General features: G+C 35.3%; 5 protein-coding genes and 2 non-coding genes across 7 annotated transcripts; 1 reads left to right on the top strand and 6 right to left on the bottom strand.

Moving 5' to 3' along the window:
• Window positions 1-920: 920 nt before the first annotated feature.
• On the bottom strand, window positions 921-11049 carry LOC139870108 (F-box/kelch-repeat protein At3g06240-like). The gene is made up of 2 exons (XM_071857960.1): window positions 10964-11049; window positions 921-2040 (listed from the first exon to the last, which is right to left on the bottom strand). The coding sequence occupies exons 1-2, from the start codon at window positions 11047-11049 to the stop codon at window positions 921-923; spliced, it is 1206 nt and encodes a 401-aa protein (XP_071714061.1).
• A 6711-nt stretch (window positions 11050-17760) lies between these two features.
• Window positions 17761-18931, bottom strand: LOC139870109 (putative F-box protein At1g53370). The gene is made up of 2 exons (XM_071857961.1): window positions 18559-18931; window positions 17761-18458 (listed from the first exon to the last, which is right to left on the bottom strand). The coding sequence occupies exons 1-2, from the start codon at window positions 18929-18931 to the stop codon at window positions 17761-17763; spliced, it is 1071 nt and encodes a 356-aa protein (XP_071714062.1).
• Window positions 18932-23263: 4332 nt separating this feature from the next.
• On the top strand, window positions 23264-38136 carry LOC139870110 (uncharacterized). Its single transcript, XM_071857962.1, has 5 exons — window positions 23264-23528; window positions 23620-23750; window positions 23808-24288; window positions 24378-24416; window positions 38015-38136. Exons 1-5 carry the CDS (start codon window positions 23264-23266, stop codon window positions 38134-38136), a joined length of 1038 nt encoding a protein of 345 aa, XP_071714063.1.
• Window positions 38137-53050: 14914 nt separating this feature from the next.
• LOC139873786 (small nucleolar RNA snoR103) lies at window positions 53051-53157 on the bottom strand. Its single transcript, XR_011767507.1, has one exon. It is a non-coding gene; the product is annotated as a small nucleolar RNA snoR103 (small nucleolar RNA).
• Window positions 53158-57348: 4191 nt separating this feature from the next.
• Window positions 57349-66749, bottom strand: LOC139870111 (F-box/kelch-repeat protein At3g06240-like). Its single transcript, XM_071857963.1, has 2 exons — window positions 66634-66749; window positions 57349-58468 (listed from the first exon to the last, which is right to left on the bottom strand). Exons 1-2 carry the CDS (start codon window positions 66747-66749, stop codon window positions 57349-57351), a joined length of 1236 nt encoding a protein of 411 aa, XP_071714064.1.
• Window positions 66750-105276: 38527 nt separating this feature from the next.
• On the bottom strand, window positions 105277-105391 carry LOC139873787 (small nucleolar RNA snoR103). Its single transcript, XR_011767508.1, has one exon. It is a non-coding gene; the product is annotated as a small nucleolar RNA snoR103 (small nucleolar RNA).
• A 5979-nt stretch (window positions 105392-111370) lies between these two features.
• Window positions 111371-112603, bottom strand: LOC139870112 (putative F-box protein At3g10430). Its single transcript, XM_071857964.1, has one exon. It carries the CDS (start codon window positions 112601-112603, stop codon window positions 111371-111373), a length of 1233 nt encoding a protein of 410 aa, XP_071714065.1.
• Between the last annotated feature and the right edge of the window lie 31576 nt (window positions 112604-144179).

Below are 144179 nucleotides of genomic sequence, written 5' to 3' on the forward strand. Positions count from 1 at the left end.
ATAAAACATGAAAATCTAATTTAGCGAAAAACTCATTCTTTTTACTTCCACCACAAACATCTCACTTTCTGAATCAATTTCTTAGTCATACCAAAATCTAATATGGACACATGCGAGCTCAGTGTAAAGTTCTCACCTAGGAAAGCGCACACCCAACACGTGCCACATTTAATTGTGTCCAAAATTGATAAAAATGGATTATTTTACCAAATTTTCCAACAATAACATCAACCGCATATGACCACATGAAGTTAAAAATTGAATACTATATAGGTATACAAACCAAATAAAGAGGGCTAAATTATTTAGAACACATCGTCTACTCTTATTAAAGACAACCAAATGACAAAAATGAGCCTCAAACGTGGTGCTCGTATATTACTCATCATCAGTCCACACATTGTGATTTTTTACAGCCCGTGACACTTTCAGCTGCTAACACAAGGACTATATTATTCAGATTCATGAAAATTTGATGACCAATTTATGAGGTTTCGTTTGTGGTCCGTATAATAATATAACATGTGTTTATACATATCAAACCACTAATAATAAGTTTTTTATTCTCTAATACAAACACTCTACGAAAAGAAAAGGTGCCTCTTCGCTGCACAATAAATGTGTCTTATACGCTGATTGTAGGAAACTAAGAGTAAAAATTGCATAAATGATAAATCTGGCCATTGACATCTGAATACAGAGTACTTATAACTAAACATAATAAAGCTCACAAAAAATGTGATATTATAATCCAAAAACTTAGGAACATCTAATATGTAGTGTATATACCTTTCACTAAATCCAACTAAATTGCCTATAATTGTAGTTCAATCCACATACCTTGCTTACTTGCTCCAAAAGTTAGTCATGTCTTCTTAGCTCTGCACTTTAGAATGTTACTAATAACTTTATTCTCCACCTCAGTGATCATGCAAAACTAGTGTTTCGATGTATGATTGAGCCAAGTATAAACACCCAGCACTAGTAATCCCAATATCACTGATTTCTCCCGACTTGGGTTCATAAACAACTATATCTCCTATATAATTTTTATCAGTAGTGGTCATTCCAGTATCAATAATAGGTTCACCAGTTTTCCTAAAGCCATGTACCTCATTTATCTGTAATGATTCAATTAATGACTTAATAATGAATAGCTTTGTAAACGAGTTTGGAACCCCATGCTCCATCCTCCATACAGAAATTTCTTTATACAATCCATCTTTGGGTTCAAGCACAACAAGAGATGTCCCTAACTTAGATAATCTCAAATAGCCACAGCAACCGTATGCATCACCCGAATATTCTTCTTTTAACCCGTCACAAAGTTGTACTTCTGTAAATTCTTCAGTTGTCATATCAAATGACAGTATCAAGTTCTTACTATGGTAGGTTTTACCGATAACAGTCCTATCAAAGGCATACCGATAAATACACTTATCTACACATACATGATTCTGTCTCAATTGAATGCATTTACGGGGCACATTCATAGACGAACTCCTCCTCCAAGACCCCAAACTTAGACTAGAAATCTCAACTTGCGGGGTGTGAGTATCAATATCTATCAAATCTGAAATATAAGACACTTTGACAAGTTTAGCGACACTAGTACGAGGACATACCCCAAAACCATAAACGTTTTTGAAGTCCCTATAGTTTCTATCATCCAGACCAGGGACAACGACAGGAACAGATTTTTGAATCGTAGGATTCCATAGAACGAATGTTTTTGCTTCATTACCTGAATAATACCAGTAAGTAGAATCACCGAAATCGACACAAAAGCAGATCACACCTTGAGAGCTACCCAATATACTAGGATCGTAACCGAGTAGCCGTCTAATATTCGATGGAACAATCAACGGAAACTTATGTCGGGGAAAACTATCATCATCCACAATCGAAACATATTTCTCTACTTTTGGATCAGCGTACCTTACAAGAACACGATGCTGCTGCAGCTGATCGTTGTTGAAGTGATAATTAGCGATGAACTCCGAGCTATCGATTAATGACTTCCATGATTTTGAAACTGACCTGAATTGAACCAATGATTTGACAGGAAGATTTTTGATGATTTCAATTTGAATTTCGAAAGGTAGGTAGTAGCAGACATTATCATGATTTGTGTGTAGATGCGGTGTTTGATTGTGGGGAAAGTTAGGGTTTGAATTAGGGATTTTATTTATTCGGTGAAATCAGATATTACGCGCGACTACCGAGTACTTAAAAGGACTGATCCTGAAGAATTGGGCCCATATAGGTTTTATGTACTATTTTTAGACGTATGATCCGACTGTGATGAATTGGGCCCACTGGGTTTTATTATTTTTTATAGTTTGGTTTCCCATGATAATAATATCTTTAGTTTATAAAAGAACCATGATTAAGTATATGTATTGGTATGATTTACGATTTTCAGATTGAATGATTCGTACGAATACCGATTCTTTGAAGAAATTGAAGGAGATGGAACGGAAAAAAAAAAAAAAACATAACGACCTATATACCTAATTACCTATGCATATTGATTGGAACTAATATAGAGGGGGTGGAAAAGATTTGTTGTCCGTGATTAAAGAACTTGAACAGAATTAGTGAATGAATATAAATCTAAATGATAAATCAAAATTTAGGAAGAAAGAGAATAAAAAGATTTATCGTTGTTGGGGATAATGCAAAACTAATCTTTTTAAATTCACTCCTTAAAGCATGCGAAGTCGGTGGGTTCCAGCGTCGGCGTCGGCCGAAACTGATGGTTGGTCCTATTCTGGCTCGGAGTCGGGGTTCAACGTCGTGTGAAAGACTTTGGATTTTGACTGTTGGAGTTTATTTCAGATGATGATGACTGAATCAAAAATGTTGATTTATATATATATTTCAGAATGAATGTGTCTTATATGCTCTGATTGTACGAAACTAAAAGAGTAAAAATTGCATAAATGGTAACCAAAGTGGACTGAATTCGGACTCACTTAATGGATCGAGATCGTCTGTTTTGGATGGGGATAAAACAAAGTGGGTTTGATACTGAAAAAGCAGATATCCGAATACTCTCATCATGGGTTCGTAAGGTGGGGCAAGGAAATGGAACTTCCTTTTGGAATTAGATAACCCATAGCTTGCATGAAAGCAGGGGTTCATTCCTCAATGAGGATGTGCTTGCAAGTTTGAAATTATCATCGAAAATCATCCAACATTTTAAAGTTTGGCGTCTGACTCCCAAAGAAGCTGTGATCATCAAATAGAAGTTAGGTGAAGGTGATGGTTGGTTCGATGGTCTGATGGTGTAAATGATGGCTTATCTCACTGGTTTGGTTAGATGAATCTGTTAGTTAGGGTGGCAATTCAATTATAGCCCACTGCTAGTGAGCTGATTGATCATGTATTCTTGTATTCAGCTTTTAGCCGTCCTTATAATTCAATAAAAGTTAGTTTTCAAAAAAAAAAAAAAAAAAAAAAAATGTATGATTTCGCTGAGCATAAATACCCACATCTAGCAATCCCAATATCGATGAATTCTCCTGACTTTGGTTCACTATAACAAAACTGCATTTTGTGTTAGAAATAAGAGGTTATGTGTATATTATTTGTGGAAGAGAGGATTGATGATTTAGATGTTTGATTGATCTTGAAGGCTTTGTTTTTTACTTGATTTGCTTAATTACAAATGAGGGGTGAAGTGTTGGAGTGTGGAGACGTTTAAACAACAAGGAAGATCTTTCTGAGCATCGATGTGGCGCATCCAAGGGTGGATGCGTCGCATTCATAGAGCAAAATAGTTCGAAGGTTTTAGATGCGGAGCATTGAGCTGAAATGGCGCATCAAAGGGGTCAGATGCGGCGCATCCCGATCCAGATGCGGCGCATCTGGAGCTGGTACTTGAATCTGCAGTCGTGGAAGAAGGTGATGCGGCGCATCACTCATCAGATGCGGCACATCTGATGTCTGGCAGCAGGTTGATCAAGTTGCTCAAATGGGTTCCGTATTTTATTGACTAACCTTTTGCTTTAGGTGCAAAGTGGGTACTTTACACCTTGAATTGAGGCTGTGATCATGCTAATTCAAGGGTGTAAAGCATAGCTAGTTGGTTCTAAGTTGATGATTACTAGCACACTTGAAGATCAAGTTGTAGTTTGGTTGTTTCTTATTTGCTCTATATATAGAGCTCATTCATAGTCATTGTAATACACCACTCTCATATAGTCAGTAAATATACAATCTCTAGTTGGTCCGTGGACTAAAGCAATCACAACGGTTGCATATAACCACGTTATATCTTGTGTCGTTCTTTACATTTTCGCATTTATTATCTTTCGTTCATTAAGTGGGTTTGAGTGATCTTATTGGAATCGCTACTCGGCAAGTAATCTTGTAGAATTACTTGCGTTGTTTGGGTCCTAATATCCTAACAACTGGTATCTAGAGCACAAGGTTTCGTTAAGGGAACGATGGCGGACGATGGCGGAAGATGGAAAGTTTAGAAACGACCGATTCGATGGGAGAGACTTTGGCTTTTGGAAGATGCAAATTGAAGATTACTTGTATCAAAAGAAGCTACATCAACCTTTGTTAGAGACCAAGCTCGAAAGCATGAACGATGCCGATTGGATGCTTTTGGATCGTCAAGCTTTGGGTGCTATTCGTCTTTCACTTGCTAAGAACGTTGCATACAACGTTGTGAATGAGAAGACGACGTTTGCTTGCTTGAAAGCACTCTCTAACATGTATGAGAAACATACCGCTGCAAATAAGGTATTTCTCATGCGTCAATTTTTCAATACTAAGATGAAGGAAGGTACGAGTGCAACGGATCATATCAACGAATTTAATAATATCGTGTCAAGGCTTGAATCGGTAGAGATTAAGTTTGATGATGAACTAAAAGCACTTATCTTGCTTTCATCATTATCGGAAAGTTGGTCAGGTACGGTTACCGCGGTTAGTAGCTCTACGGGAACTACTAAGCTAGCGTTTGAAGCTATAAGGGATTTGATTCTTGGTGAAGATACTCGTAGGAGAAACTCGGGAGAATCAACGTCCGGTTCTTTGTTAAGTACCGACAACCGGGGTAGAAAATTTGAACGCGGTGAGAAGAAGGGTAGGAAGAAGTCTAAGAAGAGGAATCCATCGAAAGATAGAAGTGAAGTTACTTGTTGGGGTTGCAATCAAAAGGGACACTTTCAAAGGAATTGTAAAAATGGTTCGGCGAAAGGTGTAAACTTGGCCGAAGGGGAAAGTGATGATGCACTTTTGTGTAGTGTTGAAAATTCTATGGAGTCTTGGATTTTGGATTCGGGAGCTTCGTTTCATGCTACTCATGTCAAAAGCATGATGAAGAATTTTTGCTTATATCAAGGCAAGGTGAGATTGGCAGACAACAAGCAACTCAATATAGAGAGCATTGGAGATGTTGTTTTGAGGACTACTCTTGGTTCTAATTGGACCTTGAAGAACGTAAGGTACATTCCTAAATTGAAAAGGAAACTTATTTCGGTTGGTTAATTAGATGATGAAGGTAACGCGGTTACTTTTAAAAACCACCAATGGAAGGTAGTTAAGGGTAGTTGTGTAGTGGCTCGTGGACATAAAAGGGGAACTCTTTATATGGTTGAAGTGTTTGATGAAGACACGGTGGTTGCTACGGTTAATGTTGAGTCCGAATCAACTCTATGGCACCGAAGACTCGGGCATATGAGTGAGAAGGGTATGAAGATGCTTGTTTCGAGTGGGAGAATTTCGGATTTGAAAAAGGTAGAACTTGGGTTTTGCGAACCATGTGTATATGGGAAACAAAAGAAGGTGACTTTTGGGAAATCGGGGAATGCACCTAAGTTGGAGAAATTAGAGCTCGTTCTTACGGATGTGTTTGGTCCAACCAATGTAGAATCACATGGAGGTTCTCGCTATTATGTCACCTTCATTGACGACTCCACTCGAAAGGTATGGGTTTATTTTCTTAAAGCTAAATCCGATGTATTTAATACTTTTGTGAAGTGGAAAGCTATGGTAGAAAATGAGACTAACTTGAAGGTCAAGTGATTGAAGTCGGATAATGGAGGGGAATATGGTAGTCTTGAGTTTAAAGACCATTGTGCAAAGCTCGGTATTAGAATGTTGAAAATGGTACCGGAGACACCGCAACACAATGGGGTCGCCGAACGTATGAATCGTACGTTAAATGAAAGGGCTAAGAGTAAGAGACTACATGCCGGTTTGCCTAAGATGTTTTGGGCGGATGCGGTCAATACGGCGGCTTATTTGATAAATAGGGGACCCTCAACACCGTTGGGTTTCCGAATTCCCGAGGAAGAATGGCAAGGCAAGAAGGTGAGTTATGGTCACCTTAGGATCTTTGGGTGTAATGCATATGTAAAGACCAAAGATGTGAATAAAGACAAGCTTGAAGCTAAGTCAAAGAAGTGTATTTTCATTGGCTATGGGTCGGATGAAATGGGCTATCGTTGTTGGGATAACGAAGCTAGAAAAGTAATTCGTTCACGAGATGTTACTTTTGATGAAGATTCGGTCTATGGCAAACCGAAAACGGGGAGTCCTAAACCGGGTCATGTTACTTTTAACGATGTTTCTATTGATGATCTTGCAGGTTCTAGTGGGAGTACGGGGAACAATGAATTGCCGATGAACGGTGAGGCGTCAGAAAATGCTAATGATGGGGATGGTTCGAAAAGCGGTGATGATTTCGAACATAGTGCGAGTTCTAGTGATGAGGAGGACACAAATGAAACCGGTCCAACCATTCCGATTGCTCCTACACCAAGACGCTCGACTAGAGTGCCCAAACCTAATCCTAGGTATTCTCCATCAGCAAACTACTTGCTCTATACCGAGAATGGTGAAACCGAAAGTTACTTTGAGGCAAGGAAGATAAAAGAATCCATACAATGGGAGCTTGCCATGAAAGAAGAGATGGGGTCACTTGAAAAGAATAAAACTTGGTCACTAGTGAAGTTACCTCATGATAAAAGGGCATTGCAAAGCAAATGGGTGTATAGAATCAAGAATGAGTAAGATGGCAAGAGAAGGTACAAGGCTCGTTTGGTAGTCAAAGGCTTTCAACAAAAGGAAGGGGTTGACTACAAAGAGATATTTTCACCGGTAGTTAAAATGACTACTATCAGTTTGGTACTTTCTATGGTTGCATCCGAAGACTTACATCTTGAGCAACTAGATGTAAAAACTGCATTCTTACATGGTGATCTTGTTGAAGAGATCTACATGAGGCAATCCGAGGGCTTTGAGGTAAAGGGTAAAGAGAAGTGGGTTTGTAAGCTAAAGAAAAGTTTGTATGGATTGAAGCAAGCACCTCGGCAATGGTACTTGAAGTTTGACGAGTTTATGAAGAAGATTGGTTTCTTAAGATGTGAAGCGGATCACTGTTGCTACTTGAAGAAATTCAAGTCTTCTTACATAATCTTATTGTTGTATGTTGATGACATGTTGCTTGCAGGTTCTAACATGTCCGAAATTAACAAGTTGAAGGGATTACTTTCCCGAGAATTCGAGATGAAGGATCTTGGTGGTGCTAAGCAAATACTTGGCATGAGTATTGTGCGTGATCGTGTGAAGGGTACTCTATACTTGTCTCAATCCAAATATATTGAGAAAGTAGTAGAGAGGTTCAACATGGAAGATTCAAAGGCTCGTTCTATGCCTTTGGGAAATACCTTAAAGTTATCGAAAAGTCAATCACCAAAGACGATAAAAGACAAAACGGATATGGAAAAGGTTCCATATGCATCGGCCGAGGGTAGTATTATGTATGCCATGGTCTGTACAAGACCTGATATTGCTCAAGCAGTGGGAGTTGTAAGTCGTTATATGTCTAATTCGGGGAAAGAGCATTGTGAAGCGGTCAAATGGTTGCTTCATTATTTGAAAGGTACTTCTAATATGGGATTGTGTTTCTCTAAAAACAATCTCATACTTAGAGGTTATGCTGATGCTGATTTGGGTGGATGTGATGATTCGGGGAAAAGCACTACGGGTTATGTTTTCACAATGGGGAAGACGACGATTAGTTGGTTATCTCGATTGCAAAAGAGTGTTGCTTTGTCAACCACCAAAGCCGAATACATGGCTATTGCGGAAGCTTCTAAAGAGTTAGTGTGGTTGAAGAACTTCTTAGGCTAGTTGGGTAAAAGACATGACTATTGCGTCTTGTATTGTGATAATCAAAGTGCGGTTCATCTTGGGAAGAATCCGGTGTTTCATAGTCGAACGAAACACATCAAGATAAGGTATCATTTTATTCGACAACATATAAATGATGGCACTTTATTCTTGGAGAAAATCCTTGGTACGAAGAATCATGCCGATATGTTTACTAAGGTGGTTACGACGGAGAAATTGAGGTTTTGCATTACCTCAATTGGTCTTCTCACGAATTGATGAGAGAAGACCCCAACTAGAGATTTGAATTGTATTACAAGTTTAACAAGTAGTATTGTAGACCTTTTATCGAAAGTCTACTCATCCAAAGTATGTGTTGAGCGTGCGTGTTCCAAATGGTATTTGGTGGTAATCGAAGGTGGTTTAATGTTCTTGGTTAAAATCATTGATATGAATGGAGTTTTGTTCAAAGTCTCCAAGTGGGAGATTTGTTGGAGTGTGGAGACATTTAAACAACAAGGAACATCTTTCTGAGCATCGATGCGGCGCATTCATAGAGCAAAATAGTCCGAAGGTTTTAGATACGCAGCATTGAGCTGAAATGGCGCATCAAAGGGGTCAGATGCGGCGCATCCAGATCCAGATGCGGCGTATCTGGAGCTGGTACTTGAATCTGCAGTCGTGGAAGCTGGTGATGCGGCGCATCACTCATCAGATGCGGCGCATCTGATGTCTGGCAGCAAGTTGATCAAGTTGCTCAAATGGGTTCCGTATTTTATTGACTAACCTTTTGCTTTAGGTGCAAAGTGGGTACTTTACACCTTTAATTGAGGCTGTGATCATGGTAATTCAAGGGTGTAAAGCATGGCTAGTTGGTTCTAAGTTGATGATTACTAGCACACTTGAAGATCAAGTTGTAGTTTGGTTGTTTCTTATTTGCTCTATATATAGAGCTCATTCATAGTCATTGTAATAAACCACTCTCAAATATTCAGTAAATATACAATCTCTAGTTGGTCTGTGGACTAAAACAATCACAACGATTGCATATAACCACGTTATATCTTGTGTCATTCTTTACATTTCAACCTTTATTATCTTTCGTTCATTAAGTGGGTTTGAGTGATCTTGTTGGAATCACTACTCGGAAAGTAATCTTGTAGAATTACTTGCGTTGTTTGGGTCCTAATATCCTAACATGAAGCCCTCTATTTATACTACACAATGGACTACTCTAGAACACTTCACCATCCACTAATATCTAGATATTTCCTAAGTATTCTCATGATAATTCTAGACTTAGATATTTTATAAGATTTTTCTACACACTTTGACTACTACATGTTCCACGAGGTTTCTAGATAATGGGCTACAATCTTGATCCATATACTTGTATACTTGCAAGCCCAAATCCAAAACACATAGCCCAAAAACAAGTTTAGTTTCCAACAGCCCCCCTTAAACTTGATTTTGTCACTCCGAGCATATTCTGTAATCTTTGAAATGTCTCGTGTTTTAGGGGCTTTGTGAAAATATCAGGAACTTGGTCAAGTGACTTCGCGGCACCTCTTTATTTGTAACACACTCCCTTATGTAATGGTATTTTGTATCATGGATGACTGGTTTCTATGATAGAACAATCACATACTTGTTATCCACATATATCTCTGTAGCTTCCTTTTGAAAATACTTAAGCTCATTTAGTAACTTTCTGAGCTATAACGCATGACAGGTGCACGATGTTGCTGCTACAAACTCAGCTTCACACGTAGATAAAGTCACAATGGGTTGCTTCTTCGAACTCCATGTGAACGCCGTATCTCCCAAATAGAACACTAAACCACTCGTACTCTTACGATCATCTTTGTCTCCAGCCCAATCATTATCACTGTATCCAACTAGCTTGAAGTGTTCAGAAGGCGAATAAAATAGACCATAATCAATCGTACCTTTGATGTAGCGAAGTATCCTCTTAGTTGCCTTCAAATGATTTATTATAGGTGCTTCCATATATCGACTTACCAGTCCAACTCCGTAGAGAATATCTGGCTTTATGCAGGTTAGGTACCTCAGACTTCTAACCAAACTCTTGTATTGTTTTGGGTCAACCAAGTGTCCTTCATCATCTTTTGATAATTTGAGATTGCAATCCACAGGTGTGTTGATTGACTTGCAGTCATTCATCTTAAACTTCTTTAGCACCTCCTTCACATAACCTTCTTGGGATATGAATATTCCTTCTTTCTTTTGTTTTACCTCGATCCCAAGATAGTAAGCCATAAATCCAATGTCGGTCATCTCGAATTCCCGAACCATTGCTTTCTTGAACTCCTCGAACATTTTGGGATTACTACCGGTGAATATCAAGTCATCCACGTATAGGCACACAAGCATAACATCTCCTTCCTTGATAACTTTAGTGTATAGGGCATGCTCATGGGGGCATTTTGTAAAGTCATTCTGCTGGAAATACTTGTCTATCCTGCTATTCCATGCTCGAGGCGCTTGCTTCAACCCGTATAAGGCCTTTTTCAATTTCAGCACCTTATCCTCTTGGCCTTTCACGACGTATCCCAAAGGTTGTTCGATATAGACTTCTTATTCTAAGTGACCATTAAGGCACGCAGATTTGACATCCATTTGATAAATCTTCCAATTATGCTGAGCCGCAAGTGAGATTATTAATCTTATAGTTTCTAGACGAGCGACGGGAGCAAATACTTCTTCATAGTCTATGCCAGCTCGTTGACTATATCCGTTCGCCACCAACCTTGCCTTATATCTTTCTACTTCACCTTTGGAATTCTTCTTGGCCTTGTACACCCACTTTACACCAATAGCCTTATGCCCTCTTGGTAGAGTAGCAAGATCCCACGTATCATTTCTCTGGATTGCTTGAATCTCCTCGTCCATGGCATGTTTCCACTTTTGACTTTTTGTTGCGTCTTCATAGCTTATTGGTTCACAATCGGCAAGAAGGCAGAACAATGATAGATCCTCCATAGGCTGTGTTACCTCGTACAACTCCTCAATGCTCCTTGTGTGATGTTATAGCCTACTTGATTCTCCTCCTGATGTTGGTGTCACTTCATTAGGTGTAGTGCTTGGAGAATGTGGAGAGTGCGGAGATGGTGTACTAGAAGGTTCTTGAACTTCTAGATATTCTTCATTCCTTGCAGTACTCTCGAATGGATAAGGGAGAAAGTCGTAGTTCTCCTCTTCGGGAATATTCCAATCCCATGTTGCTTCTTCATCGAACACCATGTCTCGACTTGAGATTACTTTACCATTCTTGGGATTGTATAGCTTGTAACCCTTCGAACTTGAGTCATAGCCCACGAATATGAGTTTCTCGCTTTTATCATCGATCTTGGTCCTCTTCTGATCTGGCACATGAGCATATGCCACACTTTCGAACACTCGAAGGTGTGAGATGCTGGGCTTCCTTCCACTCCAAGTTTCAATGGGTGTTTTGTTCTTGATGCTTCTAGTGGGAGAACGATTTGCTAGATAGATCGTACAGTCCACTGCCTCACCCCAAAACTCCTTAGGCATCCTTTTACTCTTTAACATACTCCAGGCCATATCAAGAATGGTCCTATTTTTTCTTTTCACAACACCATTTTGTTGAGGTGAATACGGAAGAGTTAGAGGACGTCGTAACCCATTGTTGTCGCAAAATTCCTTGAATTCCTTGGATGTGAACTCTCATCCACGATCGGATCTCATCGCCTTTATGGTGAGACCACTTTGATTTTCCACAAACGCTTTAAACTTCTTGAACATTCCAAAAACTTCCGACTTCTCTTTTAGAAAATAGACCCATGTCTTTCGACTAAAATCATCAATGAATAGAAGAAAATATCTATTTTTACCGAAAGATGGTGGACTGACGGGTCAACATAAATATGTGTGAATAAGTTCTAGAGGTTTCTTCGCTCTACTAGAAGCCTCTATTGGAAAACTGTTTCGAAAGTGCTTTCCTAGAAGGCATCCCTCACATTTGATCCGGATGATTAATTGGAGGCAAACCCTTCACCATTCCTTTAGTTGATAATAATTTTAAGCCTCCAAAATTTAAGTGCCCATATCTTATGTGCCAAAGCCAAGAATTATCTTTGAAACATGCGTTTAAACATCTTGGAATGTCATGTTTAATATTTAGCAAGAACATCCTATTCGTTGACATTGGCACCTTAGCAATCAAACCTCCTTTTTGGTCTCTCAGATAAAGACTACGATTTATCATGTGAATATCATAGCCTTTCTCTAAGAGTTGTCCAATACTTAGATAAATTGATGCCTTCCATTTTTCAAGCGGATGAGGATCTTACCTTTTCCTTTAACCGGGACTTTTGAGGAATCTCCAAAGGTGATATTTTCACTTATTACCTCGTCTAACTCTACAAACATGTTTTTGTCACCGCACATATGGTTGCTTGCACCCGTGTCGAGATACCACAAATGTGATTCTCCGTTATCTTCACCTTTGCATGCTAGTAACAAAGTGTTTTCCATCCCTTCAGTATCTTCTTGTGCAAAATTTACTCTTTCTTGCACGTAATTATTTGACTTCTCGCATTCCGAAGCATAGTGGCCAAATTTATGACAATTATAGCATTTGGTTTAAGAATTGTCATACCTTGGTCTTCTACTGGTGTAGCCTTTCTCGCGACCTCTTGTCGGGTGAAAATCTTTACTTCTTTCTTCATTTTTGTAAGAACTATAACCTCCACATTTGATATATCCTTGCCCTCGTTTTCGGCCACGTACTTGACCACGACCTCGTTGACTCATTTGATGAGTCTTTTCACTGTTCTCTTCCTTGAAAGAGAGTTTTGCTTGTAAAGCTTGCTCCAAAGGCTCTTTACTTTTCTTATTAAACCTCTCTTCATGGGCTTGTAGTGAACCCATGAGTTCATCGATAGTCATTGATTCTAGATCTTTAGATTCTTCAATGGCTACGACTATATAGTCGAATTTTGAATCTAATGATCTAAGAATTTTCTCAATGACCCTCACATCACTTAAAGTTTCACCATTCTTCTTTAATTAATTGACAACTGCCAAGACTCTTGTAAAATAATTGGAAATTGATTCAGAGTCTTTCTTATTTAAGGATTCGAAATCACCTCGTAGTGTTTGTAGTCGAACCTTTTTCACCTTTTCAACTCCCTTGTGAGAATTCTCCAAGATCTTCCATGCTTTCTTGGCGGTGGTTGCACTTGCAATTTTCCATTATTCTTGTCCACCTAGGAAGGTCTTCATTTGGATGCTCCATCGATCATAATTATCCTTTGTGAGGCGAGGAAATGTGATGACATTGTTGGCCATCATCTTGTCTAACCAAGCTCTTGATACGAATTTGTTAGAAATAGGAGGTTATGTGTATATTATTTGTGGAAGAGAGGATTGATGATTTAGATGTTTGATTGATCTTGAAGGCTTTGTTTTTTACTTGATTTGCTTAATTACAAATGAGGGGTGAAGCCCTCTATTTATACTACACAATGGACTACTCTAGAACACTTCACCATCCACTAATATCTAGATATTTCCTAAGTATTCTTATGATAATTCTAGACTTAGATATTTTGTAAGATTTTTCTACACACTTTGACTACTACATGTTCCACGAGGTTTCTAGATAATGGGCTACAATCTTGATCTATATACTTGTATACTTGCAAGCCCAAATCCAAAACACATAGCCCAAAAACAAGTTTAGTTTCCAACAGCCAACATTTTGTGCACCGGTTTTTCTAAAGTCATGTAGCGTTGCTATTTGCGATGATTCAAATGGTGGCTTGATAACGAATAGATTTCTAAAAGGGTTTGGAACCCAATCCTCCATCCATGGTTACTTAAGGTTTTTATTGAATGTACAGAGGACTGTTCATTCTAGCCGGAAAAAGTGACTTGTAAGTCACAGTTCTTAGTTTACACACTACAATGAAAATGAAACATGAAGGATTCCAATATTATATCATAAAAACAGTTGATATACACACGAAACAATATATTCATATTGATACTATCTATCACTACAATAGCTGATTTAGTGCAACATCTAATATGTAGTGCATTTTACCTTTTCATAGAATCCAATATTGTGAGTTGGGGCATTGAAGTAGATCGGATTTGTGCCCATTTTGCCACGACACACGGGAGGATCAAGACCATATATTCACTACATGCAGGTACATAAATTTACTTTGGTAAAACTTTAATTGTTGGTGGAAAATAACATATATGTTACCTGATGGAGTTTTGAATATAATTAGCTCAGCAAACTTTAATACTTTACTTTTAATATATCTATGTTTTGGTATCCAGATAGACCCACCCATCTCTACATCAAACTATCAGGTATTAGAGAGAATATAGTTCATGGTTTCATAAGGTTTTTACTAACACTAAATTTATTGAATTGAAGGTGCACATTATGACTTTTTCAATCCTTTATTCTGTTATGTTTGGATTAAATAAAGTAGAACATATACAACAGAAAAAGAAACATGAAGAAATCCAATCCAATATTGCATAATGAAAACTGTTGCCATACACACGAAACAATTTACTAATTCTTTTCCATATCTATAAGAATCTGAAGAGTGATAACAATCTAAACAAAGTTGCAACTTTTACCAATAATAACTTTATTCTCCACTTCATGAATCAAGCAAAACTAGTGTTACAATGTATGATTTCGCTATGGAAGAATAATCACAACAAGAATTCCCAATATCACTGATCGAATGACCGTATGAGGTGTCTTTGATGTAGGGAGAGATCCCTATATTTATAGGGGAAAGACTATGGTTAAGGGATAATTAGGGTTTATAGCTTATGGGCCAAGCGTAAATGCAACCCTAATGAACCATACCCGATCAAGTCCCCCCAGTTCGGTATGATATCTTTTGTTAAGTATCGTATTGAATTCTCCATTGCAATACAGTAAGAACAAAACAAGTGTGCGCAATAGCTACGCGGTAGGTACGCGGACAGCCTGCGGAAAACCAATTCTGCGTGAAGCTGCACAAAAGTTGTGCGGGTAGTTGCGCGGATAGCTGTGCGGAAAGCCAATTCCGTTTGAAGCTACGCGAGGTCACTGCACGAAAGCTACGCGGAAAACCAATTCCGCATATGTGTGCGTGAAAGACAGTAACGATAGCTGCGCATATTGTTTTCTTAAAACCGCATACAAAAAAAACAATTCAACAAAATAAAAAACAAATTTCTCAAACCGAACGTGTAAGTAGGAATACGAGATATTATCTAGAGACCCGTTCTCAAAGTTGTCATGTCGTTGAGATCTGCCCAAACGCTTGAGATTAATATGGAAATCAAGTTTGTGGAATTAATCGTACGATTGATGTGCGACTGTTAATAAAGCAATTCCAATATGTAAAATTAACTTGATACGGTAGCAAACAGTTCGTGAATAATACGGAGGCCAATGGATTCATGTGAAAATCAATTATTAACTATATTAATTAATGTGAAAGAAGCCATCAGATCACATGCTATGTACCGCATGACCCAAGTTATATATTATATATTTTATTTATATTTATATAATACTACGTATATCTGATGGATAGATCCCGTACGTGTACTATCAAGATAATTGATAAATACGATAACACAAAACTTACAGACATGATCGAGCAGATTGATACTGATTGATGAAAACTTTGAGATCTTTTGCGTCGAGCCCCACGGTGGGAGCCATTTGTTCGTGCATAATTTTTCCAAGGGAAAACCTACACACGAACAACAATGCGAAAGGGTTTTTTTAGGTATCAACGTCGTTGATCTCCGGTCCGGTTACCATGAATAACCCGTACCCGAGATGATGATCTCGGGAGTGTGGCCAACGAATTGCCCGCCGGTCGATAGTCGGATCCTATCGACGACAAAGGGAGAAAAAACCCTACAAGACCCGTAGGTAAAAACCCTAGCGTTGTGATCGTGAAGACGATCGTGGAGAAGATCCGGCGAGAACTGCCGTATGCGTTGCGGACTTGCGGCGGTGGAGGAGTTGCGGTGAGATCGAATGACCGTATGAGGTGTCTTTGATGTAGGGAGAGATCCCTATATTTATAGGGGAAAGACTATGGTTAAGGGATAATTAGGGTTTATAGCTTATGGGCCAAGGGTAAATGCAACCCTAATGAACCATACCCGATCAGTCACTATAGATCCGTCACAAAATATTTTTAGAGACCAAAATACCAAAATTGGTCACTATAGTGACCATTTGTTTGGTCACTAATATCGTTTAGTGACTAAAATCTAGTGACCACTTTTTTAATGGTAACTAAATAACATTATTAGTGACCAAATATTGAGTCGTCACTAAAAGATCGTCACAAATGAGCATTTTTCTTGTAGTGTCCACACACAATGTTCTTTATAACTTCCATCTTTGGGTTCAAGCACAACAAGATATTAGATAATCTCTAGTAGCCGACATAACCATATGATACAGCTATTTCTTTTAAACCATCACAAAGGTCTATCTCTGTAAATTCTTCAATTGTCATATCAAATGAGAGTATCAAGTTCTTCTTTTGGTAGATTTCACCCGTAACAAAAATCCTATCAAAGCCATACCAATAAATACCCACATCTAGCAAGCAATCACAGTATCGATGAATTCTCCTGATTTGGGTTCACTATAACAAAACTGCATTTTGTGCACCGGTTTTTCTAAAGTCATGTAGTGTTGCTATTTGCGATGATTCAAATGGTGGCTTGATAACGAATAGATTTCTAAAAGGGTTTGGAACCCAATCCTCCATCCATGGTTACTTAAGGTTTTTATTGAATGTACAGAGGACTGTTCATTCTAGCCGGAAAAAGTGGCATGTAAGTCACAGTTCTTAGTTTACACACTACAATGAAAATGAAACATGAAGGATTCCAATATTATATCATAAAAACAGTTGCTATACACACAAAACAATATATTCATATTGATACTATCTATCACTACAATATCTGATTTAGTGCAACATCTAATATGTAGTGCATTTTACCTTTTCATAGAATCCAATATTGTGAGTTGGGGCATTGAAGTAGATCGGATTTGTGCCCATTTTGCCACGACACACGGGAGGATCAAGACCATATATTCACTACATGCAGGTACATAAATTTACTATGGTAAAACTTCAATTGTTGGTGGAAAATAACATATAGGTTACCTGATGTTGTTTTGAATATAATTAGCTCAGCAAACTTTAATACTTTACTTTTAATATATCTATGTTTTGGTATCCAGATAGACCCACCCATCTCTACATCAAACTATCAGGTTTTAGAGAGAATATAATTCATGGTTTCATAAGGTTTTTACTAACACTGAATTTATTGAATTGAAGGTGCACATTATGACTTTTTCAATCCTTTATTCTGTTATGTTTGGATTAAATAAAGTAGAACATATACAACAGAAAAAGAAACATGAAGAAATCCAATCCAATATTGCATAATGAAAACTGTTGCCATACACACGAAACAATTTACTAATTCTTTTCCATATCTATAAGAATCTGAAGAGTGATAACAATCTAAACAAAGTTGCAACTTTTACCAATAATAACTTTATTCTCCACTTCATGAATCAAGCAAAACTAGTGTTACAATGTATGATTTCGCTATGGAAGAATAATCACAACAAGAATTCCCAATATCACTGATTTCTCCTGACTCGGGTTCAAAAACAACTAGCTTCTTAGTTTTAATAATAGGTTCACCGGGTTTCCTAAAGTCATGTACTCTATGTATTCGTAAAGATTCAATTGGTGACTTGATAACGAATAACTTTGTAAATGAGTTTGGAACCCCATGCTCCATCCTCCATACTGAATGTTCTTCATAATATCCATCTTTGGGTTGAAGCACAACAAGTGATGTCCCTAACTTAGATATACTCAAGTAGCCGTAGCAACCGTATGCATCACCCGCATATTCTTCTTTCAAACCGTCACAAAGGTCTATTTCTGAAAATTCTTCAGTTGTCATATCAAATGAGAGTATTAAGTTCTTATTTTGGTAAGTTTCACCGGTAACAGTCCTATCGAAGGCATACAAATAGATACACTTATCTACACATACATGGTTCCGGTCCAAATCAATGGATTTACGAGGCACATTCGTAGATAAACTCCTCCTCCAAGACCCCAAACTTAAACTAAAAATCTCAACTTGCGGGGTGCGATTTTTAATAGATGGCGATCGTGAAATAAAAGTAATTTTGACAAGTTTAGGGACACTAGTACGAGGACTGACCCCAAAACCAAAACGCATCGGAACTTCATATCGTTTTCGTCACCAGGGACAACGACAGGAACCGATTTTTGAATCGTAGGATTCCATAGAACAAATGTCTTCGCATCATCCCGACCTTGATACCAGTAAGGAAAATCACCGAAATCGACGCACAAGCAAGCACACCTTGAGAGCTACCCAATATACTTGGATTCTTACCGAGTAGTCGTCTAATATTCGATGGAACAATTAAGCGAATCTTATCTCTGGGAAAACTACCATCATCCACAATCGAAACATATTTTGTTTTGGTTGGATTTATGGATGAACTGTACCTTACAAGAACACGATGATGCTGCAGCTGATCGTTGTTGAAGTGATAATTAGCGATGAACTCCGAGCTATCGATTAATGACTTCCATGATTTTGAAACTGATCTAAATTGAATCAATGGTTTGACAGGAAGCTTTTTGATGATTTCGATTTGAATTTCGAGAGGTAGGTAGTAGTCAGACATTATGATTCGTGTGTTAGATGCGGTGTTTGATTGTGGGGAAAGTTAAGGGTTTGAATTAGGGATTTTATTTATACGGCGAAATCAGATATTAGGAGCGACTACGAGTACTTAATAAATGGACTGATCCTAAAGAATTTGGTATTTTGGCCCATATAAGAATTTGGCACATATAAGTTTTATGTGAACCTATATAATATTTCTTTTTTCTATATTAAAATAACGAAAATTATATAACTGGGCGCTTCATCAAAAGATAAAAGATACAACTTACGATACAAACAACACGTTCAGGCTCGAGAATAGTATAACAACCCGAGATAAAGCTAACTACAATCGAGCTAAGTCAAAACCGGATAACAAAATATCGCGGGCTACAAAAAACAAACGAAACACTACTGAAACAACTTTAAACATGATCTTTGTAGTGAACCCAGTGGCGGATTTGTGTAGGTGTAAACGGGGTCATCCGCCCCCAATGCAATTTTAGTGTAAATAGATGGCAAACTCCTCCCTTCTCCAAGACCCCGAACTTCAACTAAAAAACTCAACTTGTGGGGTCTGATATTCAATAGATGGCAAACTTGAAATATAAATAAGACATTGAAATGGTCCATGTGGTTTGTACCAAAATGATGGTTTCGTCCCTATGTTTTTTATGGATTGGTCCCAGTGGTTTGGAAAAGTTGTTGATTTAGTCCCTCTGATCGACGACCGTCAAAAAACTCTGTTAACTCTAGTCATGTGTCAGACATATGAGGGTATTTTTTCTATCCTTCATTGACATGTTTGTTGAAATGGTCTTTGTGGTTTGTATCAAAATTGTTGAAATCGTCCATGTGGTTTGTAACAAAATTGCTTCTTTCTTTTTTAAGTCGCTCATTCAAAATCCGATAGGAAGCTACGGTGAGGTTTGGTTGTTAACGGGGGCGATGTGTAAAAGTAGCTCAAAACACCAAATTAAACTACGAATATTTCCAGAAAGTTGTGTTGAGTAATCTTAAACGCGTCTGCAATTTTAGTTTTTCTGAATACAAGATCAAAAACGCAAACAAATTCGATTTCAGTGTCGATTTTTTTAACATAAAAACAACGATAACTCAATCAATATGAGGAATTAAAGTCAAAATCGAGTTCTAAATCTGAAATTTAAACAGATTAAACACGAATCAAGTGTTCATACAGATCTGAAAATTTCGAATCACAACACTGCTGCCCCGACTGAACGAGATCCGAAACAAAAAATGAATAGCTTTGTAAACGAGTTTGGAACCACATGCTCCATCCTCCATACACGACTTCCATTTTTGGATTGCAGCACAACAAGAGATGTCCCTAACTTTGATAATCTCAAGTAGCCGACATAACCGTATGTTCCAGCTATTTCTTTTAAACTATCACAAAGGTGTAAATTCTTCGGTTGTCATATCAAATGAGAGTATCAAGTTCTTCTTTTGGTAGGTTTCACCCGTAATAAAAGTCCTATCAAAGCCATACCCATAAATACAATTATCTACACATACATGGCGTTGTCTGATCGGTCATTGTTTGACACGATCGTTTGTACTTAAACATGATAAAAGTGATTACATTTAAGTGGAAAACAAGTAACTTTGATATAGTTTCGTACATTCCAGGTTTGTGGAGAAAAGAAGATAAAAGATGCTGAAAAAGTTGTCTCATGCGCGCTGTAACAATTTTGGCCATAACTTGAGCATACGACCTCCGATCGAGGTGATTCAAAAGCCCAGACGTCCGTATTTCAGAGGGCTACAACTTTGGTTTTTATGGGTTGGCGTAATTTACGCCACCCTTGGCGTAAAATACGCCACATCTCAGGTCCGTTCATAGCAAAACTCACTTTCTGGCGTAAAAATACGCCCAAGCTGATTTAACACTGGCGTAAAATACGCCAAGATTGGCGTAAAATACGCCAATGCAATTTCGCTGATGCCGGATTTTGAGATATTTTTGCTTTGGGAACAAGTTATTCACTCCCTATATAAAGGAAACTCTTAGCCACGAATTGGGGATCTTTTTCCTCAGTTTTTAGAGCCCTAATCACATACAAAAATATCACAAAACATCATCAATCAAGGATTCAAGTCAAGATCAAAGGCGTGTTCATTATGATTCATCCTTCTATCATCGTATTCATCATCATCAACATGCAAGGCTAATCTCCTTACTTTATTCCTTCCATTGAACAATTGTGTATTTATGATTTCATTCAAGTATTATTGTGATTCATAATTTGTATTGAAAAAGTCTTTTGATTTATGAATTGTTCAAATTATCGTTTAATGCAAATTTATCGAATTTCATTATTGCAAGACTTATTATTGTGAATTGATAGTTGTTCTAAGTCCACTTAGTGTTAATTTAGTTAAGGATAAAGACAAGCTATATAATTTACATGAAAGTGCCCAAGATAGTGTTTTTGATAAATTGAAGAACTTATGTCTATGTAAGTTACATGAAAACTTGATAAAGTTTAATACTTGTTTGAGTGAATTGTACCAATTGGGATTTGGAAGGGATAAAGCTTTTAATCCATTAATAACAACTTTACATTTTTAATCTTTTGCTTATGCTTTTTGCTTTAAACCATTAAAGCTTAAGTTTTCTTGTTTAATCTTCTCAATTAGTAAATGTGCTTTAGTTTAATCAAACCAACTCCTGAAAATTACTTGCTTTTAACCACAATCTCCCGTGAAACGAACCTTACTTTCCCTAACTAGTTTAACGTAATTAAGTTATTTTTGGTTGGCCCTTCGACAACAATCAAATTTTGGCGCCGCTACCGGGGAGGTGTGCGCTTGAATTGCAAGCTCTTATTTTATTGCTTTCGTGTTAAATTAGAAAAAACCATAAAAATTATAAAACCAATAAAAAACCCAAAAATAGTGTTTTTGCTTATTTTGTTTTTGTCAGTTTTACGCTCGGTTTTCTTGTTTTTGTTGAAGTGCAGGTTAGTGTATGCAAACTCGGAAGTCGGGAGTTCAAAATCTTAAGCCTTTAGACCCAGAAATCGAGAAATCTGCAAAAGCTAATCGAAAAACTACAAGAATCTTAAAGAGTTCGACAGTGGCTTCAGCATCCACTCAACCACAGTTAGAGTCACATCCGATTGTTTCACCAAACTCTCCTAAATCAGATTCCGATACTGAAGAGGAAGTTTTTAATCAACGAAATGAGATGGCTGAACAACAAAGAGGGGTAGACACCTACTACCAACCGGGTGATTATGAGGATCATTCACCCATTGTTTTTCCCGCACCGGCAGGGGGAAACACACGACGATTTAAGGTCCGACCTCAACTCATTTCGATCTTGCCAACCTACCGAGGTATGGCTAATGAGGAACCATATGAACACATCACTGAGTTTAATGAGATATGTGCTACTAATCAGGTAAACGGTTTCACTGATGATGAGGTACGTCTTTGATTATTTCCTTATTCCCTTAAAGATAAGGCAAAAAGATGGTTTCTCTCTTTACCTGCCCGAAGTATTAATACTTGGGCGGAGATGAAAAAACGGTTTTTAGAGGAATTTTATCCCATAAGTAAAACTTCGGATATGCGTATGCAAATAAAATCTTTTAGGCAATTGTCAGGTGAACTTTTTCATGAAGCATACGAACGTCTGAAGGAATTACTTAGATCTTGTCCCCACCACAAAATACCGAAATGGGAATTTGTCAAAGTTTTTTTATGATGGTCTTGACTCGTAAAATAGACAATTCCTATTAGCGGCTAGTGGTGGTGTGTTTATGACTCGAAGTAGTGAGGATGAATGGACATTTTTGAGTAATTGAGCAAGGGTTCAAAAACCCAAGCTTCGGTTCTACGGCAAACTCACAATCCTTCCCATGTTAACCACGTGTCTAACTCGGGAGGGTCGACTAGGAATTTAGCAAAGGAATTAGATGAGATAAAGATGTTGCTTCCAATGTTTAACAACCCGAACCAGGGTGGTAGTGTTAATTTTGTGCAGGTTCAGGATGTGTGCTCGATATGTGGTGATGCTTCTCATTATGCAAACGGTTGCAAAAAGGGGATACCATTAGGAATAGAAGAGCAAGTGAACGAGGTTCAAGGGTGGAAGTATGATCCATATTCCAACACCTACAACCCAGGGTGGATAAGGCATCCAAACTTTAGCTGAGACAACAACAACACAATGAATGCACCAAACCAACACCAAAATCGTCACCCGAACCAAAACAACAACCAATACAAAAGGCAAAACCAAGACCAAAACCATAACTATCAAAACCAAAACTTGTCTCAAAATAATCAACAAAGTCAATCCTCAAGCACGGATGCTAGGATGGAGTCATTCATGGAAGAGATGAAGAAGACTTTGGAAATTCAAAATAAGTCAATTGCGGCATTGGGTAAGCAAATTGGTCAAGTGACGGAGGAAAAGGCAACACGAGAATCAGATACAATTTCGAGTTATACATTGCTTAACCCGAATCATGAATCACAAGGAAGAGGACATGAAGTGAACATGGTGGGCACTTTAAGAAATGGAAAGGTATATGATAACAAGTTAAAAATGCCCAGGAGATCAGAATTCGAGTATGGTCCGGGTAAGTCTCCAACCATTACATGATTTGAGTAATAATGTTAATGAAGTTCCGGTGGATTTTGGGGTTGGGTTAAATGTTGAAAAATTGGTAGTTGAAAAGTTTGAGGAAACGGATATGAGGACTAATACTATTCCATTTCCCAAGGCTTTGGAGTCCCCGAACCAATCTTCTTATAGTAAAAAGGGACCAAAAACAGATGATATGTGGGAAACGTTTAAACAAGTAAAAATCAATATTCCACTTATTGATGCAATCAAACAAATTCCTGCATATGCTAAGTTTTTAAAAGATTTGTGTGTTCAAAAACGGAAACTCAATGCATCATTGCCCAAAAAGGTAAAATTAACTGAAAAAGTGAGTGCAGTCATTTCTGGTTCACTTCCACCGAAGTTTCAGGACCTGGGGACACCATTAATTTCGGTTACGGTAGGTAATGTTAATGTCAAAAAGGTTTTATTGGATTTGGGGGCTAGTATTAACATACTTCCATCAAGTTTTGTTGACCGGTACAAGTTGGGAACTTTAAAACAAACTAATATTCTCATCCAACTTGCGGATCAGTCAATGAGAACTCCGAGGGGTATGTTGGAAAATGTGATTGTGAAAGTGGAAGACTTTTATAACCCGGTAGATTTTATTGTTATGGACATTGAGACCAACTTTAGGGAGACCCAACCAATGATCATTCTTGGTCGTCTATTTTTTGCCACAATTGATGCTCTCGTCAATTGTAGAACTGGGGTTATGGACATTTCTTTTGGTAATAAGAGATCACGGATTAATATCTTTAATTCATTACATACACCGGATGTCCAGGATTGTTTTTGGTTGGATACTAACAATGAACAGGTTTAAAAGTATGCACCGGATGTGAAAGAGAAAGAGGAGGTAAGGAAATTTAGTGAAGAGGGTATGATGAATGAACTTACGGAATCTCAATTAAGAACTAATGCAAAAATTTTAATGAGTCAACAAGAGTCAATTGAAAATCTTGAGCGCGAGTTGAAAAATCTGAGTCAACTTCCTGAAACTAAATTGAGTTCGTCTATTACCACCACTTGTTCATTGGCGGTGAATGTAGTGACCCGAACTTTTCCATGTTTATATATATTAATTGAGATTGATATTTACATGATTAAATGTTTCTAACATGTTAAACAATCAAACTTGTTAAGACTTGATTAATTGAAATATGTTTCATATAGACAATTGACCACCCAAGTTGACCAGTGATTCACGAACGTTAAAACTTGTAAAAAATATACGATGACATATATATGGTTATATATATAGTTAACATGATTTTATTATAAGTATGTATCTCATTAGGTATTTTAACAATGAGTTATATACATAAAAATGAGACTATTAATTTAAGAAACTCGAAAACGATATATATAACGATTATCGTTATAACAACGTCTTACTAGGTACATATGAATCATATTAAGATATTGATACACTTGATTAATTATGTTAAATGATAAGTAAATATATTATTAAGTGTATTAACAATGAAATACATATGTAAAAATAAGACTACTAACTTAATGATTTCGAAACGAGACATATATGTAACGATTATCGTTGTAACAATATTTAACTGTATATATATCATACTAAGATATATTATATATCATAATATCATGATAATATAACAATTTAACATCTCAGTTGTTATAATAAACAATGGGTTAACAACATTCAACAAGATCGTTAACCTAAAAGGTTTCAAAACAACATTTACATGTAACGACTAACGATGACTTAATGACTCAGTTAAAATGTATATACATGTAGTGTTTTAATATGTATTCATAAACTTTTGAAAGACTTCAAGACACTTATCAAAATACTTCTACTTAACAAAAATGCTTACAGTTACATCCTCGTTCAGTTTCATCAACAATTCTACTCGTATGCACCCGTATTCGTACTCGTACAATACACAGCTTTTAGATGTATGTACTATTGGTATATATACATTCCAATTATCAGTTCTTAGCAGCCCATGTGAGTCACCTAACGCATGTGGGAACCATCATTTGACAACTAGCATGAAATATCTCATAAAATTACAAAAATATGAGTAATCATTCATGACTTATTTACATGAAAACAAAATTACATATCCTTTATATCTAATCCATACACCAACGACCAAAAACACCTACAAACACTTTCATTCTTCAATTTTCTTCATCTAATTGATCTCTCTCAAGTTCTATCTTCAAGTTCTAAGTATTCTTCATAAATTCCAAAAGTTCTAGTTTCATAAAATCAAGAATACTTCCAAGATTGCAAGTTTACTTCCAAGTTTTCCAAATCCATTCCAAGTAATCATCCAAGATCAAGAAACCTTTGTTACTTATAGTAGGTTATCTTTATAATACAAGGTAATAATCATATTCAAACTTTAATTCAATTTCTATAACTATAACAATCTTATTTCGAGTGAAAATCTTACTTAAAATTGTTTTCGTGTCATGATTCTGCTTCAAGAACTTTCAAGCCATCCAAGGATCCTTTGAAGCTAGATCTATTTTTCTCATTTCCAGTAGGTTTATCCAAGGAACTTGAGGTAGTAATGATGTTCATAACATCATTCGATTCATACATATAAAGCTATCTTATTCGAAGGTTTAAACTTGTAATCACTAGAACATAGTTTAGTTAATTCTAAACTTGTTCGCAAATAAAAGTTAATCCTTCTAACTTGACTTTTAAAATCAACTAAACACATGTTCTATATCTATATGATATGCTAACTTAATGATTTAAAACCTGGAGACACGAAAAATACCGTAAAACCGGATTTACGCCGTCGTAGTAACACCGCGCGCTGTTTTGGGTTAGTTAATTAAAAACTATGATAAACTTTGATTTAAAAGTTGTTATTCTGAGAAAATGATTTTTATTATGAACATGAAACTATATCCAAAAATTATGGTTAAACTCAAAGTGGAAGTATGTTTTCTAAAATGGTCATCTAGACGTCGTTCTTTCGACTGAAATGACTACCTTTACAAAAACGACTTGTAACTTATTTTTCCGACTATAAACCTATACTTTTTCTGTTTATATTCATAAATTAGAGTTCAATATGAAACCATAGCAATTTGATTCACTCAAAACGGATTTAAAATGAAGAAGTTATGGGTAAAACAAGATTGGATAATTTTTCTCATTTTAGCTACGTGAAAATTGGTAACAAATCTATTCCAACCATAACTTAATCAACTTGTATTGTATATTATGTAATCTTGAGATACCATAGACACGTATACAATGTTTCGACATATCATGTCGACACATCTATATATATTTCGGAACAACCATATACACTCTATATGTGAATGTTGGAGTTAGCTATACAGGGTTGAGGTTGATTCCAAAATATATATAGTTTGAGTTATGATCAATACTGAGATACGTATACACTGGGTCGTGGATTGATTAAAGATAATATTTATCAATTTATTTCTGTACATCTAACTATGGACAACTAGTTGTAGGTTACTAACGAGGACAGCTGACTTAATAAACTTAAAACATCAAAATATATTAAAAGTGTTGTAAATATATTTTGAACATACTTTGATATATATGTATATATTGTTATAGGTTCGTGAATCAACAAGTGGCCAAGTCTTACTTCCTGACGAAGTAAAAATCTGTGAAAGTGAGTTATAGTCCCACTTTTAAAATCTAATATTTTTGGGATGAGAATACATGCAGGTTTTATAAATGATTTACAAAATAGACACAAGTACGTGAAACTACATTCTATGGTTGAATTATCGAAATCGAATATGCCCCTTTTTATTAAGTCTGGTAATCTAAGAATTAGGGAACAGACACCCTAATTGACGTGAATCCTAAAGATAGATCTATTGGGCCTAACAAACCCCATCCAAAGTACCGGATGCTTTAGTACTTCGAAATTTATATCATATCCGAAGGGTGTCCAGGAATGATGGGGATATTCTTATATATGCATCTTGTTAATGTCGGTTACCAGGTGTTCACCATATGAATGATTTTTATCTCTATGTATGGGATGTGTATTGAAATATGAAATCTTGTGGTCTATTATTATGATTTGATATATATAGGTTAAACCTATAACTCACCAACATTTTTGTTGACGTTTTAAGCATGTTTATTCTCAGGTGATTATTAAGAGCTTCCGCTGTCGCATACTTAAATAAGGACGAGATTTGGAGTCCATGCTTGTATGATATTGTGTAAAAACTGCATTCAAGAAACTTATTTTGTTGTAACATATTTGTATTGTAAACCATTATGTAATGGTCGTGTGTAAACAGGATATTTTAGATTATCATTATTTGATAATCTACGTAAAGCTTTTTAAACCTTTATTGATGAAATAAAGGTTATGGTTTGTTTTAAAATGAATGCAGTCTTTGAAAAACGTCTCATATAGAGGTCAAAACCTCGCAACGAAATCAATTAATATGGAACGTTTTTAATCAATAAGAACGGGACATTTCAGTTGGTATCAGAGCGTTGGTCTTAGAGAACCAGAATTTTGCATTAGTGTGTCTTATCGAGGTTGTTAGGATGCATTAGTGAGTCTGGACTTCGACCGTGTTTACTTGAAAAATGATTGCTTAACAAATTTTGTTGAAAACTATATAATTTAACATGTGAATATTATGTGATATATTAATCTCTTAACGCGTTTGATATTATGTGATAGATGTCTACCTCTAGAACAAGTCCCATTGACTCACCTAATAATAATGAAGAGTCAAATGTAAATTGGAATGATTCGTGGACTGATTCACAAGTTCCCGAAGAGGAACCGGAAGAAGAGTCGGAACCGGAAGAAGAATCGGAACCGGAAGAAGAATCGGAACCGGAAGAAGAATCGGAACCGGATGAAAAAATAGAACCGGTGGGGGAAATAATAAAACGGTTAAGTAAAAGAAAATCCTCAACCAACCGACCAAGGTTAATTATGGTCAATGGTGTTTCCGCCAAGGAAGCAAAATATTGGGAGGATTACCAATTCTCCGATGAATCGGATTCCGACGAGAATTCCGATGATGTTATAGAAATTACCCCAACTGAATTTAAAAAGGCAAAAGAAAATAATAAGGGAAAGGGCATAAAAATAGAGAAATCTAATTCCAACCCCGATGAACTTTATATGTATCGTCAACACCCGTATTTCTTAAGTTGTGACAATAACCCGGGAACCTCTAAACCACCAGGTTTTTCTAAACCAATGTGGAAAACGACGGTTCGTATTAGGGGAACATCATATATCCTTAGAAACTTGGCAAAACGAACCAAAACCGAAGAAGAAGAAACGAGCGAGTCGGAATAAGATAGTTGTATTCGTGTGGTGTAATATATGTAATATAGTGTGCTTATGCTTTATGATATATGTAAAAATTGCTTGTATTAATAAGTATTTTTTTTATGAATCTAATAAAAACACAAAATGGATAGACAACCCAATATTTTAAGAGACCTACCCGGAGACATGATTGATGAAATCTTGTCTAGAGTCGGTCAGAATTCTTCGGCACAACTATTTACGGCGAAATCAGTTTGTAAGACATTCGAAGAACGTTCCAAGAATGTCTTGGTTTATAAGAGACTTTCGTTCTAAAGATGGGGGATATCACATTGGGAAATCCATAAGTTACGATGTGTTTACTTTGACGCATATATTGCGGGGAACCCAAATGCTATTTTACGCAGAGGGTTAAGAAATTATTTTGACTCAATGTATCCGAATATAGGACTTCATGATTTATAAAAAGCGGCTAACATGCAATATAAAGAAGCATGCTATGCTTACGGGTTAGTAATGTTCGCTTCTCACCAAAGTGAGAAAAAGAACATCGGGCTACAACTATTAAACAAAACGTTCCCACAAGTGACGGAGTCGGTAATTGGGGTAAGAAATGAGGTTTTTAGGTTATTACGAGATTGTTGGTCATTACGTAACCCTCGTCCCTTTGACGACGTTACAATACGCTGTCTTATCAACGGCCATAACGGTTATGTTCCACAAGACCAAGGATGGGAAGTAATCCTAGTAAAACCAGAATGCATGACTTGTTTCTGGACGTATGAATTACGTGTCTTTATTGCCTTTGCTGAACGACTTGTGTACTAGCTAGAATTATCTTCACAACCATCTTGTATCAAATTTATTGTGTGCTATATTTCATGCTATATGTAAAATAAGCGGTATTGTAAGTTTGTAAAATATTGTGTAAAAGTTTGAACGTGAAATATTATTATAATCAGTTTTTCATATAGAATTGTAGTAGTTGAATTGTATATTAGCTACTAAGTATGAACTTAACGGGTAGGTACTACCCGAATTTAAACTTATAAAATGCTAATATGAAGAAAAAGCTTTTATAAATGAGTTCATATTATGCTACGAAATACTATTAACTACTCTTAATATTCTATATGATTAACTTGTTCCATTTGACTATTTTGAAGGAAATGGCACCGACTACTCGACACACCGTGAATATGAATGAAGAGGAATTCCGTACTTTTCTAGCTTCAAACATAGCCGCAGTACAGGCTGCGCTACATACCAACAATAACCTTGGATCTAACAGTACAGGAAATCATGTAGGATGCACCTACAAAGAATTCACTGCCTGCAAACCTTTGGAATTTGATGGAACCGAAGGACCGATCGGATACCGAGAAGGTCGAATCGGTGTTTGCCATAAGTAAGTGTACTAAAGAGGACAAAGTGAAGTACGCTACGCATACCTTCACAGGTTCTGCGTTAACATGGTGGAATACTTATCTAGAGCAAGTGGGACAAGACGATGCGTACGCACTACCGTGGTCAGCATTCAAGCACTTGATGAACGAGAAATACCGTCCCAGAACCGAGGTCAATAAGCTCAAGACAGAACTTAGAGGGTTACGAACCCAAGGATTTGATATTACCACGTACGAAAGACGATTCACAGAATTGTGCCTATTGTGTCCGGGAGCGTTCGAAGATGAGGAAGAGAAGATCGACGCGTTTGTGAAAGGATTACCGGAAAGAATCCAAGAAGATATAAGTTCACATGAGCCCGCCTCCATACAACAGGCATATAGAATGGATCACAAACTAGTGAACCAGATTGAGGAAAGAATTAAAGAACAGACGGCTGAAGAGGCCAATGTGAAGCAAGTCAAAAGAAAGTGGGAGGAAAATGGTGATAAGAATCACCAATACAACAACAACAGCAATTACAATAATAATCGCAACAATTATCCCAACAATCGCAACATCAATCGCAACTACAACAAACGGCCCAACAACAACAACAACAACAACAACTACAACAATTATCCCAACAACAATAACAACCGCAACAACAACAACAATCAGAAGCAGCTATGCCAAAGGTGTGAAAAGTATCACTCGGGGTTCTGCACCAAATTTTGCAACAAGTGTAAAAGAAATGGTCATAGCGCGGTGAAGTGTGAGGTCTACGGACCAGGGGTTAACAGAACGAAAGGAACAAATGGTGTCGGAACGAGCAATGGCGGAGCAAGTAGTGTCAGAGCAAGTTATGCCAATGTAGTTTATTATAAATGTGGAAAACCGGGCCACATTATTAGAAATTGCCCGAACCAGGAGAACTCGAATGGACAAGGCCGCAGAAGAGTTTTCAATATTAATGCGGCAGAGGCACAGGAAGACCCGGAGCTTGTTACTGGTACGTTTCTTATTGACAATAAATCTGCTTACGTTTTATTTGATTCGGGTGCGGATAGAAGCTATATGAGTAGAGATTTTTGTGCTAAATTAAGTTTTCCATTGTAACCGTTGGATAGTAAATTTTTACTCGAATTAGCAAACGGTAAATTAATTTCAGCAGATAATATATGCCAGAATCGAGAAATTAAACTGAGTAACGAAATATTTAAGATTGATTTGATACCAGTAGAGTTAGGGAGTTTTGATGTAATAGTTTTCATGGACTGGCTGAAGAAGGTGAAAGCAGAGATCGTATGTTATAAAAATGCAATTCGCATTGTACGAGAAGAAGGAGAACCCTTAATGGTGTACGGAGAAAAGGGCAACATGAAGCTACATCTTATTAGTAATTTGAAGGCACAAAAACTAATAAGAAAAGGTTGCTATGCTGTTCTAGCACACGTCGAGAAAGTACAAACAGAAGAAAAGAGCATCAATGATGTTCCCGTCGCAAAAGAATTTCCCGATGTATTTCCGAAAGAATTACTGGGACTACCTCCACATCGATCTGTTGAATTTCAAATAGATCTTGTACCAGGAGCTGCACCAATAGCTCGTGCTCCTTATAGACTCGCACCCAGCGAGATGAAAGAACTGCAAAGCCAACTGCAAGAACTATTAGAATATGGTTTCATTCGACCAAGCACATCACCATGGGGAGCTCCTGTTTTGTTTGTCAAGAAGAAAGATGGTACATTCAGGTTGTGTATCGACTACCGAGAGTTGAACAAACTTACCATCAAGAACCGCTACCCACTACCGAGAATCGACGACTTATTTGATCAACTACAAGGCTCGTCTGTTTATTCAAAGATTGACTTACGTTCCGGGTATCATCAAATGCGGGTGAAAGAAGATGATATTCCAAAGACTGCTTTCAGAACACGTTACGGTCATTACGAGTTTATGGTCATGCCGTTTGGTTTAACTAATGCACCAGCTGTGTTCATGGACCTTATGAACCGAGTGTGTGGACCATACCTTGACAAGTTTGTCATTGTTTTCATTGATGACATACTTATTCACTCAAAGAATGACCAAGAACACGGTGAACATTTGAGAAAGGTGTTAGAAGTATTGAGGAAGGAAGAATTGTACGCTAAGTTTTCAAAGTGTGCATTTTGGTTGGAAGAAGTTCAATTCCTCGGTCACATAGTGAACAAAGAAGGTATTAAGGTGGATCCGGCAAAGATAGAAACTGTTGAAAAGTGGGAAACCCCGAAAACTCCGAAACACATACGCCAGTTTTTAGGACTAGCTGGTTACTACAGAAGGTTCATCCAAGACTTTTCCAGAATAGCAAAACCCTTGACTGCATTAACGCATAAAGGGAAGAAATTTGAATGGAATGATGAACAAGAGAAAGCGTTTCAGTTATTGAAGAAAAAGCTAACTACAGCACCTATATTGTCATTGCCTGAAGGGAATGATGATTTTGTGATTTATTGTGACGCATCAAAGCAAGGTCTCGGTTGTGTATTAATGCAACGAACGAAGGTGATTGCTTATGCGTCTAGACAATTGAAGATTCACGAACAAAATTATACGACGCATGATTTGGAATTAGGCGCGGTTGTTTTTGCATTAAAGACTTGGAGGCACTATTTATATGGGGTCAAAAGTATTATATATACCGACCACAAAAGTCTTCAACTCATATTTAATCAGAAACAACTGAATATGAGGCAGCGTAGGTGGATTGAATTATTGAATGATTACGACTTTGAGATTCGTTACCACCCGGGGAAGGCAAATGTGGTAGCCGATGCCTTGAGCAGGAAGGACAGAGAACCCATTCGAGTAAAATCTATGAATATAATGATTCATAATAACCTTACTACTCAAATAAAGGAGGCGCAACAAGGAGTTTTAAAAGAGAGAAATTTAAAGGATGAAATACCCAAAGGACGGAGAAGCATCTTAATATTCGGGAAGATGGAACCCGGTATAGGGCTGAAAGGATTTGGGTACCAAAATTTGGAGATATGAGAGAAATGGTACTTAGAGAAGCTCATAAAACCAGATACTCAATACATCCTGGAACGGGGAAGATGTACAAGGATCTCAAGAAACATTTTTGGTGGCCGGGTATGAAAGCCGATGTTGCTAAATACGTAGGAGAATGTTTGACGTGTTCTAAGGTCAAAGCTGAGCATCAGAAACCATCAGGTCTACTTCAACAACCCGAAATCCCAGAATGGAAATGAGAAAACATTACCATGGATTTCATCACTAAATTGCCAAGGACTGCAAGTGGTTTTGATACTATTTGGGTAATAGTTGATCATCTCACCAAATCAGCACACTTCCTACCAATAAGAGAAGATGACAAGATGGAGAAGTTAGCACGACTGTATTTGAAGGAAGTCCTCTCCAGACATGGAATACCAATCTCAATTATCTCTGATAGGGATGGTAGATTTATTTCAAGATTCTGGCAGACATTACAGCAAGCATTAGGAACTCGTCTAGACATGAGTACTGCCTATCATCCACAAACTAATGGGTAGAGCGAAAGGACGATACAAACGCTTGAAGACATGCTACGAGCATGTGTTATTGATTTCAAAAACAGTTGGGATCGACATCTACCGTTAGCAGAATTTTCCTACAACAACAGCTACCATTCAAGCATTGAGATGGCGCCGTTTGAAGCACTTTATGGTAGAAAGTGCAGGACTCCGATTTGTTGGAGTGAAGTGGGGGATAGACAGATTACGGGTCCGGAGATTATACAAGAAACTACCGAGAAGATCATCCAAATTCAACAACGGTTGAAAACCGCCCAAAGTCGACAAAAGAGATACGCTGACATTAAAAGAAAAGATATAGAATTTGAAATTGGAGAGATGGTCGTGCTTAAAGTTGCACCTTGGAAAGGTGTTATTCGATTTGGTAAACGAGGGAAATTAAATCCAAGGTATATTGGACCATTCAAGATTATTGATCGTGTCGGACCAGTAGCTTACCGACTTGAGTTACCTCAACAACTCGCGGCTGTACATAACACTTTCCACGTCTAGAATTTGAAGAAATGTTTTGCTAAAGAAGATCTCACTATTCCGTTAGATGAAATCCAAATCAACGAAAAACTTCAATTCATCGAAGAACCCGTCAAAATAATGGATCGTGAGGTTAAAAGACTTAAGCAAAACAAGATACCAATTGTTAAGGTTCGATGGAATGCTCGTAGAGGACCCGAGTTCACCTGGGAGCGTGAAGATCAGATGAAAAAGAAATACCCGCATCTATTTCCAGAAGATTCGTCAACACCTTCAACAGCTTAAAATTTCGGGACGAAAATTATTTAACGGGTAGGTACTGTAGTGACCCGAACTTTTCCATGTTTATATATGTTAATTGAGATTGATATTTACATGATTAAATGTTTCCAACATGTTAAGCAATCAAACTTTTTAAGACTTGATTAATTGAAATATGTTTCATATAGACAATTGACCACCCAAGTTGACCGGTGATTCACGAACGTTAAAACTTGTAAAAAATGTACGATAACATATATATGGTTATATATATAGTTAACATGATTTTATTATAAGTATGTATCTCATTAGGTATTTTAACAATGAGTTATATACATAAAAATGAGACTATTAATTTAAGAAACTCGAAAACGATATATATAACGATTATCGTTATAACAACGTCTTACTAGGTACATATGAATCATATTAAGATATTGATACACTTGATTAATTATGTTAAATGATAATTAAATATATTATTAAGTGTATTAACAATGAAATACATATGTAAAAATAAGACTACTAACTTAATGATTTCGAAACGAGACATATATGTAACGATTATCGTTGTAACGACATTTAACTGTATATATATCATACTAAGATATATTATATATCATAATATCATGATAATATAACAATTTAACATCTCATTTGTTATAATAAACAAAGGGTTAACAACATTCAACAAGATCGTTAACCTAAAGGTTTCAAAACAACATTTACATGTAACGACTAACGATGACTTAACGACTCAGTTAAAATGTATATACATGTAGTGTTTTAATATGTATTCATACACTTTTGAAAGACTTCAAGACACTTATCAAAATACTTCTACTTAACAAAAATGCTTACAGTTACATCCTCGTTCAGTTTCATCAACAATTCTACTCGTATGCACCCGTATTCGTACTCGTACAATACACAGCTTTTAGATGTATGTACTATTGGTATATACATTCCAATAATCAGCTCTTAGCAGCCCATGTGAGTCACCTAACACATGTGGGAACCATCATTTGGCAACTAGCATGAAATATCTCATAAAATTACAAAAATATGAGTAATCATTCATGACTTATTTACATGAAAACAAAATTACATATCCTTTATATCTAATCCATACACCAACGACCAAAAACACCTACAAACACTTTAATTCTTCAATTTTCTTTATCTAATTGATCTCTCTCAAGTTCTATCTTCAAGTTCTAAGTGTTCTTCATAAATTTCAAAAGTTCTAGTTTCATAAAATCAAGAATACTTCCAAGATTGCAAGTTTACTTCCAAGTTTTCTAAATCCATTCCAAGTAATCATCCAAGATCAAGAAACCTATGTTACTTATATTAGGTTATCTTTCTAATACAAGGTAATAATCATATTCAAACTTTAATTCAATTTCTATAACTATAACAATCTTATTTCGAGTGGAAATCTTACTTGAAATTGTTTTCGTGTCATGATTCTGCTTCAAGAACTTTCAAGCCATCCAAGGATCCTTTGAAGCTAGATCCATTTTTCTCATTTCCAGTAGGTTTATCCAAGGAACTTGAGGTAGTAATGATGTTCATAACATCATTCGATTCATACATATAAAGCTATCTTATTCGAAGGTTTAAACTTGTAATCACTAGAACATAGTTTAGTTAATTCTAAACTTGTTCGCAAATAAAAGTTAATCCTTCTAACTTGACTTTTAAAATCAACTAAACACATGTTCTATATCTATATGATATGCTAACTTAATGATTTAAAACCTGGAGACACGAAAAACACCGTAAAACCGGATTTACGCCGTCGTAGTAACACCGCGGGCTGTTTTGGGTTAGTTAATTAAAAACTATGATAAACTTTGATTTAAAAGTTGTTATTCCGAGAAAATGATTTTTATTATGAACATGAAACTATATCCAAAAATTATGGTTAAACTCAAAGTGGAAGTATGTTTTCTAAAATGGTCATCTAGACGTCGTTCTTTCGACTGAAATGACTACCTTTACAAAAACGACTTGTAACTTATTTTTCCGACTATAAACCTATACTTTTTCTGTTTAGATTCATAAAATAGAGTTCAATATGAAACCATAGCAATTTGATTCACTCAAAACGGATTTAAAATAAAGAAGTTATGGGTAAAACAAGATTGGATAATTTTTCTCATTTTAGCTACGTGAAAATTGGTAACAAATCTATTCCAACCATAACTTAATCAACTTGTATTATATATTATGTAATCTTGAGATACCATAGACACGTATACAATGTTTCGACCTATCATGTCGACACATCTATATATATTTTGGAACAACCATAGACACTCTATATGTGAATGTTGGAGTTAGCTATACAGGGTTGAGGTTGATTCCAAAATATATATAGTTTGAGTTGTGATCAATACTGAGATACGTATACACTGGGTCGTGGATTGATTCAAGATAATATTTATCGATTTATTTCTGTACATCTAACTATGGACAACTAGTTGTAGGTTACTAACGAGGACAGCTGACTTAATAAACTTAAAACATCAAAATATATTAAAAGTGTTGTAAATATATTTTGAACATACTTTGATATATATGTATATATTGTTATAGGTTCGTGAATCAACAAGTGGCCAAGTCTTACTTCCTGACGAAGTAAAAATCTGTGAAAGTGAGTTATAGTCCCACTTTTAAAATCTAATATTTTTGGGATGAGAATACATGCAGGTTTTATAAATGATTTACAAAATAGACACAAGTACGTGAAACTACATTCTATGGTTGAATTATCGAAATCGAATATGCCCCTTTTTATTAAGTCTGGTAATCTAAGAATTAGGGAACAGACACCCTAATTGACGTGAATCCTAAAGATAGATCTATTGGGCCTAACAAACCCCATCCAAAGTACCGGATGCTTTAGTACTTCGAAATTTATATCATATCCGAAGGGTGTCCAGGAATGATGGGGATATTCTTATATATGCATCTTGTTAATGTCGGTTACCAGGTGTATTGAAATATGAAATCTTGTGGTCTATTATTATGATTTGATATATATAGGTTAAACCTATAACTCACCAACATTTTTGTTGACGTTTTAAGCATGTTTATTCTCAGGTGATTATTAAGAGCTTCCGCTGTCGCATACTTAAATAAGGACGAGATTTGGAGTCCATGCTTGTATGATATTGTGTAAAAACTGCATTCAAGAAACTTATTTTGTTGTAACATATTTGTATTGTAAACCATTATGTAATGGTCGTGTGTAAACAGGATATTTTAGATTATCATTATTTGATAATCTACGTAAAGCTTTTTAAACCTTTATTGATGAAATAAAGGTTATGGTTTGTTTTAAAATGAATGCAGTCTTTGAAAAACATCTCATATAGAGGTCAAAACCTCGCAACGAAATCAATTAATATGGAACGTTTTTAATCAATAAGAACGGGACATTTCAGTGAAAGAAACCGCGATGGCAGTATCCACATTTGTTAAGGTAGATGAAAAAGTTTCTAAATGCGAAGAGGATGAACAATTGGATACTCCGAAGACGATTGAGTATGTATCTAGTGATAACTAAATGGCGAATATGTGTGTTCGAAATGGGTTTGTTGGTGCACTTGAAAAATCTGAAGAATCCAGTGGAAAAGTAGTCAAAGTAATGGGGGAACCGTAGAAAAACATGTTGAAAGGTTTGGAGGTTACAAGGTCAAAGTGAATAAGAATGTGAATGTGAATTCTCAAGTTAATTATGAGGTATCTTCAAATTTAGAGGATCTTGAAAGGCCTAAGTGCTTGATCACTACAGCCACCACCAATAGCATCATCATTACCACCACCACACCAATAACCACCATCATTATCGCCATTACTACCGTCACAAAGGTCTATCTCTGTAAATTCTTCAGTTGTCATATCAAATGAGAGTATCAAGTTCTTCTTTCGTTTGGTTTCACCCGTAAAAGTCCTATCGAAGGCATACCAATATATATACTTATCCACACATACATGATTTGATTAGGGTTTTTGAATAGCGGAATTTCTTATTACGAGCGAGTAAGACCATTATGATTACATAAATAAATAAAATTACTATTAAATAATTGAAAACTACGAGCATACATTAAAGATTAGGATCCTCTCAAGTTATTATATAACATGATAGGTCATGTTAGGGTTTTCGTGAAAAAATGTAGAGGGCCTTTGTTTTATTTTTTATTTATTTAATTTTTGTATTTTATCACTCTCACAACAATCACAACTTGATCGATTAAGTTATAATGCAACTTGAGAGAATCTCAATCCATAAATTAATCAGAGTTGTATCCTCATCACTGCTGCTGTGAGGAAGGTGAGAAGGTCGTCAAAGATATGCTTAGAATACAACTCAATTCGTACTTAGCGTACTTTCTAGACGTACTATTGTCACGACCCTACTTTTTCCGTTATCTTTTACCGTTAATTATTTAATGACCGTTAACTGTTAGTTGTGTTACGTCATTTCATGACCTATATTATTATTTTAGTAATAATATATTAATTATTATGTGTTATGTGAATATATGTATTCATATTTTAAATCGCACGTTTATACGAAACGCGGATTTCTATCCGGCGAATCTTTTCGGTTTTCAAACCAACGGTCGCGTTTTTGGGATATTTAAATCCTAATTATTTTAAATATAATAATTTAAGATCATATAATTATATATAGTATTTATATTTATTTTTCGTCGCGCGTTTGTTATCTTTCCGGATTTTTAATCGCGTAAGTGCGTTTTCGCGTTTCGGGACTCGTTCGGGCTTTCGGGCCATCAGGAAATAATCACTTAGCAACTTGGGATAGTGGGGCCCACTCCACACACCCCTATTCAGCCAAAATTCCAAGGGGGAGGGAGTAATACTCCCCATTTTCTTTTTTTGGCATTTTAATTTTATCACTTCCACTTTTAATTAAAAACCTAAAGTTAATTTGCTCTCCTCCCTCTTCCTTCTCCCTTTGGCGACTGTACCATCACCCCACAACATCATCATCTTCATCAATTTTTCAAGCTTGGATCAAGAGATCATCTATACCAACACGTTCCTCGTTCCGTTCTCTACGCGATTACACTTCTTGTTTCTTGATTAGGGTATAAACCCTAACCCTAGAACTTTTAATTTTTATTTATTTTTCTGTATTTTATGTTTATATTATTAGTATGATGATTATTAGTTGTCGTAATGTTGATTGTATGCGTAGAATTGCTCGATTGCATATTTTTCGGTTTGATAAAATTGGGACAGCAGCTTTTTCGTGTGTTTCTGATATTTTAACTAATGTTGATCATAAAATAAAGTATATAAATGAGTTCCTCTCATCAAGACATTAATTTTAGACTCCGGATTCATGTCGTTTCGATTCCCGGAGCCCTAGATATGATCAAAGTGGTATTTTGTTAAGATTGAAATGTGATTTTGGTATGAACCAGGTTTGGTCCGACTTTGTGACCATATTTGGTGACTTTAGGGTGTGTTAGTGTGTTAGGACTGATGGTGGGGCGAACTTTCATGTTCGGGTCGTCTCAATCCGAGCCACGAATCACCAATTACGTCTAAAACACGTTTTTGAGTGAATTGAAGTTCCAAGTAGTGTAATGGCTGTACATCACGACTTGTGGACTGTTCTTGGGGTGTTCTTGAGTGTACCAAAGTGTCTGGTGGTTTGCTTAGTTGGAGATATATGTAAGGCTCGCCGAAAACCGACACCCGGGGCTCAGGATACGACCCGATGAACTTTTGATTTAAAACTTGTGATTAATTATTAAACTTATGTTATAAATAATGGATTTCATTATCATTTAATTACTTATGATAAAAAAAGTAATTATTATTATTTAAAACTTATGATATATATTTATTATATCATTTAATTAATACTTATGATTTAATTAACATTTTAATTAAGCTTATGATTAATAATACTTTTATTATTAATGGAAAAAACTTATGATAAGTATTAAACTTATATTATGAGATTACTATAATAAGACTTATAATAAGGATTAATTAATTATTTAATTATTATAAGGCTTAGTTATTATTTAATTATAATTTAATTATTAAATACATATGATTTAATAATTATAATTAGAAACTTATGATATGATTAATAATTCATTATTAATTAATAATACTTATGATATGATTTAAAATTTATTATTAATTAATAATACTTACATTATGACTAATATTTAATTAATTAATTAAATACTTATGTTATATTAATTATATCATTTAAACTTATATTAACTTTAATAATTCATTTTAATTTAATTAAACTTATGTTATGACATAATTAGACATATTTAACTTTAATAAACGTTATAACTTATATTATTACTATAAATTACACTTTTAAAATTTACGTTGACCATGTTTGACCAAGGTTGACTTTTGAGTTGACTTTCGGTTGACTTTGACTTTCAGTTGACTTTTGTTGACTTTCTAATTAAGGAAATTTTCCTAATTTATAAACTTTCCTAATATAGCAACTTTCTAAATTTGGGAACTTTCCAAAAATAGAAACTTTCCAAAAATAGAAGCTTTCCAAAAATGAAAACCTGCTAAAAATAGAAACTTGCTAAAAATAGAAAGTGTGTGTCCGTAAGCTGTTCCGATCAAACCGATGCATATTGAGTATTGTTCTATGACTACTTGCAACATGTACAATAGCTATCATACTAAGACTTGACCTAAGTTAGTTATTTATATCGACCTGCTTTATTTATAGGTCGGCGTTGTGATCATTCCTGATCACTGTACTACATTTGCTGTTCGCTTAATTGTGTTGGTTACTTCATTACTCTTAAGGTGAGTTATAGTCCCGTTTTACATACTTTTCAAAGTATATTTTTGGTATGTGATTACATGCATTTTATTTCACGTTTAGACACAAGTGACAATTAAATTTAAATTATTCATTGTGAGTTGGACAAAAATATTCCCTAGTCTGGTAACTGTAATCATTGGTTTCTACCGGTGAACGCGAATCCTACGGATAGATCTATCGGGTTTGACAACCCCATTTCGAGCTAGTCGCGCTAGCAATTTATAATCGGAATGTTTAGTACTTTGTATTTTGTTGTAGATACAATGTCCAGTGTATATTTTTATTGTGTTTGGCAAGGGTAAATAAAGGGTTAAGTGGTTACCAGGTGGCTCATTGATAATGGAATAATGTTTAATGTTTTCTAACATTTTTAAATCTTGTGGTCTAAAGTTTATTCAATTATTTAAACCTATAATTCACTCAACCTTTGTGTTGACAGTTTACTCGCATGTTTTCACAGGTACTTGAGTTTATGTGATGCTTCCGCTGTGTTTAGAAGAGTCTGCATGCATTTGGGCAGATTTTTATGAAACAATTTATGAAATTTTGGCTTGCATTCGATTTTTGAATAATTAATACTGTTGGGTTGTTGATAATGTTTTTGTGTCAACTTTGGATTATTAATATGTTGGGTTACTTTTAAACTACATATTTTGGTATGCTTTCCTTTTTGGGAAACTTTTGAAATAAAAGAATGCAATGTCGTTTGTTAAATTCATTTAAGTTCGATCAAGCTGTGGGAACAAGTGACGGAGCCGTTAAGTGTTTTGACGGGGCCATCACAACTATTTCATGCCATTTTTCGTTTTTAAGAAAAACGAGTTGTTTCCAGTTTTCATCATAATATGTAAACTCCGATGCCTCAAGATCAAGTTGTTGTCTTAATAAATCGAACAAACGCGCTAAATTAAAGCCGGTAACGTCAACAACTTCTAACGTTTTTTAATCGCCGCGATACTATCACATGTCTTCGCTAAAACATTCACCCGAATGAACATCGAATGGAACAAAACACGGAGTCATGATGAAGTTGGATGAAGTTGGATGAAATTGAAATGGTTAAATGATAGTGAAATGGTAGTGAAGAAATGAGATTTGAAATTGAAAGAAGAAAAAAAAGAAGAAAAAGTGAGGGAAAAGATGGATGAGATTGTGTGAAAATTGTGTTTGAGTGAAGTGTATTTATAGATGAATTTTTATAACTTTATTATTACTAATTATATATATTTTTTTTATTAAAAGTAACCGTTTCATTTTGAATTCCAAACACATGGTCGAGTGACATGGGAGACAACTAAAAAATGGCTGTAGCCCAACACACAGTCTTCTTCTCCGTGCCAGCCACCAGCACGTCGACATCTTCCACCCACCAGCACGCCACGCTAGAGGCATGCCGCCGCCGTGATGGTTAAAAAACCCCGTGAGCACGCGCGACAAAGATGGTCTTGCTAAGAATCAATATTCCCTTGTTAAAATGACGATATATTAAATTAGAAATTAAACTTATGAAAAGGAAAAGAAATCCCTACTTGAAATGAAGCCCTAATTTTAAAAAGAGTTCCTCATCGATTTCAATTAGCTCTTGCTGGTATGCAATACTTTCTTCATGTCTACATAGTGTGAAGTTATGAGCATCTCCAGTTCTCCACTATGCTAAATTGGTGCACTCGGTATAGTCCCCTGCTCCAATATTAAAATTATAGTCAATTAATCAAGCATTTGAAGTGACAACCCGAGTAGGTCAGGCATATTGGGCAATGGGTCAAAATTGATTTTGGTTGAGTAAGATCATTTGTGGTGTGGGTCTTTATAGCCAGGTAGGGTTGGATTGACCCGAAACGGCTTTGTCTACTTTCTTAGAAAAAATAGATTAATATGACAATTTCTAATTACCATTACCAATTACCAAGACTATAATATTACGACAATGAGTAGATTTTAAAAATATTTAACCAAAGACTATAGACTAATGCTGCTGCTAAAGGAAACGACAATACTTTCACTGATTTTCTAAGATCGGGCTATTTTAATTAAATTTACAAAAATCCCTCTATGAGAGATATATATTATGTCTACGGGTTAAAATCAACCCACCCGTTTGATAACCAGGATTGTAGGATGTCTAGCCCACAAAAACATGTCATACATATAACTTTATGAGGTCGCTAATACTCTAAAATTAATTAGTGATAGAGGGAGATTTCCATGTGCTTATATGCATACATTATGTTCTTTCCATTTCCTATGTGGGACACACACATACCAATTAGCTCCAACAATCACTCAATCGGTTTGTCCACGCTACTTCCACGGACTTATTTAATACCATCTCGACTTTTTCCGCAACCCCGATCGACCTATTCACCGACCACGTCCATAATCATCTCAGTTTGAAACCATGCTGCCATTATGCAGTGTCCACACATCTGGGCTACAAACTGGCTGGGATACCATTTATAGGATCGTTTCTAGCCACAAACATGTCATACATATAAGTGCACGAGTTTCCTAGTACTCTAAAATCAATTGGTGATAGAGGGAGGTTCTCAAATGAGACACACACAAACCGATTAGCTCCGACACAGATAGATCCGCCCATCTCTACATCAAACAATTAGGTTCTAGAATAATTTTAGTTCATGGTATCTTAAGGTTTTCATTGAACGTAATGAGGAATCTTCCTGGAGTGTGTTATTTTTGTTGTAAGCTTCGACGAGCCCAACACACCCACTATAGAGGACCTTGATTATACTACACTCACTACAACAACACTTTGACGTTGGTTAGCCTTTAATTTTATGAATCCTTAGTGCACAATAATAGTGAGGTGACAGTGTTGACCATATATCATTCAGGCGGTATAACCGACCATATATCATTTAGGCGGCAGAGCCGACCATATAATAAAAATAACACAAGTGCACTAAGAACTCAAACACGAACTAAGGCTTAACCGGGAAACTTAACAAAGAACACTTTTATTAATACAAGGAAACAATTACAATATTATGAACTCAACACACACACTTCTTTACTTCTTCACAACTTCTTCTAACTCTTCTTCAATCCTTACTCACATCCTTACACAAATGAACTACTCATCACCCATATTTATACTAACCCATGGAACATTCTAGAAATTAGATATTTCCATGGATAAATATCTAGATATTTTCTACACATCCAAATATCTAGATTTTTCCTATCAAATACAAATTTCTAGATTTTTCCTACCATATTCTAAATTCTAGATATTTTTTCTTATACATATTAATATCAAGATATTTTACATATATACATCTACTAATTCTATATTATTCTAAATTTGCATTGTATTTTAACACTCCCCCTCAATGCAAATTTTCTTCCAACGATGTCTTGCAGACCATTCCAAGTGCTTCTCTGAATTTTGTAAACTTCGGTTTACTTAGGCTCTTGGTGAATATATCTGCAACCTGTTCATCTGTCTTTGTTGGCATCATCTTGATCTTTTCTTCAAGGACCTTCTGGCGAACATAATGATAATGCACTTCTATATGTTTTGTTCTTGCATGAAAGACTAGATTCTCTGCTAGTAGTAAAGCAGATAGGTTATCGCAAAGAAGATTTACTTGATAATCTGTTGATTGATGAAGATCTTCCATTAGTTGTTTCAACCATGTAATTTCTTGTGTTGCTGATGATGCCGATCGAAATTCTGCTTCAGTGCTTGATAAGGATACTGTTGGTTGTCTCTTGCTACAACATGATATTACTCCCAAGCCAAGACTAAATATGTATCCAGTTGTTGACCGTCGTGTATCATAGTCTCCAGCGTAATCAGCGTCACAATATCCAGTCACGTGACATTCTTTTGTTTTCTTGTATAAAATACCAACGTTAATAGTGCCTTTAACATACCTTAAGATGCGTCGTACAACATCAAGGTGAGGCTTCTTTGGATTGCTCATGTATCGACTAACCACTCCAACTGCATAAGATATGTCTGGTCGGCTTAGTGTGAGATAAATAAGACTTCCGACCATCTTTCGATACATGGTAACATCTTGAAGAATTTTTTCTTCATCTGCTCGTAGTTTCGTATTCGGAACCATTGGGGTTGAGATAGGTTTGCAATTAAGCATTCCGTACTTTTGTAAAAGATCTCGCGCATATTTCTGTTGTCCCAAAAATAATCCTTCTCTTTTCTGCTCTATTTCGAGTCCAATAAAATGTTTGAGTTCTCCAAGCTCTTTCATATGAAATCTGATAGACAGATTCTCTCTTGTTCTTTGGATCTCCTCATAGTGATCTCCCGTGATGATTAAGTCATCCACATATACTAGCACTATGGCTAGTTTTTCTTGATCTTGTTTCACAAATAAACTAAAATCTGAAGGAGCAACTTTGAAACCACTTTGTACCAAGAACTCACCAATTTTTCCGTACCAAGCTCTTGGAGCATGCTTCAAGCCGTATAGTGCTTTCTTTAATTTGCAGACATGGTCAGGATGGAACTTGTTCTCAAAGCCTCTTGGTTGCTCCATATAAATGTCTTTGTCAAGTTCTCCATGTAAGAAAGCATTCTTGACATCCATTTGCCACAGCTTCCAAGATTTGCTAGCATCTAAAGATAGTAGAGATCGAATTGTTGTGATCTTCGCCACTGGACTAAACGTTTCTTCATAATCCAGCCCATATTGTTGAGAAAAACCTATAGCAACAAGTCGAGCTTTATACCTTTCAATGGAGCCATCTGATCGAGTCTTCACCTTGTAAACCCATTTACAAGATATTGGTTTACATCTTTTGGCTTTGGAACTAAATTCCATGTCTGGTTTTCTTTTAGTCCATTAATTTCTTCTTCTATCGCTTTCTGCCACTCTCGACTTTGTGCTGCTTCTTCATAAGTGGAAGGCTCAATAGGTATTGATTCATCCACATGAGCAGCATTGGCATACCTCGAATTAGGTTACCTCGGTCTTGTTGATCTTCGTAATTCTTGTACATGCTCCTCGACATCCATTTGGCTTGGATGAACCTCCTTGGATACAGATTGATGCACACCAGTTTTCCATGGACTCGTTTCCTTAGAGTACGACTCTTCTCCTTATGTAGTTGGATCTACTATTTGCTCTTTACGTTCTTCTATTTCTTCTGGAACTTCTTCTAATCCACGAGATTCTGGAAGCTCTATCTTTTGAGGTGACCACCATGAAGAAGCTTCATCAAATACCACATTTCTTGAAGTATGGCACTTTCCAGTATTTGGATCACAACATCTCCATCTTTTTCTTGATTCATCATAACCGAAAAAAATGCACCGAATTGCCTTTTTATCAAATTTGCTTAGGAGATGATCTGGCACGAAGACGTAGCATACACATCCAAAAACCTTGAGATGGTTGATGGTTGACTTGATCTTCCATAATCTTTCATATGGTGAAATATATCCCAACTTTGTTTGTAGGAGTCTGTTAATCACGTATGAATCCGTCCTCATACATTCGGCCCAAAATCTTCCTGGTACATTCTTACCATGAAGCATACTTCGACAAGTATCAGTAAGATGACGATTCTTACGTTCTGCCACTCCATTCTGTTGTGGAGTATTAGGGCAAGTTAATTGCCTTCTGATCTTGTGCTTCTCAAGATAGATATTGAACTCGGTTGATAAATATTCTCCTCCATTATCTGTGCGTAAGCATCGAATCATATAATTGAGCTCACTTTCTACTTTATTCTTGAACTCTTTAAACTTCAGAAAAGTCTCCGACTTTTCTTTCATGAAGTAAACCCACACATACCTTGAGAAGTCATCAATGAATGTCACAATATACTTCATGCCTCCAAGTGATGTTTGTTTCACTGGGCCGAAGACTTCTGAGTGTATGAGCTCTAGTGGTGTCTTGGACTGATGCGCTGACTCCTTGAATGGCAATTGGTGAGCTTTGCCAAATTGACATCCAGCACAAATTGTATCTGTTCGGATATCAATTTGAGGAAGCCCATTTACCATGTGTTTCACCATCATCTCCTTTAACTTGTTGTAGCCCACATGCCCAAGACGTTCATGCCAAAGATCAGCCGTCTCATTCTTTCGAGTCTTATCCACATATGCTGTTTCAGCAGATAGTACATAGACCGACTCTATTCTTCTTCCTTGCATAATTGGATTGCCAACCACCTTCACTCTCTTGAATACGGACACATCTTCTAGTCTAAAGAGCACATAATTCCCTTCTGCTGTCAATTGTGGTACTGATAGTAAATTCTTCTTTAGGCCAGGGACAAGATACACCTTCTCGAGTTGGAGCTTATGAGAGTCGCCTTCATTTGGAATTATTGTCTTTCCAAAGTGAGAAATAGACAACCTTGAATTGTTAGTTGTCAACACGACTCTCTTTCCTTTGTAATCCTCCATTTCTTGCAGCTTCGTCCCATCGTTGGTCATATGATTTGAGCACCCAGAATCGATGATCCAATCGTCTTTGTAGTTTATTTTTGACTTTAAAGTTGTTGTAAGATCTTGATCATCTATGTCAGCTTCAACCCAGAGTCCAGCTTCTGCATCCCATGTTTTCTCATTAATGGTTGCTTCGAATGTGACCTCTTTCTTCTCATCTCTTGCGGAGGCCACATTTCCTTCGAAAGTCCGCCTTCTGGGGAATCTACATTCTCGAGCAAAATGACCCTTCTTGCCACAATTGAAGCATTCACCATTCTTTCTCTTATCATTTTCTCCATATTGTTGGTGATGATATTTTCTTCCTTCTTGAGCTCCCCCTGAAGCGTTGCTTTTTGATTTTAGATGACCCTTGCATCCATATGTCCGCCTTTCTTTCGTCACTTCTTGTCTTCGAGACGTGGCTTTCTTCTTATTGGTAAAGAGTGCCTCTTCTTCGCCTTTTATGCTTACATCATTCATTTGCTTGGCTAATGCCTCTTGGTTATCCAATAAATTTTCCAGCTCTATTAATGATGGTTGAGTAGGCCATCCTCTCACAGCGGTTATAAATCCATTATACTCGGACCTTAAGCCGTGAATGATAATTATCTTCATCCTTACATCACTCACTTTCTCTTCAGGAGCAAGCTGAGATATCTCACGGCAAATATATTTCACCTTGGTGAAATACTGAGAAATTGACAGACTTCCTTGTGAGATACCCGCGAGCTCATTTTTCAAGAGCTGGAGGCGTGCTTCATTCTTCTTTGAAAATAATTTTTCAAAAGTTTCCCAAGCGGCCTTTGGTGTTTTCTCGTCACGGATGTGCTCCAGTAGATCCTCCTCGATTGTAGTCTTCAATATAAAAAAAGCCTTCCCGACCTTGATGTTCCATTTTCTCAAGGCTTCTGCATTTTCTTTCGGTGGAGGCGTTGTTTCACTGCCAGCAACTATTTCCTATAAATCGTGTCCTTGTAGGTAGGATTCTATGCAAGTCCACCAATAACCATAGTTGTGGTTATTGAGACTCTTGATTCCACTGCTCGTACTTGTAAGATTTGCCATCATGACGTCCAACGTCCAATAAGCTTGGTCCCTGACCGATGAGCTTTCACAGTTCCTAACTGTGCTCCGACAGAATCTCCCTTAGAGCCTTGGTGAAAACAAGTCAATGTAAACGTCCAACGTTTACCGATTTCCTCCACTAGAAATGGTCCCGAACGACCCGCTCTGATACCAATTGTTGTAAGCTTCGACGAGCCCAACACACCCACTATAGAGGACCTTAATTATACTACACTCACTACACCAACACTTTGACGTTGGTTAGCCTTTAATTTTATGAATCCTTAGTACACAATAATAGTGAGGCGACAGTGTCGACCATATATCATTCAGGCGGTATAACCGACCATATATCACTTAGGCGGCAGAGCCGACCATATAATAAAAATAACACAAGTGCACTAAGAACTCAAACATGAACTAAGGCTTAACCGGGAAACTTAACAAAGAACACTTTTATTAATACAAGGAAACAACTACAATATTACGAACTCAACTCACACACTTCTTTACTTCTTCACAATTTCTTCTTCTAACTCTTCTTCAATCCTTACTTACACCCTTACACAAATGAACTACTCATCACCCATATTTATACTAACTCATGGAACATTCTAGAAACTAGATATTTCCATGGATAAATATCTAAATATTTTCTACACATACAAATATCTAGATTTTTCCTATCAAATACAAATTTCTAGATTTTTCCTACCATATTCTAAATTCTAGATATTTTCTTATACATATTAATATCTAGATATTTTACATATATACATATACTAATTCATATTATTCTAAATTTGCATTGTATTTTGACAATTTTAAAAAGTTCTCGTATTGTAATAATGAACAGTACCCATCTAATGACGTCAACTGACGTCGTCTATTTCGACTTTTTCCATTCTCTATTTTTTTTAAACATTACCCCTTGTCGCACACGTGGGGTTTTCTAACTCGTTAATTTTGAACTTATCAAGAAACCAATGAATGTCCCTTAGTCAGAGAAGCTTACGCAACTTTTCAATCCATTTGTCCTTAGTACAAGATTACCAAGAAACCACTGAACATGTATGGCATCAAAAGATATAGCTATATGAACGAACACTCATGTTGATAGAGAATAGCCCAAGGCCAAGCCCAATAATGATAGTCAAGCCCAAGCCCAATGGAAAGGCTTTATATACTAGTGTTAGTCAATTAGGGTTAGTCAGTCAGAATTTTATGTACGAGTTTGGTATCGGTTCTTGAGAGAACTTGGGCAGGAAGATTGCTCTTGCATCTTCTCTGATTTAGGCGGCTTGATTCTCAACGATATTGTGAGATCGGCTGAATTATCTTTCAGTATTTTATCTTCATCATTCAATTAAAAGTTATCGTTATCAATCGATTGTTATTATTTTCATTAATCTGCTGCTATTGTTATTGTTCTTATTCAAATCGGCTACTATTGCTATTTGATTCATATCAATTGGTTCAATTGCCCTCCACCCTCTTCTCTACCATGGTGAACCCAGAAAAACAACTATCAGTCACCACCCAATTGCAATCCAGAATCAATTCAGATGATGAGAGTTCACCTCCAGGTTCATTCTCTTCAACTTCACTATTACAACAAAACACTATCGCTATTGAGAATATTGATGAATACATTGATGAATTTAAGACCTCATGTGCCCTAATTTCTGACCTATCTGATGATCAAGCAATTGAAATCTTTATAAGTGGATTACATGAAAATATTAGAAATTGGTTACGATTATTGAATCCGGAGACTTGTGATCGAGCGATGGATCTTGCACGCCACGTCGTCATAGCCACCGGTCATGGAGGAAAACCAATTTGCAGAAGTAAGTCGGTTCAATCAGATCAACCTTCAATCGTTACCTATTTACATTCTCGTGTTGACACTCAAGATGAGAAAATCGATTTGTTATCTTCCCAAATACAAAATCTGAATTCTACTGTTAATTCCATTAAAGAGCAACTTATTGAATTACCAAGCTTAATGTAGAAGATGATAACGAATAGTTTTCAACAACAGCTCACAAATCCGCCTCCTGGTTTCTCTTCATCTCAGCTGCCCCATTCAAATTCCACCATCGACAATACAATCGGATCACAATCAGTTCATCCTGAGGAACAAACCATCGGAATTATGTTAAAGGGACTTAGAGAAGAAATTGAAAATTCACTCAGCTTAAACCCTATTTGTTCTGATGAAGAAGACTTTTCGCAACAAATTGTGGTAGCCTCTACCGACGCCCTTAGCGATTTTTCAGGAAGTGAACAAGCGAGAATCAATGGGTTGTCAGGCTTAACGGAGCAAATGATCACAAACAGCCTGAATAACAAAACAACGCCAGTTTTTTCATCACCATTTACATCACAACCACAGCCAGTCATCGATAACCTACTAAGCTCGAACTCCGACATCACCAACACTAGGCCAAAGGAGAATATCAAAATCGGGGTTAAGGCATTAAATCCTTCTTCTGATCAGACTGTCGAGCTTTTAGGCACAAAAGGTATGACCAATTACTCCAGCTCATTAACTTCCAAACCCACCCTTAATTTAGGCCATACTCAACCTACTTCCTTTACCCAAAAACCACCAGTAACATATGTGACCACAAACACGAAACATATATCAACGCAAGAGTGGAAGTATCATAGACGTAAAGGGCTTTGTTTCAATTGTGGGTTATTGTATACAGCCCAACAAAAATGCTCATCAGGTCAAGTATGTAATTTACTCTTGGCTGATGGTGATGAATTCGATTATGATGCCGCTGTTTGTGTTCCTCAATTAACCGATTGGATTGAGAACCTGATTGGGGGCGAATGCCAAACCCTTGGACATTATTGCACCTTTTCGGATTCTTGCACAAACCTTGTCCAATTAATGGGAAAAATTAACAATTTTCCTGTCGTAATTCTTATTGAAAGTGGAGCTACTTACAACTTCATATCTAAAAAGCTAGTTGACGCTCTTGGGTTACCTATTACACCAATTTGTCGTTTTAATATTGGTAAAGGAGATGGGAACCACATGAGGATCTTTGAACAATGTGAAGACATTACCCACCACTTTGATTCTGAGATTAAGGTGTTGGAGTTGGATTCATTTATGCTTTGCTATTCAAGTATGCTGATCAAGAGAGGTAAGCTGGAAAAAGGTGGTTATTCGTCAGAATCAATGGAAAATTATTTTGCAACTTATACAAACCTAAAAGATGGAAAGCAGGTTCGGCAATGGCTTATCGCATGGAAATCTAATTCTATGAAAGCCACCACATGGGCAAATTCCTCCAATAACAGTGCCAACATTCATATCTGGCTTGAGGACAAGCCTCATCTTCATGACGTCGGTATTGATAGAGAATAGCCCAAGGCCAAGCCCAATAATGATAGTCAAGCCCAAGCCCAATGGAAAGGCTTTATATACTAGTGTTAGTCAATTAGGGTTAGTCAGTCATAATTTTATGTACGAGTTTGGTATCGGTTCTTGAGAGAACTTGGGCAGGAAGATTGCTCTTGCATCTTCTCTGATTTAGGCAGCTTGATTCTCAACGATATTGTGAGATCGGCTGAATTATCTTTCAGTATTTTATCTTCATCATTCAATTAAAAGTTATCGTTATCAATCGATTGTTATTATTTTCATTAATCTGCTGCTGCTGTTGTTATTGTTCTTATTCAAATCGGCTACTATTGCTATTTGATTCCTATCACATGTCATATCATATGGATTAGGAGGTATCATCTTGTTTATTACTTTGGGTTAATTATTATCCCGATATACTAATTGAGATATTGCCTTACTCCCCTGTGGAGTTACTGTTTCCATTGGAGTAATTTGTCCTTTTACATAATTTTTGAGGGTATTTTCGTCGTTTGGTCTCCATCTCATCCACACACTTATATACTCCGTAGTACCTAGGGTTTCTTAAACCCCTCTTCATTTCCCCACCTGCTCGTGATATACTAATTTCCATAGTTGGGGAATAGTAATTATATCTAAAATAACTTTGTGTTGCTTTGTGTTACTAATAATGTCATGCATTTCGCCAAGCAAATTAACTGAATTAACTTTACAAAAAAAAAATAATAAATAAAAAAAAAATCACACAATGTATGTAGGTTCTTTGTGGATATACTTAGGTTCATGAAATGCCCACCTAAAGCCAACATGATTATTGTTTGTCCATATTTATAGCAAGCAGCACATACTTAACTGGCATGCCAAGAATTAGGACAATTGACGAAAAACATGTCCATTCAGTAAAAGCTTCAATAGCACAAACCACCAAAATCAAATTGAACTACGTAATCTCCATAACAATCTAGATCAAATTGAATACTCTCCACTGACTAGTATGGGAGCAAAAACAAACCAGGCTCTGAAAAGCATCAAATACTATGAGGTCACATTAGCATACGTTACAATTAGTGAGTGTTAACAACAAAGTATGAATGATTTAGTCACAACTTAACTCAACTGACAAAACACTTATAATCTGAAAAAATATCAAATTTCACCTTACCTGCATACTCGCAAACAAATTCTTCACGTCAAATAAACTCATCAGCATACAAACCGCAACCTTTCTTCTCAATCCTGATATTCTTTAACCTCAAAATCATACCCTTTTGACCCACCAGGTTCCGACACTCGGCTCCGACCCACAACCCGATCCACATTCCCATGTCAACCCAATAACCTCTCGCCTAATACACACACATTCACATCTCTCAACTTCACACCAACATCCATTTTTACGTTCAGTGGAACAAGGACTAGGTCCGAGTTGATTCGGACGTCGAAAACCGAACCGAATGGTGGTCGGGCGGGTCAGTTCGAATCGGGTGTAGGTAAAACATGCGTAGGGGTGATGGTTAGTAGTTGTGTGAGTGGTTTCTAACTTTACATTGTAAAGAAAATATTAATCATCATCATATATAACAAGAACATGCACTCACATTTTTAAAAATGCTCCCACTAACTTCTAATCACAATAAATTCATAAGTTATGAAAGGTTACAAAAAATAACAAAAAAAAAAAAAAAAAAAAAAAGGTGTTTAAAACTATACCAATAACAAAAAATAACCATAGTATATATATTCATATTTGAACTCATTAAAGAAGATATCCAGAAAAAACAAAACAAAAAGGAACAAAAGACTACCATAGATTAGAGATTTTTTTTTTTTTTTTTTTTTTTTTCACATTTACTTCATTCACGTGAAAATTTCATGATAATCTTCATCACCATTTGAAGTTTTTGCTACCTCCGGTCATCGGTGATTCGCCGGTGTTTCGGAGGGTTTCCCTACCTTTGTTTCTCTTTAATTCATTTTGTTTCACCCTATTTCATTCTTCCTTTTTTTTTTTTTGCTCTTCTTTTGTTTCACTGGTTTCCATGGTATCGTGTGTATCGTTCTTCGGCTACTGTGTATGCTTATAATGGGTGAAAGTGGGTGCCTCAAGTGTGTAAGAGGGCACAACATCGACACTTCGAGGGTCTCGTTCAGGGTTCGAGAACAATTTTCTAAGTCTTTTTCAACGGGAATATGCAGCGACATTCAAATAACATCATTTATGTTTCACAACTTTGCGAATTTCTGGTCGGTGGATGATCTATGGCATGTGTTCAAAAATTACGGTGAGGTGAAGGATGTATACTTGGCTCAAAAAAGATTATCAAACGGGCAAAGATTTGGGTTCGTTAGATACGGTGGATTAAAGGATATCAATGGTTTTGTGAAGGTTCTGAACTCAATTCATCTCAATGGAAGGTGGTTGCGAGTTTATAAAGCGCATGATAGAAAGTTGTCTTCTTGCAAGGACTTCAAACATGCTTCTTCGTGTACTCAGGTTCATCATGATTCGGGTTTGTATGGTGGTTTGTTGGATGATATTAATGATTACAGTTCTTCATACATCACTCATGATGGTGCTAAATCCATCGAATTGAAGATAGACGGAAAAGTCCTCAAGTTTAAAATGCCCGCATCTGAAATCGACAAAAAAATCGAGTTTAGTTTCGTAATTGGGCACCATAAATGGAAATTGTTTAAAGAGGACGACCAAGCTTCTATCCTAAAGGATGATGGTTCTTCGAATATTACTAGTTCAATGAAGGAGATGGATTGTTCTGTTCATGTATCCACACCCGTTAGAACATCCGGTATTTCGGCTACCATAGGTTCTACACTTAGTTGTGAGGAACCTTTTGATGTCATTGGAGAACCATTAAAAAGCATGTCTAATTGTAGTCAATTCGAGAATGGAAATCCTGTAGTGCCCGAGTTTCAGGTTCCAATGTCGCCGGAAAGTTCCGGCCAAGGGTCCCGTCGAAGAGTTGAAGGTTGAAGATGATCGTGAATCTCGAAGGTTTGGTTCTTGTGATACTTTCTCATATCTCAAACATGACTGTGAAGTTCTCGATACAAATGGAAAACGTGTTTGTGATGTTTTCAATACAAACGGCGCTTATTTTGAATATCAAACGAATGGAGATGGTAGTAACCAAATTTTCAAGGAGACAAAATTATGTAATAATGTCAGAGATAGTGTTCCAGGTGGTTGTGATGTATTTTCCACTGATGGGCCAATTGCAAAGGAATCTCTATCAAGTGAACATGGAGTTGATATGGGAAACTTGAAAGTTGAGCCCATTAATTTGGTTGAAGTTTCTAGTGGGCCTAAAGCTATCAACGACGGGTGTAATTCGGTGGTTCTTTTTCGACTTAAGAAGCGAAAATTTAGGCCTTTAATTAAAAATTATTTTATTAAGTACGTTCACAGAAGTAAACAATTGAAGTGCAAAAGATGTCTTGAAAAACGTACTTGGTGTGAAAGGATTATTATTAATGATGTGATGAAGAACTCCGATGATGATGAAGATGATGACGATTGCGCTTGCGATTGCGATTGTGATTGCGATTGTGATGGCCATTGTGGTTGTGATACTATTTCGTCCTCGGGCTTGGAATCATAGCAAACTAAGGTTTAGGGTCTACGTATTGTGCGAGTGACTATATGAGTTTAGCTCTCATTCGTGTTCGTGTTTCCTTTTGTTTTGGGTGATGTGGTTGCTTATTGGGGTCATTTGGGTTATTTTGTCGACGATTTTCGTGCTTAGTATTTTTGCGGTGTTTGTTAGTTAGGTAGTTTATATTTTGAGGGTCTGTTCTTGTTGTGGTTTCGTTGTCCTTCTAGCTTCTTGCTAGTTATATTTTACTTCTTATTAATAAAAATGTTTACCTTTCAAAAAAAAAAAAAAAAAAAAGACTACCATAGATTAGAATAGCCTCTTGACCCGAAGTAAGCTTATTCCCACCAAACCACAACGATAATATGAGTGTAGCACTAGTAAATTAAAACACTGACTTAAAGCTTGATCTTGCTTGAATTTGTAAGAACTCAACTTGATTTCTTATCCAAATTGTAAGTCACAATCTATAGTTTGCAACAAATTATTAGTTTGCACACCACAATGAAAATAAAACATGAAAATCTAATTTAGCGAAAAACTCATTCTTTTTACTTCCACCACAAACATCTCACTTTCTGAATCAATTTCTTAGTCATACCAAAATCTAATATGGACACATGCGAGCTCAGTGTAAAGTTCTCACCTAGGAAAGCGCACACCCAACACGTGCCACATTTAATTGTGTCCAAAATTGATAAAAATGGATTATTTTACCAAATTTTCCAACAATAACATCAACCGCATATGACCACATGAAGTTAAAAATTGAATACTATATAGGTATACAAACCAAATAAAGAGGGCTAAATTATTTAGAACACATCGTCTACTCTTATTAAAGACAACCAAATGACAAAAATGAGCCTCAAACGTGGTGCTCGTATATTACTCATCATCAGTCCACACATTGTGATTTTTTACAGCCCGTGACACTTTCAGCTGCTAACACAAGGACTATATTATTCAGATTCATGAAAATTTGATGACCAATTTATGAGGTTTCGTTTGTGGTCCGTATAATAATATAACATGTGTTTATACATATCAAACCACTAATAATAAGTTTTTTATTCTCTAATACAAACACTCTACGAAAAGAAAAGGTGCCTCTTCGCTGCACAATAAATGTGTCTTATACGCTGATTGTAGGAAACTAAGAGTAAAAATTGCATAAATGATAAATCTGGCCATTGACATCTGAATACAGAGTACTTATAACTAAACATAATAAAGCTCACAAAAAATGTGATATTATAATCCAAAAACTTAGGAACATCTAATATGTAGTGTATATACCTTTCACTAAATCCAACTAAATTGCCTATAATTGTAGTTCAATCCACATACCTTGCTTACTTGCTCCAAAAGTTAGTCATGTCTTCTTAGCTCTGCACTTTAGAATGTTACTAATAACTTTATTCTCCACCTCAGTGATCATGCAAAACTAGTGTTTCGATGTATGATTGAGCCAAGTATAAACACCCAGCACTAGTAATCCCAATATCACTGATTTCTCCCGACTTGGGTTCATAAACAACTATATCTCCTATATAATTTTTATCAGTAGTGGTCATTCCAGTATCAATAATAGGTTCACCAGTTTTCCTAAAGCCATGTACCTCATTTATCTGTAATGATTCAATTAATGACTTAATAATGAATAGCTTTGTAAACGAGTTTGGAACCCCATGCTCCATCCTCCATACAGAAATTTCTTTATACAATCCATCTTTGGGTTCAAGCACAACAAGAGATGTCCCTAACTTAGATAATCTCAAATAGCCACAGCAACCGTATGCATCACCCGAATATTCTTCTTTTAACCCGTCACAAAGTTGTACTTCTGTAAATTCTTCAGTTGTCATATCAAATGACAGTATCAAGTTCTTACTATGGTAGGTTTTACCGATAACAGTCCTATCAAAGGCATACCGATAAATACACTTATCTACACATACATGATTCTGTCTCAATTGAATGCATTTACGGGGCACATTCATAGACGAACTCCTCCTCCAAGACCCCAAACTTAGACTAGAAATCTCAACTTGCGGGGTGTGAGTATCAATATCTATCAAATCTGAAATATAAGACACTTTGACAAGTTTAGCGACACTAGTACGAGGACATACCCCAAAACCATAAACGTTTTTGAAGTCCCTATAGTTTCTATCATCCAGACCAGGGACAACGACAGGAACAGATTTTTGAATCGTAGGATTCCATAGAACGAATGTTTTTGCTTCATTACCTGAATAATACCAGTAAGTAGAATCACCGAAATCGACACAAAAGCAGATCACACCTTGAGAGCTACCCAATATACTAGGATCGTAACCGAGTAGCCGTCTAATATTCGATGGAACAATCAACGGAAACTTATGTCGGGGAAAACTATCATCATCCACAATCGAAACATATTTCTCTACTTTTGGATCAGCGTACCTTACAAGAACACGATGCTGCTGCAGCTGATCGTTGTTGAAGTGATAATTAGCGATGAACTCCGAGCTATCGATTAATGACTTCCATGATTTTGAAACTGACCTGAATTGAACCAATGATTTGACAGGAAGATTTTTGATGATTTCAATTTGAATTTCGAAAGGTAGGTAGTAGCAGACATTATCATGATTTGTGTGTAGATGCGGTGTTTGATTGTGGGGAAAGTTAGGGTTTGAATTAGGGATTTTATTTATTCGGTGAAATCAGATATTACGCGCGACTACCGAGTACTTAAAAGGACTGATCCTGAAGAATTGGGCCCATATAGGTTTTATGTACTATTTTTAGACGTATGATCCGACTGTGATGAATTGGGCCCACTGGGTTTTATTATTTTTTATAGTTTGGTTTCCCATGATAATAATATCTTTAGTTTATAAAAGAACCATGATTAAGTATATGTATTGGTATGATTTACGATTTTCAGATTGAATGATTCGTACGAATACCGATTCTTTGAAGAAATTGAAGGAGATGGAACGGAAAAAAAAAAAAAAACATAACGACCTATATACCTAATTACCTATGCATATTGATTGGAACTAATATAGAGGGGGTGGAAAAGATTTGTTGTCCGTGATTAAAGAACTTGAACAGAATTAGTGAATGAATATAAATCTAAATGATAAATCAAAATTTAGGAAGAAAGAGAATAAAAAGATTTATCGTTGTTGGGGATAATGCAAAACTAATCTTTTTAAATTCACTCCTTAAAGCATGCGAAGTCGGTGGGTTCCAGCGTCGGCGTCGGCCGAAACTGATGGTTGGTCCTATTCTGGCTCGGAGTCGGGGTTCAACGTCGTGTGAAAGACTTTGGATTTTGACTGTTGGAGTTTATTTCAGATGATGATGACTGAATCAAAAATGTTGATTTATATATATATTTCAGAATGAATGTGTCTTATATGCTCTGATTGTACGAAACTAAAAGAGTAAAAATTGCATAAATGGTAACCAAAGTGGACTGAATTCGGACTCACTTAATGGATCGAGATCGTCTGTTTTGGATGGGGATAAAACAAAGTGGGTTTGATACTGAAAAAGCAGATATCCGAATACTCTCATCATGGGTTCGTAAGGTGGGGCAAGGAAATGGAACTTCCTTTTGGAATTAGATAACCCATAGCTTGCATGAAAGCAGGGGTTCATTCCTCAATGAGGATGTGCTTGCAAGTTTGAAATTATCATCGAAAATCATCCAACATTTTAAAGTTTGGCGTCTGACTCCCAAAGAAGCTGTGATCATCAAATAGAAGTTAGGTGAAGGTGATGGTTGGTTCGATGGTCTGATGGTGTAAATGATGGCTTATCTCACTGGTTTGGTTAGATGAATCTGTTAGTTAGGGTGGCAATTCAATTATAGCCCACTGCTAGTGAGCTGATTGATCATGTATTCTTGTATTCAGCTTTTAGCCGTCCTTATAATTCAATAAAAGTTAGTTTTCAAAAAAAAAAAAAAAAATGTATGATTTCGCTGAGCATAAATACCCACATCTAGCAATCCCAATATTGATGAATTCTCCTGACTTTGGTTCACTATAACAAAACTGCATTTTGTGTTAGAAATAGGAGGTTATGTGTATATTATTTGTGGAAGAGATGATTGATGATTTAGATGTTCGATTGATCTTGAAGGCTTTGTTCTTTACTTGATTTGCTTAATTACAAATGAGGGGTGAAGTGTTGGAGTGTGGAGACGTTTAAACAACAAGGAACATCTTTCTGAGCATCGATGTGGCGCATCCAAGGGTGGATGCGTCGCATTCATAGAGCAAAATAGTTCGAAGGTTTTAGATGCGGAGCATTGAGCTGAAATGGCGCATCAAAGGGGTCAGATGCGACGCATCCCGATCCAGATGCGGCGCATCTGGAGCTGGTACTTGAATCTGCAGTCGTGGAAGAAGGTGATGCGGCGCATCACTCATCAGATGCGGCACATCTGATGTCTGGCAGTAAGTTGATCAAGTTGCACAAATGGGTTCCGTATTTTATTGACTAACCTTTTGCTTTAGGTGCAAAGTGGGTACTTTACACCTTGAATTGAGGCTGTGATCATGCTAATTCAAGGGTGTAAAGCATAGCTAGTTGGTTCTAAGTTGATGATTACTAGCACACTTGAAGATCAAGTTGTAGTTTGGTTGTTTCTTATTTGCTCTATATATAGAGCTCATTCATAGTCATTGTAATACACCACTCTCATATAGCCAGTAAATATACAATCTCTAGTTGGCCCGTGGACTAAAGCAATCACAACGATTGCATATAACCACGTTATATCTTGTGTCGTTCTTTACATTTTCGCATTTATTATCTTTCGTTCATTAAGTGGGTTTGAGTGATCTTATTGGAATCGCTACTCGGCAAGCAATCTTGTAGAATTACTTGCGTTGTTTGGGTCCTAATATCCTAACAACTGGTATCTAGAGCACAAGGTTTCGTTAAGGGAACGATGGCGGAAGATGGAAAGCTTAGAAACGACCGATTCGATGGGAGAGACTTTGGCTTTTGGAAGATGCAAATTGAAGATTACTTGTATCAAAAGAAGCTACATCAACCTTTGTTAGAGACCAAGCCCGAAAGCATGAACGATGCCGATTGGATGCTTTTGGATCGTCAAGCTTTGGGTGCTATTCGTCTTTCACTTGCTAAGAACGTTGCATACAACGTTGTGAATGAGAAGACGACGTTTGCTTGCTTGAAAGCACTCTCTAACATGTATGAGAAACATACCGCTGCAAATAAGGTATTTCTCATGCGTCAATTTTTCAATACTAAGATGAAGGAAGGTACGAGTGCAACGGATCATATCAATGAATTTAATAATATCGTGTCAAGGCTTGAATCGGTAGAGATTAAGTTTGATGATGAACTAAAAGCACTTATCTTGCTTTCATCATTATCGGAAAGTTGGTCAGGTACGGTTACCGCGGTTAGTAGCTCTACGGGAACTACTAAGCTAGTGTTTGAAGCTATAAGGGATTTGATTCTTGGTGAAGATACGCGTAGGAGAAACTCGGGAGAATCAACGTTCGGTTCTTTGTTAAGTACCGACAACCGGGGTAGAAAATTTGAATGCGGTGAGAAGAAGGGTAGGAAGAAGTCTAAGAAGAGGAATCCATCGAAAGATAGAAGTGAAGTTACTTGTTGGGGTTGCAATCAAAAGGGACACTTTCAAAGGAATTGTAAAAATGGTTCCGCGAAAGGTGTAAACTTGGCCGAAGGGGAAAGTGATGATGCACTTTTGTGTAGTGTTGAAAATTCTATGGAGTCTTGGATTTTGGATTCGGGAGTTTCGTTTCGTGCTACTCATGTCAAAAGCATGATGAAGAATTTTTGCTTATATCAAGGCAAGGTGAGATTGGCAGACAACAAGCAACTCAATATAGAGAGCATTGGAGATGTTGTTTTGAGGACTACTCTTGGTTCTAATTCGACCTTGAAGAACGTAAGGTACATTCCTAAATTGAAAAGGAAACTTATTTCGGTTGGTTAATTAGATGATGAAGGTAACGCGGTTACTTTTGAAAACCACCAATGGAAGGTAGTTAAGGGTAGTTGTGTAGTGGCTCGTGGACATAAAAGGGGAACTCTTTATATGGTTGAAGTGTTTGATGAAGACACGGTGGTTGCTACGGTTAATGTTGAGTCCGAATCAACTCTATGGCACCGAAGACTCGGGCATATGAGTGAGAAGGGTATGAAGATGCTTGTTTCGAGTGGGAGAATTTCGGATTTGAAAAAGGTAGAACTTAGGTTTTGCGAACCATGTGTATATGGGAAACAAAAGAAGGTGACTTTTGGGAAATCGGGGAATGCACCTAAGTTGGAGAAATTAGAGCTCGTTCTTACGGATGTGTTTGGTCCAACCAATATAGAATCACATGGAGGTTCTCGCTATTATGTCACCTTCATTGACGACTCCACTCGAAAGGTATGGGTTTATTTTCTTAAAGCTAAATCCGATGTATTTAATACTTTTGTGAAGTGGAAAGCTATGGTAGAAAATGAGACTAACTTGAAGGTCAAGTGCTTGAAGTCGGATAATGGAGGGGAATATGGTAGTCTTGAGTTTAAAGGCCATTGTGCAAAGCTCGGTATTAGAATGTTGAAAACGGTACCGGAGACACCGCAACACAATGGGGTCGCCGAACGTATGAATCGTACGCTAAATAAAAGGGCTAAGAGTATGAGACTACATGCCGGTTTGCCTAAGATGTTTTGGGCGGATGCGGTCAATACGGTGGATTATTTGATAAATAGGGGACCCTCAACACCGTTGGGTTTCCGAATTCCCGAGGAAGAATGGCAAGGCAAGAAGGTGAGTTATGGTCACCTTAGGATCTTTGGGTGTAATGCATATGTAAAGACCAAAGATGTGGATAAAGACAAGCTTGAAGCTAAGTCAAAGAAGTGTATTTTCATTGGCTATGGGTCGGATGAAATGGGCTATCGTTGTTGGGATAACGAAGCTAGAAAAGTAATTCGTTCACGAGATGTTACTTTTGATGAAGATTCGGTCTATTGCAAACCGAAAACGGGGAGTCCTAAACCGGGTCATGTTACTTTTGACGATGTTTCTATTGATGATCTTGCAGGTTCTAGTGGGAGTACGGGGAACAATGAATTGCCGATGAACGGTGAGGCGTCGGAAAATGCTAATGATGGGGATGGTTCGAAAAGCGGTGATGATTTCGAACATAGTGCGAGTTCTAGTGATGAGGAGGACCCAAATAAAACTGGTCCAACCATTCTGATTGCTCCTACACCAAGACGCTCGACTAGAGTGCCCAAACCTAATCCTAGGTATTCTTTATCAGCAAACTACTTGCTCTATCCCGAGAATGGTGAAACCGAAAGTTACTTTGAGGCAAGGAAGATAAAAGAATCCATACAATGGGAGCTTGCCATGAAAGACGAGATGGGGTCACTTGAAAAGAATAAAACTTGGTCACTAGTGAAGTTACCTCATGATAAAAGGGCGTTGCAAAGCAAATGGGTGTATAGAATCAAGAATGAGTTAGATGGCAAGAGAAGGTACAAGGCTCGTTTGGTAGTCAAAGGCTTTCAACAAAAGGAAGGGGTTGACTACAAAGAGATATTTTCACCGGTAGTTAAAATTACTACTATCCGTTTGGTACTTTCTATGGTTGCATCCGAAGACTTACATCTTGAGCAACTAGATGTAAAAACTGCATTCTTACATGGTGATCTTGTTGAAGAGATCTACATGAGGCAACCCGAGGGCTTTGAGGTAAAGGGTAAAGATAAGTGGGTTTGTAAGCTAAAGAAAAGTTTGTATGGATTGAAGCAAGCACCTCGGCAATGGTACTTGAAGTTTGACCAGTTTATGAAGAAGATTGGTTTCTTAAGATGTGAAGCGGATCACTGTTGCTACTTAAAGAAATTCAAGTCTTCTTACATAATCTTATTGTTGTATGTTGATGACATGTTGCTTGCAGGTTCTAACATGTCCGAAATTAACAAGTTGAAGGGATTACTTTCCCGAGAATTCGAGATGAAAGATCTTGGTGGTGCTAAGCAAATACTTGGCATGAGTATTGTGCGTGATCGTGTGAAGGGTAATCTATACTTGTCTCAATCCAAATATATTGAGAAAGTAGTAGAGAGGTTCAACATGGAAGATTCAAAGGCTCGTTCTATGCCTTTGGGAAGCACCTTAAAGTTATCGAAAAGTCAATCACCAAAGACGATAAAAGACAAAACGGATATGGAAAAGGTTCCATATGCATCGGCCAAGGGTAGTATTATGTATGCCATGGTTTGTACAAGACCTGATATTGCTCAAGCAGTGGGAGTTGAAAGTCGTTATATGTCTAATCCGGGGAAAGAGCATTGGGAAGCGGTCAAATGGTTGCTTCATTATTTGAAAGGTACTTCTAATATGGGATTGTGTTTCTCTAAAAACAATCTCATACTTAGAGGTTATGTTGATGCTGATTTGGGTGGATGTGATGATCCGGGGAAAAAGCACTACGGGTTATGTTTTCACAATGGGGAAGACGATGATTAGTTGGTTATCTCGATTGCAAAAGAGTGTTGCTTTGTCAACCACCGAAGCTGAATACATGGCTATTGCGGAAGCTTCTAAAGAGTTAGTGTGGTTGAAGAACTTCTTAGGCTAGTTGGGTAAAAGACATGACTAATGCGTCTTGTATTGTGATAATCAAAGTGCGGTTCATCTTGGGAAGAATCCGGTGTTTCATAGTCGAACGAAACACATCAAGATAAGGTATCATTTTATTCGACAACATATAAATGATGGCACTTTATTCTTGGAGAAAATCCTTGGTACGAAGAATCATGCCGATATGTTTACTAAGGTGGTTACGACGGAGAAATTGAGGTTTTGCATTACCTCAATTGGTCTTCTCACGAATTGATGAGAGAAGACCCCAACTAGAGATTTGAATTGTATTACAAGTTTAACAAGTAGTATTGAAGACCTTTTATCGAAAGTCTACTCATCCAAAGTATGTGTTGAGCGTGCGTGTTCCAAATGGTATTTGGCGGTAATCGAAGGTGGTTTAATGTTCTTCGTTAAAATCATTGATATGAATGGAGTTTTGTTCAAGTCTCTAAGTGGGAGATTTGTTGGAGTGTGGAGACGTTTAAACAACAAGGAACATCTTTCTGAGCATCGATGCGGTGCATTCATAGAGCAAAATAGTCCGAAGGTTTTAGATGCGGAGCATTGAGCTGAAATGGCGCATCAAAGGGGTCAGATGCGGCGCATCCAGATCCAGATGCGGCGTATCTGGAGATGGTACTTGAATCTGCAGTCGTGGAAGCAGGTGATGCGGCGCATCACTCATCAGATGCGGCGCATCTGATGCCTGGCAGCAAGTTGATCAAGTTGCTCAAATGGGTTCCGTATTTTATTGACTAACCTTTTGCTTTAGGTGCAAAGTGGGTACTTTACACCTTGAATTGAGGTTGTGATCATGGTAATTCAAGGGTGTAAAGCATGGCTAGTTGGTTCTAAGTTGATGATTACTAGCACACTTGAAGATCAAGTTGTAGTTTGGTTGTTTCTTATTTGCTCTATATATAAAGCTCATTCATAGTCATTGTAATACACCACTCTCAAATATTCAGTAAATATACAATCTCTAGTTGGTCTGTGGACTAAAACAATCACAACGATTGCATATAACCACGTTATATCTTGTGTCATTCTTTACATTTCCGCCTTTATTATCTTTCGTTCATTAAGTGGGTTTGAGTGATCTTGTTGGAATCACTACTCGGAAAGTAATCTTGTAGAATTACTTGCGTTGTTTGGGTCCTAATATCCTAACATGAAGCCCCCTATTTATACTACACAATGGACTACTCTAGAACACTTCACCATCCACTAATATCTAGATATTTCCTAAGTATTCTCATGATAATTCTAGACTTAGATATTTTATAAGATTTTTCTACACACTTTGACTACTACATGTTCCACGAGGTTTCTAGATAATGGGCTACAATCTTGATCCATATACTTGTATACTTGCAAGCCCAAATCCAAAACACATAGCCCAAAAACAAGTTTAGTTTCCAACAGCCCCCCTTAAACTTGATTTTGTCACTCCGAGCATATTCTGTAATCTTTGAAATGTCTCGTGTTTTAGGGGCTTTGTGAAAATATCAGGAACTTGGTCAAGTGACTTCGCGGCACCTCTTTATTTGTAACACACTCCCTTATGTAATGGTATTTTGTATCGATGTGTTTGCTTCGATCATGGAAGATTGGTTTCTTTGCTAGAGCAATCACATACTTGTTATCCACATATATCTCTGTAGCTTCCTTTTGAAAAAACTTAAGCTTATTTAGTAACTTTCTGAGCTATAACGCATGACAGGTGCACGATGTTGCTGCTACAAACTCAGCTTCACACGTAGATAAAGTCACAATGGGTTGCTTCTTCGAACTCCATGTGAACGCCGTATCTCCCAAATAGAACACTAAACCACTCGTACTCTTACGATCATCTTTGTCTCCAGCCCAATCATTATCACTGTATCCAACTAGCTTGAAGTGTTCAGAAGGCGAATAAAATAGACCATAATCAATCGTACCTTTGATGTAGCGAAGTATCCTCTTATTTGCCTTCAAATGATTTATTATAGGTGCTTCCATATATCGACTTACCAGTCCAACTTCGTAGAGAATATCTGGCTTTATGCAGGTTAGGTACCTTAGACTTCTAACCAAACTCTTGTATTGTTTTGGGTCAACCAAGTGTCCTTCATCATCTTTTGATAATTTGAGATTGCAATCCACAGGTGTGTTGATTGACTTGCAGTCATTCATCTTAAACTTCTTTAGCACCTCCTTCACATAACCTTCTTGGGATATGAATATTCCTTCTTTCTTTTGTTTTACCTCGATCCCAAGATAGTAAGCCATAAATCCAATGTCGGTCATCTCGAATTCCCGAACCATTGCTTTCTTGAACTCCTCGAACATTTTGGGATTACTACCGGTGAATATCAAGTCATCCACGTATAGGCACACAAGCATAACATCTCCTTCCTTGCTAACTTTAGTGTATAGGGCATGCTCATGGGGGCATTTTGTAAAGTCATTCTGCTGGAAATACTCGTCTATCCTGCTATTCCATGCTCGAGGCGCTTGCTTCAACCCGTATAAGGCCTTTTTCAATTTCAGCACCTTATCCTCTTGGCCTTTCACGACGTATCCCAAAGGTTGTTCTATATAGACTTCTTATTCTAAGTGACCATTAAGACACGCAGATTTGACATCCATTTGATAAATCTTCCAATTATGCTGAGCTGCAAGTGAGATTATTAATCTTATAGTTTCTAGATGAGCGACGGGAGCAAATACTTCTTCATAGTCTATGCCAGCTCGTTGACTATATCCCTTCGCCACTAACCTTGCCTTATATCTTTCAACTTCACCTTTGGAATTCTTCTTGGCCTTGTACACCCACTTTACACCAATAGCCTTATGCCCTCTTGGTAGAGTAGCAAGATCCCACTTATCATTTCTCTGGATTGCTTGAATTGTAACATCCCGCATTTTTCCGTTAAATTATTTTAACGCCCGTCTTTTTTTTTTTAATAATACCTTTCGTTATTTAAATTCGTAGTTTCCGTTGACTAACGTTCATAATAATTCCGTCATTTAATTATAACACCTCTCGTTAACTTGCGTTTTAAAAATATTCGATCGGTTAAATCCCGCACCCGCTTCTAAACTCGAGGGACTAAAATTGACACGGGGCAAACTAGTTGACTAGGTCAACTAGTCCACCCCAATCACCACCATTCAATCACCTCCATCTCTCTCTCTTTCTCTCTAGCAAGAACACACACACAAACACCCAATTCAATCATTCATCATCTAAATTCGATCTAGGAGGCTTACAACAAAACAAATTACATATTTGGAATCCTCTCTTCATCCTCTACAATTTGATACCAACTTCATCTCGTTTGGGTCACATTTCTAAAACTCTAGATTTCTCTAAATTCGTGTTTTTGATTTGAAATGGTGTTAGTTAGTGTCTATGGCTCGTGTCTAGCATGAATATATGATTTACTTGCTCGATTTGTTGTTTTGAGTAACTAGTTTGAACATTTGAAATGGGTTTGCTTAATCTTGCATTTTGGAAGATTAAATGTTGTTTGATTGTTAAAGTTCATGTTTTAATTGTGTTTCTAGTGTTACTAGCTTCATTATGATGTATAGTTCGATTAATGAAACCTCCTAAACTTGATTATGAAATTTGGTGAATTTAGGTTAAGGTTTCACGAACTTAAAATGGACTTTTAATGATTTTAATGACATGGAATGTTAGTTGTAAGTGTTAGGTTGTGTTGTATGCTTAATTACCTTCGAAATGGCATATTGTTCATGTAATTCGGTTGCCCGAATCATGAAATGCATATTTGGAACTTGAACTTTGATTATGGACGTTTAAATGCGGTTTTGGGGTGTGTAAGTGTTGAATTACTTGATGAAATGTGTCTAGGTGTTTTCCTCGTCAAATTACCTTTTCGGTGATATAAAATACATATTCTAATTGTTTGCGGTTTGTAATTTGGGTTGGTTTGATTGTTGGTTCGTGCACTTAGAGTTGCAGCAAACAGGGCCTGGAAACCAACCAGGACGCCGTCCAGAAACTCAGGACGCCGTCCCACTTCTAATACCTGGACGCCGTCTAGGATATCAGGACGCCGTCCCAACCTTCATTTTGGGACGCCGTCTAGCAACTTGGGACGCCGTCCCGTTTGCCTAAAACTGGCTGTTTGCTTGATCTTTTGACGAAAAATGTTTGGCATGTTCTAGACCTCCAATTTACATGTAACTTGTTTTAAAATGCTTATATATGAATAACTAGCATAGAAAATTTGTCCGAGACCCGACCCGACCATGTTGACTTTTCCGTTGACTTTGACCCGACCAAGTTTGACTTTTTGTCAAACTTAACCAAATACTTATACAACCTTTCTAACATGATTATTTACTTGTATCTTGCATGAAACTTGACTAGTTGATCCACATGCTAATATAATCGAGTCGTAACGAGCCATAGGACTAATTGAACATCTTTACCCTTCGTGACTATCGTTATTGATACAACCTATTTGTTTAGGTCAAGACTAGCATTGTTCTTTGCACACGTTACTTGTCGAAGTACTTTTTGGTTCGTGCATACAAGGTGAGATCATAGTCACACTTTTACTCTTTTTGAACTTATATTTGGGATGAGAAAACATAAACGATTCTTTTGAACTAAGTGAACACAAGAACGGGAAAACAAACATTCTACATACGAGTTTAGAACAAAAATCCTCAATTCGATTATCATTAGTTACACTTGCCGGGTGTAAGCGAGAACTTATGTTATATGGCCATATGGGTTTGACAAACCCTCATTCAAACGGTTCGCTACCGTTTACGAATGAAATATATTTTCGGGAACAGTGTTGTTCTAGCACTAATTGATGGGGTATTCAACGGACGGAACGTTAAGCTTTGATAATTGGGTGCTCGTGAATATTAACTTTTAGAATGTATTACTATTATTTCAACTTTGCAAACCTTGTGGTTCGGCTTACTTTACTTTTACTCACTTACTTACTTAAACCTATGATTTCACCAACGTTTTCGTTGACAGATTTCTATGTTTTTCTCAGGTCTTGCACGATATGTGATACATGCTTCCGCTCACTATTTGATACTTGCATCCGATGTCGAGTATACATGCATTTCATGGAGCGTCTTTTGACCTTACTTTAAACCGTGTCGCCTAGATTTCAATCGTACTTATAACGTTGTAACTTAACTTTTGGTTGAACAATTCTTGTAAACTTTGAAACAATCTTTATTTTGAAATGAAGGCGACATATTTTGGTCAAACGTTATCTTAAAGACTTATAATCAGGTAATGGGACCCACGTAGCCGACGCTGTCACTTGACGATTTGTCGGGGTCGCTACAAGTGGTATCAGAGCCTTGGTTGTAGGGATTTAGAGTTCATTTGTGTCCACCCCGAGTCATAGGGTACATAGGTGAATCTAGACTACAACCGGCATATAGACTGAAGTAGGAATTACTTGACTATTTGTGCATTTATACTCGAACTCTTCTATCATATCTAACTCGTATTCGATCTTGATCTTACGTTGATAAATTTTGTTGACGCGCCACCTTGACTTTATGAAGTAATGTTAAATGCACATGAGAATCAGGGTAATATAATTGCCGGGATTATATTACGGTGATTCACATGGACGTTCCGACATTATGACATAAAGAATTTAAGGCGAGTCAAGGAAAAATTTCCTCTATATCCTTATTCCATATCACGGTTAGTATTGTTAAGAATACTAATCAACGATATTCTTGTGTCATGAAGGAACAATGGCTCACCAAGGTCAACACAATACTCCTCTCGAAACTCTAGAACAAGCTCTTCAACGAATGATAACCACCGCCGTGGGTACGGCCGTGGCCGATCACTTTTCTAACAACACCAATTGTGGAGCCGGTAATTCAAGCGAAGGTTGCTCCTACAAGAACTTCATGAAGTACAACCCTCCCACTTTCGATGGAACCGGAGGACCGGTTACTCTCACCCGATGGTTTGAACAAATGGAGACCGTCTTTGACACAAGCGGTTGTCGAGACCTAGACAAGGTCAAGTTTTCCACCCTCACCCTTACCGGTATTGCTCTCTCATGGTGGAACACGTATGTACAATCAGTGGGTATCGATGAAGCCCACACACTCTCTTGGACCGAATTAAGAGAAAGAATGATCACCGAATATTTTCTGCGCAACGAGACTCGAAGGCTCGAACAGGGTCTAAGGAATTTAAAAACGGTCGGAAATGACCTCGAAGCTTATAATCAACGGTTTACCGAACTAGTCTCGATGTGTCCAAATCTCATGACTCCCGAATCCCTAAGAGTCGAACTTTACATGGATGGCCTCCCTAAGAGCATTCAACACAAGGTAATGACATCTCAACCCACTAACCTACAAGAGGCTTTAACAATGGCCCGCCAAGCCTTAGAAACGGTGAATGAAATGGAAGCACCGGCACCAATGGTCGAGAACCACCCGAGTAACAACAAAAGAACATGGGAAGCCTCTCAATCAAGCAACCACAACAATAACAACAACCCCGCCAAGAAGCCTTTTACCTCCAACGACAAGAAAGGCTATGCCGGAAAACTACCTTTTTGTAACGAATGCCACAAGCATCACTTTGAAGGATGTGGCAGGTTTCGCCACCGGCGCCAAGGGCCCGTCGCTCGAAAGATGCCCAACGCACACAGAACGGGTGCTTGCTTCGAATGTGGTCAACTGGGTCATTTTAGGAATGTGTGCCCAAAGAAGAAATCAACCCCAACGCACGCCGTTGAACTTTCAACATCAACGCCTAGGATGCCCGAGACGACGATGGACTAGTCACGGGTACGTTTCTTCACAACAAACCGTATATTTCATACTTATTCGATTCGATTACCGCTAGACGTTTTACAACCAAGACCTTGACTTGTACTCTTTACATTCCACCTTTTTCCCCTAAATACTACTTAGGCAATGTAAGCGACCAACGGAAAGATATTGTGTGTCTATAAATTTTATCGGAGGATATGCGTTAAGAAATTGGACTCGGCACCTATAGAACTAAGGAGCTCAGAACCTATTCGTTAGGGAGAAATTGTTTCCCTACAACTAGGTATAGATTATTGTGAACCGAGTAATTTTCGGTTGGAAGCCGATACCCTCTTCCTCGTATCCATTACCTCATGATTATTTGCGTGGATCTCGTGTATTCCAAATCAACCTCCGTTCCGGTTATCATCAATTGGGGGTTAAGGGAGACGATGTCTCCTAAGCCATTTTTCCGAACTCGCAACGTAGTTGTAAATCTCTCTTAGTACCGTTTGATTTATTTAGGACTCCGTCCGTATTCATGAACCTCCTAAACCACGTATGCAACTTATCTAGACAAATCTGTTATCGTATTTATGGATGACATCTTAACTTATTTAAGTAAAGAAGGAAAACGAACAACATCACCATCTTACGCTCGAACTTTTGAGAAAAGAGCAACTCTATACCAAATTCTCCGAGTGAGAATTTCTGTTGAACGAAGTCCAATTTTCTAGACCATGATGTTAATGGTCAAGGCATTACAATCAATCTCGAAATCAAGCCACACGTAATCATGAAACTCTCTCAACTCAGACTTGTATTCGTAAAATCTTAGATCTCGCCTGTTATCACCGAAGATTCATTTCTGACTTTTCTCGTGTTACCCGACTTTTAAACTCGTTAACTCACTAAGGGAAAACTTTAAACCTCTCCGTGTTCGAACCTTGAGCGTGATTCTTCACACCAACCTTCCTAGCTAAATTCGTATAGCACTAGATGGAACTCAAACATGGAAATATTTCTACTTGAACGCCGAAAGGCATACTCTCTCGACTCAAAATCAACGTAACTAAAATTCGTTATTTTACACGAAGAATTCAAATACTAAATTGTGGATCCGATCAAACTTCTCGTCATCACGTACCACACTACATACCTCTGTTATTTCACCGTCACCGTCTGATATTACTGGAATTTAAGATAACACACAATCCAACGATACTTCACTCTTCTTTGACTTAACACCCTTGTGTTTCTGATAATCGGTCAACTATTATTCAACCCCGAACTATACAACTACGTGTACTACCTCGTTTCTCTTTCAGACTTCAACTTTTGACAACTAGAGGCACGTTATGGCAACCTCGAGATGCAAGCTCATCCTATTCTAAGTCCTCATTTCACTCCTATCTTTATCGCTCGCATTTCCGTTTAAAGAAATTCCTCATATTACCTAAGTATTCGCCACGAGGGTGAATAGTCCTAACGAACATTTTTCGAACCCTAACTAACTTGTTCAAACGTATCTTAAGAGATTCTATTCCAACACGGTGTATCTTTGTCAATTATTCCGTATCGAAATACTCGTTTCACTTCTAGTTTTACAAGAAACCTTGGAGACCCGTTTAGACATGAGTACCGCGTACCACCCACAAACCGACGAACCGAGCAAACGAACGATTTACGTCTTGGAAAGACATGTCACAAACTCGTATTGTCACCTTTAGTAGATCACTCTTACAACAGTAGTTACCACTCGTGTGTTCACGCGCACTTTCCGAAACCCTATATGACCGCTAATGTCATACCCCTGTTCATTTAACCAAAGCATCAACCACCGAAATCTGAACTCCATCAAGAAACAACAATTGAAATCATTCAAATCCGAGGAGGGCTCGAGACGATCCGTAGTCGCCAGAAGAGTTATACCAAACTTAGATGAAAACCTCACAAATCCCAGTGTGTAACCGCGTAATATGGAGAAACCGCACCTTGGAAAGGTGTAATCCAATTTGGGAAATCGAGAAAGGCTATAGCCACAATATTGAACCTTTTGAAACCTTGGGGCGTATTGGAACCGCTTCCTACCGTTTAGAACTTCCGACTCAATTAAGTTTCCGTTTACCTTACATTTCGTGTAACAAACTTAGAAACGTGTCCTGCGGAACAGGAACGTGCAATCCTTCTAGATGCACCAACTATTGATGACAAACTCCTCCTCATAGGAAAAACCGGCTGAACTTGTGGATCGTAAAACCAAGCCCTAATACAACGTAACACCCCGACTATCCGGATTCGTGGAATGTCCAAGAAAGTATCTTCAATCATTCGTAGAGTTACTACACTAGGTCTCGAGTAAGAGACATCGACTATTATTTCTAACTAAATTTCGGGACGAAATTTCTTTTGAGGTGTGGATAATGTAACATCCCGCATTTTTCCGTTAAATTATTTTAACGCCCGTCTTTTTTTTTTTAATAATACCTTTCGTTATTTAAATTCATAGTTTCCGTTGACTAACGTTCATAATAATTCCGTCATTTAATTATAACACCTCTCGTTAACTTGCGTTTTAAAAATATTCGATCGGTTAAATCCCGCACCCGCTTCTAAACTCGAGGGACTAAAATTGACACGGGGCAAACTAGTTGACTAGGTCAACTAGTCCACCCCAATCACCACCATTCAATCACCTCCATCTCTCTCTCTTTCTCTCTAGCAAGAACACACACACAAACACCCAATTCAATCATTCATAATCTAAATTCGATCTAGGAGGCTTACAACAAAACAAATTACATATTTGGAATCCTCTCTTCATCCTCTACAATTTGATACCAACTTCATCTCGTTTGGGTAACATTTCTAAAACTCTAGATTTCTCTAAATTCGTGTTTTTGATTTGAAATGGTGTTAGTTAGTGTCTATGGCTCGTGTCTAGCATGAATATATGATTTACTTGCTCGATTTGTTGTTTTGAGTAACTAGTTTGAACATTTGAAATGGGTTTGCTTAATCTTGCATTTTGGAAGATTAAATGTTGTTTGATTGTTAAAGTTCATGTTTTAATTGTGTTTCTAGTGTTACTAGCTTCATTATGATGTATAGTTCGATTAATGAAACCTCCTAAACTTGATTATGAAATTTGGTGAATTTAGGTTAAGGTTTCACGAACTTAAAATGGACTTTTAATGATTTGAATGACATGGAATGTTAGTTGTAAGTGTTAGGTTGTGTTGTATGCTTAATTACCTTCGAAACGGCATATTGTTCATGTAATTCGGTTGCCCGAATCATGAAATGCATATTTGGAACTTGAACTTTGATTATGGACGTTTAAATGCGGTTTTGGGGTGTGTAAGTGTTGAATTACTTGATGAAATGTGTCTAGGTGTTTTCCTCGTCAAATTACCTTTTCGGTGATATAAAATACATGTTCTAATTGTTTGCGGTTTGTAATTTGGGTTGGTTTGATTGTTGGTTCGTGCACTTAGAGTTGCAGCAAACAGGGCCTGGAAACCAACCAGGACGCCGTCCAGAAACTCAGGACGCCGTCCCACTTCTAATACCTGGACGCCGTCTAGGATATCAGGACGCCGTCCCAACCTTCATTTTGGGACGCCGTCTAGCAACTTGGGACGCCGTCCCGTTTGCCTAAAACTGGCTGTTTGCTTGACCTTTTGACGAAAAATGTTTGGCATGTTCTAGACCTCCAATTTACATGTAACTTGTTTTAAAATGCTTATATATGAATAACTAGCATAGAAAATTTGTCCGAGACCCGACCCGACCATGTTGACTTTTCCGTTGACTTTGACCCGACCAAGTTTGACTTTTTGTCAAACTTAACCAAATACTTATACAACCTTTCTAACATGATTATTTACTTGTATCTTGCATGAAACTTGACTAGTTGATCCACATGCTAATATAATCGAGTCGTAACGAGCCATAGGACTAATTGAACATCTTTACCCTTCGTGACTATCGTTATTGATACAACCTATTTGTTTAGGTCAAGACTAGCATTGTTCTTTGCACACGTTACTTGTCGAAGTACTTTTTGGTTCGTGCATACAAGGTGAGATCATAGTCCCACTTTTACTCTTTTTGAACTTATATTTGGGATGAGAAAACATAAACGATTCTTTTGAACTAAGTGAACACAAGAACGGGAAAACAAACATTCTACATACGAGTTTAGAACAAAAATCCTCAATTCGATTATCATTAGTTACACTTGCCGGGTGTAAGCGAGAACTTATGTTATATGGCCATATGGGTTTGACAAACCCTCATTCAAACGGTTCGCTACCGTTTACGAATGAAATATATTTTCAGGAACAGTGTTGTTCTAGCACTAATTGATGGGGTATTCAACGGACGGAACGTTAAGCTTTGATAATTGGGTGCTCGTGAATATTAACTTTTAGAATGTATTACTATTATTTCAACTTTGTAAACCTTGTGGTTCGGCTTACTTTACTTTTACTCACTTACTTACTTAAACCTATGATTTCACCAACGTTTTCGTTGACAGATTTCTATGTTTTTCTCAGGTCTTGCACGATATGTGATACATGCTTCTGCTCACTATTTGATACTTGCATCCGATGTCGAGTATACATGCATTTCATGGAGCGTCTTTTGACCTTACTTTAAACCGTGTCGCCTAGATTTCAATCGTACTTATAACGTTGTAACTTAACTTTTGGTTGAACAATTCTTGTAAACTTTGAAACAATCTTTATTTTGAAATGAAGGCGACATATTTTGGTCAAACGTTATCTTAAAGACTTATAATCAGGTAATGGGACCCACGTAGCCGACGCCGTCACTTGACGATTTGTCGGGGTCGCTACATGAATCTCCTCGTCCATGGCATGTTTCCACTTTTGACTTTTTGTTGCGTCTTCATAGCTTATTGGTTCACAATCGGCAAGAAGGCAGAACAATGATAGATCCTCCATAGGCTGTGTTACCTCGTACAACTCCTCAATGCTCCTTGTGTAATGTTATAGCCTACTTGATTCTCCTCCTGATGTTGGTGTCACTTCATTAGGTGTAGTGCTTGGAGAATGTGGAGAGTGCGGAGATGGTGTACTAGAAGGTTCTTGAACTTCTAGATATTCTTCGTTCCTTGCAGTACTCTCGAATGGATAAGGGAGAAAGTCGTAGTTCTCCTCTTCGGGAATATTCCAATCCCATGTTGCTTCTTCATCGAACACCACGTCTCGACTTGAGATTACTTTACCATTCTTGGGATTGTATAGCTTGTAACCCTTTGAACTTGAGTCATAGCCCACGAATATGAGTTTCTTGCTTTTATCATCGATCTTGGTCCTCTTCTGATCTGGCACATGAGCATATGCCACACTTCTGAACACTCGAAGGTGTGAGATGCTGGGCTTCCTTCCACTCCAAGCTTCAATGGGTGTTTTGTTCTTGATGCTTCTAGTGGGAGAACGATTTGCTAGATAGATCGTACAGTCCACTGCCTCACCCCAAAACTCCTTAGGCATCCTTTTACTCTTTAACATACTCCAGGCCATATCAAGAATGGTCCTATTTTTTCTTTTCGCAACACCATTTTGTTGAGGTGAATACGGAAGAGTTAGAGGATGTCGTAACCCATTGTTGTCGCAAAATTCCTTGAATTCCTTGGATGTGAACTCTCATCCACGATCGGATCTCATCGCCTTTATGGTGAGACCACTTTGATTTTCCACAAACGCTTTAAACTTCTTGAACATTCCAAAAACTTCCGACTTCTCTTTTAGAAAATAGACCCATGTCTTTCGACTAAAATCATCAATGAATAGAAGAAAATATCTATTTTTACCGAAAGATGGTGGACTGATGGGTCAACATAAATATGTGTGAATAAGTTCTAGAGGTTTCTTCGCTCTACTAGAAGCCTCTATTGGAAAACTGTTTCGAAAGTGCTTTCCTAGAAGGCATCCCTCACATTTGATCCGGATGATTAATTAGAGGCAAACCCTTCACCATTCCTTTAGTTGATAATAATTTTAAGCCTCCAAAATTTAAGTGCCCATATCTTATGTGCCAAAGCCAAGAATTATCTTTGAAACATGCGTTTAAACATCTTGGAATGTCATGTTTAATATTTAGCAAGAACATCCTATTCGTTGACATTGGCACCTTAGCAATCAAACCTCCTTTTTGGTCTCTCAGATAAAGACTACGATTTATCATGTGAATATCATAGCCTTTCTCTAAGAGTTGTCCAATACTCAGATAAATTGATGCCTTCCATTTTTCAAGCGGATGAGGATCTTACCTTTTCCTTTAACCGGGACTTTTGAGGAATCTCCAAAGGTGATATTTTCACTTATTACCTTGTCTAACTCTACAAACATGTTTTTGTCACCGCACATATGGTTGCTTGCACCCGTGTCGAGATACCACAAATTTGATTCTCCCTTATCTTCACCTTTGCATGCTAGTAACAAAGTGTTTTCCATCCCTTCAGTATCTTCTTGTGCAAAATTTGCTCTTTCTTGCACGTAATTATTTGACTTCTCGCATTCCGAAGCATAGTGGCCAAATTTATGACAATTATAGCATTTGGTTTAAGAATTGTCATACCTTGGTCTTCTACTGGTGTAGCCTCTCTCGCGACCTCTTGTCGGGTAAAAATCTTGACTTCTTTCTTCATTTTTGTAAGAACTATAACCTCCACATTTGATATATCCTTGCCCTCGTTTTCGGCCACGTACTTGACCACGACCTCGTTGACTCATTTGATGAGTCTTTTCACTGTTCTCTTCCTTGAAAGAGAGTTTTGCTTGTAAAGCTTGCTCCAAAGGCTCTTTACTTTTCTTATTAAACCTCTCTTCATGGGCTTGTAGTGAACCCATGAGTTCATCGATAGTCATTGATTCTAGATCTTTAGATTCTTCAATGGCTACGACTATATAGTCGAATTTTGAATATAATGATCTAAGAATTTTCTCAATGACTCTCACATCACTTAAAGTTTCACCATTCCTCTTTAATTAATTGACAACTGCCAAGACTCTTGTAAAATAATTGGAAATTGATTCAGAGTCTTTCTTATTTAAGGATTCGAAATCACCTCGTAGTGTTTGTAGTCGAACCTTTTTCACCTTTTCAACTCCCTTGTGAGAATTCTCCAAGATCTTCCATGCTTTCTTGGCGGTGGTTGCACTTGAAATTTTCCATTGGTCTTGTCCACCTAGGAATGTCTTCATTTGGATGCTCCATCGATCATAATTATCCTTTGTGAGGCGAGGAAATGTGATGACATTGTTGGCCATCATCTTGTCTAACCAAGCTCTTGATACGAATTTGTTAGAAATAGGAGGTTATGTGTATATTATTTGTGGAAGAGAGGATTGATGATTTAGATGTTTGATTGATCTTGAAGGCTTTGTTTTTTACTTGATTTGCTTAATTACAAATGAGGGGTGAAGCCCTCTATTTATACTACACAATGGACTACTCTAGAACACTTCACAATCCACTAATATCTAGATATTTCCTAAGTATTCTCATGATAATTCTAGACTTAGATATTTTATAAGATTTTTCTACACACTTTGACTACTACATGTTCCACGAGGTTTCTAGATAATGGGCTACAATCTTGATCCATATACTTGTATACTTGCAAGCCCAAATCCAAAACACATAGCCCAAAAACAAGTTTAGTTTCCAACAGCCAACATTTTGTGCACCGGTTTTTCTAAAGTCATGTAGCGTTGCTATTTGCGATGATTCAAATGGTGGCTTGATAACGAATAGATTTCTAAAAGGGGTTGGAACCCAATCCTCCATCCATGGTTACTTAAGGTTTTTATTGAATGTACAGAGGACTGTTCATTCTAGCCGGAAAAAGTGACTTGTAAGTCACAGTTCTTAGTTTACACACTACAATGAAAATGAAACATGAAGGATTCCAATATTATATCATAAAAACAGTTGATGTACACACGAAACAATATATTCATATTCATATTGATACTATCTATCACTACAATAGCTGATTTAGTGCAACATCTAATATGTAGTGCATTTTACCTTTTCATAGAATCCAATATTGTGAGTTGGGGCATTGAAGTAGATCGGATTTGTGCCCATTTTGCCACGACACACGGGAGGATCAAGACCATATATTCACTACATGCAGGTACATAAATTTACTTTGGTAAAACTTTAATTGTTGGTGGAAAATAACATATCGGTTACCTGATGGAGTTTTGAATATAATTAGCTCAGCAAACTTTAATACTTTACTTTTAATATATCTATGTTTTGGTATCCAGATAGACCCACCCATCTCTACATCAAACTATCAGGTTTTAGAGAGAATATAGTTCATGGTTTCATAAGGTTTTTACTAACACTAAATTTATTGAATTGAAGGTGCACATTATGACTTTTTCAATCCTTTATTCTGTTATGTTTGGATTAAATAAAGTAGAACATATACAACAGAAAAAGAAACATGAAGAAATCCAATCCAATATTGCATAATGAGAACTGTTGCCATACACACGAAACAATTTACTAATTCTTTTCCATATCTATAAGAATCTGAAGAGTGATAACAATCTAAACAAAGTTGCAACTTTTACCAATAATAACAAAAGTAGTGTTTCAGTGTATGATTTCGCTATGGAAGAATAATCACAAGAAGAAATCCCAATATCACTGATTTCTCCTGACTCATTAAAGAAGATAGCCAGAAAAAAACAAAACAAAAAAGAACAAAAGACTACCATAGATTAGAATAGCCTCTTGACCGTTAATTTTTTAAAATTATAAATTCAGTTAAAAAAGTCGTTTGAACAAAACGACTTGTTCATCTCGATTCATTGTTTTTCGTGATGTTTTGGATCAAGTTGCTTCACAACAAATGCTAATCGAAGCATTAGGAATCTGTTCCAAATTTCAATTTGAAGTAATTCGCAATTTTAAATTATTTTTTTCATTGGATATTACCTCAATTTTAAAAAAATTGAACACGCAATCATTTTCTTGCGCAAAAATTAAATTGGAATCCTTTTCGGACATTTTTTTTGGGTTACCTTAATTGTCAAATTTGGTAACTTATGTTACCTTTTTGGGCCATTTGTCCTAATTTCTAACTCAAGCCCGCATTTATTTGTGTCCAAAGTTGATAAAAATGGATTATTTTGCCAAATTTTCCAACAATAACATCAACCATATATGACAACATGAAGTTATAAATTGAATACTCTATAGGTACACAGACCATTATCAGTCCACGCATTTTGATTTTTTACAGCGTGTGACACTTTCAACTGCTAACACAAGGAATATATTCAGATTCATGAAAATTTGATGACCGCTTTATGAGGTTTTCTTTGGATGGCCCGTAAATAAAAGATACTTATACATATCAATCAAGTAAGACAAAATTGCGCCGTTGGTCCCTTATGTTTGTAGAAAACAACATGGACGACCTTCATCTATTTTTTTTGACCTTGACGACCTTCATCTTTGCAATTTCGACACGGATGACCTCGTGCCTAACTCCCGTTAATTTCCTACTGTTAAGTTGTGTCACATGCTCAGCACATGAGGGAAAATCCGTCCAAACACATAAAATCGACAAACAAAACACATAAAGTTACTGTTGCATCAAACAAGTTACAGATTAAATTCAAATTCAAACAAGTTAAAGATGATGAGGGCATACGTGTCAATTTAAGAATTACAAAGCATATGCTTTCAACTTCTGGTCCCTGGTAGATAAATAAGTTAATTAGTATGAATTTCTGATTTCATTGCTCCTTAACAAATGAGGCTACATCATACTCCATAATAAACAGTTTTACAGTGTACATCTCAATAGTATTTAACAAATAATATATGCTCTTCTAAACCCAAAATTCCTAAATAACTATTATAATAAAATAACACGTCCTCTTATTAAACTACTGTGTCTCAATATTGAAGAATGTAGCACAAACAATTTTTTATTTTTATTTTTATTATTATTATTATTATATATATATATTTTTTTTTTGTGATCTAGGAGGTAGGAGTAAGTTCGAATGAAAATACCTCTTGATTTGAATCCAATTCATAACCATTTTTTGCAATCAAGGGCTTTGGCAATCCCTACAGATTCCTAAATTACACATGTGAAGTTAGAAAGTATAATATTAAGTAAATGAAAATAATATAAACAGGCACTCTTTTTAAGTTAACTCTTTTTAAGTTATCAGCTTCTTTTAGGTGAGGAAAAAATATGAAACATTTAATTCAATTCAAGAAATTTATTTAACAATCAGTTTTTAGGTTTTAGATGAAATAGTCAACATGGTCAAATTCAAGTTAACATCAGAATTATGCTATTAACAATATAGCCACTCAAGTAATAAGAAATGGTGGGGATTAAAGACTCGACATTCGCAAACTCTTTATCAATGGAAAATGAGGGAAGCCCTTGCGGTATATTTCCCATATCTCATATGCTAACATTTTATGTGTTTGGACGGATTTACTCTCATGTGTTGAGCATGTGACACAACTTAACGGCAGGAAACTAATGGAAGTTAGACACGAGGTCATCCATGTCAAATTTGCAAAGATGAAGGTCATTGAGGTCAAAAAAATAGATAAAGGTCATCCGTGTTGTTTTGTACAAACATAAAGGACCAACGACGCAATTTTGTCATCAAGTAATAATAAGTTTTTGATTCTCTAATACAAAAACACGCTAGGAAAAGGAAAGGCGCCTCTTCACTACACAATACAAGTGTCTTATATGCTATGCTGATTGTACGAACTAAAAGAGTAAAAATTGCATAATTGGAAACCAAAATGAAAAATCTGGTCATTGACATACTACTTGTAACAAAACATAATAAAGCTCACAAAAATGTGATATTTATTATCCAAAAACTTAGGAACATCTAATATGTAGTTTATATACCTTTCACTAAATTCAACTAAATTGCCTATAATTGTAGTTCAATCCACATACCTTGCTTACTTGCTCCAAGAGTTAGTCATGTGTTCTTAGCTTTACACTTTAAAATGTTACCAATAACTTTATTCTACACTTTAATTGCTCCAAGAGTTAGTCCAACATCCCAAAACTAGTGTTTCGATGTACGATTGCGCTAAGCAAAAATACCCTGCACTAGTAAGCCCAATATCACTGATTTCTCCTCCCGACTTGGGTTCATAAACAACTGTATTTTGTTGGAAATTAAACTTGATTTTGGGCCATGTGTTTGGATTTGGGCTTGCAAGTATCCAAGTATTTTGGATCAAGATTGTAGTCCAATATGTAGAAAGTTCTTGAAAAATGTAGTAGTCAAAGTGTGTAAAAAAATCTTGTAAAATATCTAAAGATAGTACTTAGGAAATATCTAGATAATCTTAGGAAATATCTAGATATTAGTAGATGATGAAGAGTTCTAGACTACTCCATTGAGTAGTATAAATAGAGGGCTTCACCCCTCATTTGTAATCAAGCAATTCAATAAGCAATAAAATAAAAGCTTTTAATATCAATCAAACATCTAAATCATCAATCCTCTCTTCCAGAAATAATATACCTAGCCTCCCATTTCCAACAAATTGGTATCAGAGCTTGGTTCGACAAGATGATGGCCAACAATGTCATCACGTTTCCTCGCCTCACAAAGGATAATTATGATCGATGGAGCATCCAAATGAAGACCTTCCTAGGTGGACAAGACTTATGGGAGATTGTGGAGGAAGGCTATGAGGAACCTGCAGAAAAAGGTCCTCTCGGCAAGGAGAAAAAATTAATGAAAACGAACGATCAAAAGGCTCTTTCCATCATCCAACAAAGTGTAGATGATGGAGCTTTTGAGAAAATTGCAAGTGCAACCACCGCCAAGAAAGCATAAGAGATCTTGGAGAATTCTCACAAGGGAGTTGAAAAGGTGAAAAAGGTTCGACTACAAACCCTACGAGGTGAGTTCGAATCCTTAAAGAAGAAAGACTCTGAATCAATTTCCGATTATTTTACAAGAGTCTTGGCGACTGTCAATCAATTAAAGAGGAATGGTGAAACTCTAAGTGATGTAAGAGTCATTGAAAAGATTCTTAGATCATTAGATTCAAAATTCGACTATATAGTCGTAGCCATCGAAGAATCTAAAGATCTAGAAAACAATGACTATCGATGAACTCATGGGTTCACTACAAGCCCATGAAGAGAGGTTCAATAAGAAAAATAAGGAGCCTTTAGAGCAAGCTTTACAAGCAAAACTCTCTTTCAAGGAAGAGAGTAGTGAAAAGACTCATCAAACGAGTCAACGAGGTCGTGGTCAAGTACGTGGCCGAGGGCGAGGACAAGGATACATCAAACGTGGGGGTTATAGTTCTTACAGAAATGAAGAAAGAAGTCAAAATTTTCACCCGACAAGAGGTCGCGGGAGAGGCTACACAAGTAGAAGGCCAAGGTATGACAATTCTCAAACCAAATGCTATAATTGTCATAAATTTGGCCACTATGCTTCGGAATGCGAGAAGTCAAACAATTACATGCAAGAAAGAGCAAATTTAGTGCAAGAAGATACCGAAGCCGTGAAAAACACTTTGTTACTAGCATGCAAAGGTGAAGATAACGGAGAATCAAATTTGTGGTATCTCGACACGGGTGCAAGCAACCATATGTGCGGTGACAAAAACATGTTTGTGGAGTTAGACGAGGTAATTAGTGGAAATATCACCTTCGGAGATTCCTCTAAAGTCCCGGTTAAAGGCAAAGGTAAGATTCTCATCCGCTTGAAAAATGGAAGGCATCAATTTATCTCTAACGTGTATTATGTGCCCAATATGAAGACGAATATACTGAGTATTGGACAACTCTTAGAGAAAGGCTATGATATTCACATGATAAATTGTACCATTTCTCTAAGAGACCAAAAAGGAGGTTTGATTGCTAAGGTGCCAATGTCAACGAATAGGATGTTCATGCTAAATATTCAACATGACATTCCAAGATGTTTAAAAGCATGTTTCAATGATAATTCTTGGCTTTGGCACATGAGATACGGGCACTTAAATTTTGGAGGCTTAAAACTATTATCAACTAAAGGAATGGTGAAGGGTTTGCTTCCAATTAATCATCCGGATCAAATATGTGAGGGATGCCTTCTAGGAAAGCACTTCCGAAACAGTTTTCCAATAGAGGCTTCTAGTAGAGCGAAGAAACCTCTAGAACTTATTCACACGGATGTGTGTGGACCCATAAGCTCACCGTATTTTGGTAAAAATAGATATTTTCTTCTATTCATTGATGATTTTAGTCGAAATACATGGGTCTATTTTCTAAAAGAGAAGTCGGAAGCTTTTGGAATGTTCAAGAAGTTTAAAGCATTTGTGGAAAATCAAAGTGGTCTCACCATAAAGGCGATGAGATCCGATCGTGGAGGAGAGTTTACATCCAAGGAATTCAAGGAATTTTGCGACAACAATGGGTTACGACGTCCTCTAACTCTTCCGTATTCACCTCAACAAAATGGTGTTGCGGAAAGAAAAAATAGTACCATTCTTGATATGGCCCGGAGTATGTTAAAGAGCAAAAGGATGCCTAAGGAATTTTGGGCTGAGGCAGTAGACTGTACGATCTATCTTGCAAATCGCTCGCCCACTAGAAGCGTCAAGAACAAAACGCCCATTGAAGCTTGGAGTGGAAGGAAGCCCATCATCTCACACCTTCGAGTGTTCGGAAGTGTGGCATATGCTCATGTGCCAGATCAGAAGAGGACGAAGCTCGATGATAAAAGTGAGAAACTCATATTCGTGGGTTATGACTCAAGTTCGAACGGTTACAAGATATACAATCCCAAGAATGGTAAAGTAATCTCAAGTCGAGACGTGGTGTTCGATGAAGAAGCAACATGGGATTGGAATGTTCCCGAAGAGGAGAACTACGACTTTCTCCCTTATCCATTCGAGAGTACTGCAAGGAACGAAGAATATCTAGAAGTTCAAGAACCTTCTAGTACACCATCTCCGCACTCTCCACGTACTCCAACCACTACACCTAATGAAGTGACACCAACATCAGGAGGAGAATCAAGTAGGCTACAACATCACACAAGGAGCATTGAGGAGTTGTGTCACGACCCGGAAAATTTCGACTAATTTTAAATCAAACTCTCGATATAATTTAGTATTTTTGACACGATAAGAAAACTCTGTAATGTTGAGTATCGAAAATTTTGAAATGTTTCATATATTCAATTGACCATTGACTGTTTCCGACGATTCACGAACAATTAATTGTAAATAGATATGTGTGCATATATATATATATATATATATATATATATATATATATATATATATATATATATATATATATATATATATATATATATATATATATATATATAATAAATAAAAATATAATTTGAAATATTATATGTTGTTGTTATTAAAATTAATTATGTAAAATAAAATAAAATATGATATTATGATAATTAATATTTAAAACATATCTATATATATAAATAAAGTATATTAAATATATATTTTGTTATTTCGAATCTATTTAGTAAATGACAGTAACACTCAATTGCCATTTGATGAATATTAAACAAGTTTAATACAAACTTAGGAGACTTTTAAGAATAAGTGGAAGTTCATGAATAAATTATGTACCTTATAATTAAAATTTGTATTTATAATTTATAATTTGACTTTCAAATACAAATAATTTACAATTTTGCCGATTGTATAAGTTCATTAATCATTAAACTTTCCTTATTTGATATAATATATATATATATATATATATATATATATATATATATATATATATATATATATATATATATATATATATATATATATATATATATATATATATATATATATATATATATATATATAAATAAAAATAAATATAAAAATATATAAAAGATTGTGTCGGTAGATTTGTACAAATTAAAATCACGAGACTCTTTCATATTCTTGTTTTCACTTCACTTATTACCCTACAATCATAACATCACTCTCTATTTTGAGAGCAAACCTATCATTCAGCCATTCAACACTGTATTTGATTGCTTATTTTCCACTACCTGTCTCAATCTATCAAATTCTATCTATGTTCATATATCATTACATATTGAGAGAAACACATCACCAAATGACTCATATAACTCTGACTCCTATAACTCTTACTCATATAACTCTTATTCTTCTCTCCAAGAACACACCATCTTCATTACAAGAATCCTACCATGATCATAACACCAATTAATCATCACACCCATTTACATAAGCACACACATACATAAAAATGATATTGTTTCTTCTTCTTTAATTGTTTCTGTGAATCACTGAACACTCAACATAGTTTCCTACTCGACTCCTTCTTGCTCACCAACATCGACTAAGCTATAACCACAAACCCACAAAACTAATACAATTCCCAACCATCGACCATTACCCTTTGTTCTGTCCGATACATCTTATCACCATCGTAAATTTTATAGGTCACCACACAACCACCAAACCTCATCACCTTCTTGCTTTTCTGTCTTCAATAATCAACACCATGGTTACTATTATTTAACGTGCGATTTCTTCCTTCCTTTCTTTTATTCGCTGCTACAGCAGTATGTGTCGGTTTCCTTGTAAAAGTGATGATAGTGGTGTACATAATGTGGACACAATTGATATATAAAGCTTCTATTTTCAATCAATAAACATCCACTTGGTTTTACTTTTTGATTATGCGGTTCTTTTCTTTATGGTGGACCAAATACATCGACACATTTTAATCAAACAACCCCACTTGTTTTGTGATGTAAATTAATATCAAATGTTACAGATGTTTCGTTGGGCCACAACACTTATCTTACTATTGGGCCGATTACTTAAGAGGGATTATTTTGAATTGGGCCGTGATTATGTGTTGTACCGATTGTGATTTAGTTGAAATTACAATATAGGATAATGATGATTATGTATAAAGTTTGATGGTTGATACTCGATAAAATCTAGCTGGGTAAGCTGACCGATATTTTTTTTATTTAATGGACTGGTATTTGATAGTTTTGAAACCGAGTTTTGCTGTTGGGCCTGTTGGGCCACAGGATCTAGTTGGGCTCCCAATATCTAACTAGATTTTAGTTAAGTGGGCTTGTATTGGACTGCAGTGGTTTTTACGACTGATGGAACGTCATATACATCACACACATTTGTGTATCGGTCTTGAATTCAACAAGGGTATAAACTTTAATCTCTATTTTAAATTAAATGTTTTATGTAAACACTAATTGGAATTAAACATGAACATGTTTATTATCATGATTAATTAATATTAATATAGCTTGCTAATATGTATGAAAACATATGAATATAGTTAATGGTTATGGTTAATAAAAAAAAATGAATATGATTGTTAATATGTATTATGATAAACATTGTCACTAATAATTTGACATTAGTTTAATAATAATATGATAAGTATATACATGTATAGATAAAAGATAAAACTTAATACTTGAATCATAGAATAAAAAGGAAAACAATTAAAGATAATAATAAAGTGATAATGATAAATTTAATCACATAGGATAAGATAAAAGTTTAAGACATAAACTTATCTAAGTTACTTAAAATATAATATTATGATGCTTAGGTTAATGATTAGATTAAGAATGATGATAATAGATTAAGATGATGAGTATGATTATGATTATGATTATGATTTTGATTATGGTTATGAGTTAGATAATATGATGATAATTCAAAACCGAAAACTAAGATAAAAGATATTAAAATCTTAATAATAACAAAAATGATAGATCAGAAGAATGGTTAAGGATGTTATCGGGCTAGCGGGACGTCGCGGGTTCAAACCCGGACTTGAGCATTTTTTTAGGGTTACTCCTTTGAGGTAGTTACTTATCTAATCATTTATTTATTAATATTATTATCTTATTATTATTATCATTATTATCATTATTATTAGTAAACTAAAACTAAACATTAAAATTATGATTATTATTATTATTTTCATTAGTATTAATAGGATTAACAAGATTATTATTATTATTATTATTATTATTATTATTATTATTATTATTATTATTATTATATTATTATTATTATTATTTTTATCATTTCTAATATTATTTTAAGTATTAATATAACTTTAACAAACAAATGATATATATACATATATATACAAAAATGTATTAAATACATATAACATAACAAAATTTATATTAAATATATGAAACATATAGGCTATTAATATAAAAATGATATAACTAATAATATATATATATATATATATATATATATATATATATATATATATATATATATATATATATATATATATATATATATATATATATATATATATTTGTTCGATTACAATTATGTGTGTTAATATATATATAAATGATATAGGTTCGTGAATCCGAGGTCAACCCTGCATTGTTCAGATTCGTCATATGTATTTTTACTACAAAATACATTATAGTGAGTTTCATTTGCTCCCTTTTTAATTGGTTTTGCAATATATATTTTTGGGCTGAGAATACATGCGCTGCTTTTATAAATGTTTACAAAATAGACACAAGTACTTAAAAATATATTCTACGTTGAGTTGTACCACTGGCATACTTCCCTGTAGCTTGGTAACTACTATTTACATGGGCATTGTAAACGCGAATCCTGTTGATAGATCTATCGGGCCTGACAACCCCAACCGGACTGGACGACCAGTATTCAACGGTTGCACAGTACTTCGTTTTGGTGACTACACTTGGTACGGTGTAGTGAGATTTCATAATAAAGGGAATATGCGACGTTGATTAAATGTTAAGTATGGTTACCAAGTGCTCAACCACTTAGAATGCTTTACATACACTTGCGAGTGTATTATGTTTATGGTTATGAAATCTTGTGGTCTATTAACATATTGAAATGATTGTTATGATAAACCTATGAACTCACCAACCTTTTGGTTGACACTTTAATGCATGTTTATTCTCAGGTACGAATTAAGTCTTCCGCTGTGCATTTGTTCAATTTAAGGACATTACTTGGAGTCGATCATCTCAATGGGACCAAATGTTGATGATTTCGTCCAGGGGGATATGGACGGGTCGTTACAGGTGGTATCAGAGCGTTGGTCCTAGCGAACCAGGTCTTGCATTAGTGTGTCTAACTGATAGTTGTTAGGATGCATTAGCGAGTCTGGACTTCGACCTTAGCTGCATATTATAAATATTGTATATCATTCCTAGTGGAAAAATTTCCTGCTAAACATTCCTAAGTCTAGACATGCCTTACTGCCTTTATTGCATAGATAGTGTATAGACAAATTTATATCTTAGCGTACCTATTACGATAGACTTTGCTTAATATCTTCCGTAAATTTCTCCGTAATTTAAGGGATCCTGGTACTATATATATCTATGCATATTATGCATTGAGAATACCATCCAACTATTATTTGCTGTCACTAAGCTTTTCATACCAAAAATCTTTTCTGTGATCGCGTACGATGGCCTCTACGAATCGACCAAGTTCTTCTGACTCCGAAGATAGCGTGACGGGAGCGCACCAACCGATCAACTACCATGATTTCTTTAGAAAGTGGGGATGGGTTCGCGAAATACTTACCCTATGGAGAAATGAAGAAGGTACTCCATATCACGAGCCGAACTTACCACCTAACGTCGGAGTGCTCGACCCGCTCACCGGCGAACCTGTTCGCAACACCGTTTATACCCTTTTTGCAAGAATTTTTCGTCTTGAGGCTACCATTAACGGAACTAGAGAAGATATCCGACCTTTACCTCACACTGATAACCAACCAGGGTTAGTAGAAGAAGTTAAAGAACTCCGAGCTCGAGTGTTAACTTTAGAGAGCACGGTACACAATTTGCAAGCACCAGCAGTATCACCAACACCAGTAACATCACCAGCTTCAGCACCAACGGTACCAGTACCACCAATAACCCAAGTTTCAACAATCCATGCCTCACCATCTCATTCTGCACCTCGAGTATAATCATCGTTCTACGAATCGTTCTACATCGATTATCTTCGCTCGACATGGCGATTATGTAATTTCTAAAGTTTTAGAGATTATATATTCTTGTTCTAACAGTAAATCAAATGAGATTAATATCATATTAACTCATTAAATTCATGATTACATCTGAAGAAAATATATATGCAAGTATATTTTCATAAAGATTGTAATTAAAATTCTTTTGTATAAACTGTTAATGGTGAAAATATTTTAACGGGTAGGTAATACCCGAGGAATATTTAGATTTCACATTAATCAGTTACACGGTACATTCTTCGACTCTGATTCAACAGTCAGTCACTATTCTACTTATATCCATAGATATACGTATCCGTTCACCACAGAATCCATTTTCGTTCAATTTCATATTTGGATTTTGACCTATCAGAATCCAACAAGTGGCATAATGAAGAAAACATTGGACAAAATAAAATTTGTTAGAAACAAACGAATTAACTAATTGAAATTTTGTTAAGAAACTACGCTAACTGTTCCAGCTAACTGTTCCTAGCTAACTGATTACATTTTATTTATCGCAATTTAATTATCGCAATTTTATTTATCGTCATTTAATTTCTGTTATTTACTTTACGCATTTAATTTATCGTCATTTAATTTCTGTTATTTATTTTACGCACTTTAAATATCGGGACACGTATACAAGGTTTTGACATATCATATCGACGCATCTATATATATTATTTGGAATAACCATAGACACTCTATATGCAGTAATGCGGGAGTTAGCTATACAGGGTTGAGGTTGATTCTCAAATAATATATATACTTTGAGTTGTGATCGAGTCTGAGACATGTACACGGGTCACGATACGTATTAATTAATTCGAATATTAAAAATTAAATTATATATGAATTATTGTACTGTTAACTGTGGACTATCGATTGGGACTATCAACATTGGACAATTAAAAAAATGAATTAAAATATTAATCATAACATATGAAACTAAACAATTCTTCAAGTTTGCCACTTGATTTCATCTTAAACCTCATTTGTATCTTGACGATTCCAATCTGCGTTTAAACATTTCATGATTCTTGAAAACACCTCAATCGAGAGAATGAACCAGCCGCACTTCATCTACGAAAGAAAAGATTTGCTGCATATAGTTATGCACGTGAAAAATCATCAGAAACTGAGTAAACGTTTAATACGTAGTTGTGCTAATTCCTTTAGTGTTATTATTACCCAAAATAACTTTGCAGTCCTTTTTCAAAATAGCCAAATTTTGTCACAGCTCCAGCAAGACAGCTTCGACTTTTCACTCAAAACAACCTTATTATAATCTTTATATATATATATGCGTGCTCTTTATTATTACCAGGGAACCTTTCATATTCCACCATATTACCATCAGCGTTTAATCATCTAAAAACACAATTCTCCTGAAACCACCTCGGATTGATAACCGACGATTCAGATATGGCTACAATATATGCATAGGTAACAGTAAAATTGTAGATGGCCTAATGACCAAGAGTTTGATGATAAAGAATGGAGTGTTGGAAACGCTCAATAGAAAATTTAGTACCGAAAAGCGGATTATGCAAAACTATGAAGGAGACTGTGGATAAATCACCAACCTGTACTTAAAGAATCCGGATGATTCTGTATCTGATGAACTCGTTAGCGAATATCTTGCTCCTTATTTATTCTAAATTCTAGCGGAAGAATTTTTTTTTATCAACCTTCGAACTTAGAAATTCCAAAATATCGTCATAAATATCTTCGATATTTATGAAGATATATCCATAAATATTCTTGTCTGAAATTATCTATCTCTTTGTGCTATCTGTGTTACATCCTAAAAGAAACTATTTTAGTTTCTATATTCTTTAAAATTCAAGTTAAATTATGAATGATTTTCTAGAGAAGTGTTGGGAATTGAAGCATGAGTTAATATAATATAATGACGCCGGGCCAACGTGGTTATATTACAGTAATTCATGCTAAATTTCTAATGGAACGTGATGATGGTTCACAGATCACACCCTTATCATGTGCCATGTTACATAACTCTTTCATTCTACTTAATCTCTAAGCATATCACGGAAATATTTTCTTGATATTTCTGTTCTTCCGTAATTCAAACAGTTGCTAAAAAAAATCATGCTATCACATTTTCTTGCTGAATAGAAGATTTCTTTAAAATTCCTTAAATTCCGGAAATCCACCATGACTACGTCAAAAGTTAAGACGAAACTTTTCACACTTTTGTAATAGCTTCACTCGTACGCTTCACATGATCGAATCGTTTTATCTATATTAATCATTAATGATAAAACTCTAACTCATAGTCATCATAAAAACATTCTTATTGTTATCCATGACGACCTCGAACAAATTTCGGGGACGAAATTTCTTTAACGGGTAGGTACTGTCACGACCCGGAAAATTTCGACTAATTTTAAATCAAACTCTCGATATAATTTAGTATTTTTGACACGATAAGAAAACTCTGTAATGTTGAGTATCGAAAATTTTGAAATGTTTCATATATTCAATTGACCATTGACTGTTTCCGACGATTCACGAACAATTAATTGTAAATAGATATGTGTGCATATATATATATATATATATATATATATATATATATATATATATATATATATATATATATATATATATATATATATATATAATAAATAAAAATATAATTTGAAATATTATATGTTGTTGTTATTAAAATTAATTATGTAAAATAAAATAAAATATGATATTATGATAATTAATATTTAAAACATATCTATATATATAAATAAAGTATATTAAATATATATTTTGTTATTTCGAATCTATTTAGTAAATGACAGTAACACTCAATTGCCATTTGATGAATATTAAACAAGTTTAATACAAACTTAGGAGACTTTTAAGAATAAGTGGAAGTTCATGAATAAATTATGTACCTTATAATTAAAATTTGTATTTATAATTTATAATTTGACTTTCAAATACAAATAATTTACAATTTTGCCGATTGTATAAGTTCATTAATCATTAAACTTTCCTTATTTGATATAATATATATATATATATATATATATATATATATATATATATATATATAAAAATAAATATAAAAATATATAAAAGATTGTGTCGGTAGATTTGTACAAATTAAAATCACGAGACTCTTTCATATTCTTGTTTTCACTTCACTTATTACCCTACAATCATAACATCACTCTCTATTTTGAGAGCAAACCTATCATTCAGCCATTCAACACTGTATTTGATTGCTTATTTTCCACTACCTGTCTCAATCTATCAAATTCTATCTATGTTCATATATCATTACATATTGAGAGAAACACATCACCAAATGACTCATATAACTCTGACTCCTATAACTCTTACTCATATAACTCTTATTCTTCTCTCCAAGAACACACCATCTTCATTACAAGAATCCTACCATGATCATAACACCAATTAATCATCACACCCATTTACATAAGCACACACATACATAAAAATGATATTGTTTCTTCTTCTTTAATTGTTTCTGTGAATCACCGAACACTCAACATAGTTTCCTACTCGACTCCTTCTTGCTCACCAACATCGACTAAGCTATAACCACAAACCCACAAAACTAATACAATTCCCAACCATCGACCATTACCCTTTGTTCTGTCCGATACATCTTATCACCATCGTAAATTTTATAGGTCACCACACAACCACCAAACCTCATCACCTTCTTGCTTTTCTGTCTTCAATAATCAACACCATGGTTACTATTATTTAACGTGCGATTTCTTCCTTCCTTTCTTTTATTCGCTGCTACAGCAGTATGTGTCGGTTTCCTTGTAAAAGTGATGATAGTGGTGTACATAATGTGGACACAATTGATATATAAAGCTTCTATTTTCAATCAATAAACATCCACTTGGTTTTACTTTTTGATTATGCGGTTCTTTTCTTTATGGTGGACCAAATACATCGACACATTTTAATCAAACAACCCCACTTGTTTTGTGATGTAAATTAATATCAAATGTTACAGATGTTTCGTTGGGCCACAACACTTATCTTACTATTGGGCCGATTACTTAAGAGGGATTATTTTGAATTGGGCCGTGATTATGTGTTGTACCGATTGTGATTTAGTTGAAATTACAATATAGGATAATGATGATGATGTATAAAGTTTGATGGTTGATACTCGATAAAATCTAGCTGGGTAAGCTGACCGATATTTTTTTTTATTTAATGGACTGGTATTTGATAGTTTTGAAACCGAGTTTTGCTGTTGGGCCTGTTGGGCCACAGGATCTAGTTGGGCTCCCAATATCTAACTAGATTTTAGTTAAGTGGGCTTGTATTGGACTGCAGTGGTTTTTACGACTGATGGAACGTCATATACATCACACACATTTGTGTATCGGTCTTGAATTCACCAAGGGTATAAACTTTAATCTCTATTTTAAATTAAATGTTTTATGTAAACACTAATTGGAATTAAACATGAACATGTTTATTATCATGATTAATTAATATTAATATAGCTTGCTAATATGTATGAAAACATATGAATATAGTTAATGGTTATGGTTAATAAAAAAAAAAATGAATATGATTGTTAATATGTATTATGATAAACATTGTCACTAATAATTTGACACTAGTTTAATAATAATATGATAAGTATATACATGTATAGATAAAAGATAAAACTTAATACTTGAATCATAGAATAAAAAGGAAAACAATTAAAGATAATAATAAAGTGATAATGATAAATTTAATCACATAGGATAAGATAAAAGTTTAAGACATAAACTTATCTAAGTTACTTAAAATATAATATTATGATGCTTAGGTTAATGATTAGATTAAGAATGATGATAATAGATTAAGATGATGAGTATGATTATGATTATGATTATGATTTTGATTATGGTTATGAGTTAGATAATATGATGATAATTCAAAACCGAAAACTAAGATAAAAGATATTAAAATCTTAATAATAACAAAAATGATAGATCAGAAGAATGGTTAAGGATGTTATCGGGCTAGCGGGACGTCGCGGGTTCAAACCCGGACTTGAGCATTTTTTTAGGGTTACTCCTTTGAGGTAGTTACTTATCTAATCATTTATTTATTAATATTATTATCTTATTATTATTATCATTATTATCATTATTATTAGTAAACTAAAACTAAACATTAAAATTATGATTATTATTATTATTTTCATTAGTATTAATAGGATTAACAAGATTATTATTATTATTATTATTATTATTATTATTATTATTATTATTATTATTATTATTATTATTATTATTATTATTATTATTATTATTATATTATTATTATTATTTTTTTTATCATTTCTAATATTATTTTAAGTATTAATATAACTTTAACAAACAAATGATATATATACATATATATACAAAAATGTATTAAATACATATAACATAACAAAATTTATATTAAATATATGAAACATATAGGCTATTAATATAAAAATGATATAACTAATAATATATATATATATATATATATATATATATATATATATATATATATATATATATATATATATATATATATATATATATATATATATATATATATATTTGTTCGATTACAATTATGTGTGTTAATATATATATAAATGATATAGGTTCGTGAATCCGAGGTCAACCCTGCATTGTTCAGATTCGTCATATGTATTTTTACTACAAAATACATTATAGTGAGTTTCATTTGCTCCCTTTTTAATTGCTTTTGCAATATATATTTTTGGGCTGAGAATACATGCGCTGCTTTTATAAATGTTTACAAAATAGACACAAGTACTTAAAAATATATTCTACGTTGAGTTGTACCACTGGCATACTTCCCTGTAGCTTGGTAACTACTATTTACATGGGTATTGTAAACGCGAATCCTGTTGATAGATCTATCGGGCCTGACAACCCCAACCGGACTGGACGACCAGTATTCAACGGTTGCACAGTACTTCGTTTTGGTGACTACACTTGGTACGGTGTAGTGAGATTTCATAATAAAGGGAATATGCGACGTTGATTAAATGTTAAGTATGGTTACCAAGTGCTCAACCACTTAGAATGCTTTACATACACTTGCGAGTGTATTATGTTTATGGTTATGAAATCTTGTGGTCTATTAACATATTGAAATGATTGTTATGATAAACCTATGAACTCACCAACCTTTTGGTTGACACTTTAATGCATGTTTATTCTCAGGTACGAATTAAGTCTTCCGCTGTGCATTTGTTCAATTTAAGGACATTACTTGGAGTCGATCATCGCAATGGGACCAAATGTTGATGATTTCGTCCAGGGGGATATGGACGGGTCGTTACAAGTTGTACGAGGTAACACAGCCTATAGAGAATCTAACATTGTTCTGACTTCTTGCCGATTGTGAGCCAATAAGCTATGAAGACGCAGCAAAAAGTCAAAAGTGGAAACATGCCATGGACGAGGAGATTCAAGTAATCCAGAGGAATGATACGTGGGATCTTGCTACTCTACCAAGAGGGCATAAGGCCATTGGTGTAAAGTGGGTGTACAAGGCCAAGAAGAATTTCAAAGGTGAAGTTGAAAGATACAAAGCAAGGTTGGTGGCGAAGGGATATAGTCAACGAGCTGGCATAGACTATGAAGAGGTATTTGCTCCCGTCGCTCGTCTAGAAACTATAAGACTAATAATCTCACTTGCGGCTCAGTATAATTGGAAGATTTATCAAATGGATGTCAAATCCGCGTTCCTTAATGGCCACTTAGAAGAAGAAGTTTATATAGAACAACCTTTGGGATACATAGTGAAAGACCAAGAGAATAAGGTGCTGAAATTGAAAAGGGCCTTATATGGGTTGAAGCAAGCGCCTCGAGCATGGAATAGCAGGATAGACAAGTATTTCCAACAGAATGGCTTTACAAAATGCCCACATGAGCATGCTCTCTATACCAAAGTAAGCAAGGAAGGAGATGTTATGATTGTGTGCCTATATGTGGATGACTTGATATTCACTGGCAGTAATCCCAAAATGTTTGAGGAGTTCAAGAAAGCAATGGTTCAGGAGTTCGAGATGACCGACATTGGACTTATGGCTTACTATCTTGGGATCGAGGTAAAACAAAAGAAAGAAGAAATATTCATATCCAAAGAAGGTTATGCGAATGAGGTGATCAAGAAGTTTAAGATGAATGACTGCAAGTCAATGAACACACCGGTGGACTGCAATCTCAAATTGTCAAAAGATGATGAAGGATACTTGGTGGACCCAGCACAATACAAGAGTTTGGTTGGAAGTCTGAGGTACCTAACCTACACGAGGCCTGATATTCTCTACGGAGTTGGACTAGTAAGTCGATATATGGAAGCACCTACAATAAACCACTTGAAGGCAGCCAAGAGGATACTACGCTACATCAAAGGTACGATTGACTATGGCCTATTTTATTCGCCTTCTGATCACTTCAAGCTAGTTGGATACAGTGATAGTGATTGGGCTGGAGACATAGATGATCGTAAGAGTACGAGTGGTTTCGTTTTCTATATGGGAGACACGTCGTTCACATGGAGCTCGAAGAAGCAACCCATTGTGACTCTGTCAACGTGTGAAGCCGAGTTTGTAGCAGCAACATCGTGCACCTGTCATGCAATATGGCTCAGGAAGTTACTAAATGAGCTTAAGTTTTTCTAAAAGGAAGCTACGGAGATATATGTGGATAACAAGTCTGTGATTGTTCTAGCAAAGAATCCAGTCTTCCATGATCGAAGCAAGCACATCGATACGAAATACCATTTCATCAGGGAGTGTGTTACAAATAAAGAGGTGCCAATAAAGTACACGAAGTCATTCAACCAAGTTCCTGATATTTTCACAAAGCCTCTAAAACACGAGACTTTTCAGAGATTACGGAATATGCTTGGAGTGAAGAAATCAAGTTTAAGGGGGGCTGTTGGAAATTAAACTTGATTTTGGGCCATGTGTTTGGATTTGGGCTTGCAAGTATCCAAGTATTTTGGATCAAGATTGTAGTCCAATATGTAGAAAGTTCTTGAAAAATGTAGTAGTCAAAGTGTGTAGAAAAATCTTGTAAAATATCTAAAGATAGTACTTAGGAAATATCTAGATAATCTTAGGAAATATCTAGATATTAGTAGATGATGAAGAGTTCTAGACTACTCCATTGAGTAGTATAAATAGAGGACTTCACCCCTCATTTGTAATCAAGCAATTCAATAAGCAATAAAAGAAAAGCTTTCAATATCAATCAAACATCTAAATCATCAATCCTCTCTTCCACAAATAATATACCTAGCCTCCCATTTCCAACATATTTTGTACATATTTTTTATCAATGGTCATTCCAGTTTCGATAATAGGTTCGCCGGTTTTCCTAAAGTCATGTACATGTCCTATTCGTGATGATTCAATTGGTGACTTAATAACGAATAGCTTTGTAAACGAGTTTGGAACCCCGTGCTCCATCCTCCATACAGAATGTTCTTTATAACTTCCATCTTTGGGTTCAAGCACAACAAGAGACGTCCATAACTTAGATATACTCAAGTAGCCGCAACAACTATATTCATATTCTTGTTTTAAACCGTCACAAAGGTCTATCTCGGTAAATTCTTCAAATGAGAGTATCAAGTTCTTACTTTAAGAGGTTTCACCCGTAAAAGTCCTATCAAAGGCATACCAATAGATACACTTATCTACACAAACATGGTTCCGTGTCAATTCAATGGATTTACGGGGCACATTCATAGACAAACTCCTCCTCCAAGACCCCGAACTAAAACTAAAAATCTCAACTTGCGGGGTGCGATTTTCAATATAATCCAAACATGAAATAAAAGTGATTTTGACAAGTTTAGGGACACTAGTACGAGGACAGACCCCAAAACCAACAACGTTTTTGAGCTTCATAAAGTGTTCGACACCAGGGACAATGACAGGAACCGATTTTTGAATCGTAGGATTCCATAAAACAAATTTTTTCGCTTCATCAAATGAATTATTCCAGTAATATAATCTCTGGAAATTGACGCACAAGCAGAGCACACGTTGAGAGCTACCCATTATACTTGGATTCTCACCAAGTAGTTGTGTAACATAAGATGGAAGAATCAGGGAAAACTATCATCATCCACAATTGAAAAATATTTTACATCTTCTTCTTTTGGATAAAGGTTATAAGTTGATGAATCAGCGTACCTTACAAGTACACGATGCTGCAGCTGATCATTGTTGGAGTGGTAATTAGCAACGGAGCTATCGATTAATGATTTCCATGATTTTGAAACTGATCCGAATTGGACCAATGGTTTAATAGGAAGCTTTTTAATGATTTCGATTTGGATATCGAAAGGTACCTATTCAGACATTATGATTTTGTGTTCGATTGTGTATTTGTTTTTGGGGATGTTAGGGTTTGAATTAGGGTTTGAAGATAGCGGAATCAGATACAAATAAAGGGAGTAGTAGAAGAACCGACCGTGAAGAATTGGCCCACTGGGTTTTATGCTAGATCAGATGATGTATGCATGAATATGGGCTTATATATTTAAGTTTGAAAAGTTAGAAAATTAGTTTGGTTTTGTTATTCTAATATAGTGATCTAAAATTGGATGTTAATGATAATAATATCTTTATAAACGAACCCTGATGAAGCATATGTATTGGATTGATTTACGATTTTCTGATTGAATGATCGATAAGGATTTTTTGAAGACATATGCAATGAGGGCTCCTTAAAATGATGGGTCGGTGAAAAAAAAAATTATATATATATATATAGTGGTAGGATCAAGAGGGAAGTAACCATTCGGGGGGAAGCAAAAACTTTTTTTTTCGTTTTTTGAAAAACTTTGTTCACGAACATTATAGATGAGATGAAAATATGAACATTTAGTAGAGACACTTTGTGATAAATGTTTTTATTTTGGCTGGAAAACGCTCGAAGAAGTAATATATAACAATTATCGTGTTTTCCGAGCGTATTTTGAGGTTTTAGCTATTGGGGTTTAGATATTAGGGTTTAGATATTAGGGTTTATAGGGTTTAGATATTAGGGTTTAGAAATTTAGGGTTTAGGGTTTAGATTTAGGGTTTAGATTTAGGATTTAGATTGAGTTTTTAACACGAACGGTTTAAAGTTTAGGGTTTAGGGTTTGGTGTTTTGGGTTTATCGAATAAACGCAAAGCACCAAACCCTAAACCCTAAACTCTAAATTGGGCTAAATTTTACTTCACAAAACATGAAAAAAAACGTTCATATTCTTCACGAACAATATTATCTTGAATGTTATTTTTATCGATCGTTTTCCCGCCTAAATAATAACATTCATCACGAAGTGTCTCTTCTAAATGTTCATATTTTCTTGTGATCTTGATGCCGGAAAAAAAATTCAAAAAAAACGAAAAAAAAAAATTTTGCTTCCCCCCGCTTCCCCCCGATTGGTTACTTCCCCATTGATCCTGCCCATATATATATATATATATATATATATATATATATATATATATATATAACGACCTATGCATTTTGATTGGAATTAAATTTCTGAGTTCATTTTAGTAAGAAACAGTCCCACCTTCTACCAAGGGAATTTATGTATATTTACATATCGATGGGTCCTTCCTTATAGAGTGATAATGTCTAGTTGGAAAAATGAAAGGATGTGATGAATATGTTTTTTTAACTAACGGACAGGATCGACTTTTTTTGAAAATTTTCTTGTTGTATGACTACTTTTTGTTTTTCTTATAACAAGTGCAGTGGTCACCGTGCGATTCAACGGGCAGTGGTGACCTTTATTTCGTTTTCATGTTTTGTTTATCGTGACTAGGGGCGGACTTAGTGTATGGTCAGTGATAGCACGCGATACTATTGAAATAAGCGATGTAGTGAGAAAATTTTTGGGTTTTAAACTAGTGACACCAGTGCGATAGTGTACATTAATTCAGATGACACCGTTAAAATAAGTAATCTAGTGGAAATTTTTTTGAGTTCTGTTAAATTCAGGTGGGGCGAACGTCCCCTTTGAGTTATACTAAGTACCGCCACTGACTAGATTGATTTACGATTTGCATATTGAATGATTGATACGGATTCTTTGAAGGCTTATGCAATTAGGGCTAGTAAAAATGATGGGGATGGAAAGAAAAAAAAACCTAACGACCTTTGCATATTGATTGGAATTAATATACAAGGGATCAATAAGATGTGTTCTCTGATGTGACTTTAAAGAACTTGAATAAATTAGTGATAAATGTAATTCTAAATAATAAATCAAAGTTGGAGAAAGAGAATAAAAAGAATTAAAGTAGTTAATGATAATGCAAACTAATGTTGATGCCCCAATTACTAAAGGAAAATCGGTCAAAATGTCCCAATTTCTCAAACTACTTAACGCTATGCCTTTAAATCGGTAATTGCAAAATTGCCCTCTAATCACGTACCACGCTTGATGCGTGTAACTTGATGTGTGCTGCGTGATCAACGAGCGACACTACTATATCACCTAACGCACATCACGCATTGAGAACCACACACAGTGTGTGTTGTGTCGTGCGTGGTGCAAGTTGGACATGATAAGATAAGGATGTTGATGATAAGATTCCTGACAATTTTTCGATTATGAAGATCTTAAAAGGCAAAACTGAGGTCCCGAATTTCATTGTTTTCGTATTATTTCGTCGATTATCAACACGTTAAAAGTCAAAGTCATGTTTTGAATGTATCCTCAATCCCACATGACTACATGAATAGCATCACCACCACAACCATCTCCACCACCACCAGACATTCTCATCACCACCATTAAAAATACATATTTCTATATACCACCATCACTACAGCCACCACCAATAGCATCATCATCACCACCACCACACCAATAACCACCATCGTTATCGCCATTACTACCGTCACAAAGGTCTATCTCTGTAAATTCTTCAGTTGTCATATCAAATGAGAGTATCAAGTTCTTCTTTCGTTTGGTTTCACCCGTAAAAGTCCTATCAAAGGCATACCATTAGGGTTTTTGAATAGCGGAATTACTTATTACGAGCGAGTAAGACCATTATGATTACATAAATAAATAAAATTACTATTAAATAATTGAAAACTACGAGCATACATTGAAGATTAGGATCCTCTCAAGTTATTATATAACTTGATAGGTCATGTTATGGTTTTCGTGAAAAAAATGTAGAGGGCCTTTGTTTTATTTTTTATTTATTTAATTTTTGTATTTTATCACTCTCACAACAATCATAAATTGATCGATTAAGTTATAATGCAACTTGAGTGAATCTCAATCCATAAATTAATCAGAGTTGTATCCTCATCACTGCTGTTGTGAGGAAGGTGAGAAGGTCGTCAAAGATATGCTTAGAATACAACTCAATTCGTTCTTAGCGTACTACAACTTTCTAGACAATTTCATGCCATTTTTTCATTTTTAAGAAAAACGAGTTCTTTCCAGTCTTCATCATAATATGTAAACTCCGATGCCTCAAGATCAAGTTGTTGTCTTAATAAATCGAACAAACGTGCTAAATTAAAGCCGGTAACGTCAACATCTTCTAACGTTTTTTAATCACCGCGATACTATCGCATGTCTTCGCTAAAACATTCACCCGAATGAACATTGAATGTAACGAAACACGGAGTCATGATGAAGTTGGATGAAATTGAAATGGTTAAATGATAATGAAATGGTAGTGAAGAAAAAGAAAAAAAAAAAAAAAAAAAAAAAAAGTGAGGGAAAAGATGGATGAAATTGTGTGAAAATTGTGTTTGAGTGAGGTGTATTTATAGATGAAATTTTATAACTTTATTATTACTAATTATATATTTATTTTTATTAAAAGTATCCCTTTCATTTTGAATTCCAAACACATGTTCGAGTGACATGGGAGACAAATAAAAAATGGCTATGTAGCCCAACACACAGTCTTCTTCTCCGTGCCAGCCACCAGCACGTCGACATCTTCCACCCATCAGCATACCACGTTAGAGGCATGTCGCCGCCGTGCTGGTTAAAAACCCCGTGAGCACGCGCGACAAAGATGGTCTAGCTAAGAATCAATATTCCCTTGTTAAAATGACGATATATTAGATTAGAAATTAAACTTATTTAAAGGAAAAGAAATCCCTACTTGAAATGAAGCCCTAATTTTAAAAAGAGTTCCTCATCGATTTCAATTAGCTCTTGGTGGTATGCAATACTTTCTTCATGTCTACATAGAGTATGAAGTTATGAGCATCTCCAGTTCTCCACTATGCTAAATTGGTGCACTCGGTATAGTCCCCTGCTCCAATATTAAAATTATAGTCAATTAATCAAGCATTTGAAGTGACAACCGGAATTGGTCGGGCATATTGGGCAATGGGTCAAAAATTGATTTTGGTTGAGTAACATCATTTGTGGTGTGGGTCTTTATAGCCAGGTAGGGTTGGATTGACCCGAAACTGCTTTGTCTACTTTCTTAGAAAAAATAGATTAATATGACAATTCTAATTACCATTACCAATTACCAAGACTATAATATTACGACAATGAGTAGATTTTAAAAATATTTAACCAAAGACCATAGACTAATGCTGCTGCTAAAGGAAACAACGATACTTTCACTGATTTTCTAAGGTCGGGCTATTTTAATTAAATTTACAAAAATCCCTCTATGAGAGTTATATATTATGTCTACGGGTTAAAATCAACCCACCCGTTTGATAAGATTGTAGGATCATTTCTAGTCCACAAACATGTCATACATATAACTTTATGAGTTCGCTAATACTCTAAAATCAATTGGTGATAGAAGGAGATTTCCATATGCTTATATGCATACATTATGTTCTTTCCATTTCCTATGTGGGACACACACAAACCAGTTAGCTCCAATAATCACTCAATCGGTTTGTCCACGCTACTTCCACGGACTTATCTAGTACCATCTCGACTTTTTCCGCACCCCCGATCGACCTCTTCACCGACCACGTCCATAATCATCTCAGTTTGAAACCATGCTGCCATTATGCAGCGTCCACACATCTGGGCTACAAACTGGCTAGGATACCATTTATAGGATCGTTTCTAGCCACAAACATGTCATACATATAAGTGCACGAGTTTCCTAGTACTCTAAAATCAATTGGTGATAAATAGAGATTCTCAAATGAGACACACACAAACCGATTAGCTCTGACACAGATAGACCCGCCCATCTCTACATCAAGCAATTAGGTTCTAGAATAATTTTAGTTCATGGTATCTTAAGGTTTTCATTGAACTTAATGAGGAATCTTCCTGGAGTGTGTTATTTTAAAAAGTTGTCTCTTATTGTAATAATGAACAGTACCCATCTAATGACGTCAGCTGACATCGTCTATTTCAAATTTTTCCATTCTCTATTTTTTTTTTTTTTTAAACATTACCCCTTGTCGCACGCGTGGGGTTTTCTAACTCGTTAATTTTGAACTTATCAAGAAACCAATGAATGTGCCTTAGTCAGAGAAGCTTATGCAACTTTTCAATCCATTTGTCCTTAGTACGAGATTACCAAGAAACCACTGAACATGTATGACATCAAAAGATATAGCTATATGAACGAACACTCGTGTCATATCATCGAGCTCATACAAATGGATTAAGAGGTATCATCTTGTTTATTACTTTGGGTTAATTATTATATCTATAATAACTTTTGTGTTGCTTTGTGTTACTAATAATGTCATGCATTTCGGCAAGCAAATTAACTGAATTAACTTTACAAAAAAAAAAAAAAAAAAATTAAAAAAAATCACACAATGTATGTAGGTTCTTTGTGGATATCTTTAGCTAATTAGCTTCATGAAATGCCCACCTAAAGCCAACATGATTACTGTTTGTCCATATTTACAGCAAGCAGCACATACTTAACTGGCATGCCAAGAATTAGGACAATTGACGAAAAACATGTCCATTCAGTAAAAGCTTCAATAGCACAAACCACCAAAATCAAATTGAACTACGTAATCTCCATAACAATCTAGATCAAATTTGCCGTTCTTCATCTTGAGAATAATAGGGATGAAGTTGCGAATGTTATTCACAGTTACAGCTGGGTGAAGTTTTTGATTTTCGTCCATGGTTGAAACGAGTGAAAATCGAAGAAGAACAGAAGAAAAATGCAGAAGAAATTTGTGGGGAAGAAGATGTATTTTAAAAGAGAGGGATCGTAAAAAAATCTGTAACCATAATATAATGTAAACCGTGTCCCATATTATTAGTTTGCATCGATATATATACATGACATGCGAATATTCTAGACTGACAACCATTCTTATATTTTGAGAATGGATTTACATTTACATCACTATCTATTCTATATATATCTATATAATATACAAATATAACATCACTAAATATGGCTAGAGTATATTGTTATTTAAGAGAATTAAAAAGCTGTAATTGTATTGATCAGTTTATATTGATGAACTTGAATTGATACAAGCTTGAAAATTAATTTCTTTACAATGAAATGCTCAACTATTTATACAACAAAGGAGTAACAGCTAATTGGTCCTAAAGAGCCATTGGGAGTTATAGCCGTTGATGGCTTTTATTTTATTTTCTAACAGAATAAAGGAACTGGCCGTTAGACATATCTTGGTCAACTCTAATCAACTCTTTAAAGGAAATGATGAATTGATAACAATTCTGATCCTTTTATTTCAACACTCCCCCTCAAGTTGAATAGTGGGATCTCCGAAATTCAACTTGACTAATACTTCTTTAAATAGTCTTCCATTAACTGATTTGGTGAGGATGTCTGCGAGCTGGTCTTCTGATCTCACAAATGGTAGAGAGATGATTTCTGCTTCAAGCTTTTCCTTGATAAAATGTCTGTCGATTTCAACATGTTTTGTCCGATCATGTTGAACTGGGTTTTCTGAAATAGCAATGGCTGCTTCGTTATCGCAAAAAATCTGACTATTGTCTTCTGGTGGAAATCCGATTTCTGTTAGTAGCTTTCGGATCCATAACGCTTCTTGAACTCCTCGTGCTATCCCTCTGAACTCAGCTTCAGCACTTGAAAGAGCTACAACCTTTTGTTTTTTACTTTTCCATGTAACCAGGTTCCCGCCAACTGAGGTAAAATACCCTGATGTGGATTTTCTGTCTCCTTTTTCACCTCCCCAACTTGCATCTGTATATATTTGAGTTTTGAGGTGTCCGTTGTTTTTGAATACAACTCCATGTCCAGCTGTTCCTTTGAGGTATCTGATGATTCTCCACACAGCTTCCATGTGATGTACTTGAGGGTGATGCATAAATTGGCTGACAACTCCTACTGCATACGCTATATCTGGGCGAGTATGAGCAAGGTAGATCGGTTTTCCAACGATCCTTTGATATTGAACTTTATCTGCAAGTTCAACTCCTTCTTCAATAAACAACTTCTGGTTTGGGATTGCAGGGGTCTCGGCTGGTTTGCAGTCGATCATTCCTGTTTCAGCAAGTAAATCAAGCACATATTTCTTTTGACATATAAATATTCCTTGTTGAGATCGTAAAACTTCAATCCCTAAGAAGTATTTTAGTCTTCCCAAATCTTTCATTTCAAATTCGTTTGATAAATTTGTTTTTAATTTAAAAAATTCATCTCTGTCATTTCCTGTAATTATCATGTCATCAACATAAATAATCAAGCAAGTTATCATTTTGTTTCTTTGTTTTAAAAATAAAGTGTGGTCTGAATTACTCTGTTTATAGCCATATTTTTTCATTGCTAAGGTAAATTTTCCAAACCAAGCCCGAGGGGATTGCTTAAGCCCATATAAAGATTTTTTAAGGCGACAAACTTCCCTATTTTTGAAGTTTTCTGTGAATCCTGGTGGAGCTTGCATATAGACCTCTTCCTTGAGCTCGCCGTGTAGAAAAGCATTTTTCACATCAAACTGGTGAAGAGGCCATCCTTTATTTGCGGCAACAGAGAAGAGAACTCTAATGGTGTCAATTTTAGCCACCGGTGAGAAAGTCTCGGAATAGTCTATCCCATAAGTCTGAGTATATCCCTTGGCAACTAGCCGAGCTTTGTATCTGTCAATTGTGCCATCTGGTTTGTGTTTTATTGTAAACACCCATCGACATCCTACTGGCTTCTTCTCTTTGGGAAGAATACATTTTTCCCATGTATCACTTTTCTTCAAAGCTTCCATTTCAACTTCCATTGCCTTTCTCCATTTTTTTGATTTCAGCGCTTGTTCTATGGTAGTTGGTCTATCTTCAGAGTATATCGCGGAATTGAATTTCTTTGCTTCTTCTGATAAATTTCCGTTGGCAATATTCGCCATTGGATATCTCGATCTAAGAGCTTCTTTCTCGGGATCATATCTTTTAGGTGGAACTCCCCGGTTAGCTCTTGGAGGAAGTACATAACCTTCATTTGATTCATTTTGACTTGCAACAGGTTTCACTGGAATCTGTTGAGTTGATTCGTGATTTGAACTTTGCAGTTCGTCGGGAGTTGATTCACTTTGATTTGAACTTTGCGGTTCGTCGGGAATTGATTCACTTTGATCTGAACATTCTGGTTTATCTTGTGTTGTAGTATTTGGTGTCTCGGGATTTGGTGTTGATGTTGATGTTTGGATATTGTCGGGATTTGATATCGGAATTTGGATATTTGGAATTTGGATATTGTCGGGATTTGAATTTGGAATTTGGATATTTTCAGGTTTAGGTGTCCATTGTATCCAACTTAGAGTGTCATTATCCTCTTTCTCCCCCTCACTTGTGAGTTGGGTATGATAAAAATATTCTGTTTCGAGAAAGTCACAATTCATGGTAGTGTAGACATGACGTTTCTTTGGACTATAGCACCGATACCCTTTTTGGTTGATCCCATAACCAACCATCACACATTTTTCCGCACATGGATCTAGTTTGGTGCGCTCACTTTTTGGGATGTGAACAAAGACGGAACACCCAAATATGCGAGGTTCAATGCTAAATGAGGTCGGAAGGGTATGAAATTGGGAAAGAGTATCTTTAGGAGTTTTTGTGCCCAAAACTTTAGTAGGTAATCGGTTAATAAGATAGGTAGCGGAAGCAAGAGCTTCGGGCCAAAAACTTTTCGGAGCCTTGGATTCAATTAATAAAGCTCTTGTCATTTCTAAAAGTAGTCGATTTTTACGTTCGGCTACGCCATTTTGCTCGGGAGTATGAGCACACGAGGTTTGATGAATAATCCCATTATTTTCGCAAAAAAGTTTCATTGATGAGTTTACAAACTCACCCCCATTATCGGATCTTAACATTTGTATGTTTTTGTTAAATTGAGTTTGTACCATTTTATAAAAGTGAGAAAATTTATCAAAAACTTCTGATTTGTGGGTTAAAAAATAAATCCAAGTCATTCGTGAATGGTCATCAATAAATAAGACAAAGTACCGGAAATTTCTCCCCCCAATAACCGGTGCAGGACCCCATACATCAGAATGAATTAAAGCAAAAGGAACATCTTTTCTCGTATTACTTGGTTTAAAAGTACTTCGGTGGCTTTTAGCCAAAATACAAGTTTCACAGTTTAAAGCAACATTTGATGGAAAAAGACTCGGAAATAAAGCATGTAGGTATCCGACAGATGGGTGACCCAACCTCCTATGCCATAACCAAGCTTCCCTCGAAGGTGTTCCGTGGGCAAGCATCACGGTACCTTGTTGGGTTACTTCGTTCACATAGTACAACCCGCCCCGTTCGGTGCCACGCCCAATAATTTTCCCAGTTCTGATATCTTGAAGGATACAGAAAGCGGGATGTAGTAAAACGGAGCAATTCAATTCTTTTGTAACGTGACTAACGGATAAAAGTTTATGTGACAAGGTTGGAATATATAAACAATTAGATAAGTTCATAGTTGGAGTAATTTCAATTTTTCCACCCCCTTCAACTTGTACAACACCTCCATTAGCCGTTTGAATTTTACTAACCCGAGGTTTTGATTGAGCATAAAAATCGGATTTTTCAAAACTCATGGTGTGTGTAGCACCACAATCAAAAATCCATTCGTTACTTTTTGTGCTATTTGAAACTACATTTGCTTTACCATTTAAAAATCTAGTGTCAAAAATAGAAGTTCTAAAAAAGTTGGTGCTGTTTTGCAAATTCTTATCAATCATGGATTTATTTGAAAAAGATGTAGAGATGGAGGGACCCCTTTGCAATTTTTGGTCAACAGAAGACTTGTGACTACAATTCACCACGTGAACTTTCTTTTTATCCACCCATTTCTTATCATTTTTCTCATGTAAAGTCATTTGCTTTTTATCTATTTCCAAGTTATGTTTTAATCCAGTTCTCTCTCTTGTCTCTTGAAGACAATAAAAACGATTATGGGTTTCAAATGTTGCTTCATCTCCGATTGATGTCGGAAAGTTGTATTTATGATCTAAAGTATTTGCTCTTTCAGTTTTTAAGCAATTAGGGTTTTCCCTTTTTTCTATGGCAGATTTTCGTGACGAGAAAGTGAAAGGAGACTTACCTCTGACCTTTTTATGGGCGATTCTTGAGGCGCCGCTGCTGGTAACCTCTTGGTGGCCGCCGGCTGCCGCTACTTTCGCCGCTGCCGTCACCGTTTTGCTGTCTTCCCGGTTGCTCCAGCACTCGGGGTAACCAATAATTCTAAAACAGTTATCTTTAATGTGTTTAGACATACCACGGTATGTACATTCCATTTGTGGTGTCAATTGGCGGTTTTCTACAGTGAATTTTGTTTTGATGGTTGTGGATTCTGTTGCCCCCCCTTGTGACGGTATTTTATTTGACCTTGCCCCAAGGGTTCGTTGGCGTAGAACTTCCAGGTAACTCTGTTTGCTTAAAACGTTGGTCGGTTTGATGTTGGTTTCATGATGAACTGAGCTACCGTCGTGAGACATGGCGGCTCAATTCTTTGGTAAATGACTGAAGCTAAATTGGTGTTTTGATCCAAGATCAACACTATAGCTCTGATGCCATGTTATTTAAGAGAATTAAAAAGCTGTAATTGTATTGATCAGTTTATATTGATGAACTTGAATTGATACAAGCTTGAAAATTAATTTCTTTACAATGAAATGCTCAACTATTTATACAACAAAGGAGTAACAGCTAATTGGTCCTAAAGAGCCGTTGGGAGTTATAGCCGTTGATGGCTTTTATTTTATTTTCTAACAGAATAAAGGAACTAGCCGTTAGACATATCTTGGTCAACTCTAATCAACTCTTTAAAGGAAATGATGAATTGATAACAATTCGATCCTTTTATTTCAACATATATCTTCGGTTAATACAACCAAATGACAAAAATGAGCCTCAAACGTGGTGCTTGTATATTACTCATCATCAGTCCACACATTGTGATTTTTTACAGCCCGTGACACTTTCAGCAGCTAGCACAAGGACTATATTATTCAGATTCATGAAAATTTGATGACCAATTTATGAGGTTTCGTTTGTGGTCCGTATAATAATATAACATGTGTTTATACATATCAAACCACTAATAATAAGTTTTTTATTCTCTAATACAAACACTCTTACGAAAAGAAAAGGTGCCTCTTCGCTGCACAATAAATGTGTCTTATACGCTGATTGTAGGAAACTAAAAGAGTAAAAAATGCATAAATGATAACCAAAATGATAAATCTGGCCATTGACATCTGAATACAGAGTACTTATAACTAAACATAATAAAGCTCACAAAAAATGTGATATTATAATCCAAAAACTTAGGAACATCTAATATGTAGTGTATATACCTTTCAATAAATCCAACTAAATTGCCTATAATTGTAGTTCAATCCACATACCTTGCTTACTTGCTCCAAGAGTTAGTCATGTGTTCTTAGCTCTGGACTTTAGAATGTTACTAATAGCTTCATTCTCCACCTCGGTGATCAAGCAAAACTAGTGTTTCAATGTATGATTGTGCCAAGCATAGATACCCAGCACTAGTAATCCCAATATCACTGATTTCTCCCAACTTGGGTTCATAAACTACTATATTTCCTATATAATTTTTATCAGTAGTGGTCATTCCAGTATCAATAATAGGTTCACCAGTTTTCCTAAAGCCATGTACCTCATCTATTCCTAATGATTCAATTGGTGACTTAATAACGAATAGCTTTGTAAACGAGTTTGGAACCCCATGCTCCATCCTCCATACAGAAATCTCTTTACCATATCCACCTTTGGGTTGAAGCACAACAAGAGATGTCCCTAACTTAGATATACTCAAGTAGCCGCAACAACCGTATGCTTTACCCGCATATTCTTCTTTTAAACCGTCACAAAGGTCTATTTCTGTAAATTCTTCGGTTGTCATATCAAATGAGAGTATTAAGTTCTTCTTTCGTTTGGTTTCAGGCGTAACAGTCCTATCAAAGGCATACCAATAAATACACTTATCTACACATACATGCTCCCGGTCCAATTCAATGGATATACGGGGCACATTCATAGAGAAACTCCTCCTGCAAGACCCCGAACTTAAACTAAAAATCTCAATTTGGGAGTGCTTATCAATATCTAGATAATCAAAACGCAAAGTTGAAATATAAGATATTTTGACAAGTTTATGGACACTAGTACGAGGACAGACCCCAAAACCAAAAACGCATCGGAACTTCATATCGTTTTCGCCACCAGGGACAATGACAGGAACCGATTTTTGAATCGTAGGATTCCATAGAACAAATGTTTTCGCTTCACCAAATGAATAATACCAGTAAGTAGATTCACCGAAATTGACGCACAAGCAGAACACACCTTGAGAGCTACCCAATATACTTGGATCATAACCAAGTAGTTGTGTAGAACAAGATGGAAGAATCAGGGGAAACTTGTTTTGGGGAAAACTATCATCATCCACAATTGTAACATATTTTAAATCTTCTACGTTTGAATAATGGTCATAAGTTGATGAGTCATAACTTACAAGTACACGATGCTGCAGCTGATCGTTGTTTAAGTGGTAATTAGCAACAAACTCGGAGCTATCAATTATTGACTTCCATGATTTTGAGACTGATCTGAATTGAAGCAATGATTTAATGGGAAGCTTTTTGATGATTTCGATTTGGATATCGAAAGGTACGTATTCAGACATTATGATTCTGTGTTCAATTGTGTGTTTGATTTTCGGAAGGTTAGGGTTTGAATCAGGGTTTGAAGATACTTATAGAGCGAGCACTAGAAGAACCGACCGTGAAGAATTGGCCCATTGGGTTTTATAACAAACTAGTTCATATTTGAAGCAAGCAGCTCCGCTCATTGCAATGACCCCCACAGACTTCATTAAACAAACTATAATTCTATTTGATCTCAAATTAAAATTAAAGTTCTGATATTCGGATAATCCAATATTCCAATCCAAAATTTTCAGATATCCGAAAATCGAATATCCGAAATTTTGGATTCGGATATCTGATGGCCAAATTCACTATCCGAATTTTCGGATATCCGAATTTTTGGATATCCGATTTTGAACACCCTTATTTATGAATATGGGCTTGTATATCTACGTTTGAAAATTTGGAAAATTAGTTTGGTTTTGGTATTCAAATATAGCTATCTAAAATTGAATGATAATAATATCTTTATAAAATGAAGCATATGTACTGGATTGATTTACGAATTTCAGAATGAATGATTAATACGGATTCTTTGAAGGCATATGCAATTAGGGCTAGTAAAAATGATGAGATGGAAAGAAAAAAAAAACGAACGACCTTTGCATATTGATTGGAATTAATATACACATGATGAATATGATGTGTTCTGTGATGTGATTTTAAAGAACTTGAACAAAATTAGTGAATAAATGTAAATCTAAATAATACATGAAAGTTTAGGGAGAAAGAGTATAGAAAGAATTAAATTAAAGTAGTTAATGATGATGCAAACTAATGTTGATGCCCCAATTCAGAGGTGTCTTCGGAACATGTGCGAAATGTGCATTCGAATATGGTTCCAAATTTTTTAAGGCCCAAATTTTTTAAAAACATATGTAATAATTCATTTATTTATATATCGTGAAAGAATATCCTACTCGCGGTCTACCATGTCACAAGAAATACTTAATAGATTTATGTTTATATGTATTGAAAAAAATATAATGTGGCGCTTCAAAAAATGTTATGATGACAGTTTTATATATAGAACAGTTTAATTATAATAAGTTGTCAACTATTTGAGAATAACACTTCGCTAAAGTTGTTTTGAGAAATAATAATTCTATTGATTCCGTTATCATAGTATAATATTTTATAGGTATTGAAAAATTTAATGTTTATTGTGGTCCATTTTTATATTTCGAACAGGGCCTCCAAAATCAGCGAGACGACCCAGCCCCAATTACTAAAGGAAAATCGGTCAAAATGTCCCGATTTCTCAAACTGCTTAAAGATATGCCTTTAAATTACGATAATTACAAAATTGCCCTCTGATCACGCACCACGCATGATGCGTGTAACTCGATGTGTGATGTGTGATCAACGAGCGACACTATTATATCACCTAACGCACATCACGCATTGAGAACCACGCACAGTGTGTGTTGTGTTGTGCGTGGTGCACGTTGGACATGATAAGATAAGGGTGTTGATGATAAGATTCTTGACAATTGTTCGATTATGAAGATTTTAAAAGGCAAAACTGAGGTCCCGAATCTCACTGTTTTCTGATTATTTCGTTGACTATCAACACGTTAAAAGCCAAAAGTCGGGTATTGAATTTATCATCAGTCCCACTCACTATCCCCACATGACTACATGAATACCACTATCACCACCACAACCATCTCCACCACCAGACATTCTCATCACCACCATTAAAAATACATATTTCTCTATACCACCATCACTACCGCCACCACCAACAGCATCATCATCACCACCACCACCACACCAATAACCACAATCGTTATCGCCATTACTACACGGTTCACTACCAACATGATTTCCACACCAATTATGCCACCAACAACATCATCACCACTGCTTCCTCGTTCATGGCCATCACCAACATCATCACCACCTTCATCTTCACCTCCAAAGTCGAATTATAAGCAACACGCACTAAGCACAACTCTCTGTGCGTGGTGTGTGGTGCGTGGTGATGCTTAAAAGACAGAAAGAAACGTCGTTGAAGCAAAAAATAGAAAGAAAAAAAAAATATGTTTCACGAGCTTAAAACAGCTCATCAACGGAATCTTCAATTTTTCAGGATAACTGATCATTTATTTTACTTTTCAGGGAAATTGATCTTGCTGACGATATCTTTAAGTTCTTGATGATTCACCATTTTCCGCATGATGTTATCATCCGCAATCATCACATTCACCATTTTCCTGGGTTCTCTATCAGCCTCGATAGATGGCGAAAATAGCAGTTCAGGTACCCGTCATTTCTCAATTTGTTGATCATATTTGTCCTCGATGATGGTTCCAGTTTTATTGAATTGTAGATGTGGAGTCCATACAGTCAACTTAGTGCGTATTAAAACTTAGACTTATAGAATTATAGTTACATTGTTGGTGATGGATACGATGGTAAAAAAAAAGGTACTTGGAAACGGTTGCATATTTTGAATACCCGAATGCAATAATATAGGTGTCTTTTTCATAAAAGAACCATCAAGTACAACATGTGAACCTTATAACCAAGTGAAAGAGGGATGACATCTACCTAAGTCTATATTTATTAAAATTGTTCTCCAACAGCTTTAATAGGCAGGGCCTGTTTGATTCTTTATCACTTCAACAAGCTTTGACAATGCGGTGTATATTACACACACGCACGCAATATACACCGTGTTTTCAAAGCTTGAAGTGGCAAACAATAAAACAACTCATGCGTGTTAGCAGTTTGAGGAGAATTCTATAAATATGAATTTAGGTAGATGTCATCCCTCTTTCACTTAGTTATAAAATTCACATGTTGTACTTATGGTTGTTATTATATTAAAAAGGCACCTATAATATAAAATTATAGAGAGAACAACATGTGGCAACATTAAATACGAAGGTGACACGTGACAGAATTTAAACAGGGAGTGACACATAGGATTATTGGCACTTGCTTTATTATATGTATAGAATAGATAGATAGATAGATAGATAGATAATATACAACACATAACCTTAACGTGTATCCTATAATCTCGAACACTATATAGGGTTGTCAAAAGTAAAAGACTAGTTGAACTATTTGTGGGAATAATTGTACGGTTGTGTATAATTAAATCATATGAACTAGCTTAAGACCCGCGGATTTACGGGTTTCGACAATAAAATTTTCAAAAATAATAAATTATGTATTAGCCAACAAAATTCGACACAAAATATGTATAATAAACAAATGAAGGCAAAGAATGTTAGTAAACAAACATACTATCTGGTTTGTGGCTCCAAACATACTATCTGTAAACCAACATGAACAAAAAGTGTTACCCTATAAGATTATAATAACAAAAGAAACTTCATAATGTTGCGTACTTACATCTCGGTTCGGTGATCCACAATTGCAAGGAAAGTCCCTTTGCAGACAATTTAATCCATTGGGGACAGAAGAGGGACAGAAGAGTTGAATTCAAATTAGCGATTAAATTAGTAGTAACCCACAAGTTATCTGTATTATTCTGAACCATTTAAAGTGAAGTTGTTCACAATTAAGTTACTTGTAACAACCCAAACCAATAACCAACCAAATATGCGAAACAATTTTTTTTTTTTTTTATATAACAGTGGAGTGCGCCACGCGCACCACCTCGGGGTGCGCGGCGTGCACAGGTCTGTTTTCAGTTCTGTCCGGTTTTGCAATTTTTCAAATAAAGATCTCCCACTTCCCGACATATTTAGACGAAACGCTTTTCACAACATGTCATAATAGTTAAAACTCACACGATTCAATAATAAAATGAGTTTTACAAAACGGGGCCCACATCGGCCGTTTTACGAGTTTCATACAAAACACGAGTTTCGACCACATTAGTTTAAATTCCAAACGACACTAAGAGCATGGTGTTTGGGGTTAAACTACCCAAATCTCGGTCAAACTCCAAAAGCTATCACATCCAAAAGCGTCCCCTATCAAACAAGCGGGAATCTCTAATCCAACCGTACACCCTTACCCTTGTCAACGCCCGAGCCTATAAAAAGATAAACAACGAGAGGGTAAGCTAAAGCTTAGTGAATGCAATAATTATACATATACATATATAACTTACTTACTTGCAAACACTTACAACAAATCCGCATACATACTAGCAACATAATTAGCATACCTTTACAATGTATAACGCTAAATCCTCGATAACATAAGCTAGTATAACAAATTCATATAACGCAACAACACAATACGTTACAACACAATACATAAGCATTGATGTTCACAACATCCATTAGTATTCGAATCCCAAGGCTAGCTCAACGAATGACATCGTCAACATCGAACTTAATTCCCATTCGCCCTAATAAATGTGGTATCGTCAACATCGAACTTAAACCCACATATGAGGTATCGTCAACATCGAACTTAAACCCTCATCGAATTTCACTACAATAGCGGTATGGCTTCATCAACATCGAACTTTAAATCCATACATGAGGTATCGTCAACATCGAACTTAAACCCTCATCAAAACGAACCAACAATATACTCTAGGATATGGTATCGTCAACATCGAACTTTAACCCATACCCCACAAGTAAATAAATCATATACACACATATATAATTATTCCACTCACCTCAACGATTTGGTGATGATTTTATACTTCCGAATGCTTCAAAGCCGAGTACCTAATACAATAAGTACTCAATCAACAAACAAACTTGTTGGGCTAAACACCAACAATTCACTCAAGTGCATTTAATGATTTAAATGCATTAAATGCCCCATTTTCACCAAAACCGCCCCTTAAGGGTCAAGACCATCATCAATCACTTAAAAGCTAGTGATTAAGGTCTATCATTAACCCCTTTGACTCACTTAAAGTCAACACACCCATTTTGGGTCATCCACTAACCCAACTAACACCCATTTACCAATTAGCTAGGTGTGCTAGTAATTAACTAACCAATTAGGACTCATAAACATCAATTAACACTTTGAAACCCTAAGTTAGTTACCATTGAGTCTTCATGACTCCATCTTATCCAAGAACACCTAAAATCAACAAATATGGGTTTTATGTTCTTCATTTACCCAAACCTTAACCCTACACAAAATCAAAGTAAGGAAATCAAGATTAGAGCTTACCACTACAACCCCAACGTAGCTAGTGAGTAGATGAACGACTTTAATACCCGCGCTTTGGCCCGAGAACAACTTCTTCCTCTTGGATTTAAGCTTTCTTACTAAAGAAATCATACTCTCTCTCCAAAATTAAAGTGAAGAAGATAAGGTTGTTGAAAATGGAGTGAATGATACCCCAAGATCTGACCTACTGGCCTCCAACTCGTCCACAAGTGAAATTACCAAAAAGCCCATCAAAATATCTGAATAAACCAAACAGAACCCGGCTACAGTGAGGAGTGCGCCAGGCGCACCCCTAAGTGTGCGCTGAGCGCACCCTGCTCAGTTCGCCCTCTGACCTCTGTTTTAATATACAAGGTCACCCACACTTCATGTACCCTATTTACTCTGTTGTACAATGAAGATTAGGGTCTTACAACTCTCCCCCACTTGAATCGGAGCGCGTCCTCGCGATCCAAGCCGCATGACAAGAGGGAAGATAAACCAACACAAACTCTTCGGGCTCCCAAGTAAATTCGGAACCTTTACTACGACGCCATTGAACTTTAAAAGTTCTCACTTCTTTATTTCTCAACCTTTTGACCTTCTCATCGAGTATGGCAATCGGCTCCTCAATATATTCTAACTTATTGTTTAGCTCAATCTCGTCTAATGGCACCGATGATGAATCATCCGCAAGACACTTACGAAGATGGGAAACATGAAATGTATTATGTATCCCCGCAAGCTCTTCGGGTAATTCCAAACGATACGCGACTTCACCAACACGAGCTAAAATTTTAAAAGGACCAATAAACCTAGGAGCTAACTTTTCCCGTTTTCGAAACCGAATAACACCTTTCCATGGCGAAAACTTAAGCATCACCATGTCACTTTCTTGAAATTCGATCATGTCCGCATACGACTTTTGTCTATCTTACGCCTTTTTCAAATGATCCCGAATCATATCAATCTTCGTATTCGTTTCTAATACCAAATCGGTACTCCCGATTTCATTTTGACCAATCTCACTCCAACAAATCGAAGTTCAACACCTTCGCCCATAAAGCATCTCATAAGGTGGCATCCCGATACTAGTATGATAACTATTATTGTACGAGAATTCCACCAAAGGTAAGTGCTCATCCCAACTACTACCGAAATCAATAATACACGCCCGTAACATACCTAAAATGTCCCGTTCATATTGATTATAAACGTTCCATATTAATTGATTTCGTTTCGAGGTTTTGACTGTGACGACCCGGGAATTTCCGACCAAATTTAAACTTAATCTTATATGATTTCGACACGATAAATAAAGTCTGTAATGTTGAGTCTCGAAAACTTTGGAACAGCTTACATGAATACGTTTGTCCTTTTGACCATTCCCGTCGATTCACGAACAATTGAGGGTAAATAAATAAGTATATATAAATGTATGTATATATATAATAATAATTGGAAGTAATAAAATATAATATAAACATTAAAATTAACTATGTAAAATAGAATATAAAATAATTAAAATAAATCTAATTATATATACATAAATGTTATACATAAGTAGTATTATATATAATGTAAGATATATAAAATTTATAAGGATTTAGTATTCAATATAAGTTATTTTATAATATATATAATTAGTAAATATGATATAATTAATAAACTGTAACATTAATATATTAAATGTAATTACAAGTTAAAAATATATTTGTATAATATTATTACTACTTTTATTATTATTATCAATAACAATATTATTAATATCCTTATTCTAACATGAAAATAGAATACATATAACTTGTTATACCTTTATATCACTTGTATTATTAGATATTATTATCATTAGCATTGTATTAATTGTTGATATTATTATTTAGTGTTATTATTATTATTACTATCATTAATATAAATAATACTATTATCATTATAGTTATTACTAGGTATAATTATTAAGTATTATTAGTATTATTATGCAAATTGTTATTTGTATCATTAATATCATTATTTTTACTAAACTTATTAAAATCATTATTAATATTAGTAGTAACAATTATTATTATTATTATCATAAATAATTATGATTATTATTATTATTATTATTAAAATATTTATTAATTATTAATAGTAATTATAATTTATAAAATCACTATGAATACAAGTATTCTGTTAAACTTAACTATCAGCTTTTGCTCTTCTGCTTACCCTACATATCAGTTGATTGATTTTGAAAATCAATTGAATATTTATCACTTGTATCAAATCGTACGAATTTGTTTGAGGTCATAGTCGAACCCTACTTATTTTTGTTCCTGTCTTGCATATTGTTAAACGCCAATTTCACTTATCAGATACAAATGATAGTGACAAATTATAACTGATACATTAAGTCTCAATCATGCTATATACGCCTTCTACTGCAATTCAAGTCAATATATTAAAAATCAAAACCCAATTTGAAAAGAAAAACACTACGACACCTCTGTTCTTTAGTCCTTTTATCAAAAGCTCAATTTCTAAATTAAATACAAAAAGTATAAATGAGGTTTTGTTAGGATTATATTACTCAATCTCTCTGCAAACTTTCACACTCCAATTCCTCAAACTGAGTCTTAATTTGAGAGTTAAACTTTTAAATTAAAAAGTTAAAGAATTTGTTCTTGGGTAAATTCGAATTTATTTTGAAATTTTAGATCAAATTGATGAATCAGATAGTTTACATGAACGATTTAGAGTCTATTTCGTGTTGGAACATTTGTCTAAAACATCACAGAAATCAAAAATCGATTTATTTTTTCTCTCCTTAAAACCGTCGCTGACACAGCAGCTATTCTTGGGCTTTTATTTTTTTCAGTAATATTAATTTGAAATAATTGTTACGAGTGCTTATGAATTGTATTGTGTCCTAAAACTCATTCATTATATAATTGATTTGATTCACTGGTCGTCCAACGGTTTGAGGAAGAAGATAAAACAAGAACATATAAATTACGAGTTATATACATACTGATGGGGGTATAAAACAGAAAACAGGCCACAGCCTGAATGGTTAAGGCGTATTCGGGTATGCGAGAGGTCGGATGTTCGAGTCTAGGCAGAGGCAGTTCTTTTTACAACTCTTTTTTAAAGGTAGTTATTTATATTGATTACCATTATTATCATATTTATAATTAATATTATCATTTCCAAGATAATATTAGTAGTTGAATAAATAAATATGTTTAATATTATTACCATTATTATTATTGTTAATAGAGGTATTAGTATTATTATTATTATTAAAATAATACAATTTATTATTTAGTATCATTATATAAGTATTAGAATTTTTTTATTATTAACAAAAGTATTAGTAATAAAATCATTACTGACGTTATCATTTATTATTAGTATTATGATTATAGACACAACTATGAATAATATTATTATTATTATGATTACTAACTTATCATTTTAAGTGCTATTATTATAATTACGATTATAATAATAATTATTATTGTTAGTATAAAAGTAATACAAGTTATAACTAGTTTCACTAATATTAGTATTAATATCATTTTCGTAATTATTAATATTACTCCTATTATTAATATAAGTATTATTTTTTTACAATATCATTATTATTATTAGTATTATCATTATCAAGAAAGTTATTATTATTAGTAAATCGTTATTTTCAAAACTATCATTTTTGTTACAGATAAATATTTTGTCCTAACATATATATGGTATTAATAGTTTATATACCTACATATCGAACATAATAACATTATTTATATAAATACTCATATATAACAAACTAAGGATATTTTTATATAATACTAACCATATATATATAAAAGTATATAAATATAACTAAATATGTAGATATTAAACATTTTGAATATAGACACAAACTAAATAGGTATAATATATAATTGAAGATATAATATATAAACTTGTTCAAATACGATTATATGTTTTAATATATATATGAATAATATAGGTTCGTGAATCCGAGGTCAACCCTATACTTGTTCAATGTCGTTCTATGTATTTTTACTACAAAATACATTAGGCGAGTTTCATTAATTCCCTTTTAAATGCTTTTGCAATATATATTTTTGGGACTGAGAATACATGCACTGTTTTTATAAATGTTTTACGAAATAGACACAAGTAATCGAAACTACATTATATGGTTGAATGATCGAAATCGAATATGCCCCTTTTTATTAAGTCTGGTAATCTAAGAATTAGGGAACAGGCACCCTAATTGACGCGAACTCTAAAGATAGATCTATCGGGCCCAACAAGCCCCATCCAAAGTACCGGATGCTTTCGTACTTTAAAATTTATATCATGTCCGAAGGAGGATCCCAGAATGATGGGGATATTCTTATATGCATATTGTGAATGTCGGTTACCAGGAGTTCAATCCATATGAATGATTTTTGTCTCTATGTATGGGACGTATGTTTATGAGAAACGGAAATATGAAATCTTGTGGTCTATTAAAATTATGAAATGATTATTTATGTTAAACTAATGAACTCACCAACCTTTTGGTTGACACTTGAAAGCATGTTTATTCTCAGGTTTGAAAGAAATCTTCCGCTGTGCATTTGCTCATTTTAGAGACATTACTTGGAGTCATACATGACATATTTCAAAAGACGTTGCATTCGAGTCGTCGAGTTCATCAAGATTATTATTAAGTCAATTATAGTTAGATATATTATGAAATGGTATGCATGCCGTCAACTTTCGATGTAATGAAAGATTGTCTTTTCAAAAACGAATGCAATGTTTGTAAAATGTATCATATAGAGGTCAAGTACCTCGCGATGTAATCAACTGTTGTGAATCGTTTATAATCGAAATGGACTTCGTCCGGATTGATTAGGACGGGTCCTTTCAGTTGGTATCAGAGCGGTGGTCCTAGCGAACCAGGTCTGCATTAGTATGTCTAACTGATAATTCGTTAGGATGCATTAGTGAGTCTGGACTTCGACCGTGTCTGCATGTCAAAAGTTTTGCTTATCACTTCGTGTCGTAAATTTTCCTGCTTATCATTCTTAGGGAATCACTTGCTTATCATTCGTAATCTAGACATATCTTACTGCTTCTATTGCATAGGCAGTGTATAGATAAATTCCTATCTTAGCGTATCTGCTAATTCATATCTTACCATATCTGTTACTGTAACTTTGCCTAACATATTCCGTAGATTCCTCCGTAACTTATGGGATTTTAGTATTATATATGCATATGTAAATTATATATTGCAGGGTACTAATCTACATCCTATAATCTATTTCTTATCAAAATTCCTTCATCTGATCGTACGAGATAAATCCCTCAACTAGTTCGAGTCCTTCAGATTTCGATAGGTATTCTGATAGTTATTCCGACATGGATATTCACCTAAGCTCCGAAAACAGCGTCACCGGCATGAATCAACCAATCAGCCATTATCAATTCATCTGATGGGTTCGTAGTCGACTTAATTAATGGAAACGCGCAAAAGGCAATCCCTTCCACCAACCGAATTCACCTCTTGACAATAAACCTGAAGCGTTTACCGGCGAACCTGTTCGAGACACCATTTTCAGTCTCATTTCCAGGGTAACTCGACAAAATTATATTCTATCTAAAATTATAAACTTTATTCATTCGCTTGTTCCAATCGACAATCATCCTGGAATAATAAAAGAAGTCAACAAATTTCGTGTTCGAAAAAAATAAATTTGGAGAATATGGTGCAAAATTTACGAGTTTCAGCAACATCACCGGCACCAGCAGTATCATCTATAACAGCACCAGTACCATCAGTAATCCATGACTCAACATCTCATTCTGTACCTCGAATATAATCATCATTCTACGTATCATTCTACATCAATTATCTCCGTTCTTCATGACGATTATGTAATCTCTAATGTTTTAGAGATTATGTATTCTAGTTTTAAAGATAAATCAAATGAGATTAATATTAGATTAACTCATTAAATCCATGATTTCATCTGAAGAAAATATATATGTAAGTATATTTTCATAAAGATTGTAATTAAAAATTCCTTAGTACAAACTGTTAATGGTGAAAATATTTTAACGGGTAGGTAATACCCGAGGAATATTTAGTTTTCACATTAGTAAGTTACACTGTACATTCTTCGAATCTGATTCAACAGTCATTTACTATTCTACTTACATCCACCGATATACGAATCCGTTCACCACAGAATAACCATTTTCATTCAATTTCATATTTGGATTTTAACTTATCAGAATCCAACAAGTGGCATAATGAAGAAAATATTTGACAAAATAAAATTTGTTAGAAACAAACAAATTAACTATGAGAAATTTTGTGAAGAATCCACGCTAACTGTTCCTAGCTAACTGTTACTAGCTAACTGATTACATTTTATTTATCGCAGTTTATTTATCGCAGTTTAATTATCGCAATTTTATTTATCGTCATTTAATTTCTGTTATTTACTTTACGCATTTAATTTATCGTCATTTAAATTCTGTTATTTATTTTACGCACTTTAAATATTGGGACACGTATACAAGGTTTTGACATATCATATCGACGCATCTATATATATTATTTGGAATCACCATAGACACTCTATATGCAGTAATGATCGAGTTCTCTATACAGGGTTGAGGTTGATTCTATAATAATATATATATATTGAGTTGTGATCGAGTCTGAGACATGTACACGGGTTACGATACGTATTAATTAATTCGAATATTATATATTAAGCTATATATGAAATATTGGACAGTCAACTGTGGACAGTCAACTGTGGACTGCCGACAATGGACAATTAAAATGAATTAAAATATTGATTATAACATATGAAACTAAATAATTCTTCAAGTTTGCCACTTGATTTCATCTTAAACCTCATTTGTATCTTAACGATTACAATCTGCGTTTAAACCTTTCATGATTCTTGAAAACACCTCAATCAATAGGATGAATCAACCACACTTCATCTATGGAAGAAAAGATTTATGCATATAGTTATGCACCTGAGAAACTCTCGACAATTGAGTAAAAGTTTAACACATAGCCGCATCAGATCCTTTGGCATTTATTAGCAAAAATAACTTTACGGTCCCTTTTCAAAGTATCCAATTTTGTCACAGCTCCAGCAAGTCAACTTCGACTTGTCATTCGAAGTAGCCTTATTATAATCCTGATATATACGATTACCCTTTTGATACCGGAGAATTCTTTTATATTCCACCATATTACTAGCAGACGTACCAGCAACCTCGTTGCTTCTTGGCATAAATCTCTCTGACAATTCATTATATTTATTCATTGAAACCCTTCATATACTCATCCGCATCTTGTAACGAGAACTGCCATACCAATTATCGGAAATCAGCAATTAGTATTTTGAAAACTCACATCATATCTACATCAACAGTTATATGTATGACATTTATCTCTTAGAATTATGATCTCTCATTCTGAAATACTGAAAAGCACTCAGTCATAAATCAATACTATGAATGTTGAAAAAGTTGAATGAAGCAGCAGAAACCATAGACAACCGTAAACGACCTTAATCATCGGAAGTTTGATGATAAAGAATAGTATGTTGGAAAAGCTCAGAAAAATTGGAACTGGAAAATGGATTGAGCTAACCACGAAGGAGACCAAGGACAAATACAAGGACCAAACCCTATATTCAAAGAATCCAGGTAATTCTGAATTCGATGAAATCTTTAGAGAATATCTTGCTCCGTCATGTTAAAATCTTGCTGAAAATCTTTCTCCATCAACCATCAAACTTAGAAATTCCAAAATATCATCATCAATATCTTTGATATTTCTGAGAATATTTTCAAAAATATTCTCGTCCGAAATTATATACCTCTTCGTGCTTCCTGTGTATCATTATATTGGAAACATTCAAGAGAAAATTTAGTACCGAAAAGCAGATTATGCGAAACTATGAAGAAAGCCGTGGACAAATCACAAAGAATAAGTTTGACTTCAAAGAATCTAAATGATTCAATGTCTGCTGAAGTCTTTAGCGAATATCTTGCTCGTTACTTGATAATGCTAAAAACGAACATATATTTCATAGCATTATTCCCCAAGAAAGACAAGATTTTAGTTGGTATTGTTCGATTTACAAGCAATATTCGTTTAAATATTAAAAAGTGAAGACAAAAGGCAGATTCGACAAATTGAAGACAAAAAGGTCCAAAGAGCTAAAAAGTACAAGATACAACTAAAAAGGTTCAAAATATTGATGAGGAACGTCTCAAAATGACAAGAGTACAAGTTACAAGACGCAAAGTACGCGATTTAAAATAATACGCGAGGACGTCCGAAAATCCGGAACCGGGACCTGAGCCAAGAAGAAACGCCCGACGCAACGGACCAAAAATATCTAGTCTACTATGCACAAGAATATAATATAATATATATATAATTATATATAATTATAAATTATATATATTATTATTATTATATTACGTCGGCAAGAAGAAAACAAAGCAATTTGGCTGGATCCAGGGTGGCCATGCGACTCGCATGGCCAAAGGCACAAATCCATGCGAGTCGCATGGAGTGAGATTGTTGGTCAGGTCCTATATAAAGCCAGTTTTGTGCCGAGTTTTAATCATCTTTTTTCTCTTCCTCTTCATACGTAAATATATTTATATTTATAATTTATATTTTAATTTTAATTATAATTCTAATAATAAGGGTATGTTAGCGAATGTTGTAAGGGTGTAAGTCGAAATTCTGTCCGTGTAACGCTACGCTATTTTTAATCATTGTAAGTTATGTTCAACCTTTTTACATTAATGTCTCGTAGCTAAGTTATTATTATGCTTATTTAAAACGAAGTAATCATGATGTTGGGCTAATTACTAAAATTGGGTAATTGGGCTTTGTACCATAATTGGGGTTTGGACAAAAGAACGACACTTGTGGAAACTAGACTATGGGCTATTAATGGGCTTTATATTTGTTTAACTAAATGAAAGTTTGTTAATGTTAATATAAAGATTTACAATTGGGCGTCCCTATAAATTACCATATACACTCGATCGGACACGATGGGCGGGGTATTTATATGTACGAATAATCGTTCATTTAACCGGACACGGGAATGGATTAATAGCCACTAGAATAATTAAAACAGGGGTGAAATTACATTCAAGGGTAATTGGTGTAATTGTTAACAAAGTAGTAAAACCTTGGTTTACACGCAGTCGATAACCTGGTGTATTCATTAAACAAAGTATTAAAACCTTGTTACAATTCGAATCCCCAATTAGTTGGAATATTTAACTTCGGGTATAATAATAATTTGTCAAGGACACTTGCAATTTATATTTATGACTGATGGACTGTTATGGACAAAAACCAGACGGACATATTGAATAATCCAGGACAAAGGACAATTAACCCAAGGGCATAAAACTAAAATCAACACGTCAAACATCATGATTACGGAAGTTTAAATAAGCATAATTCTTTTATTTCATATTTAATTTCCTTTATTTTATATTTAATTGCACTTCTAATTATCGCACTTTTATTTATTGTTATTTAATCGCACTTTTATTTATTTTTAATTATCGCAATTTTATTTTATCGCATTTTTATTATTCGCAATCGTTATTTACTTTACGCTTTAATTTAAGTCTTGTATTTATTTAATATTAGGTTTTAACTGCGACTAAAGTTTTAAAATCGACAAGCCGGTCATTAAACGGTAAAAACCCCCCTTTATAATAATAATATTACCTATATATATATTTGTATTTTTATAAAAATAAACTAATATAGCGTTGAGCTTTGTTTAAAGATTTCCCTGTGGAACGAACCGGACTTACTAAAAACTACACTACTGTACGATTAGATACACTGCCTATAAGTGTTGTAGCAAGGTTTAAGTATATCCATTCTATAAATAAATAAATATCTTGTGTAAAATTGTATCGTATTTAATAGTATTTTCCTAGTAAAATAATAACTATTTTATATACACCTCGTTCGACATCAGTTATTTTTGGCGCCGCTGCCGGGGAACATTCGCCAAAGCGAAACGCCATATTTTTAATTTTTAAGTTATAACTATTTGGTAAAATTTATATTTTTAAAAATTAAAAAATATAAAAAAAAAAGAGCTTTTAAAATCGAAAAAAAAAAAAAAACATATTTTAAAGTGTATTTTAAGTTTTTCTTTATTATTTACAAAATATTAAAGTATTTGTATTTTATTTTAGTATTTTATTAAGTTTTTATTTAAATTATATATTTATATCTTATATTATAATTAAAACAGAAATTAAAAATAAATAATAAATATTACGTGACCTGTCATTTGAACCAGTCCAATTGAACCAGTTCAGGGTGTCCATGCGACTCGCATGACCCACCCCCTTAAACCATGCGACTCGCATGAGGGGTCTGACAGGACCACAAACAAACCCTAATCACGCATTTATTACGGATAATATATTATTATTATTATTAAACCCTAATCTTTTTATTATTATTATAATTAAGTTTTTACTTTATTTTATTTATATTACTTTTAAACTAGTTTTATATATTATAAACTTAATACTTTTATTATAAAATATAAAAATAATATTTTTTTATAAAAATTATACTTTTACAACTTTTTGTATATTTTTATATTTTGTCCCTTTTTAATCGTTGTAGCGTAATATTTGTATTTTTTAGCTCATAATTAATTTTAAACTTAGTTTTTGCTATAGTTATTTTTACTCCTAGATTTTTAGGCTTTGCCGTAGAATTCCTTAAGTGCTTTTTCTTTAGACTAAGATTTAGGTGCTTTAGAATTTTGCGACGCCTTTTTAAGTTTTAGTTTCTTTTTAAGTTATTTCCATTTGGGATTTAGTTTTTCCTGTAAGTTTTAATATTTTTAGACCTTTTACTATGTATCAATTATCATTCCAATTAGTAATCTCAATTTGCGATTATAATTTTAAGTTAGTTGTAGTAATAAGATTAGGTTAGTAAAGTATTTTTAAGTTTTTATAAGTTTCTTTTATTTTTTTTCGTCACCTTTTATTTTTCAACCATTTTTTTTCTTTTTCGACCTTTTTCGACGAACTCTTTTTCTCTCTTATTTCTCGCTATTCTAGTTTTAGGACTTAGAATTTTTTTTCTACTTCTTATCTAAATTTCTTAAAATTACGAAAATTTATTTTGAGTGGTTAAATTGATAGACATCAAAATTTTCTGGTTCGTAGTAATAGTTGGATTTGTACGTGGACCGGGTTATTGGAGCCAAACAGTCCTCAATTATATTGAGACCAAACGAATCCTGCCCCTCTGCTGCATCTTTTGGCTATTCGAAACGTGGGCAAAATCAGAAAAGTCTATTGATTGGATAACTTATTATAATTTTTCTTTCCTTTTTAAAAACTAATAGGATATTCAGTGAATGCACCGAGCAAGACGTTCATCACCTTTTGTACGTTCACCACCTGTAACTCGATCAAGACATCGTTTAACAAATATAACCGCCGTTGATTTTTCTTTAGAATCGTCATCCAGTCAACCAAGTACTTCAGTTCAAATTACCGATAATCCATTTTTTGAACCCAACCTCACAATTGAGAATCCAGAAAATATTCAGGAACGGTTCGTAGATCCTGAACCATTAAACTTTCCTCCGGAACCACCAATCATTCAAACAGAGATTGTTGAGGAACGAACCATTAAATCAGAATCATCTATTGATACCGATTCAACAAATTCAATTATGGAGAATCTGGAACCTTTAAGTATGGAAGACCGAATGAGAGCTAAACGCACTGGCCAAGGTCACGCAATTACTCATCCAGACATTAATGCGCCAGATTATGAAATCAAAGGACAAATTTTACACATGGTGACTAATCAATGCCAATTTAGTGGTGCGCCGAAGGAAGATCCAAATGAACATCTACGTACCTTTAATAGGATCTGCACACTATTTAAAATACGAGAAGTGGAGGATGAACAGATATATCTCATGTTATTTCCCTGGACTTTAAAGGGAGAAGCCAAAGATTGGTTGGAATCGTTACCTGAAGGGGCGATCGATACATGGGACGTTTTAATTGACAAATTTCTTAAACAATTTTTTCCTGCATCTAAAGCCGTAAGACTTCAAGCAGAAATTGTTACGTTCACACAGAAGCCAAATGAAACTCTATATGAGGCGTGGACAAGATATGAAAAGTTATTAAGAGGATGTCCGCAACATGGTTTAGACACCTGTCAAATAGTACAAATATTCTACCGAGGATGCGACATCACTACAAGAAAAGACATAGATATAGCAGCTGGTGGTTCTATTATGAAGAAAACCGAAACTGATGCTTACAAAATTATTGATAACACTGCTTCCCACTCACATGAGTGGCACCAAGAAAAAGATATCATTAGATCATCTAAAGCAGCTAGAGCCGATTCTAGCCATGACTTAGATTCCATTTCCGCAAAGATAGATGCTTTCGAGAGACGAATGGAAAAGATGACTAAGGATATTCACTCAATACGAATTAGTTGTGAGCAGTGTGGAGGACCACATTTGACAAAAGATTGTCTCAGTATTGAATTAACAATGGAACAAAGAGAGAATATTTCATACATAAACCAAAGGCCTGGAAATAATTATCAGAATAATTATCAACCGCCAAGACCGATTTACAATCAAAACCAGAATTATAACCGAAATATTCCATACAACAACCAACAAGGTCCTAGCAATCAACAAGTATCCAATAATACTTACAATCAGCAAAGACCGAATTTTCAAAACAAACCACCACAACAAACCGATGATAAAAAGCCGAATTTAGAAGATATGATGACGAAGCTAGTTGAAACTCAAACGCAGTTTTTCACATCTCAAAAACAAACCAATGAACAAAATGCTCAAGCATTTAGAAATCAACAAGCTTCTATTCAAAATCTAGAACAAGAAGTAAGTAACCTAGCAAGGTTAATAGGTGAAAGAAAACCGGGAAGTCTACCAAGCGATACAAATGCTAACCCCCGGAATGAAACAGCTAAAGCTATTACCACAAGAAGTGGAACAACACTTAAACCACCTGAAATACCTGTAACTTCTGATGAAACTATTCCTACTACACAAGAACCACAACCTGATCAAGATAAGGAAAAAGAACCGGTAGTTGAAAAGGTTAATGAAGATAACACAGTTAAGGATAAACCTTATGTTAAACCATACCAACCACCACTTCCTTACCCGAGTAAAATGAAGAAAGAAAAACTTGAAGCCGAGCAATCCAAATTCTTGGATATGTTTAAACAGATAAATGTAAATCTTCCTTTCATTGATGTGATTTCAGGAATGCCAAGATATGCTAAATTCTTGAAAGATCTGATCACAAATAGAAAGAAAATGGAAGAACTCTCGGCTGTTACTATGAATGCTAATTGTTCAGCAGTGCTGTTGAATAAGATACCAGAAAAACTATCTGATCCAGGAAGTTTCACAATTCCATGTTTTCTGGGTAGTCTTAGTTCAATAGAAGCATTGGCAGACTTAGGTGCTAGTATAAATTTAATGCCGTATTCACTATACGCTAAACTAGACCTTGGAGAATTGAAACCAACCAGAATAAGCATACAACTAGCCGATAGATCAATAAAATATCCTAGAGGGATAATGGAGAACATGCTAGTTAAAGTTGGTACTTTAGTATTTCCAGTAGATTTTGTTGTTTTGGACATGGAAGAAGATTCTCAAGTTCCTCTCATATTAGGAAGACCATTCTTAAACACGGCTAAAGCAATGATAGACGTGTTCGGTAAGAAACTGACCCTAAGTATAGAGGATGAGAGTGTTACCTTTTCAGTTGATAGAGCAATGCAACAACCACAATCTGCAGATGATACATGTTATTATATTCAAACTATAGATGCACATGCAGAATTATTAGAAGAATTTCCAGAATTACAAGGAACAGGAGAATGTTCTTTAGGAGAAGGTAATGAACCAATTGATGAAGCTGAAATGTTAGCTACACTTATAGCTAATGGATATGAACCAACAACAGAAGAAATTCAAATGCTAAAAGAAGAAGACAGATACCGATATAAATCATCGATAGAAGAACCTCCGAAATTAGAGTTAAAGCCACTTCCAAACCATTTGGAATACGCTTATTTACATGGTGAATCTGAATTACCTGTAATAATATCGTCTTCTCTTACTAAAAATGAGAAATCACAACTCATTTCTGTGTTGAAAGCTCATAAACCAGCCATTGCATGGAAGATTCATGATATTAAAGGAATAAGTCCTTCGTATTGCACACATAAAATCCTTATGGAAGAAGGTCATAAAACGTATGTGCAACGCCAACGAAGACTAAATCCTAATATGCAAGATGTAGTTAAGAAAGAGATTATTAAACTGCTAGATGCAGGTTTGATATATCCAATTTCTGATAGTCCATGGGTAAGCCCAGTTCAATGCGTACCTAAGAAGGGTGGCATGACTGTCATTACAAATGAGAAAAATGAGCTTATTCCTACTAGGACTGTAACAGGATGGCGTGTATGTATTGATTATAGAAAATTAAATGACGCCACCAGAAAAGATCACTTTCCCTTACCTTTCATAGATCAAATGTTGGAAAGATTAGCCGGAAATAGTTACTATTGTTTTCTAGATGGATTTTCCGGATATTTTCAAATTCCAATAGCACCCGAAGATCAAGAGAAAACCACATTCACGTGCCCTTATGGTACTTTTGCTTACAAACGCATGCCATTTGGACTTTGTAACGCCCCTGCAACCTTTCAAAGGTGTATGATGGCGATTTTTCACGACATGATAGAAGAATGCATGGAAGTATTCATGGATGACTTTTCAGTCTTCGGTGATACATTTAAATCATGTCTAGTTAATCTGGAACGAATGCTAATTAGATGCGAAAAATCAAATCTAGTACTTAATTGGGAGAAATGCCATTTCATGGTTAAAGAAGGCATCGTTCTTGGACATAAAATTTCAAAAGAAGGAATTGAAGTGGATAGAGCTAAAGTAGATGTAATTGCTAAACTTCCACATCCCACCAATGTTAGAGGAGTTAGGAGTTTTCTAGGGCATGCCGGTTTTTACCGACGTTTCATAAAAGATTTTTCTAAAATTACCACTCCTATGAATAAACTCCTAGAAAAGGATGCGCCATTCATATTTTCAGATGAATGTATCAAATCCTTTAATATTCTTAAAGAAAAACTCACTAATGCGCCGATCATGATAACACCAAATTGGAATCTACCATTTGAACTAATGTGCGATGCAAGTGATTTTGCAATGGGAGCCGTTTTAGGACAAAGGATTGAAAAACGATTTCAACCTATATATTATGCTAGTAAGACATTACAAGGAGCACAAACGAACTATACAACTACTGAAAAAGAACTCCTTGCTATTGTCTTTGCTTTTGACAAATTTCGATCATATCTCGTTCTAGCAAAAACGGTGGTCTATACCGACCATTCTGCTCTTAGATACCTATTTTCAAAACAAGATGCTAAACCAAGATTAATCCGTTGGATCTTACTCTTACAAGAGTTTGATATTGAAATCCGAGATAAAAGAGGAGCAGAAAATCTCGCCGCTGATCATCTTTCTCGTCTTGAAAATCCCGAATTAGAAGTTCTGAATGAATCGGCCATACAAGACAACTTTCCTGATGAATATCTATTGAAGATAGATTATAAAGAAATCCCATGGTTTGCAGACTATGCAAACTACTTAGTTTGTGGATTCCTTGAAAAAGGATTATCGTACCAAAGACGAAAGAAATTCTTCAGTGATATAAAACACTATTTCTAGGAAGATCCACATCTGTTTAAAAGTTGTCCCGATGGAATAATACGCCGATGTGTATTTGGAGATGAAGCTAGTAAAATTTTAAACCATTGTCACACAGGACCAACAGGAGGGCATTATGGGCCTCAACTAACAGCAAGAAAAGTTTATGAAGCTGGATTCTATTGGCCTACAATTTACAAAGACGCACACCTTCTTTGCAAATCCTGTGATGCATGTCAAAGGGCCGGAAAAATAAGTCAACGTGATGAAATGCCACAAAATGTCATCCAAGTATGTGAAGTATTTGACATTTGGGGTATTGACTTTATGGGTCCATTTCCAAAATCTCATAATAATTTATATATACTCGTAGCCATTGATTATGTATCTAAATGGGCGGAAGCACAAGCTCTCCCAACTAACGATGCACGAGTTGTAGTCAACTTTTTAAAACGTCTTTTTGCAAGGTTTGGAACACCGAAAGCTTTAATAAGTGATCGGGGTACTCATTTCTGTAATAATCAACTTGAGAAAGTTCTTAAAAGATATGGAGTAACTCATAAAATCTCCACCGCATATCATCCACAAACAAGTGGACAAGTTGAAAATACCAACCGAGCTTTAAAACGTATTCTAGAGAAAACCGTAGGATCAAATCCGAAGGAATGGTCCATTAAATTGGAGGATGCACTCTGGGCTTTTAGAACAGCCTACAAAACTCCAATTGGAAAAACACCCTTTAGACTTGTTTATGGAAAAGCATGTCATCTTCCAGTAGAAATTGAACACAAAGCATTTTGGGCTTTGAAGACATGTAACCTTGATTTACATGAAGACGGACGTCTACGATTAAGTCAACTAAACGAATTAGAAGAATTAAGACATGAAGCATACGAGAATTCGTTAATCTATAAAGAAAGAACGAAGAAATGGCATGATAAAAGAATCAGAAATTCAAAAGAATTTAAAGAAGGAGACAGAGTTCTTCTTTTCAATTCACGATTCAAGCTATTTCCTGGAAAATTGAAATCAAGATGGTCTGGACCATTCATAGTCAAAAGAGTTTTCCCATACGGAACGATAGAATTAATAAATTCAAATGGTATTGAATTTAAAGTTAATGGTCACAGAGTTAAACATTACATACATGGTCCGATGGAAGTCGACAACGAAGTTAATCACAATTTCGATACCACAGCTAACTAAGTGTGGGGAGAATCAAGTCTTTAAAGGATAATATGTATTTCTGTTAGAGTTAGATTGTCTGTTTTCGTGTAGTTCTCGAAAATGGAACACGTATGGTCTTTCCCTAGCAGACCCTAAAGAACTAGTCTTCTCCCCCCATTCTGAATTTTTATTTTTTTAGGTTTTTACGAAATGAAGACTGCCTGTGAACTAAACCATGGTCTAATGCTACACGCTTTGATCACTAAACGTAATAATGACATACTACCGAGTGAATTAGTATCAGTAATCAGAGAAAGAATGGACGGAGTTAGAAAAGGATCCAGATGCGAAGATAATAAGTTACAATTTGGTAAAGGAAAATCAAAATCCGCATCGAAAAGAAGAGCACGACACCTAGAACGATGTCACAAATGCGGAAAATGGTCACATGGAGGTAAATGTTCAAATAATCAAACCTATTCAAATACCGAATTTGTTACTTTATGCAGAGACGGACCGTTCATATGTTTAGAAGAAAAGACAATGAATGCTCGAGGTTACGCCTATGCAGCCATGGAAAACCAATTAAACCGACTATCTTATGAATATAATAGATCATATAACTAAGAAATCTATTTCACAGGTATGTCTGTACAGTTTTTATTTTTATTTTTATTTTTAACCTTTTGATAATAAACGTTAATTTGTTCGCTAAAAAGTATTAAATTGGTATTAAATAAAATTAGGTTTGGCGACCGAAATTATTGATATCGTTCAAAAATTTATTACATCACTGCGAAATTTAACGTTTATTCTTAAGGTATAAATATCTTTAATCAATCAACCCAAAATATTTCAAAAATTCGTCATGAGTTAAATTAGGTCTTGGAACCGAAATTACTTTACCGAAAAGAGGGACGCATATTTTTGATAATATTTGATTGATTAAAGTGGGATAAAAAGACAAAAAGATTTTTAATTTTATTTTTACCATATTTTTAAAATTAATATTTAAATCTTAAATTAATATTGTAAACTTTGTAAAAACAATATATTTAAAATTGTGAATATTTGAAAAATTAATATAAGTTTGGTATGAATTTATAATATGAATTTTTAAAATTGAGTTTGGTGTGAATTTTTAATATTAATTTTGAATTTTATATTTAAGTTGTGTGAAAAAAAAAAAAAAAAAAAAAAATTTACTTTATCTCATTAAGTTAAAAATATGATTTTTAAAATTCGTCGTAAGTTGAAGACTAGGTCTTTGAACCGAAATTGCTTTACCCGAAGGAGGGACGAGAACTTTTATTATCATTATTTTTAATCTTATTGATTTAAAGTATGCCAAAAACATTAAAAAACCCAAAAATCTTAGCTTTTAAAACAATCGCTACAAAAAGACAAATTTTAAAATTTTGTCGAGGGACGGACTAGGGCATCGTCCCGAAACGACCTCGTCTTAAAAAGAAACAAAATTTTTAAAATTTTATTAAATTTTATGTTTTAAAAGTATAACTTTTTTAAAAAAAAAAAAAAAAAAAAAAAAAAAAATACCAGAATTACACCCCATGCGAGTCGCATGGGGGTAATAGCAAAACCATGCGACTCGCATGGATCAAAAAAACTGGACAGGATCAAATTTCCAGTCGACCTGCTTCTTTCTCACAATACACATACACAAACACGAAAACCTCCCAAACTCTCTCAATTTTTCACCAATTTTCACCAAATTTCTTGCAAAAAATTTCACAATAATCATGCCTAGATTCAGTAGTCTCAACCCCTTCAGGAGAAAGGTAAAGATTTCACCCCTAATCTCTTTAAATTCGAATTTTTGTGTTCTTGAGCTAGAAATTTTATATTTTGATTTTGTTAAATTTAGGTGTAATTAGAGCTAAATTGTTGTTATATTATGCATGTATATCCTAGATAGAAGCTATTTAACATGAATTGAAGCTAAAAACTTCAAATTTTTAAGAATCTAGGGTTTGTGTTCTTGAGCAATTTGGGGCTTTTTGATATAAACAGGTTATGGCCGATTTTTGTCATGAATTGTTGCTAAATTAAGTAGTGTAACATGTTTAGGTAGTTAATTGATCCAAACTTTGAGCCTAAACATGTTTTTGAGAATTAAAGTGGACTTTTTAAGTCTAAAAATTCATGAACTTGGATAAATTGATATAAAGGCCATTTGAAACTTGTTTCATTGCTAGTAGTGATTATTTTGGCATGTTATTTAAGATAAATGCTTATGAACTTGATGTACATTTTTCGTATATGCTTATTTGACAAAGTGTAGACTTGACAAAAATATGAAAATGAGCACTAGTTTGATTTGAATGCCATGTAACAAGTGTTTAATTGCTATAATGATTATAGTTGACATGTTTAAGAGTTTAAATGTGATAAAACATTGTACACATTTTCGTATGTAAAAGTGTAGAATTGTTATTGTTAAGAAAATGTGTATAAAATGTGTTATGAATTGAACATGTCATCATAATTGTTTCAAGTTATTATTTTGCTAACACTAATGCATATTTGGATGCACAATTTTTGTGTTTAATGTGTTTTACAGAGAGCCGATACTGGAGGTTCAGGTGCATCATCGTCCAGGCAACCAGAGCCCGAACCGGAAATGTTTCATGAACAAGAACAACATATGCAACAAGAAGAAGAAGAACAGGAGGAGCAACATATTCCATATCACGATCAAGATCAATTATTCATGAATCAGTTTCGTCAATTCGCTCCACATCAAAGGATTCTGAGCTTAGACATTAATGAAGATCAGTTACACCCAAATCTGAGATTTGATCGATGTTGGATAGAGTATCCAGATTATCAAAAGAACATGCACATTCTCTACTTTAAGGTTGTTGAAATGCCAAGGGCAATTGACTGGGTACCTTTGGAAACAGTTAACCTTGCCGAACCGATTCGGGAATTATTGGTGCAAAGGTATGGTAATTCTCAGTTTAACGATTGGATGCGCCTATTTTCCATTCGTAGAACCATATATAGGGAATGGTGTATAGAATTACTTAGTACTATTAAGTTAAACAGTGATGTTAGGAGGATAGATGATAGAAGCTTTATTAGATTTCTGTTAGGTGGACGCATGTACAGAATGTCCATGATAGATTTAGCCAGGGCCTTACAGATTTACACCCCTGCTGAACTTTTGAGCCCCGACTGTAATAGCCTGATTGCCCAAGGAGAAAGGGTAGATAGGGAATTTGATATTAACGCCATCTGGAGGCGTATGTCCCACTTTAATGAATTTCACGCCAGTGGAAATCATACATACTTAGATATAGACAGAGCTGAACTCCGGGTGATTCATAGATTCTTAGCAAACACAATTACACAAAGGGGAAGAAATAAGGAGAAATTGACCGTAAACGATTTGTTCTACCTCAAGTGTATTAGAGACCCGAGGAGTTTCGTTAACATTCCCTATTGTGTTGGTTATTATCTCGCTAATGTAGTTTCGGGGATGAAATCGGGGAGTATTATAGGTGGTGGTATTTTCATTACTCTCATTGGAGAGTATTTAGGTGTAGATAAGCACCAAGGGGGTCCAATGAACGAAATAGAGGACGGAGGTGAAACTATAAGTTCAAACCTTTATCACGGTGCAAGGGTATTATTGATGAGACGTGGTCGGGTATATCGATACGAGGGACCTCAGCGACAGGTAGAAAGAGGTTCGGATGACGAGATGGAGGATGCGAACAACATTATAGGAGTTGTTCGGGAGACTGCTCTTGATTTAGGCGTTCGTATGGAGGATGAATACATGACGAACTATGATAGGCATATGCAGTACGAGGCATGGCAACGTCGGAATGACTACGAGCATTCCCGGCAGCGAGAGCATGGCCGATGGGATTATCATCAGCGCCAAATTATAAGCCAGTTGCAGCCTGGCGAGATGTATTATCCGACCCGACCCGCATACTATCCCGCACATCAGCCAGAAATGAGACCACCCTATGATTCATATGATTATGACGCAGCATACCAGTTCACCTATAATCAGCCATGGAACCCGGACGCGAACATGAATTGGGATCCCTATCCTAATTATCCTCCTAACCCACCTCCTGATCAGTAGAGATAAGTTGGTAATTTTTATTTTTATTTTAAACACTTAACATTTTATTACGTTTATGTAATGTTTGATATTTCTTATTATTATTGTGTACTAATATTTTTCTTATAGTTTGAAAGTGGGATGCCAAAGTTCCATTTCAAATTGCATGTATGATTATATTTGTATTGTATGTATTCTCTTTTATGCACAAAACAGGGTAAAACAACGCGTTTTCAAAGACTGGCAGTAAGTTCAGCAAAAGCAAGTAATTTTGACGACAATGATGCAAAATATATGTGAAATACCAACAAGACGGAATGAACAAATGATGTGCACCATTTATCATTCAGCAAACAAACGCCAATATATTTGGAAACTTTGGTAAAAATTTAATCATTTTCACACAAATCACCCTCAATAATTTAAATTGTTACTGATTTCTTGCAAATGAGGGCATTGCAAGATCTTAAGTGTGGGAAGGGGTTAAATTCTTTCGGATTTTAAAATTTTTATATTACACACTTGGTTACCATTAAAAATACTAGTAAAGCAGTAGTTGTATTAGAATCTAGTGCTCTCTGATAAAAAAAGAACAGCCCTAGTCTTATATACTGACTACCCAATTCTAGTAAAATTTTTCAAAATTTTCAATTAAATGAATTCAAAATCATGTTTATACATATTTATGAACGATAAAACTAGGTTTTAACACCGAAATTATTGTTACCTCGGAAAGGACATAAATTGAGAAACAAACTAAAATGTTAAAATTCATTTAAAATGGAATAGAGGACGATAAAAAGGAAAATAAAAGCCAAGTGTGGGAAAATTTACCAAGTTATTTTAAACATATGTCACATATATCTGTAACAAATAACTGAAAATACTTTTGCTTTGGACTAAACTAAACTGTTTTACCCGATGAAAGAAAAGAAGAGATGGATCTACACGATGAATCAATTCCATCATTAAAAGGAAGTAAAGTCTTCCGAAAAAGACACGCGCTTCTTGATTTAGGTCATGAAGTTGTCGTCCAGACCAGCTGTAGGTTGACGAAAAATCTAGAAAAGTCATCACTAAAATCAGCAGGAAATCCACGGACCTCAGCATTAAACAGGGTCGCCAAGTGGTCAGATTTATCCTAACCATGAGAAGGATTTATCTCGTACAATGGGGGGGCACCATGCAAATTAGCTGGATAAGACTAATGAATCAGATCCCCAGAAAGGATAATCTCCTTAAAGATTAAAAATCAGCTTTTAAGACTGATATTACTCAATCCTAGAGATTGACCTTAAAGATTGAGAATTACAAACTCATGGAATTCAATGATATCTAAACTCGAGCTTGAACGAGAAAATATTTTGATCAAAAATACAAACCGATTTGTTTTCTGAAAACCCTATTTTCAATGCGTTCATTACCATTGAACGTAAAATCCTAGGAATTCACCTGGAATTCATTAGGTCACCTGAACTAAATCGGGTGTCAACCGTAAGAACGGTGGTTGCATAGCATGGTCAAAGACAGGACCTTGTGCCAGACCGAAAAATTATAAGGGTGAGCTTTTACTATTGCTCCTACCAAGGATAGTAATTGCGTCCGACACGTTATAGACCATAATCAAAATCATGTCACGGGACATTGCCTTAACAGTTGCTTGTTCAACGCTTTCCTTTACAACCGGACGGTAGTTTACCGAAAGGTAATATACGGGACAAGTAAACTGGATGTGTTGCTTTCCAAATACAAGGTTAGCAAGTGGGTGACACAAAACCGCAAGTTTTGAGCTAAAATTTTCAAATCTGAAACCCACCAAACCCACAAAAATATTTTGCAAACACCGGTAAAGGGTTATTCCGGAAAACTTATCTAGGGTAAAAACTAGATTTAATTTTCAAAAGATCAAATGTTTTCATAAAGATCCAATTTCCTTAATGGATCTAAATTTTTATAGTCATGTGGGACTGTAAACCATATCGTTATTACCATTGTTCATACCGCCGTATAGAAATCACTGATGTACAAAGTGTGAAGAATAAAAAAGTGATTCTAGTATTTCAAGACAATATTGCTTGAGGACAAGCAACGCTCAAGTGTGGGAATATTTGATAATGCTAAAAACGAACATATATTTCATAGCATTATTCCCCAAGAAAGACAAGATTTTAGTTGGTATTGTTCGATTTACAAGCAATATTCGTTTAAATATTAAAAAGTGAAGACAAAAGGCAGATTCGACAAATTGAAGACAAAAAGGTCCAAAGAGCTAAAAAGTACAAGATACAACTAAAAAGGTTCAAAATATTGATGAGGAACGTCTCAAAATGACAAGAGTACAAGTTACAAGACGCAAAGTACGCGATTTAAAATAATACGCGAGGACGTCCGAAAATCCGGAACCGGGACCTGAGCCAAGAAGAAACGCCCGACGCAACGGACCAAAAATATCTAGTCTACTATGCACAAGAATATAATATAATATATATATAATTATATATAATTATAAATTATATATATTATTATTATTATATTACGTCGGCAAGAAGAAAACAAAGCAATTTGGCTGGATCCAGGGTGGCCATGCGACTCGCATGGCCAAAGGCACAAATCCATGCGAGTCGCATGGAGTGAGATTGCTGGTCAGGTCCTATATAAAGCCAGTTTTGTGCCGAGTTTTAATCATCTTTTTTCTCTTCCTCTTCATACGTAAATATATTTATATTTATAATTTATATTTTAATTTTAATTATAATTCTAATAATAAGGGTATGTTAGCGAATGTTGTAAGGGTGTAAGTCGAAATTCTGTCCGTGTAACGCTACGCTATTTTTAATCATTGTAAGTTATGTTCAACCTTTTTACATTAATGTCTCGTAGCTAAGTTATTATTATGCTTATTTAAAACGAAGTAATCATGATGTTGGGCTAATTACTAAAATTGGGTAATTGGGCTTTGTACCATAATTGGGGTTTGGACAAAAGAACGACACTTGTGGAAACTAGACTATGGGCTATTAATGGGCTTTATATTTGTTTAACTAAATGAAAGTTTGTTAATGTTAATATAAAGATTTACAATTGGGCGTCCCTATAAATTACCATATACACTCGATCGGACACGATGGGCGGGGTATTTATATGTACGAATAATCGTTCATTTAACCGGACACGGGAATGGATTAATAGCCACTAGAATAATTAAAACAGGGGTGAAATTACATTCAAGGGTAATTGGTGTAATTGTTAACAAAGTAGTAAAACCTTGGTTTACACGCAGTCGATAACCTGGTGTATTCATTAAACAAAGTATTAAAACCTTGTTACAATTCGAATCCCCAATTAGTTGGAATATTTAACTTCGGGTATAATAATAATTTGTCAAGGACACTTGCAATTTATATTTATGACTGATGGACTGTTATGGACAAAAACCAGACGGACATATTGAATAATCCAGGACAAAGGACAATTAACCCAAGGGCATAAAACTAAAATCAACACGTCAAACATCATGATTACGGAAGTTTAAATAAGCATAATTCTTTTATTTCATATTTAATTTCCTTTATTTTATATTTAATTGCACTTCTAATTATCGCACTTTTATTTATTGTTATTTAATCGCACTTTTATTTATTTTTAATTATCGCAATTTTATTTTATCGCATTTTTATTATTCGCAATCGTTATTTACTTTACGCTTTAATTTAAGTCTTGTATTTATTTAATATTAGGTTTTAACTGCGACTAAAGTTTTAAAATCGACAAGCCGGTCATTAAACGGTAAAAACCCCCCTTTATAATAATAATATTACCTATATATATATTTGTATTTTTATAAAAATAAACTAATATAGCGTTGAGCTTTGTTTAAAGATTTCCCTGTGGAACGAACCGGACTTACTAAAAACTACACTACTGTACGATTAGGTACACTGCCTATAAGTGTTGTAGCAAGGTTTAAGTATATCCATTCTATAAATAAATAAATATCTTGTGTAAAATTGTATCGTATTTAATAGTATTTTCCTAGTAAAATAATAACTATTTTATATACACCTCGTTCGACATCATTACTCTAAACCTTTGCAGACAATAGTCTCCATCATTCTCTGATCTTAGATATTCAAAGATATTATCGTATCTTTCATTATAAATATCCTCCATATTTCTGAAGATATTTTTATAATTATTCTTATCTAAAATCATTAATCTCTTCGTGCTATCAGTGTTACATCATATAGAAACTGTTAGTTTCTATATTATGTAAAACTTTCGAATTTAAAATATGAATGTTATTGAAGTAATGTTGGGAACTGATGCATGAGTTAGTATAATATAATGACACTTGATCAACGTGATTATATTACAGTAAGTCATGCTGAGTTTCTAAATGAGAAATGATGATTCACAGATTATAACATCATCATGTGCCATGTTACACGACTCATACATTTTATCTGATATATAAACATATCAAGAACATATTTTCTTGATAGTTCTATCTTTCCTGGATATTCTGGTAATTTGACGAATTAAGATCGTGTTATTACCATTTTCTTCTTAGAACATTAACTATGTTCATTTTGAAATTCATATATATGAATTCTGAACCGTTACTCGTTTTACTAGAGATCGAGAGGAGATTAAAAAGACAAAGAGCTCCGAAACATAAGGGAAGATATAAAACTCGACAACAACACTGAAATTACAATAATTAAAAATTAAAACATCACGACAATTAAAAATTAAAAGATTACGACAATTAAACTAAAAATACAAACTACTCGTCGTCGTCGTCATCTGCGATGTAGCGTTCACCAGTCATTTCACATCTGTGAGGTACTATGGAGACATCGGTATTTCTCTTGATGCTTCGGCTGCTGCTTCAGCTGATTCACCGAGGTAACGATAATCCAACGTCTCTTCATCTTCAAGAACCAGATACAGAGAAATGCGTTTACCGCGATCTTCAATTTTATATTTTATAAAGTACCATTGATCATCGGTACACAAAAAACTTGCCCTACAATCCACATCATAATCGTCTTTATAAAAGAACACAGACGTGAATGCACACGGAACTTTTTCCTTCAGAAAGGATAGCATGTCTTGTAAACCAACATCACGAATGTCGATATCTTCAAACGAAATTCTGTCACCCCACTTATATTCCTTCATTTGATTACGGAAATCACTTCCGTAACGAACATCGAATGAAACAATCATTGGGGGAAGTGTTAGCATTTTGCAGTCTGGGAGTGTTTGACTTTGATTTTGAAAAAGGTGGAAATATAAAAGAAATATATATTTGAGTGT

Source organism: Rutidosis leptorrhynchoides, chromosome 10 (genome assembly GCF_046630445.1).
Source record: "Rutidosis leptorrhynchoides isolate AG116_Rl617_1_P2 chromosome 10, CSIRO_AGI_Rlap_v1, whole genome shotgun sequence".
In the NCBI taxonomy this organism is placed as follows: Eukaryota; Viridiplantae; Streptophyta; class Magnoliopsida; order Asterales; family Asteraceae; genus Rutidosis; species Rutidosis leptorrhynchoides.

Excerpts from the sequence above, each read along its gene's own strand:
- LOC139870108 (XM_071857960.1), bottom strand. The coding sequence starts at position 11,049 with ATGGACGAGGAGATTCAAGCAATCCAGAGAAATGATACGTGGGATCTT. Across the intron at positions 2,041-10,963 it reads CATAAGGCTATTGGTGTAAA|GTCAGTTTCAAAATCATGGA; the intron begins GTGGGTGTACAA and ends GGTTCAATTCAG.
- LOC139870109 (XM_071857961.1), bottom strand. The coding sequence starts at position 18,931 with ATGTCTGACTACTACCTACCTCTCGAAATTCAAATCGAAATCATCAAA. Across the intron at positions 18,459-18,558 it reads TTCGGTGATTTTCCTTACTG|TTCCGATGCGTTTTGGTTTT; the intron begins GTATCAAGGTCG and ends AACGATATGAAG.
- LOC139870110 (XM_071857962.1), top strand. The coding sequence starts at position 23,264 with ATGGAGTCATTCATGGAAGAGATGAAGAAGACTTTGGAAATTCAAAAT. Across the intron at positions 23,751-23,807 it reads TGTGGGAAACGTTTAAACAA|TTTTTAAAAGATTTGTGTGT; the intron begins GTAAAAATCAAT and ends GCATATGCTAAG. Across the intron at positions 24,417-38,014 it reads ATGTGAAAGAGAAAGAGGAG|TGAAAGAAACCGCGATGGCA; the intron begins GTAAGGAAATTT and ends GGGACATTTCAG.
- LOC139870111 (XM_071857963.1), bottom strand. The coding sequence starts at position 66,749 with ATGAATGACTGCAAGTCAATCAACACACCTGTGGATTGCAATCTCAAA. Across the intron at positions 58,469-66,633 it reads AGTTTGGTTAGAAGTCTAAG|GTCAGTTTCAAAATCATGGA; the intron begins GTACCTAACCTG and ends GGTTCAATTCAG.
- LOC139870112 (XM_071857964.1), bottom strand. The coding sequence starts at position 112,603 with ATGTCTGAATACGTACCTTTCGATATCCAAATCGAAATCATCAAAAAG.